General features: G+C 40.6%; 3 protein-coding genes and 1 pseudogene across 4 annotated transcripts; 2 read left to right on the top strand and 2 right to left on the bottom strand.

Annotated features, from left to right (window-relative positions):
- Positions 1-55,217: 55,217 nt before the first annotated feature.
- Positions 55,218-113,457, top strand: JAK2 (Janus kinase 2). Its single transcript, XM_080913572.1, has 25 exons — positions 55,218-55,522; positions 55,838-55,920; positions 65,904-66,154; positions 74,574-74,697; positions 78,004-78,121; positions 78,979-79,124; positions 85,384-85,705; positions 87,137-87,256; positions 88,212-88,369; positions 89,260-89,371; positions 90,750-90,936; positions 91,530-91,657; positions 93,952-94,086; positions 96,208-96,295; positions 97,004-97,131; positions 98,161-98,299; positions 99,647-99,798; positions 99,955-100,105; positions 101,023-101,159; positions 102,620-102,809; positions 103,270-103,394; positions 103,554-103,726; positions 110,036-110,153; positions 111,260-111,373; positions 112,130-113,457. Exons 3-25 carry the CDS (start codon positions 65,929-65,931, stop codon positions 112,235-112,237), a joined length of 3,399 nt encoding a protein of 1,132 aa, XP_080769698.1. The 5' UTR covers positions 55,218-55,522; positions 55,838-55,920; positions 65,904-65,928; the 3' UTR covers positions 112,238-113,457.
- A 5,228-nt stretch (positions 113,458-118,685) lies between these two features.
- Positions 118,686-122,420, bottom strand: INSL6 (insulin like 6; the record flags this gene model as incomplete). Its single annotated transcript, XM_080912903.1, has 2 exons — positions 118,686-118,990; positions 122,153-122,420. The coding sequence occupies 2 exons, from the start codon at positions 122,418-122,420 to the stop codon at positions 118,686-118,688; spliced, it is 573 nt and encodes a 190-aa protein (XP_080769029.1).
- A 1,121-nt stretch (positions 122,421-123,541) lies between these two features.
- Positions 123,542-127,608, top strand: LOC308417514 (histone-lysine N-methyltransferase SUV39H2-like; annotated as a pseudogene). Its single transcript has 2 exons — positions 123,542-123,550; positions 126,538-127,608. The product of its transcript is annotated as a histone-lysine N-methyltransferase SUV39H2-like (transcript).
- A 3,587-nt stretch (positions 127,609-131,195) lies between these two features.
- LOC308417831 (prorelaxin 1-like) lies at positions 131,196-133,657 on the bottom strand (the record flags this gene model as incomplete). Its single annotated transcript, XM_080913122.1, has 2 exons — positions 131,196-131,542; positions 133,447-133,657. The coding sequence occupies 2 exons, from the start codon at positions 133,655-133,657 to the stop codon at positions 131,196-131,198; spliced, it is 558 nt and encodes a 185-aa protein (XP_080769248.1).
- Between the last annotated feature and the right edge of the window lie 10,522 nt (positions 133,658-144,179).

The following is a 144,179-nucleotide window of genomic DNA, read 5'->3' as shown; positions in this document are numbered from 1 at the left end:
TCTCATTGTGATTTTAATAATTTGCAGTTCTCTAATGACTACCCTGTACTCACTGGGTGATTTTGTATCTTTTGGGGTGAGAGTGTAGATTCATCTGATGGAAAGGCTGCTCTCCCTGTAGAGGTGCTAGCCACAGCTTTGCCTTGACAATGCTTCATTCTTTGGTGATCTATCTTCAGAAAGTTTATCTCATATCTAACTTCGGATAAAAGCCACAATCGTTGGCAGATAAAATAATTTGATAGCTATTCTTGTACGTTAGGAGGTTTAGCTGCATATACCAGAACACCTAGGTTGGCAGTTGTACAGTGCTGTTTTATTTGTGAGCTTCTCAGCTTTCTGTTCATGTAATTGCCTTCACACAAAAATGGGGTGCCACATGTCTGCTTATTTTGATTTTTGAGGCATTGTAAAGTTTTTTGGGGAAAGTAATATGTGTATGTGTAAGGCTTAGTACATTACCATTATTTATCTTATGTCTTCCAATTGTCTCTTTTCACTCTGCCCTTTATAGAGATTCTTCTCTCACAGAGTAGATCCTGACCCTAGTTTCTCCTCCCTCTATTCTCAGTTCTGCTAGGTCTCAAACCTGGGACAAATGACAACTGAGGTACCTATTTAACATAGCAAAGCAGATCTGACCACCAGGTTCTCTTGGTGCCTCTTAATCTCTATCTGTGACAAGCTATGGCTGGCGTATGTCTCTTACTGTAATCTTCTCCAGCCCAGGGACTTTTACCCCTTTTCCCTTCTGGCTTTTTGGTTTCCTGGTCCTCACATGGCCTGGCTCAGGGTCATGCTCACTACGGACTCTGTACATCTCTATCTCTGTACATTTTCTCTCTCGTATCTACAATAAACCTCCTCCACCACACCTAGGATGAGACATTTCCTCTTCTTTCTTTTTTCACTGAAGTTCTTCCCCACCTCCCATTTTCTCAGGATCCATTTTCTTTTTGTCTCTCATCTATGAAAGAACAGGCTCCTAAGAGATAACAACCAAACTTGACGGAATAAAATATAAGATGAAGCAGAAACGATCACAGTGAAGTCGGACACCACGGGAGGAATAGAGTCCCAAGAGCAGGCACAGGAGTCAGAGACCCATTCATTCTCACAGTCAGGAGTCCCATAAAATACTGAGTTAATGCTATAATAGAGGCATAGAAGACCTGGTACAGACCTGTGCCAGCCTTGGGCTTGCTGCTTCAGTCTCCATGAGTACCTGTGTGCCTTGATTAGTTGATTCAGAGGGCTTGTTCTCCTGATGTCCTAACCTCCTCTGACTCTTACAATCTCCACGGGATTCCCTGAGCTCAGACTTCCAACAGCTTCTTACTCTTCAAGGTCTGTGGGAACATCCGCTTTTCCTTTTTGTTCGCTTTAGAGTTGTTTTTATATTTACATGAATGTTTCTTCTATTGGATCAAACAGAAACTGTCAGGCTTCCCAACAAGGGCCTTTAACCCCTGAACCATCTTGCTGGCCATTTGTTGTCATTTTTAAATCAAGTAGAAGACATTTTGTGGAGGAAGTATAAGCAGAAATAATTCAAGTAAATAAAATTTACATTTTGAAATATGTAAAGTTTCAAATCTTTGAAGAACGTGCCTGGTGGGGGAAAAAAAAGCCTGTGTTGCATGCTACACCTTTCTAACTTAAACAAATGTTTAGTTAGCCATAGTGTGTCAGAGCTCAGTATAACTCTAAATGTCATGATTTTCCTTTTTCCTCTGCCTGAAATACTTATTTGACTAAAAGCTCTTCGTAGATGTAGTTATTTGTAGTTTAGTTTACAGACAAGTATTGTTAATCTTAAAGAAGCCAGTAGAAAGACCAGTAGAAGGGTTTTCAAATGGAGGATTTAACAGGCCAATAGGCAGGGCTGTGGGAGCAGAGCAGAAGCTTAGCAAGGGGGTCATAACATCAGGTGGTGATAAAAACCCTTTGAAATTAAGGGAGAATGAAACAAAAGCACAGTTGCTGTTTCCTGGAACAGGCAATGCAGAACCACTAGTAATTAATGGTATGGGTGGGACATAACCCAGTCCTTGAGAAACAGATGTAATCATAAACAGGAATGAATCTAGTTTGTCTTCACTACACAATGCCTTTCAAGCCTTAGATGGAAACAAGCCAGTTCATCAGTGTTGACCTATGAACTCTTTATCACCTATCCACAAGATCAGCATGTTGCAGTAAATATAAAAAGAGGTTCCTTTTATCCCGCACTAGTGTTGGCACCCATAGGGTCACAAGGCACTGTAGGTATTTTTATCTTAGTGGCTCCACACTGCCACTCACAGTCCCTGGCTTCTTTTGACCTAGGTGCGGTCCACTCCGCCCACGATAGCTGCTTCTGCCCCGGGTGGTCTATGACCGCCCCAGTGTGTTGTTTTCACCTACTTTCCCTTGGTGTGTTGTTGCCAAGCCTTGCACACACACACACACACATCTCTGTGGTAAGCTTTGTGCATCCCACCACTACACCCTCTTTTGAACTCAATTAAGTCACCACATCAAAGAACACACCAAAATACTCTGATCTAATTGGTATGATATAATTTGCCCACCTAGATAAGTCAAATGATCCTGTACAATTACATCCATTATAAAATATTCATAACAACCTTATCCATATAGAGATGCGCCGGGAGAAACATCCACGTCTGCTTCCTTGTTGCCTCCTCTTGAATCTTCTGCTTCTCCTCCACTCCTCTTCTTCTGCCTTACTGAACCTTTGTCCCCACTCACTCCCTACTGTCCAATCATGTATTGCCTTGATCTCAATCCACATCAACATAGAAAATTAAAGAGAGCATTTAGAAACATTTAAAAAGAGATAGTCCTAGGGCATTAAGTACAAGAGGACTGTACTCTTTAGAACCGAGTAGAGACTTCAGGAGTTGTTGAGTTCAGACCTGTATGTGGCATGGGCTGTATACTGGCTACATTCAGCCGGTCTACAAAACACTGCATAACCAACTGGAAGAACAAAGCAACAAATTGTTAAACATAATCTGGCCATCCATGACAAGAAGTATAAGGAGTATCCTCTACACAATCCAAAGCCCCTCAAGTTTTGTAAGTAAAATCATTTACCTGTTCATATGGCACAGCCCGACCTTTCCTTATTGACTGGAGTTTGACATCTTCCTCTTTCTGCTGCTTTGCTGGGGTAATTAATAGTGAACAGAAATGTGTCGTTTGTGGTTCTGGAGGCTGGGCTGTCTATGATGGAGGGATACACCTCGTGAGGGCTTTCTGCTGTGTTGTAGGTGGGGGAGGTCATCATGGAGAGAGGAGAAGGGAAGAGGTGGGGGTGATACGGTGAGAAAGAAAATCCATGGGGGGAAGGGAGGGAATGAGAGGACAAACTTACTTTTGTGATAAGGATACTAATCCATTCAGAAAGGCAGAACCTCCTGGCTTTATCACCTCTTAAAAGTACCTCTTCCCTACACTGTAACCCCAGGGATTAACTTTATAACACATGACCTTTGGAGAGCAAGGTCAAAGCCATCAATACTGAGCTGTGTCACAGGTGAGTATACTCCTTCCTATTCCCTGAAGCCTGCTATTGGGTTTGGGGCTCCTAAACAACGATGTCTTGATCACCCTTCGCTTCTGCCTCAGCTTCCAATTCGTTGTTCATTTCACCCCGTTGTTGCATTACTGCTCCCCATTTTCCCTTCCAGAGTTACCCGAAACAGATGAATCCAGGCCTCACTGCCCTAACCTCTTTCTTTGGCATCTTTAGCTGATTTTTTTTTTCCATCTTAGGGCACATTTTTTTCTTGTGTTTATCCAAATAGCAAATGCAACTCTCCTAGCTAGTTCTTGGAGATGCTAAAGTACCTATTGCAAGCTTTCTACACAAAGGTCCATGTTAGCTGATTGGCCCTTGCTGAGAGGCGAGTATTTTTTGTTTTGTTTTGTTGTTGTTATTGTTTTGTTTTATATCTTCCCCAGGTGATAGAGCATAAGAGACAGATCCAAGATTTGAACCTAAGTACTTAGATACAAATCCAGAACCCCTTAGCGTCTAGCTGTCAAGGGATATCTGGTAAATTCGTCCTGTCTTTACTTGAAGGTCCTGACCTGCTTTCTATGGTACTTTAAATAATTCATGAAAGTATGTGATAATTGTCTTGAAAATTTTTTTTCTTTGGCCACCAAAAAGTAATATGGTTGCAAACTTTCTGATAAGTTTTAAGAACCAAAGGGACAGGTGTGTGTATGTGCATGTCTGTGTGTGTGGTTACATTATCATATTTTCACTTGGGGTCTATAAATAACTAGTGTATAAAATGTTAAACAATCCCTGGCCACCGAGTACTAAGTTTATCTTATAGTTCTTTCCCTTTCATGCCTCCTGTCAGTCAATGGACTAAGATGACTACGAGGTGGCTTGCTTAGGAATCCTAAGTGCTGGAATTTAAAAATAGCTTCTATATGGTACTCTGTGGTTTTTAAAAACATATTTATTTTCTTTGACTTATAGTTTCATGGCTATGGTGGCTTTTCTTATTTGCTTTAGGAAAAAATACATTATTTCTTATGTTGCTTGAAACTGTCAATCAGATTTCTGTATTTTTTAAACATTCATTCCTGTGAATGGCCTGAGGTGAAACTTTCCAATTTTTCATTCTTTTCCATAGGGGATATTGAATTTCAGATTCATCTTCACTAACTCAACACAGTACACAATCCCTCAAATCTCTGGTGGAAAGGGAGAAACTCAGGAGGAAAATATGAAGAAAGAAGTATACATATATTTTTGACTTATTATCTACTAAAAAAATAAAATTATATTCAGTTGTGTAAGCCTAGAAAAAGCCTACCTGTTTGTGATCTGTCTCTTAAGTCTGCCGTCTCAATGGGAAGTGGAAAAGAGAGGGATAGCTAACTGAGAGGAGAGGAGACGGGCACAGAATGTACTGGTCAAAGCTGTTGCTGGTCTGTGGGGTGATTTTTTTGCTGGACTGCCTTGTTCAGCCTTAGTAGAAGAAGATGTACCTAGCCCTGCAGAGACTTGATATACCAGGGTGGGGGGACACCCAGAGGGCCTCTACACTATCACAGGAGAAGGGGAGGGGAACGAGGGAAGGTTTGTGGGCAGGAGTAACAGGGAATGGGGGGAGGGGTCAGTGATCACAAAGTGAAATAAATATTAATTAATTAAAATATATGTGAGAGTATAAAAAGAGGAAAATGCCAACTCTAGGGTGTTGGAACCAACCAGTTGGGTTTTGTATGGGTGACAAATCCAGTTCAATCATAGTTAGCTTTCATAATGTGTGGCTGTTCCACAATGTCATTGTGGGCCCTGCATTAACAAATACATTGCCCCTAGAGAAGAATAAATTCTTATGAGTCTTTAGTCAAACTTTTGTTAGATGATTGTCTTAGGGTTTTACTGCTGTGAACAGACACCATCACCAAGGCAACTCTTATGAGGACAACATTTAGTTGAGGCTAGCTTTCAGGTTCAGAGGTTCAGTCTATTATCGTTAAAGTGGGAGTATGGCAACATCCAGGCAGGCATGGTGCAGGAGGAGCTCAGAGTTCTACATCTTGTTCCAAAGGCAAACAGAAGACTGTCTTCTAGGCAACTAAGAGGAGGGTATTAAAGCCTATACCCACAATGACACACTTTGTCCAACAAGGCCACACCTACTTCAACAAGGCCATACTTGCTAATAGTGCCACTCCCTGGGCCAAGCATATTCGAAACACCACAATGAGCAATAACATTATCTTGGTTTAAGTTTAAGGACATCTTACTTACTACATTCTGTTGATTCATGATCATTGACCCACCACCCAACAGCATTCATAATTCATAGCTCACCTCAACTCGCCTGTGAACATTATATGACTCTTCATTTCAACATAGAGGCTTTCTTTTTTTTAATAGGAGAAAGTAGAGACCATGACCATGGCAACTCTTATAAAGGAAAACATTGAATTGGGGCTGGCTTATAGTTCAGAGAGAGGTTTAATCCATTTTAAGCATGGCAGGAAGCATGGTAGCACACAGGCTGACATGGTGCTGGAAAAGTAGCTGAGAGCTCAACATCCAGATTGGCAGGCAACAGGAAGAGAGAGACACTGGTCCTGTCTTGAGCATCTGAAACCTCAAGGCCCACCCCACAGTGATGCACTTCCTTTAATAAGGCCTCACCCACTCCAACAAGACCACACCCACTCCAACAAGGCCACACCCACTCCAACAAGACCACACTCACTCCAACAAGGCCACACCCACTCCAACAAGGCCACACCCACTCCAACAAGGCCACACCCACTCCAACAAGACCACACTCACTCCAACAAGGCCACACCCACTCCAACAAGGCCACACCCACTCCAACAAGGCCACACCCACTCCAACAAGACCACACTCACTCCAACAAGGCCACACCCACTCCAACAAGGCCACACCTCCTAGTAGTGCTACTCCCTGTGAGCCCACCGAGGCTGTTTTCACTCAGACCAACATGGTAGAGAAATCAGACCGAAAAGAACATGTGTCTATAGTACAAAAACTAAAACAAAAGGGTGGAGTATTTATTGTGCCTCGGATGGTTTAAACTACTCATCACTCTGTGTCTTCAGTGACCCTAAAGTTCCATAAAGTAATGGTACAAAACTGTTTATCAACCAGACTGATGATAACATAACACTTTCGCTTTAAACATACTGTGACTCTTTGCTGCCTGGCCCATAGTAACACTGAAAAAGTGAGATCAGTTGGGATGTTAGGGACATAGCAGGGAGTGAAGACTGAGGAGGGAGAGCAAGGGAGGAATGGTCCTACCCTATGTGAGCAATCACCTTGGAGGTGTAAATCACTAGTTACAAAGCTCATCTGCTGTTACTGTTGCTGGATTCTGGTAGTGGCTTGAAGCATCCGGAACATTACATTGGCTTTCTGCTGTATGTACCTGAGCTCTGGGTTTGAAAAGTTTCTAAGAAATACAAATCTCAACAGCAAACCAGTTGAAGATCTTGAGAATGAATCTCAAGGAGATACTTGGCTCTGTTTCTGTGCTTCCAGAGTTAATTTCCCTAACTGCCTGTGAGTTTGTTTAGGCATGTTTGTGATCTTAGAGTTAGCCATTCTATTCATCTTGACCGGCTTCTTCTCAATTTATGAAATTTGGTAACTTCACTGGTTACGAAACACTTGGCCATCTTGACAAAAACTGCCCAGAGTTGTTCAGTTCCTTTTCTGAATGAATTCCAGTCTGGCTGTTATTTCATTCTCTCAGCTCACACAGTGGATCCGAGGAGTATTTCATAATCTCTTAATAGAGTATCATTCTGTGTTTCTCTCAATAAGTAAACATTCTCTCAATAAAAATATTCCATTTGCATCTTTGAGTCTGTCCGCAGGTCTTGGGTTATGATTCATTATATCTTCAATTTGTTTTTTGTTTTTGTCTTGTAGGCATAACTAATTTACTACCAAGCATGACTGCATTCTGTAACATACTTAACAAAAATAATAGTGGTTAAGGAAAACCTGATACTTTCCAATACATCAGTCTTACTCACGTCTGTGGAAGATGATGTGCTAGGTCAAAGGTCACCATCCCCTTCTTTACCTTCAGAGTTAGGTGGAGTCAACATTTAAACACAGGTCCACTTCAAAGGATCCAAGGTTCATACTTTACCAAATTCTGTCATCTGTGAAAGCAAGCAACATTAATAAATTAGCATAAAAGTATATGGAATTAAGATTGCCTTAAAAAGGGTCGGAGGATCAATCTGCCCGTATTTTCTCTAGAACCTTGGTTGAAACTCCATGGTTCCAGTCCAGAGTCTACTCTACTAGCTACTTAGGTCAGACTTTCACTGTCTCTGTGCCTTACTTTATATACCTGTAAAGTGTAAGTGCTGGCCTTGATGAGCTACTCTTAGATGATAGTGCCTTTTTAGGGATATCTATATATTTAAAACTAGCGCATGGACATACTTCAAAGACCATAATACTCGGTAGGTTCTTTAGACTTTTAAAAACTCACATTCAAAAGATGCCATTACCAAGTTGTAGATATAAAAAATGCTGAAGTATAATATGCTGTGGCAGTTATAATTTAAGATATGGTGACAGTGTTTTGGGAGGGGGCTCCTGCATAAGGTCAAGAACTGAAGAGAGAACTCTAAAGGCTTTTTCAGAGACGATTGTTTTGGGCAGTACCAGGAATGAATAGAGCCAAGAGTCTTATGCACTATAGTAAGCGCTTTACCTTTGAGTATCACCCCAACACCTTGTTTTTTGTTGTTGTTGGTGGTGTTGTTATTGTTGTTGCTGTTGGTTTTGTTGTTGTTGTTTTTGTTTTGTGTCTTTTTTTCCCTGAGCCACTGCCTCCCCATGTAGACCACAGTGGCCTTGAATTAGCAGTCATCCTGCCTCAGCCTCCTACAATTACCAGTATGAGTGGATAAATCTTGTTTAGGATGCTCCTGTAATGCCTACTTGGGTTAGTTCCATCCCATTAGAGGAAGAGGAACTTTAAATGTCACTGAGAGCTCCTGGTCAGCCTTTCCAGGAACATAGAAGTGGTCTAAGTTCTTCCAGTAGGTAGGATCCCTGTCAGTTTCTAGAACTAATTTCCATTTCAGTGGCCCGCATCTCTGGGCACTGAGCTTGCCAATTCCCCAGATCTCTTATCTTCTGACTCCTCCGAGCTTCCCTTAGGCCCAGTCTTGTCTTCTGGCCCGCACTCCCCTCCGCTAACTCTCAGGGCTTTGAGGTCAGGCAGCCAGACCTTGCTTTTATCTTATCACCCCTCCCCCAGGGGAGTCAGGAGAAAATAGAAATGACAGTTGGGCGTTAGAGGTGCCCTCTGCTGGCTGTTGAGGACTGAACCTTCACTTAATATACAATTAGGGTGTCAGTGAGAGGACACAGGAGGAAGCAGCAAGACCCACTGTGGTTGTGCAGAAGCTTTGACAGTCCTCTGAACTCTGTTTCTCTGTGGCTTGTGGGAAATAGGATTCTTAGTGAGCTTGGGGTGTCTACTACCAGAGGACATTTGGCAATGTCTGGAGATTCTTTGTCTGTCTGCTGGACCCTGATGATTTGAGATGTGTTTTAACAATCGTGCGAGGATCCCCATCCCGAAAAATGGACTCTGCAGCTGCAGGAGAGTGAATTCAGTTTCCGCCTAAGAAAATGGGAATTTTGAAGTCCTGGCCAGGCACTGTGGAGTGTGAGCCAGAAGTCCTGGCCATGGCAGGATACTCACTCGAGTCCAGGCATCTAAACCCTCCTGGGCAACAAGAAGACAGCATCTCATTAAGAAGTAATAAGGAAGCAGCATAAATGGAAACAGAAGTTGGGAATCGGATACGCTGAGACATCAATCCAGTGATGCTCTTCCTGGACTGGTTTTGTTGTAATTTCATCATCATATACCAGAATTCTACACTAATGCTTGGCTTCCCTAGACAGTCCAGTGGGCTTTTCTTTTAGGATATAAGCTTTCAGGAGTTTTAAATCTTCTAGGTGATTTTAAGTTTCAGCTGAATTTGAGAAAAGTTAAGCCCATTCAAACCTTCATGCTTTTGTTTGAGCAGCCAGGTTCTCTTGAAGAAAAGAAGGCACATGGGTCTTGGGTGACTATACAGTACACTTCAAAAGCAAAAACCATAAAAACAAAAACAAATAAAACTCTTCTAATGCCTTTTAATATTCAAAATTTTACGGTCTTCTTTTTGTTGTTATTGCACATAATTGAATCCAGGGCTAAATGCTGTCAGGCAAAGCACCCTGCTACTAAGCCCCACCACATGGCGGCTTGTTTTTGTTTTTAACATTTTTATTATTTACCATTTATGTATTATGTATGTATGTATGCATGCATTTGTATGTACATGTGTGCATGTGTATGTGCATTTGCATGTGCGTGTGCATGTGCATGTGTGTATGTAATGGTCAAAGGACAACTTGTGGAGAGTATGTCTCTGTTTCCTGTGGGATCCAGGGGCTGAGCTCAGATCATGAGAATTGATGATATGGGCCTTTACTCTTCGAGGCATTTTACTAGCTGGATGCTGTATCTTTTTAAAATATTTATTTATTTTATACGTGTTAGTACGCTGACACACTGTCTTCAGACACACAAGAAGAGGGCATTACAGATGGTTATGAGCCCCCATGTGGTTGCTGGGAATTGAACTCAGGACCCTTGGAAGAGCAGTTGGTGCTCTTAACCACTGAGCCATCTCTTCAGCCCTGGAAGTTGTATCTTTTAAATAATATTTTGAATATGTTCTCTAAAAAGCTCACCTTGATATTAGACAAGTGTGAATTAAAACCATGAATACCATTGTGTGGTGGCTATTTCTGGTTGTCATCTTGACTGTATTCGGAATGAACCACAGTCTAGAATTGGAAGGCTCACCTGTGATCCTGATCTTGAGGCATAGTGGCTATGAGTCTTAGGTCACTAAGGCAAGGAGATATCTGAGTTCAAGGTCTTCTGGGACAAAGCAAGTCCCAGATCCAGGTGTGGTGGTCCACACCTTCAATCTGGGTTACACCTTCTGTTGAAGACCTACATAAGGACATTGGAAGAAGGAAGGCTCTCTCTCTTCGCCTGCTTGCCTTGTGGGACTGAGCATCTGCTAGATCCTTGGACTTCCACTCACAGCAGCTGCTGACCATTGTTGGGGAGTTGGACAGCAGACTGTAAGTCAGCAACAAACACCTTACTATATAGAGACTACCATAAGTTCTGTGACTCTAGAGAACCCTGATACACATTGAGAAGTTATTATGATCATATAGAAACCAAAGATCCCTGATAATACTTGAAACAGGAGGGAGCAGAGCAGCTCAGAGTTTCTCAGACAGGAGCCATGTAAAAACACTTAGTTCATTCCAGAACTAAACATGCACTTACTGTGTGGACAACAACTCCATTCTTTGGTATATCTTCAAGGAAAACTTGATTTTCACATATGCATCATATACTAACATATATGGTGTTTGTGTCAGTCGGAGTGTTCTTGAGGTACAGAATTTATGGAATCCCTCTATATATTAAGGGAATTTAGAGTAATGGCTTACAATCTTCAGTCCAACTGACCCAACAATGGGCAGCTGTAAATGGGAGCTTCAGAAATCTAGTAGTTGCTCAGTTCCACGAGGCTAGTTGTTTCAGCTGCTATACAAGCTGGAATCCTGAAGAGGTAGGTCCTGACAGATGTGCTGACAGTGCAAGCAGGTAAAGAATGAGTCTCCAGCAGAAGGTGTGGTCCAGATTAAAGGTGAGTACCACCATGCCTGGATTTGGAACTTGGTTTGTTCCAGGCTGGCCTTGAACTCAGAGAGAGATCTGCTTGCCTCAGTCTTGTAGATTTATGTTAAGGCAACACATGATTAGACAGGGAGAGGAAGTGGGAAAAAGGAGAGGAAATGGAAGAGGAGGAGTCAGATGAGAAAGAGGAGAGGATTGAATGGGAATGGTAGGACGGTAAGTGAGGGATTTCTTAGGAGGGGAATAGAGAGCGTAGTGGTAAATCTGCACAAAATAGACCACAGCTTGCTTTCCTAATTACTGAGTTGTGTTTTCATTGAATGGGTTTATTTGGGTTGAAGAGGAAATTGCAATAAATTGTTGATTGGGTTGAAAAGGATATTGCAACACAGTCTCCTGAACTTTACAGCATATACTGCTTTGCCTGGGCCTAAGCTTTTCATGGTCACTATGTCTCAAGATCGCTATGTCAAGATCCAGGTCAGAAGACTGAGTCTTCCAGCCATAAGATCTGGATCACAGATGAGCCCTCCATTTCTGGATTGTACCTCACTCCAGATGTAGTCAAGTGGACAACGGGGAATAGCCATCCCAGGACCCTAATCCATACTCACAAAATGAGAACAATGTGAGGTGCCTTTGGCCTGACAATGGTCTAACTTTTAGATGTCTGTAGGATGCAGTACTACACTATCATTTGAATTAAAATCCCAAAGGCCAAATGTTCAGCCTTGGTCCCCCAGATGGAATAAACGGGAGGCAGCAGAAATTTGCAAGGTAGGTAATTGAAAGATCTGAGTCTTATTTATTATGTGTATGAATGTGAGTCGTGGTGTATGTAGGAGGAGGTAGACATGCCTATAAGTGTGTGCACAGAAGCCAGAGGAAGACATTGAATAGCCCACCCCATCACTGTTTACTTTATCCATTTGACATTTTGGCTGTGGGCTTAGTCCTTAACAACTGAGCCATCTCTCCATCCTATCTTATTCATTTGAAACAGGGTTTCCAACTGGAGCGAGGCTGGTAGCTAGCAATCACTAGTAATCCACCTGTCTCCATACACCCAGCTCCCAACTCTGGGGTTACAAGTAGGTGACCATACCTGGCCTTTTGCTTTATACATGGTCCTGGGATTTGAACACAGGCCTTCATATTTATACAGCAAATGTTCTTATCCACTGAGGCATTTCTCCAGACTGTTTTTAGTTTATAATTTTATTATTAAAAAAAGATTTAATTTCTGTCTCTCGCTCTGTCTCTCTCTGTCTCTCTCTGTCTCTCTCTCTGTCTCTGTCTCTCTCTCTCTCTCTCTCTCTCTCTCTCTCTCTCTCTCTCTCTCTCTCTGTGTGTGTGTGTGTGTGTGTGTGCATGTGAGTGCATGCCTGCCTGCCTGCCTGCCTGCTGAGGCCAGAAGAGGGCTTTGGATTCTTCAGGGTTGTAGTTACAGGCAGTTGTGAGCTTCCCTATGTAGGTGCTAGGAACTGAACTAGAGTCCTCTGGAGAAGCAGTATGCACCCTTAACCACAGAGACATCTCTCTAGCCCCTGTCTTATCTCATTTCTTTTTTAAAGACAGGGTCTCACTTAGTCAAGGTTGGCCTTGAACTTGCTATGTTGCTGAAGGGAACTTGAATCTCTGATCCTCACCGTCTCGATCTCCAAGGGTTTCAGATGTGCTACAGGGACAAGTTGTATGCAGATCTGGGCATGAAATCCAGGTCTTCATGCATCCTGGGCAGGATCTCTGCCAAGTTACACTGTTGAACTCATAAGACTGTTTTTAAAAGCATTTCTTGGTAAGATTTCAAAGGCCTCCTAGACTACAGTTTCTTAGAAACAACTCTTGACTTTTTCTTGAAGTGTTCAATGTGAACAACCTTCCAGAAATTTTCAGCTTGCCCATTGTCTTTAGTTTTCTTCCTTGGAGACTATCCCTATCTGTAAAAACTAAAGCTTGCTTATCTTTCAGCAAGAGACGTCATCAGGTCCAAATGTGTGACGGGGTGGGTGTGGGGCAATTATCTTTACGACTGATGTTTTCACAGTCCTCCCTATGCCTGTCCCTCTCAGAGGCCTTCTCAAGCTTAGATTGAAGATCGTTATCCTCTGGATTATCGCTTCTGTTTTCTGTCACACAGGCAGTCCGGCTTGGCTTTGCTTCCACCTTCCCCAGGAGTGGTTCATCTATTCTTATGTTTTTTCCCTCCACTGAGGGTACAAGGCTGCTTCCTGCTCACTTTTCTGCAAACCAACATGGCCTGAGGAGGAAGGGAGCTTGGTGACGCTGAGTGTGTACTCTCTGTAGTTGGGCTCTGCTGTGTTTGCTCAGATTTTTCTGGCACCTCAGAGGAAGGAGATTTGAGTTCATTCCCCTCAGGCAATCGGAGTACTTCACTTCTAACTTCTCTCACCTGGTTCTCCAACTCAGCAAGGACAAGGCCTTGAGCAGCAGGAGCCCTTCCGGTCTCTCTGTAGAGCTTCCGGGCTCTCTGTAGAACTTCCGGTCTCTGTAGCCTGTGTTGACCCCACAGCCCTGCTGATCCAGCTTGCTCTCATTTCAGTAACTAAGTCACTGCCGACTTAGCTTTCCTCAGCATTGCTGCTCCCAGGGCCACCCCAATCCCACTCCCCCAATTACTAGTAAATTCTTGAAGTTAGAGAAAAAGTAATCTCTGCCTGGTTCAATTATATGGTTTATTAATTTTACATTTTGTCTTGTTTTTGTTTATTTTCATAACATTGAGAGTAGAGAGGGATTCTAGGACTTTGTATCATCTTTCCCCAAAAGCCTCTTGTCATCTGCCAAGACAGGAGGAAAGGGCCAGTAAGGTGGCTCAGCAGGTAAAGGTGCTTGCCTTGAGGCCCAAATTTCATCCCCCACTCCTGTGTAAAGGTGAATGGAGAGAAGGGACCCTCCAAAGATGTCCTCTGACTGTCACAAGCATGGTAAGGCATGCTCATCTACCCTGCCCCTGACATGTATCTCTCTGTCACACACATATACACACACATCAGCAGCAGAAACAGCAGCAGCATGATCATCATCACCATCATCACCTTCATCATCACCCTCATCATCATCATCACTGTCATCATCAAATTTAAGAATAGGGGTAAAACGTCTAATCGACAGGAGCAATATTTCTTGAGACCTCCTAGCCTGAACCTAGACTTTCAAGCGTGGCTTCTGGGAGAGGACTCTGTTGTTCAGTTTCATGATCGCAAGGAAGTAATGGGTTTATTGCTAGTCAGCAGTATATTCTGCGTGTTGGCAAGCCTTTCTGCCATGGACCACTGAGTTTCTGCTGTTACTCTGTCACTCTGCCACTGTAGTATGAAAGTATTTATTGACAAGTAAATTAAGGGGTATAGCAGTGTGCCAATAAAACTTTATTTATAAGCATTGGCATTTCAGTCTCATGTAATTTTCACTTATCACAAATTGGGCCCCCACCACTCACCTCTACCATTACTGTGCTTAGGTTTGAACTTATGAACCCAGGTGCCTTGCACATGCTAGGCAAACCCTCCACCACTGGCAATGTATCCCTGGCCCTTGACTCCTTCAGCCATTTAAAACACATAGAAATGACATTGTGAGTAACATAGAAGCAGGAAGTGGGGTGCCATTTGCTGACTCCTGTCATAGTAAATCAGCAGCAAGAATAACCCAAGTCCTCAAGGATTCTTTGAAATCTTCTTTAAGTTTTGGTTTTACCTGTAGGTCAAGTCAAACTCCTGAGTGACTCCTAAAGAGATGCACTCAAGTCAGGGAAGTCCTGAGCACAGCCTCCTTCACCGAATCAATTTTTAAAATTATACTTTCTACTTTTATCGACGGACACTACATAGTTAAAGAATTTCATCTCGGTTTCGGCACATGGCAAACAGCTGTGGTAGAAAACATTTTCTAGGAGGTTCGATGACTCAGCACCTGCTGCTCTTATTGAGGATCCAAGTTCAATTCCCAGCACCCACAGACACCTCACAACCCTCCAACTCCAGTTCCACGCCCTCTTCTGGCTTCTGTAGGCACTGCATGTCCACAGTTCACTGCTATACATTAGGGGAAAAACATGAACTAAAAATTTAAAATATCTTTAGAGCAGAAAAACATTCTGAAGCAAACTTCTTTGTTCTTACATGAGATGACCTGCAGGGACTGCCCTTCAGAGCTCACTTCTGAGGAGAACCTCTTCCAGGCATCATCAAAGACCTTGCCAGTGACACCTAATTACCAAACTTCCCAGTTTACACTGGCTTCTGAAAATCTTAAATTTTATCTTCCTCTCTACCACATTGATGTTCACTCAGCATCAGAATATAGCATATCTTCAGGGGTTCCTGGGTAGCAGCTGAAGACATTTAGATGGAAAAAATCATCACTGTGAATATGAGAGCTTTTTTTAAAATCTGAATCCAGGTTTACTTTAAGATGCCCCAGACCCTGCGCCCTAACTAGTTTCTCAAGAAGCCAGGTTTTTTTATTTGTTTGTTTTGTTTTGTTTTAGAAAAGAGATTTCTTTTACATCTTGGAAATGGTGGTAGTATATTCTCCCAAGGGAAGATGGCAAAAAGTCATTTTCTCTGGCAAAGTGAATGTCTGAAGGGTCTTTCCATAAACAAACTTGGCATAAAAGACTTTCTGTGTTCAGTTAACTGAACATTAAGATTAAAACAAGCACACTCAGTAGATCATCACTAGGCTTCTTTACACCAAATCTAAATGACATTATGCCTGTGACTTGGCCTAAAGGCCAAGAGATTGTACACACATGTGTTCTCTCTCTCTCTCTCTCTCTCTCTCTCTCTCTCACACACACACACACACACACACACACACAAACACACCCGAGCGCCCTTACTAGCCCTAATACTAGTACAGATACATAACTGAGTCTGTGCCAGATCAGATCTACTCAGAGAGAGATGTTCTGTAAATTTTCTGGGAAGGATTACTCATTGACTTCAAAGACTTCAGTAATCTGAACCCACCAGTGAAGGGATCATCTGCAATGGTTCAGACACAGATCTCCAGTGGTTGTGTGTCTGCAGAACTAAAGAGGAGGCGGTCCTGTCTGTTCTCATGTACTTTGAGCTTACACTTGGTCCTGCGTCTAGCTAGCAGTCAATATCTTTGCTTTCCTTCTTCCCCTCAGAAACACCCTGTCCTCTCCCCTGAGTCCCTTTTCTGGGGGCCTCAAGTTGGTGGCCCTGAGTTAGAGCTTGGCTTCTGTGTGTCCTTCCAGCTACCAGAGTTTGCTGTTCAACAGGTCATAAGTGGAAACGTGAGTCTAACACCTTTAAGATGCTGAGTATCTCACTGATGCCTGCGTTAGTTGCAAGAATCAAATGTAGTGGGACAAACTTTGCTAAAAGGTTATGAAGGTTTTTCCCTCTGTCTGTGTCATGATCTGTGTCCCCTCTCTCAGTACAATCCCCCTCCCTGAAGCTGACAGTCTCCCAAAAGTTGTTGGCGTGGTTTGGTTTATTCTATTTACTCACTACTAATCTGCTTTGCTTCTCTCTTGGTCACCAGTGTCCTGCGCACTGTTCAGCTGAGAGCACCCTGAGCCTTCTGCTTGAGAAATGCTCCCTGCACCCACCCTTAAAAAGAGTAACTGCAACTAGAGGAAGGGAGGCCTTCGAGCTACAACTTTAAGGAATTGATTCCTTTTTGACCTTTGATTTTTTTTTTAATTTGTACTATTTTAATTATGTGGGGGTGGGGTGAGATGTGCTTGCGTATAAGTACAGGTGGCCTTAGAATCCAAGTTACGTGTGGGGGTCCCCTGGAGCAGTTAGGTAGTGATGAGTCACCTGGTGTGCTGCTGGGAACCACACACGGGGTCTCTGCAAACACAGTCCACATAACACGTGCACCATCGCTGCAGCACGTTGCCCTGTTTTGGTTTGTTTTATGTTTGAGACATTTTCCTTCATCCCGATGAGTTATAAACCCAGGTCAATTGGGACGAGAAGATAGCTTTGCTCTCAGTCCTCCAACTTGCTCCAAGCCTAAGCACGTGGAGGGCGTCTGTCTACGCCACGGTGGTCCTGTTCTCATTCAGTATAAGGGGCTAACACCAATCAATACTGAGCTAGTAAGAAATGGCAAATGTAAGTTTATCCATAAAAATTGTTCATTCCAGCACCTATAATCCATGGAGGTGTCAACAATCCGGAGACCACCACTCTTTGGTCCTTCTGCCTCTTTCCTCCTCTCCTCCCTCCTTCTCTCTTCATCTTTCTCCCCGTCCCTCTGAAGCCCACCTGCTGTGGTCTTTCTGTGCTGTCTGTCCTGGAGAATGGTACTGTGCGGCATGAGCCCAACAGCCATGTGCCTTCTATGTCTTCCCTCCCTTGCCTTTCTGCTTAGCTATTCATCAGTCTTTAACTCTGTCAGTCATCCACATGTCATCCCTTCTGCCCCCAATCTGGGGACCAACACTCCCCACCCTTACTTAATTCCACAATGGCTTCCAGTCCTGGTCCCCCACCACCACTTAGTTCATTCTTCAGGACCGAGTTCCGGAGGAACCCAGCTCATCCCTGTAGCTCATTAGGGACTTGCCTGTGCTTCCACAGCCTTCATTATCTACACAGAATGTTTGCTTCTGTCACTATAAACAGTGAACTCAATTTTTACCTTCGATCTTGTATCCTCACTGTAAACACAGGCCTAACACATGATCAATAAATGGTCTTTGAGACTGGGTATTCTGTGTAGCCCAGAATGGCCTCAGACTTGTAACCTTCCTTCCTCAGTCTCTCTACTCCCCACTGCTGGAATCAATAAGCATTCAAATAAATGAACTACTCTATGCTCTTTCTTTCCAAAAGAAAATTGGGCTTGTAAGTTGGTTGAGATAACAGGCTAAGAAATACTTTTTTTTTTCTATAGATTTTAAAGGCAGTATCAGCATTTTATGTGTCTTAATTATTTTCCCCTGTTTATAGCTCTGGCATATATAATTGATAATCTTTTATAACTGTGAAGTGATTTTTGGCTTCTCATTCTATAATCAGCATTGTTTTGAAAGGAAGCATGTGTTTTTGTTTGGGTTGGTTTTTCTAGACAGGGTTTCTCCATGTAACAGAGCCCTGGCTGTCCTGGACTCACTTTGTAGACCAGGCTGGCCTTGAACTCAGAGAGATCTGCCTGCCTCTACATCCTGAGTACTGGGACTAAAGGTGACTGCCTGCAAGTGAATTCCCATAGTGCTCCTGTGATTTTTACGGGGTCAGAATCAAAGCCGACTTTGTTGGGTCTGGAATATGTGAACAGACCCAGTCAGCTTGATGGATTCTGTAGGTGAGAACAGTTTCCCCCACCCCAGGAATTCCAGTAAAGGTTCCAGAAAGATTAGGGTAAGTGGAGGCAAGTGAGAAAAGAACCAGGCAGGAACGGCAGCTTCACACGCAAGGGTTGTCAGCGGCTGAGCTTCAAACAGGCCCCATGAGATGCTTCACCCGAGGAACTCACATCCGAAACCATCTAAGCTGGGCATTTTAATGCTGGCTTATGCAAGCGGTGGAGAAAATAAGGAAAATTATATGAGACAGGTTCACACTATGTGGCTCAAGCTAGCTTCAACCTAATCAATTCTCCTACCGCAGCCTCTGTATTGCTAAAGTTATAAATGGATGATCGATCTATGACAAAAAAGAGCCACCATCGTCTGTGGTAATCACATATGAAAGAAGAAAGAATAACTCGATGTCATCTATCCAAGAATGGGCCTGATTTACTCCAAAGGGTGCCAGTGTCTTCCCTCCAGTGGGAGGGATGTCAGATCTAAGTAGAAGTCAACTTGTCCCGAGCAAAGGCTGTCTTCTCCATATACTGAATGGCACAGTAAGTATGCTAACAAAAACGAACAAGGCACCTTCTCCTTAATCTGTTACAGGAGTCTCACCAGGGAGAAAATTGTTTTTCTGGTCCTGTTGATTCGGAAGAACATACAAAGATACCATCAAATATTAGTCAATACCTGTGGCTACTTCAAACCTATCCGGAGGGTGCTTTGTTTTCTATGCCTTTCTGCTTCCAGAGAATGGTCTCTGACCTGGTCACCACGCCTCATGCACACATAACATTGCTCTGAGTCAGGGCCCTGAAAGACTCGAGAGGTGAAACAGGGCCACCGTGCATGGAGGAGTCCAACGACTAGTAAGATTTATCACAATCCCTTTTTATAGGTCACTGAATCCTGAGAAAGGTAAATAAATATACAACATCTGAGATTTTGTAGTTCTAAATAATCTCCAGGCACATTAATCACTTGCTGTCAAGTTAAACAGCATTTCTCAGAAAAAAAAAAAAAATCCCACATATCTTAATTACAGTTATATGGCTGTTAAAAAAACAAACAAACAAAAAAAAAAAAAAAAACACCATGACAAAGGCAACTCCTATAAATAAAGCATTTAATTGTGGCCTTGCTTACAATTTCAGGGGGTTAGAGCATTGTCATCATGAGAGGATGCACGGCAGCAGGTAGGCCTAGGTCTGAGAGCTTACATATTGATCCACAGATAGACAGGCAGGCAGCCCTCCTTTCTTTTATCAAAAGAAGGAGTGCATTATTCAAGGTGGGGCATGTTGGTGGGCTGGTAATACTGGAGTAAGGAGATTCTAGTAGTTCTGTGCGAAAGGGAGCACAAGACTGTTGAGCTGAAGTTCAGGAGAGCAGCCCTCTTCTGTCAAGTTGCTGTGTGCTAGTGCCCATTTATGGATCTGTTTTATCAGTCCTATTGAGATGGGGAGGGGGCTAGAGAGATGGTTCAGTGGTTAGGAGCACTTCCAGAGATCCTGAGTTCAATTCCCAGCTACCACATGGTGGCTCACAACCATCTATAATGGGATCTGATGTCCTCTTCTGGTGTGTCTGAAGACAGCTACAGTGCACTTATATATAATAATAAAATCAATCTGAGAGAGAGGGAGAGAGAGAGAGAGAGAGAGAGAGAGAGAGAGAGAGAGAGAGAGAGAGAGAGAGAGAGAGAGAGAGAGAGATGGGGGGGTCTCTGAAGAAAACACAGAGGCCAAGCCTTGGTTTTGATTGGTGGGAGGAATACTATCCACCAATGTCTGGGCTTTTAGGAGATATCATATAAAACTGCTGGTTTTGGTAAAAGTTTATTTCTTGTAATGTTTTCCCACAGGCGTTATAGTGAGGGAAACTGAGAGGAATACTTTCGCAGGCTTAAAATATAAATTATTGTATCAGGTTGTTGCTGTGTAGTTAATCCCATGATTCTTAGGCGTCAGGACAAAGCAATTCAAAAGTACATTGACATTCTATGTCATGAGTTCAGAATGGCTGTTACCAAGAAACTCAAAACAACAAACGCTGGCAAGGATGGAGTGGGGGTCAGTGGAGGGAACAATTTATGTATTTGTGTTGCTGAGACTACCCATGTGTCTGGCATTGTGAAGATCGGAGGAGAAGCTCTTCCAAAATTTAAAACTAGAACTATGATATGATCCAACATGAGAATACAGTCCTGCAAAAGCCCAAACAAAGCCAGTGTACTGTAATGACACCTGCACACTCTTCTTATTAATGAAGTACACACAACATCGAAGAGATGCGGTCATCCTGGCTGCTGCTGAGGATGAGGGAAGAAAATGTAGCATATGTGCATCAAGGAGTTTTATTCAGCTATGAAGAAGGAAATCATTTGTAGGAAAAACAGATAAAATTGGAGTGGAGTGAAACAAGCCAGTACCAGAAAGACAAATATGACAGTGTTTCTCTCAAATGGAAAGGGGAAGGGGGAGATACGATAAGAAAGAATAATATCAGGGCTGCATGTTATCAAAGTACATTATATACACTTTGTGGTGATGTTATAACAAAGCCTCTTACTAAGCCTTTGGGGGAAAGACATAGAGGAATTTTTTTTTTTTTTTTTTAAGATGAAAAAATACACAAAAGAAAGAGGTAGCTGGAGCTAGACCTGGGTGTGGAGGGTTTACCTTTAATCCTAGTACTTGGGAAGTGAAGACAGGGGAATTGTGGTGGTGAATTCAGCCCCATCTTGGCAACCAGTGAGACTTTGTTTCGGAGCTCATTTTGGGTACAGTAAGAGCAAAGTGGTTGCTTTACAATCATGAAGGTCTGAGCTCCACCCCTCGGGATATTTTCAAAGCCAGTCATGGTAGTATGTGTTTATAGCTCCAGCCCCAGGGAGGTGGAGACTGGCGACTCCCTGGGGCTCACTGGCCAGCCAGCATAGACTGCATGGCCAGTCTCAGGCCAGTGAGAGAACCTGCGTCAGAAACAAGGTAAGGGACTTGTGGGTAACAAGGTAAGGACAAGTTGGTAAAGTGCTTGCCCTTGAGTGAAATCTCTCAGAACCCAGGTGTGGTGGCATGCGCTTGTAATCCCAGCACTGAGGAGGTGGAGACAGGTAGATCCCTGGGGCACTCGTGTGTGCGTGCATGCGTGTGTCAGACTTCCTGGAGAAATATGAGCAAGTGTCATCCCAAGAGGAAGCTGGATGTGCCAGTCTGCTGTTAGAGTCCTATAGGACTGCTGATCATCTCTTCAAGTTGAGACAAGAGAAACTTGCCAGTGAGGGCAAGCCAGCAGAAAGCAACACATCCTTCCTTCATGTCCCTTTCGATGTGTTGCCACCAGAAGGTATGACCCAGATCTGGGACAGTTCTTCTGACCTCACATCATCTAATAAAATTTCTCACAAGGGTGCCTAGCAGCTCAGGTTTTAGTTGATTCTAGATTTAGTCAAGTTGACAACCAAGATTAACCATAACAGCTGGCCCTGATCTTATGATTCTCCTGCTTCAGCCTCTGAATGCTGGGAATATGCTCCAACAACTGTCGTTTAAATCATGTATATGTATAAGTGTATGTGTATTTGTATGTATATGTAGTATATAATACATATGATGTATATGTGTACATGTGTGTGAATATATAGATGTATGTGATGTGTATGTGTATATGTATATATATGTATATGATATATATGTGTATGTGTGTGTGCATATGTAGATGTATGTGATGTGTGTGCATATGTAGATGTATGTGATGTGTATGTGTATATGAATATATATGTATATGATGTATATGTGTATGTATATGTATACACACACACACACAAAGTTACCATTTAGGCCATTCTCAATGTCATCACCACTGTTCATGTCTAAAACCTTTCCCAACATTGCTGTCTCAGTGTTCTATGGCTACAAGAGACACCATGATCACAGCAACTTTTATAAAGGAAAACATTCCGTTGGGACTGGCTTTACTTTCAGAAGTTTAGTCTATCACCTTCATGGCAGGAAGTGTGGCTGACATGGTGGTGCTGGAGAAGGAGCTGGGAGTTTAACATCTGAATCCACAGGAAGAATAAAAGAGAGAGTGAGCGAACTGGGCCTGGTTTGAGCTTCTGAAACCTCAAAGCCTACCCAATCAGTGACACGCTTCCTCCAAAAAGACCACACCCACTCCAACAAGGCCACACCTACTAATAATGCTACTATGTGTGAGCCTATTTTCATTCAAACCACTATAGTCTCTAATTCTCTCATTCCCGCCTAATGCTAGCCCATAGCAACCCAAATCTTCTGTCTCTCTATGTGTACCAATTGTGGGCATTTTCTGTACTTGGAATCATAACATATGTGACCTTTGTGATTGGTTTCTTTTACTTAGCATGATATTTCTAAGGTTAGTCTATGTGGTTGTGTATTTATCAGAATCCCACTTTTTTAATTACTACTGATCAAGGTTAAATTAATGATAGACTACAGTTGAGTTATTTTTATCTTTTGGCTATTGTGAATTATGTTGCTTATGACAACTGATTACAAGTATTTATTTGATGCCCCCATTTTTTTCAGCTCTTTAGGGGCTGTATACACAGGGGTAGAAATGCTGGCTTATATGGTAATTTTATGGTAACTCCTTCTACCTTGTGACCCTGCACATTGAACCCAGGGCCTTGTACTCATGCTAGGCAACTTCTCTATTACTAAACTAAATGCCCAACCCTATGTTGAGCCAAACTGTTTCCCATAGTGGCTCTACTATTTTGTGTTCAAAAACAATAAACAAATGAATACTCCAACTTTAGGACATCCCCAACACTTACTCCTCGTCTCACCCCCATTTTAAAGATGCATTCATTTTTACTTTACGTGTGTGACTGTTTGCCTACATGTATGTGTGTGCGTCACATACATGCCTGATGCCTGTAAAGGCCAGAAGATGGTATCAGATCCTTTGAAACTGGAGTGACAGACAATCATGAGCCACCAAGTGGCTGCTGGGAACCAAATCTCAGTCCTCTGCAGGAGCAGCAAGTACTTAGAACTGCTCAGTTGTCTCTCCAGCCCCTTCAGTTTTCTTTTTAAGCAGAAAGATGCTCCTCAGACAAGTTACGCAGGTCTAAGAAGCAAGGAATGGTTTCTACGCAGGGTATCGCCTATTTCTCTGCATCTCTAAGGTTACCTGATACTTAAGCACAAACTCAGCACATCAACTACTGCAGCTGCTGGGGCTTCACTATGCCATCTATCTGCTCTATCAAATGGGGCCCTGAAATTGAGAACTCGGAAGATTGTTACTCACAGAGACCAGTTACCATGGTCTGTGGGGTATATAAGAATCAAGTGATCACAGTGACTCAAGGCATGAGTCCCTTCATCTAGACTTGAAGGGGATTTGAAAGGGTAATAATTTACAGGCCTTATGGCTATCCGTCAAAGGACCATGACAGCTCCATGGCACCTTTCACTGGTGGGGAGATAGACAATGTAGAACTCACCGTCTGCCTCCATGCGGCTTCCAAAGCTCTCAGGTAATCAAACCAAAAACAGTTCGTTCAGACCATTAAACCGAAAAGCCATTGCATTAAACTAAAAAGCAAACAAACACAAACTCTGTCTATTCACCCCTCTCCCCACAACACTTCCTGCTGACATCCGTTGATTCTTATCCTTTGTGGCTTTTGTCAAACTTTCCCGGTAGCTTCATATTTCATTTTCCACACACCACACTGCCAACTACTGAAACCTCTCCCAGAGTCTAGCAGCTTGTACTTACTCACTCAGTGCTTCTGCTAATCTTCTGTCTAGGTGATGGGTTGGGTTCGCAGCAGCAGCCCGGGGTTAGGAAGCATAAGGCAGTGGAAGAGACATGACTCAAAACACCGAATTTCCTGGCAGAGGGACAGCCCTCAGCAAGAAATTGCCCCAAAGTAATTTTAATTAATAACTCATAGGATCTTAACTTGGAAGGAACTCCGTAAGTCACCTATCCACTCTACATGGTTGTCATTTCCTCTACCGTTGTTTGTGTAGAGCAGGACCACAACCCTAACCCTTGAGTGGCTCCTTTCATGGCCTAAGAATTTCATTTCTTCTCAATTTTGATAGTAGGTTTTCCCACTAGTATCAAAGTAATGCTGATGGAAGAGGTTTACACGGTCTTTATCCCCTTGGATTTTGGGGGCGCTTTCTGAAGAAAGGGGCTGGTGTTCTATTGAAATAATCCGGAGCCATAGAGGACAGGAGTGCCGAGTTAGCTTCTGATATGAAAATGTCTGACGAGAAACGTGAGCTGGAGCTTTCGTTGTGGGGCAAAGAATAAGGGATGATCCATTTTGTGTGTGATTTAATTTGCGAAGTGGAAATAATTGGACGGAAACAGCTTTAATTTCCGGGAAAATGAAACTGAAAGAGATAAAAGCTAAGTCACTACAACAATGGCGTCAGTAACAGCAGCCACAAGAAAGGCAAACCCACTGCCCGCAAAAGCCGAAGCCTTCTTTTAGTTGGATTTTGGAATCATTACTACCCCAGGAGGGGAAAAACATTTTAATTGAGTTTGTGGTTCCCTTAGAATTTCATAAGTCACACTATTAAGTTATCTTTAGCTTTTAGTTGTTTGAATGCTCCACGTTCGCTGACTACATGACATATTCAACATAATATCTAACCACTATATGCATCTAGTCTTTAAGTTTAGAGCTTTTTAATTTTTCAAAAAACATAAATTTGGGTTCAGAACAGAACTTTTGGGGGAGGTTGTGGCTAGTAAAGGGATATTTTGCTTTTTTGGACATGAGTTTCTCTCAGCCTGCTTAAAAAGCACAGGGATTAAGGGTATAGCTTTGTACTTGACTGAAGGTCCTGGGTTTCCCTCTGTTGCCACGAAATTTTGTTGAGAATAAACATAAACTTGATTTGTATGTCTACTGACGTAGTAACCCTATACATTTTAGGGGAGTTTAAAAATCTCATTCTCATGTTGGCCTATGTGTGGAGAATGGCTTGTTGTGGGATTGGGAGGAGAATGAAGGAACTTGTGGGCTGAAGCAGAGCTGGGGATGGTGGGTCAGGTATAGGTAAATGGTGGGAAGAAACTCCAGAGCTAGATTTTGTCAGATTTGAGCTTTGTAAGAAAGGCTTTCTGAAAAGGGTGCCAGACTTGTCAGGTTAAATCTGGTAATGGCAAATGACGGGCAGTGTTTGAGGCATAGTCTAGGTAAGAATGGACACAGGAGTAGCAGCAACTACCAGTTGGCAAAGGAAGCGCTATTAATGTCTGGGAGATGTGAATGACTGAGGTTTAAATTACCCAGCCAATGCCATCAGTTCGATCGATGACTTAGTAAATGAGCTCTGAATGATGTTGAACTTGCTGGGAATTTTGGAAAAATAGAGACCCGAGGAGCCAGACCTGGTGGTGTACACCTGTAATTGCAGCTGAAGCAGAACAGTTAGCAAAAAGTTCAAGGCTCTTGAGTTACACAGCGAGTTCAGGCTTGTTCATACAGGAACAAGCAAATGAAAACAAAAAATAAAGCCTCAATCAAACAGCATACCTTTATGAATATGACAAAAGCAGAAAAAAAAAAGAAGACACACAATTCAAATCACAATCTAAAAGATGATTAAAAACTATGTTGAACAACTGTGTGAAGACACATTTTCTAGTGCAGAAGAAATGAACAGATTCCTGGGCATGTACACTTACAAAGATTTGTGAAGAGGTAGAAAATCAGAACAAACCAGTGTCAAGTAATGGTAGCAAATCAATAATAAAAGTTTGTCCCAGATAGCTTTATTGCTGAAGTCTACCAAACATCTTAGAACAACTCAGTTCTTAAATAAACCAAAGAGGAAAGAATTCTTCCAAACTCGTTCTAAAAGGTGAATGCCATTTCAATACCCAAACCAAGCTTGGGCACAACAACAGCACCCACAATAACAACAACAACAACAGCAACAATAATAAGCTACAGTCTTATCGAGGACCAGCCTCACCTTGGAGAAGGATTCCGGAAGAAGAGGTATTTGGGAGCTGTGAAAGAATGACTCAGAGTCGATGGGTACAAGCTGACAGCTCTGTAGTCTGCTCTTGCTAGAAAAAAGTTCTAAACGCTCTCTGGATAGTTCTTTTCTGACTTTCCGACCAAAGTCAGAAAAGCTGCTAGAGAAATTCTTGGCTTTTCCAAGTAAAGTCAGAAAACCCACCAGACAAATTCCAAAAAGAAAACTGCAATAGCTCTTTGCTACCTAATCTCTTGCAGACCAAAAGCCCGTTTTTAAATTTACATATCAATTCAATCCTTTAACCAGATTCCCTCTTGATTATCCCACGAATCAGCATTTTATGACCTTAGCCTCCTGATTCTTAGAAGAAGATAGCAAGTACATTAAAAACAAAAACAAAAAACCACCGGAAATGAATTTAGAGATCTGCCTACATTTGTAAACACACACAATAAACTTAGGTGGGTGGTATTTTGACTTGTGATTACCACTCCCTAAATCTCCTTATTTCCCTTTCTTTATATCTTTCTGACAAGTTAGTTCATAGCGTTCCTTTAGGTCTGTGAAGCTTCTCGTATAATTCATATTGCATCTTTATATTTTGAATAGAGTGAAGTTATACATTCTTAAACTCATGTTTTCAGAGTTATTTCCCACAGCCTTAAGTGCTGTCCTGAAGGTCATAGCATTTCCCATCTTGCTGAGACACATCCTTAACTTATAAGACATTCCTTAAAGTCCTAGACTTGTGCTACTTCTAATTATCATGAAGTCATTAATCTTGACAGTGTGAGCATACCCAGAGAACTTTGGTGATGAGAACATTTCCCAAAGGAGGAACATATAATTAATTGGGTACAATATTATACAAACAATTCTTATACCTAGCAACTGTCAACGTCCTTATTGGCTCTGCTCCAGGGGTGGTGGGGCTGTTCTGGACACAGTTTAATGTCTGTGATGTAGGTAGATGCAAAAATCATTAATAAATAATGGTTTTGTGTTCCACATGGACACTGATGTCCACTCACAGTTGTATTGATGTGGAAGCTAAAGGATGGAAGGATGAGCAGATGCCACCTTTACCTTCCAGTGTTCTGTTTTACCCAGGACTGGGGTTTTTCAGAGGTATAGAACTTTGGCAGAAACAAGGTAACAATTCAGGACAAACACCACTTGTCCCTTGCATGTCTAATGGACACATCAAAAGCACACATACTTATTGAGTATTATTTCAATACCTGGATAAGCAGTGTAATGCTCAGATTAGGTAAGCAATTCTCTCTCCTTGCAATAGCTTGTATATGCTTGATCCAGGGAGTGGCACTATTAGAAGGTGTGGCCTTATTGTCATGGTAGGTGTGGACTTTAAGACCTTCATCCTAGCTGCCTGGAAGTCAGTATTCTGCTAGCAGCCTTCAGATAATAGACTGAATCTTTGAACATGTAAGCCAGCTCCAATTAAGGCTTGCCTTGGTCATTGTGTCTGTTCACGACAGTAAAACCCTCAGTTCTATCTCTGTAGAAGTAAATAAACATCTTATCATCATCTAACCTATGATCATTCTCCTCTGAAGCAGAGCACCACATCTCTAACCTGATTACAAATTAGTGCCTATTAACCAAATTGCCATCCTTCTCCCTACCATCTACTCTCTCAACCTCTGACAACCCTATTCTCATGTCAGCTCTTGTACATCTAACTTTTCAGATTGTACACGTGAATGGGGGCATCAGGTCTTTCACATAACAATGATCTCCAGTTCTGTGTAGTCACAAATAAAAGGATTTTTATCTAAATATTATTCTGTTGTCTATTCCTTATCTATTAATCAGGTTGGTAGGTACTTCTGTTTCTTGGCTTTGCCAATGGTTCTGCCGTAACACCAACGTGTGGCTATCTCTTTGATATACTGACTTCATTTTCTTTGGAAATATACCCTGTGGTAGAGTTATCAGGTCATATCTAACAGTTCTATTTTTGGTTTTATTTATGGGTTCTATGGTGTTTTTTTCACAATGGCTATATAACTTTTCATCCCCATCAACAGTGTAGAAGCATTACTTTTTCTTCACATCCTGCATAGCATTTACTGTCTTTTTCTTGTTGATAATCATCATTCTTATTAGAGTGAGGTGACATCTTTTGTGGTCTTAGCTTGCAATTTTCTGGGGCTAGAGATGTTTAATCTCCTCAACCCCATCTCATATACTTGCTGATCATTTCTGTGTGTTCTCTTGAAAAATTGTCTATTTCCCATTTTAAAAAATAAGATTGTGTGGGGGTTTTGCTATGGACTTGTGTGATTTCTTTATGTATTTTTGGATGCGAACCTTTAAAGATAAGTAAACATCTAGCCATGTTTGGGTGTCGTTCTATTATATCACCAAGATAAGAAAGTCCTGTTATTATCAGAGAACTTTTAAATGCAGTTAGCAAAATAAGTTACCTAACTAAACTTCTCTAGCTGAAACCATAAGATGTTGCCAAATTTTAACTTAATGTGTGATGATAAATATATTATGTCTGCAAATACCTTTCATTACACACTTTTTCCCCCTTTGTATTACTAGAGGCAGAGAGAGGCCAGAAATCACGGCTAGGTTTCTGCAGGAGGGTTGTAGAGGAGAGAGTCAAAACCCAACATTTACTAATACCCACCTGTCAAGTGTGTTAGATAGATTAGTTAAAATTTTTGTTTTATTATATGTCACCTCCTCAGTAACAGCTGAAGCAGAAGGTGGCTGCCTGAATTCTTACTGGAGCTGGGATTTGGACAACTCAAGATCCGTGAAATGGCTTTTAGTTTACCACATGCTTTTAAAAAGTGGTGTAGTTTCCAAGGAAGGCATCTGCCTGGGAAGCCGGTGGGGTTATCAGCCACACACATGTTAGAAAGAATGTTTCAAACAGATGGTCTTTCAGGCAGAAGTCTATTGGTTTTGAAGACTGGGAGTAAAGTGGCCTCTAAGCAGTGAGGGACCTGGCACTGGGATGGGGGAGGGGCATTGCATGGAGGTGGAGACCCCAACCAGAGTTCCAGGTCTCTGAGATCTGGGAGATGTAGTAGGCAACAGTATAGAAAGAGAAGTGGGAAGATCCCAACCATAAACTCTATTTCAAAATTCTGGGGGCGGTCAGCCCCACCTTCCAAAGGAGACAGTCTTCTTCCTCTTTCTCCTTCATAAGGTAGTCAGTTCCCTATTCTCAGAACCCAGAATCTCAGGTTGGAGGGCAGCTGCTCAAGGGAAACTGGGGATGGACTGATCTGTGGGGTACCCAACCCCCTCTGCCTGGCCAGACCCACCCTGTCTCCTCATATGCTGGTTCTCAGAAACTGCACCACAGGGCAGCCTGTATTCATGTGGGACTCTGTGCATTCAAAGTCCTTTTAAAAGCATGTCTCCCTTTCTGGTCCCCTCATAGGTCCTGCTTCTGTCCCTGTATTCAAACGGCATTTGATTTGCCACATACTATTCATTGGTTTCCTCTAATTTGCTAAGTTGATCAGCCCCTATACCTTCACTGCTTTTGGATCAAGCTGTGAATAAATGCAGATACAATGTTCTGAAGACTTTATTTTTTTAAATATAAGTTTGCCATCACTCTGTCTTTGTTTTTGTAAAAGAAAAATTTCAGAGTAACAGACTCACCTTGTAGGGATGAATATATGCATATACAAATCTATAGGCTAAGCCGCATAGACATCCACGTCAAACCATTCATTGACTATGTTTCTTAATTGATCAGCCTTTACTGGAAGGCTGTTTGATAACCTCGAGAGAATAATAAGCTGTTAGGTATTAAAAATGAGGGTCATCTACTTAGCCTGCACAGGCAAATGTTTCATCTCACCCTTAACCTTTAAAGAGTAAAAATTAAAGTGAGGTTTATTTTTTTTCTTCCATTCACTCACCCACAAAAGAAGCAGCAGTCGGGAGAACATTCAAATTTTGTTAGCACTCCCTACACATCAGCGGTGGAATCAAACACATCTCTCAGCACTGTCAGTTAGCAGGATGAACCAAGAGTTTTAAAAAGTGTTCATAACCTTTTGCCTGATAGAATCTTCTCAGAATTTATACTAAAGAGACAATCTAAAAATCTAAACACTATCTGACTAAAGGTTGTGTTTTAGTCAGGAAGGTTTTTTGTAATATTGAGAAATTAGTCATACCCTAAAATCCAGCAACAAGAAGTGTTAGTTAAATTATGGCTCGGCTGCTAAATGGGAGATTGCCTAGCCATATCAAATAATGACTGGGAGAAAGTACTACCTGGATAGCCCTAATGGTAACACTGTAGGCAAATCTGTGCTGCAAAGGCAAGCAAAAAAAAAAAAAAAAAAAGACAGAGATTCATAAGTTTGTAGCCACTACTGTGTAGAATGCCACAATGTATACAAAGACACATATAGAATGATTATTATGGTAGAGAATGGCAAGTTTTTGAAATTAAGACAGCAATCTGATGTTTCATTTTTAACTTAAACTTAAACATATAAGTATATTTAACTTAAATATATAAGTTAATTTCACTGTTACAGGACTATTGCCCAAACTTACCTTGAATAACAGAAATACAAAACTATTCCTGTAATATTGTTAGACAAGAGGTGGGGGGCTTCAACAATTTAAATAAAGGGGGCTAGAGAAATAACTAAGTCGCTAAAGATCTGCCTTCCAAGCACAAGGGCCTGAGTTCAATCACCAGAACCTAGGTTAGAAGAGGAGAAGGAGGAAGGGGGAAAAGGAGGAGGAGGAGGTGCTTTTGCTGCTGCTGCCTTTAATATATACTCTGGGTATGGTGGCTTGTGATTGCAATCCCAGTGCAGGAGGAGACCCCCTGGGACTCCCCAGGGGTCCCTCTTGTCAGTTTGTCTAGCCTTAAGTCTGCTTTCCAAAAATAATTATCTTTAAGTTAAAACCAAAATTGTACTTTCCCCCCTGTTCTACCCCTCTAAAAGCCAATAGAGAGAAACCATGGAGTAAATTTTTACCCAAACCAGAGTTTTGAAGATTTGCAATGTGCTAACAGGAAACATTTAGGTCTCTGGGATACTCTGCCTACTCAACAGACCTGAGAGGCGTGCGTGACAGGGCGGGCACGTGACTGTCAACAGTTCATATGAAATAAGAAACCCAGAGCTTTTGATTACAGAGGGAAATGCTGACAGCTGTTAGGGAATTCAGAGTGGGACCATCCAGCTAAATCTTCTGCTGAGGCAATTGCTCGATTTAATACAAGCCTTCTTCCTCGCTCCACCCATTCTTGTCCAGCTCTTACGGCTTTAGCATTTTTTTCCCTTGCGTGTTTGCACATGTGTGGGCATGTGTGGGCATTTTGGAGGCCAGAGGTCAATGTCAGGTGTCCTCCTTTGTGAGTCTTTGTCTTATTTTTCAGAGCTCACTGATTGGCTAGTCTGGCTGGCCCGTGAGCCTCAGGTTGTGCAGTCTCTTCCCAGCCCTGAGGTTACGGATACTTGCCCCTGGCTTTGTGTGTGTGTGTGTGTGTGTGTGTGTTAGGGATCCAGACTCAAGTCCCCATGCTTGTACAACAGGTTTTTCATTAACTGAGCCATCGCCTCAGTCCAGCATTAGAATTATATTATGTTTTGGTTGATGCCTTTATATTATTTTCTCTCCAGCTTCATTATGGAATATTTATCTAGTATTTTTGTCTGAAAGCACCGGCCATTTAGATGCACTTGAATATTTGAACCAGCAAAGGGCCTACATTGCACATTGTGAAAGTGGCAGTTGGGGCTGGAGAGATGGCTCAATGGTTAAGAGCACTGACTGCTCTTCCAAAGGTCCTGAGTTCATTTCTTAGCAACCACATGGTGATTCACAACCATCTGTAATAGGATCAGATGCCCTCTTCTGATGTGTCTGAAGACAACTACAGTGTACTAATATAAAATAAATAAAAATATTTTAAAAATAGAAAGTGGCAGTTAATATAAGAATTCTATTAGAACTACCAATCAATTTTCATAGTTATGTACATCAATTAAAATATAGAAAACATATGCAATATTAGGCAGCTATTGTTACTACTAATTCCAAGTCAACAGCCAACAACTCTGAAATTCAGTAGCTCAAGAAATACGCATTTATTTTCCGAGGTTGTGGCTTTGTGGGTAAGTTAGAACTTCTCTGTTTGTGTTGCAAGACAGCTTGGCTTGTACCCGGGGTTTCTGGTTGCCACTGGACTTGCTTCAGACAGTCTAGTTCGGAATCCTGCTTCCTCTCAGAGCCGCATTCTCTTCTCAGTTGAACACCAAATTCAAGAGTCCAAGTTGCATTACCCATTTACGACCTGGACCCATGACTGCTGTCATCCATTGGCCAAACAATGCCAAGCAAGCAATCACATCCAGCATAGAGAAGCAACTCTGATGGGAAGTTCACATAAAGGCAGCATGTGATGGAATAATCCTGTGATCCCATGCTTGGGAGGCTGAGGGAAGAAGGTCATGAGTCCCAGGGTAGCCTGGATGTATAGTGAGACTATAAATCAACAACAACAACAAAACCCATAAAGAAAAATAGAAAAAGACGTTCACATGACATAAGGGAAACTCACTGAGAACAGTAATCTGCTCTACCAGACAGTAAGCAAACAACTCAGCTCTGGTCATTCAAAAGAAAAACTGATTGCCTTTCATATCAGACCACACTTATTATTTATACATGTAAATACTGTCTTATGTTTGCATTTAGACCAGTTAAAAGTTAATAGAATCGTCCATCAAGTGTACGTTTATTTTAAAGAGCATCCATATCATTGATACCCTGTTGACATTCACTGGCTTGGCTAGGCCAGATATCTAGTCACGGAGTTTAATTGCGGGTGAAATTTGTTTTGTGGTTCTGTACACCTACTTACCCTTCTTTCTCCATGTTGTTTTCAGGGGCTTCAATGGGGAATAATATTAGGTTAGGAAAAGAAATCAGCCAGTAGGAGCCAATCTTTGGTAAGAAATGGTGACTCAAGAGAAGAAGTTCCTGCGTTTTCAAACCTTGCTTATGTTATGGGTCTCCTAAGAAGAAAGAGGGGTGAGGGGTGCTAAAAGTTTAAATTAAAGGTTCTCTTTAAAAAATTTCAACGTGAATACACTTCTCTGAAAAATGTTAAGAACAAGGAAATTTTCACACCCAACCAATCTTGATGGACGAATGAAGTAAGCACAGGGTTTTAGTGCTCTTATTACTTGGCAGATTAAATCAAACAAGGGAAAGTCGTCAAGACTCAGAACAGACAACAGTAGAGTCATTAAGCAAGTGGTAGCAATCATCTTATAATTAAGGAGACTACAGAAGAGTTAATTAATTCTTTTTGATTTTTCAGAATGCATCTGTGTCCAGTTGTTCAGCCACATGCCACATTGTGATTGGACATGAGCCAAGGAAACCCGCCCTGGCCACTGGTGTGTGAGCACCATCCTACATGCTTACACAGACTAAGACAGCTGGCTCTCCGGGCAACATATCTTACCAAATCGCAGTCATGCCTCTGGTTGACAGAACATCACAGTGGGTGCATGGCTGTGTTACATTGTAAAGCATGTTGGGCCTTTTAATGGAAAGCTAGAGCTCTCCCTAACGGAAGAGAGGGTACACTCTGAATAAAGTCATGTAACTAGTTGGTATCTAGGATATAACTGGACTGTGCCCGTTCTGAAGGCGCGCACCCTTACCCTGTGAACCCCTCTGAATACTCCAAAGCAGCCATGCTTCAAATCATTTGTCTGTGTTCCAAGGAGTCGGCCACAGGGAGTGCTCATTTTATTGTTATGGCCTAACATAGTTTACATTTATAATGGATCCGTTGCTTAGTTAGAAAATTACACTCCAGTGACAAGTAAAAATTGAGGGATCTCTGTTTCTTCCTCATGGCAGAAAAATTTAAAAATATAAAGTATATTTTCAAACATTTTGTCTGTCTTGTCTGTCTGTCTCTCTAGAAATGTGTACTACTGGGAGTCTCATTTGTCTCTATAAAGGTAATATGTACCAATATAAATAACTTGAAAAGCCTTCCAAATGTCAATATCTAAAGATGATTTTGTTTTCTTTTATTTTTTTTAATTCACAGACTTTTTAAAAACTTTATTATGAGAAGTTTCACGTGTATTGAAATATGGACATATCTGCACAATGAATTTGTATGTGTACCACCTAGACTCTAGAGTTGGTCATTCATCTGCTTTATTACCTATCTATGTATCTATCGCTCCCTCTATTCATCTATCATCTCTCTTTTTAAGGTGGTTCAAGGTGAGTTCTAGATATCCGTATACTTTATGTAGAATTTCAGCACGCATATTACTAATTAGAATGCAGTGTTTAATATGAGGTTTTTGGTGAATGGACAATCCGAAGGAGATCATTCATTGAATTTCTCCTGTACATATGTATTAAGTAATCGAGTCTCCTGTCAAGATAAAACTATGCTCCCATTTTCTAGAAAGTTCACAAACCCTCCTCTTCACACACCCATTCCTTAAAAGCTAACCACCAGAAAGATGTGACCGGGATGGAGACAGGGTACCCGGCTACATCCTCTGTCTGCAGGTGGAAGAGGCCCGCAGAGCTGCTGGAAGCCCAGAGCTTGATGAATCCCAGGCCCAGGGACTTTATATTCCTCATTTCTCCTTCTACACCATTGCGGCAAGATATGGTAATGGTTTGTGGCTGCTACAAAGGTCCATTTTTTATTACTACACCAAACGTATCTGAGGGACCTTCTTGTATCCAGAAGAGATCATGGACCAGTGATTATCCTCTTACCGCAGGTCCAGACTCTGGCTTTAAGAAATGCTACTGAGACAAAGCAGCCCTCACAAGTAAGACAGTCTGTGGAGAGGTCCCGGATCTACAGGTTGAGAACTGCTGGGTTAGGCAGTGGCGCCTGGTGGCAGACCTGTTATTTTATACCAAGGTCCCACTTCCAGTCCGTTTTCTCCTCTTTGGTGCTGACTTGATGTGACCCAATCCCTTAAGATCCTGCTACCGTGCCTTCACTGCCACACAGACTATCTCTTCTTTGTTTAATATTAAACCAGATGTTTATTTAAACAAATGCTTGACTTGAAGGGGAAACTATCTGATCCACGGTTTCCCCCCTGGCTCCCAGGGCTTTACCCCTACTTAAAGACAGATTGCCTTGTGCGTACTGAGGGTCCCCGAAAGGCGGTCCTACATACAAGCTATGTATAAAATGTTATCAAAATCGGCTGTCTTTGGTTTTACAATGATAAATAAAAACATTACAATTCTCCGATTGAACAACAGCAATGAGGACAATAGTTAACCACTGTTCTGTCTTTGAACACAGCTTAGTTCAGAGCAGTATATGTAAACCAAGTACTTTAATGTCCATGCTTACAGACCTTTGGTAGAACCAGCGTCTTTAATCTGGACGTCTTGATGTCTTTATAGCAATATCTTTGGGTTAATAATTTTGGCCATTTATTTTTGTGCTTATGGCCTTCATATAGCTTTATGAAAATCTTAGCTTCAATTTATTTACTAATTTACTGGAGATGGGGATCTCACCGTATCACCCAAACTGACCTCTAGTTCCCAGGCTCAAACAGTCCTGTTTCAGTTTCACAGCTGATGCTGACAAGCATGTACCACTTGTCAACTGACCTCAGGTCCCTTCTGAACATGTGTCTGGGTGTGTCCCAGCTCTTCAAATTCCCTGTATTCATAGGAGCTTTTCCCCAGTCTTCCTGTTTCTCCTCTTTCTTTCCCCGGGCTTCTCTGTCCTTGGGCAGTCTTGAGGGATTGAAACCAGGGCCCCAACACACTGGAAAAATGCTCTATTAACTAAGCTACACCCTCAGCTCTTCATTTCTCGTCCTCAGGGTTGTTCTTTGCCCTGTGGTCAATATGTATACCTTTAACTCCTTTCAGCTAAAGCTCCTGGGCAGCAGCCCAGCCCCAAGGCAAGGAAACAAAAGGACTTGTTTGTGTAGGTCTCCGTGGGAGCTGCCAGGGACTTAGAGAGCATAACCACAGTGTTTAGATATACGATTTGTAATGGTGCCTCTGGCAATGACAACCTATACCAGGACTGCCCACTGCTTTTCTCTGGGGACGGGGGAAGTGGGCCGTCAAACTCAGAATCTCAGCACAGAGGCGGAGCTCTCCTTTGACCATTGCCTCCTGGCTGTCACTGAGTGTCCAGTTAATTCTCAAACTTCTGCAAGAGGTGGTTTTCAGCATTTATGCTATCTTATTGTTTTCCCAGAGGGCGGGGTCTTGGAGTTCTTGCCTTTGCCACTTAGCGAAAATAATTGTGGTTGTTGAGCAGCATTCAATCCATAAAGATCCTAATTCATTCATTATTTCCCCAACTTGGGACACCTACTTTGTTTAAAAGGTTTTTGGTATTTTAGGTAAGACAACAATGAACATCAACACATGTAAAGACTTTTTACGGATTGTCAGCACTTAGGACCTCCCTTGCAAAAGTTTCTTTCTTCCAAATGTACTTAATCACTATCTACTATATCATATATATATATATATATATATATATATATATATATATATATATATATATATATATGTTATTCACTACCATATATGTATGCATATATGTATGTATGTATGTGTGTATGTGTGTGTGTCTATATATATATATATATATATATATATATATTCCAGTATCTTGTCAAGTTCAGGCACTTATTACATCTAAGATACCTCCAGAGAAGCAACCTACAGATGCTTCAGCCTTCTCTCGCAGACAAAGACACTTCTGTTGGACCTGTTCCTTCTTACCTATCCTCAGATGGTTCCACAGACCCTGGACAACAAGGAAACAGTCAACTCTAAGACTGGACAAACATCCCCATTCCCACTTTTCTAGGTTTACTGAAGGAATGTCGCCCCAAAGCAAGTGTGAAGTAGTCAGAGATTACAATGACCCTATTCCTGTTCCACCTTCGCCTCTAATATTTCTTTTAAATTAAACCAAAATGGGGGAATGTTAGGATTCTTCCAAACTCCATCCCACAGTTACCTGGCAACAGCCAAGTATGCTCCACCCCACAGTTACCTGGCACTATAAAAGGGCTGCTTGCCCCCCCTCACCCTTTGTTCTTCTCTCTTGTTCTCTTGCTCTTTGTCCCTCTTCTTCCATTCCCCCCCCCCATGTGCTCATGGCCAGCCTCTCCTCCTCCTCCTCCTCCTCCTTCTCTCTCTCTCTCTCTCTCTCTCTCTCTCTCTCTCTCTCTCTCTCTCTCTCTCTCTCTCTCTCTCTTCCCCCTCATCCTACCTTCTTAACTCCCCTCCCCATGCCCTGAATAAACTCTATTTTATACTATACTATACTGTCATGTGGCTGGTCCTTCAGAGAGAAAGACGTCCAACATGGTCCTGCCAAAGGCACCCCCTTGCCCCCACACCTCACCACACCTCCATAGAACATAGCCTTGCTCTCTGCTCTTTTTATCTTTTTTCTAACACTGGTGCCAAAAACCAGGACATATCTTTTCTTTATCTTTTTATTATTTTGGTTCTTTCTTTAGGATACATTTTTAGAAATATAGTCACTAGGTCTGAGGTACCTAACGCTACTACTAAGTTGTTAAGCGATTATATCTATTTATACTTCAATTTTAAAACTATTCTCTAAATGCTGATATTTTTTTTCTGAAGAAGTTCTGTCACTGGCAAACACCTTATGAAAAGTAACTTCTTAATTTTTAAAGGATCACTTTGCAAACTGCAATGTGTATTAAAATTTCCCAAGAATTTTTGGAAATACAGGACCTGCTCATTTCATCCCCACCCCTTCTCCCCAAAGGAAGTAAAACTAGAAATATGGCCAGAGGTTTTGGGGTCAGGGAAGAAAACAGAAAACAGACAAACAAACAAAAACCCCAAACCCAAAACTTTGAAACCTTCCATCACCACTACCACCAAAATAACCAGCTTGGGCTGGAGAGATGGTTCAGTGGTTAAGAGCACTGACTGAGTTCAAATCCCAGGAACCACATGGTGGCTCACAACCATCTGTAATGAGATCTGATGCCCTCTTCTGGTGTGTCTGAAGACAGCTATGGTGTACTTATATATAATAAGTAAATCTTTAAAAAAAAAAAAAAAGAAGAAAACAGCTGTCAGAGCCCATCTTTCTAAGGGATGTGCCAAAGCTTAAATTCCAATAATAAATTAGTGTTAAAGATCATCTTTCATCTAGAAAAAGACAGCATCTTCAAATTTGTCATGCAAATGTGTAGGAGGTCTCTGTTACAAATGTGTAGCTATCTCTGCAGGAATACTATGTGGTGTATGAGTGTGTCTAAGAATGTTTTTTCTACATTAAATGTTTGTCAATACTTTCCTTTTTTCACTAGGCCAATTTAAAGATCATTGTTATTCTGAAACAGTAGAGTGTCTTGGCAGATATTTGGATTGTATTTGATTAAAGCGCTGGCTACTTCATAATGTGGTTATTATCTTCAAAATAAAGAATGAAATACTGTGTGTTGGCATTTGGTCTAGGTTCCATCCCACAGTTACCTGGCAACAGCCAGGTGTTGTGTATATAAAAAAGAAAAGAGATGTCCTGGGGTTCAGAACCAATGTTAGGAAAAGTATGAAGGGGGGGGGGGCGCAGATATGCTCCATGCAGGTGAGGCGAGGCAAGGGGGGTAAGGGGGATACCTCTGAGGGAACCCATGTTGGCCCTTCCCCTTGAGGGACCAGCCACATGATAGTACAGTACAGAATAGAGTTTATTCAGGGCATGGGGAGGGGAGTTAAGAGGGTAGTAGAGGCAGAGAGAGAGAGAGAGAGAGAGAGAGAGAGAGAGAGAGAGAGAGAGAGAGAGAGGGAAGGAGGGAGGAAGAGAAGAGAAGTAGATGAGTAAAGACCTGCCAGGAGCACATGGCGGGGGGGGGGGGGGAAGGGAAGGGGGAGAGGAGGGGTGGGGAGAGGAGAGCAAGAGAGAAAGAGAAAAAGAGAGAGAGGAGGGGGCAAGCAGCCCCTTTTATAGTGTCAGGTAACTGGGGAAGCGCATACTTGGCTGTTGTCAGGTAACTGTTGGGTGAGGTTAACAGAATCCGAACACCAGGTATGCCTGACTCAGTAGAAAAGGGGCTGCTTGCCCCCTCCTCCCTACTCCCCCTCTCTCTTCCCCCTCTCTTCCCATTCTCCTCCCCCTTCTCTCCAAATGTTCATGTTCGTGGCCTGCCTCTCCTCCTCCTTCTCTCCCCTGCCCTCCTTTCTCTCAATTCACCTCCCTGTGCCCTGAATAAACTCTATTCTATACTGTACAGCCGTATGGCTGGTCCCTCAGAGGGAATGGGTGCCCCAGCATGGGCCCGCAGAGGCACCCCCTTCGTCCCACACCGTACCACACTTCCACCAAACATATCCCTGCTTTCTCTTTTTATAAAACACAACACTGTGAAAATGTGTTTTACATTTCCACGATTCAGTGTCATAATTCTGTGCACATTAGTGTCCTTGATGTAGTGGAGGACTCCCCTTTTTGTCCTTCCCTGACCAGAAGCATGAGATGGAAGAACCTTCTTTGTCAAGAGCTCAGACTGCCATTGCTTGCTGTATCTCAAGTCAACTCAGTAATCACTTACCGAGGGAATATTCATTGATCTACCCATTGTGAGAACTAACACAAACAAATTATCTGACCTATGGTATAATTTTGCTTAGAAATGTAGACTGCAGAAAGCATCTGGCTGAGACATATAATGCATTAAGGAGCAGCAGAAGAACACAGACTGTCATTGCTATTTTCTAGATTTTTAAAAACTGATTTCACAGCCAAAAAGTAGAAGAAACTATTTACTTACTCATCCAAGAAGTAGTTGTCTTCAGTTCTCCACAGTTTAAGTAGAATTACCAGGATTTTGATGAGAATATGGTGCTTTGCTACAATTTCTCAGCCTGTAATTTGTGTCGCTTTTTAAATAAACATTAGACATGCGATTTTAAAATGATGTCCTAGTTTTGTACTTAGTCTTAGACATTGTCTCCAAGAAATGTCAGATGTACGGGCAAACATTCCCAAATCCGCTACATTTCCAATCCCCAAAGATTTTGGACGTCGTTGTTTTTAACCTGTAGTGGTCACTCGCGTGCGATCTCAACTTTTGCCCTTGGTTTCACTTCCTCTTTCACACCTGGGGAAGTTCCAAACCCTGACGGAGTTGAACTTTTTATTCTGAGCGTAGGGGTGTGGAGCTTGCGAGGGTGGGTGGAAGGGAAACCCACAACGCTGTTGTTGAGCCTCGTGCCAAATTTTTGCTTTCTGATGAGTTTTTAATTCTGTCTAGTAATCAACTGAGGTCCTTGGTCCCTTTACCCTCCCCCTCTTCTTCATGCCTCTACTTTTATCTTTAAAGCCAACATTTGTACACACCGGCCACCCCCATCCTGTGAGTTGATGATCTTCTCTAAGAATGGGGGCGGGGATTGGCCGGCAAATGAGAAGAATCAGCAGTCGGTTTTATCCCCTTACAACGTCTTCTCTTACTGTCCACTGTGCAGTTTTTCTGCTTGTAGTGAGTTTGCAGGGTCAGGTGCCGGCCTGCAGTTACTCTTGCTTGGTCTGCCGCAGGGTCTTGGCTGAGAGTCTTTTCTCCCTCACCCCACCTCCCCTCGATGGGCTCTTCACAGCCAATGACTGAGCATGATGAGGACATTAGAGATGTTTTTGTTTTATAAATAGATATAAATCCGTTGATCAGCGCTCAGCGTACTGTATGCCCTTAGCTATTACGTATTATTTTTAATCAGGATTCTTTTCGGAGTGTTTTCCACCCACATAATAGATGCTTAATAAATACCTGTTGTGCTGCCAGAAATGAATGTGGTTTAAGATTAAAATTATCTAAAACTAAAAATTCACCCAGAGTTCTATGACTATAGATGAATGGACATCAATATACCATGACAAAATTTTTAAATGTTACTCTGCCTGTAATAGGCAAATTTTAAATGCATATTTCCTTTAGTCCAGAGAGTCTAAGTATATATTTTGGGCAACATTTTTGTGCTTTAAAATGTATGTGCAATACCAACCAACTCTATTTCTGTGGTCACAAAACATTAGAAAGCTGAATATCCACCAGTAGAATTTTCAGTGAATTATGAGTCACCTGTTTCCTGGAGACTTCGTAAGAGTTTAAACAAATGAGGAGAGACATAAAGATTAAAATGAGAGTGTGGGGTGGAAAGCTGGTGACAGAAAGTACAATGTAGGATTAGCACTTTGGCTTACAGAACTCAGCTGTTGGAAATGTGTATGAAAATGCACCCGGCATTTATATGTGGGGTTAGTGGTCAATTCTGGAAAATGAAGAGGGTTAGGAAAGGCCAAGAGAGGCTTACATTGTTTCCCAAACTGTTTAAAAATTTCCACAAGTGGCATGTACTATCACTTACTTAAAAAAATTTAAAACAGAGGAGGGTCGTTTTCTCGGTGAATATATATTAAAATTCTTTTTTATATTGACACTAAGATGTGAAGTCATACAACCTAAATTTCCACGAGGCTTAAGACAAGCTTGTTTCAGTAATTAATAGTTGTCTCACACGGTTTTCCAGTCATCATTCTTACTAAAGCTGATCTGGCTGTAACACTGCTGGTTCCCGGCATGCTTCCTGTATATCCGGAAAGAGCTGATGTGACTTCTGGGAGGCACACATGTGACACCAACATTCTTGTAGCCCTGAAGTACTTAGTCAAAACCTGCCTTAGGACTGCTACATCCTTTATAACTGTCCTGTAACAAGTGCAGGTGATAGGGAATAAGTAAACAGACGCACATAGGAAAACAAAGAAACAAGAAATAGCAGTAAAGAAACGGATTTCCCTCCCTCCAACAAATCACTCTGACAGTTCTCAGACAGGGGAGTAAAAAAGTCCAAGACATGTCTGGACTTCAGTTTGGGAAGCACTGCATAGAATATCAGTTTACTAGACTGCCTTGGAGTGCACCACACATTGGATGGCTTAGATCAGTAGAAGTACGTTCTTTCATAGATTTGAAGACTGGACTTTCCGAGGGGTTGCAAGGGTCAAGCTTCCTGAGAAGCCGGGGTGAGGGGTTTTCTTGGCTGCTTCTTCCAGCCTCTGATGGCTCCCGGGGTACTCTTTAACCTGTTCCTCTTTAGGTAGATATGGCATGCTGACCTCTGCCTCTAGTTCACACAGCCTGTGTTCCTGTGCATTCCACTGAACCCCTGTCATCCCAGGTCAGGGTCCGCCTTAGTGCTTTTGTTTGCCGCTTGATTACTTACTTCTTCGGAGACAGTATTCTCAAATAAGCGTTTCCACATCCATAGGAAGCAGCGGTTAGAACTTGAACGTATTTTCTTGGGAGACCCAATTCAATTTGTACCAAACTGGCTGAGGTTTGATCTGTTGTGAATGACAGCGATTGAGGTGTAAGACGTAGAGTCAAAGGTTTTTAAAGCGCTCCACAAAAGTTCATTATAACAATTTCAATTAAAACCCAGAGCAATGAGGTTTGTTTTTTTTTTTTTTTTTCTTTAAAGAAAACAAAAGGAATTGAGGTATGTGTGATTGCAGCAGACCTCAGAAGATCCAGCAAGGAAAGAATCAATATAAAGTAAATACCCCAGCAAGTGCTTCCTCCACACCAGTTGCCTCCTAAGAGGAACACACCTGCCTTTTCATTCATCGGCTCCCAGGCTGGGTAGATAAAGAGGCACCGTTTCAAGACTTGTGAAAGAGGAGGCACCAAAGGGAAAGACTGAGGAACAGAGAGGTCCAAAGGCAAACGGGCATCTGCTTTAATGCTGGAGACTCGGTTAAAGGCTCTGTGACATGACCGTGAAAGGGAAAGAGTCATGGAGCAACTGCATGTCCCAACAGTAAGTGTTTCACAGGGATTATAGGGAGGAGGAGCTAAATGGAGAATAGAGACTGGGCCAGCATTCTCTTATGGCTGCCTCCCCTGCTCGCCTCCCTCCTGGTCCTCTCCTCTGCTACCCAGGCATGAGAACCAAGGCATCATTCTCACAGTGTTCGCCTCAACCCCGGAGTATGGGTGACCTCACTTCCAGCGAACAGAAAGGGGTGTCTGGTCTATGACTCTCATTTCCAAGTTCTCTGGAAGGGAAGGTCTGGTTCTGCTCCAGCCAGGTATTCATTATGCTCCAATCAAGGGAGGCAGAGAGGCTCACAAACTAACTAGGTAGCAGAGGCTGGCTAGTTCAGCTAAGGAGGCCGGGTTTTGGAGAAAGAGTGTACACTTAAGCCTCAGAAATCAATACTTCCTAAAATATCACTTAACATGGAAAATTTCTATTTTTACGTTGTCACCTTTATTTTTATATATGTGTTTACTTATCTGTGTGTGCATACACCACAGAAATGTGAGTTGCACCATAAGAGATATGTGGGGGTCAGAGAGCAACTTTCAGGGTTCCCTTCTCTCCTTCTACGATCAAGTTTCTCAGGATTGACCTCAGTGGTCACGCTTGGTGACAAACACCTTGACATGTTGAACTATCTGCCTGGATTTCTGCTTTGAACAGGACATCTTGAAACGAATTGATTTTAAAAGTACAATTTGTGAGCAGGCAACTCTCAACACCTTAAGTCAAATCTTGTGTTGTTGGCACTGGCGCCTGTGATTCCAAATACTCAGGGGCACATGAGTTCAAGCCCAGCTTGATGCACATAGTAAAGCTACATTTCAAAACAAACAAACAAACAAAACAAAAAAACCCAACTTTTTTTCTTTGTTCAAAGTAGAGCAAAGTTGTGCTTGACCTTCTGTGTATCTTGACAAATAATTATCCTTATCTGAAAGGGTTTGCAGAGCAGAAAATTATTTGGTTTTCATGCACTATGTGTTCATGTCAAGGGAAAGAAAGTTTTACTCAGCAGGACATAAAGACACCTGTTTATAATCTTAGACTAAAAATAAATTAGCCTCTTTCCATAGCTACTGTTTCCTTTTTTTTTCCTTCAGAAAATCATATTTTCTCTATTTCGGAATGAAGCAAAATACTTTTTGGACCCATCCTCAGATGTTTGTATGAGTCTGCCAGCCAGAGACTTCCTCAAATCTTTCTTTGCCTTGAAATGTAGTCAGCCCTTAAGGATGATGTGGGGGTCCTCTCCCAGTGGTGCCCCCCACTCACCACCATGAGACTCAGGAGACAGCAAGTTCCAGCCCAGCTACATAGTAAAATCCTGCCTCATCCCATGACAAACAACACAACTAAAATGAATAAAATACAGCAGAGTACAGAGCAAACAAAGGAGAAACAAAGAGGTTGTCATTATCCTGTTAAATAAGTTTTTTTTTTTTTTAAAGCATTTCTCTCTTTTCGTTTTCTCTTCAAGATAGGTCCTTACTACGTACTTGAGACTTGCCTTGAATTCCTATGAAATCCAGGCTATCCTCAAACCCAGGGTCATTCTGCCTCAGTCTCCCATATGCTGGGGTTACAGACTTGTAATATTGTGACCAGCTGTGATACAGTTGGTTTCTTACATTTGAAAAATCGCAGTGTGGGGTGTTTTGGTAGGCTTCTGAGATAGAAATATCTCCATGAGATCTATTGAAGGAGCAAAAGGATATATTGAATTAGCTTAAGAGGGAAAAACATAGAGGACCCTCCAGAGTAGAAGAGACCTGGGAAAATCCACAGAGATAGGATAGCTTACTGAAAAGCAGCATCAGCAGAGCCCCAGCCAGGTGGTCATTCCTGGTGGGGGAAGGGAAACAAAAGCCTAGTCCCAAAGGTCAATCAGGTCACTCTGCTGAGGAGGCACTAAAGCCCCAACCCCCTCGAGATAAGCCCATAGGCCCTGAAAGCCTCAAATCCAGTTGCTGGCTTTGGTAAAACTGATCCTCTGGTGGGCGGGCCAGCAGTAGAGACACTGTCATTCTCTATGACTCAGAGGACAGGGACTGGGTTCTTCCCAGAGAAGGAAACTATTGCTTAACACTGAGCTTCCCCCAACAAAGAACTGTATCTCTTAAACTTCAGGAACAGGGAAGACTTTTTGAGGAAGGACTGGAGAACGAAAGCAGGAAACTACAAGAGATAGAGAAAACCAAGAACAAGAGGCTACCTTTACCGAGCACCATACTCTGAAATCCGAACAGACTACAGCTCGGAAGCCCTGCTTCCTCTTACCAAGGGATAGGCTTCTGGTTCCGAACCAAAGTTAACAAAGTGAAGTGTATATGTAAAACGCATGCTTGGCTTATGAAGTGATTCAGTTCATGTTTATGTTAGAAGCAAAGATTCGTATGATCTTTGATTGGGTCTTCTGTTTGAAATTGTGAACATGGACTCTGTACACGTGCTTAAATTGTACCGCTGGGATTTGTTTTAACAACACGGTGTCAAACAAACAAACAAAAGCCAAACAAACCCCACTGAGCTTCCCTAGGGTCCCCAGTACAGAGTCAGCCTCAAGAGAGACTGAATCTGACCAGTCACAGCTCCAGGGAGGCAGCGAGCCTCTGGAGGCACCTTTGGAACATGGGGGGACCCAATGCTGATAAGCCAAGAGTGAAGGTAACAGGAGGTTTGGCTCCGGGAATGAAGGTCTTGAGGAAAGGTAGCCTTGTCCTCAGAGACAAAGAGATTTCCCTCGATGACACTGAGAATGATTCTGGAGTTTGGCAGTCCTGAGAGTGAAGGTCGGTGTGTGGACCAGCGTTTGCTGTCACCTCTCTGTCTTACAGGGGTAGCGGATGACAGCTTCAGCTGGCTTCTTGATTCTCAAGCAGCTCCCCTTGAGCAGATCGACACTGAGAGTACAAAGACTGCACAGATTTCAGAGATTTTCTTTTCTTCTCCCATCTGGGAGAGACCTTATGCTACAACACTAACCGCCCGAAGGAATTCCATCTGGGGAGTCTCAAGAGGGTGAGAGACTTCCAGACCCCATACTGTAAAGGCAAATATGGCCAGGGGAGGCCTTGGATAGGCAAGGAAGGGAAGGAACCGTAGTGGTCACAACCCTGGCAATATGGACACTTGCTCAATACCCGTGCAACAACAGCATAAACTATAGGAGCAGGGCCCACAGACTCACCTGGCCCCTCCTATGCATTTTACTGCGCCTCCAGCGTCCGTCCGAGGACCGAGAGAGAGGCGGAATCATCCATATCTTGTCGTTCCCCGCCCCCTTTCTCTACACTTCCTGCAGTATTTTACACTTATTTTACTAAAAATGTTTGGGTTTGTTTTTTAATTGTCTCTGTGCATTCATTTGATGGTGCTTACAGATTTTTTCCCCATTACTGGGAAATATTCTTTCTTTTTCTTACTTTTTACGAAGTTCTTCTTTCCTCTTCCTCTTCCTCCTCCTCCTCCACTTCTTCCTCCCCTCACCCCCGCTTTCTGTTCTTGTTTTCTTTTCCTTTCTATTATACATTTAGTGGTATTTTGTCTTTCTCATATTATTTTTAAAATCCACACTTAATTTTTCGTCACTTTCTTACGTTCACCACGTTTTGGTGTTAAGTTTTTTTCATTCTGGGTTTACTACGGAGCTTTCTGGGTTTTAATCTTATTTTTCTTTTTTTCTGACACCTGGCTGTATTCTCTTGCCCTCTTTAACACTCTTCTCTCTTCCTCCTTTCTCTTTTAATTATTTAATATTGTGTCAATTTTCCGTGGCTCTTTGCCTGCCTTTCCCTTAGCATTTCTGTTCACACATTGGCCCTAAATAATTTTTAGGTTCATAATACACTATGTTGGTATTGCCACTTCCCTTCCATTTTGTGGACATTGGTGATATATCACTGAGTTTTGTTTTAAAGCATGTGTCTTATTTCTATGGTTTGATGTTCCTTGTAGTAGTTTGTTTTATATTCTGGAAATGGTATTAAGGGACTGAGGCTTCGAAGACAGGCTTTTCAACAAGAAGAACCCTAAATAAAACCAGAAGAACCATTCACACCCACAGAAACGCACATCACAACGAAATACAAGACTTCAAAAGTGATGGATGACCTTGAAGATGGCACAGACAAGTGAAGGAATTCAGACAGGGCCTGAAGTGGGAAACCCCACAGAATGGGGGAAGTGATCTGCAAAATGGGTGAGAAAAAAAACAGTATTGATAGAAAGCTGAAGAATTAGCCAGGCGATGGAGAGATTTGGGTAAAAGCCAAACAGAAGCAATAGAAAGCATAATCAATGGACGTAGGTGAGCAGAAGAGAGAGCGTCAGGGATTCCTGAAGGCCAAGGTCACAGAAAGACGGCATCCAAATACCAGTAAGAAAATGTGAGCATAGCAGTGTCCAAGAACTCTGGGATATTATCTGTGGTCTAAACCCATGAATTTGTGGAAGGAATAAAGGAAATGAGATTTTAAATTAAAGACATAAAGAATCTATCCAATTAAATTATAACACAACTTTCCCTCCCTCTTAAAATCTAGAGCAACAGGTGGGCATCCAAAGAAATGCCATTTGTCATCTATTAGGGTCAAGATTTTGGGGATTCAAAGGAAAGAAATAACATGAAAGGTTTCAGGGAAAATGCCAAGTTGTCCACACAGACAATGTTTTCATAACATGAGATACCATAGCAACAATCCTAAAATATGGCGTACTGTATGTCACGTTCTGAGAGCACAAAACCTTTCAACCAAGATTGCTCTCTCCACTGAAGCTCTCTCTTAGCTCTGACGGAGATATAGACATGCAAGACAAGCCCAAGGCAAGTTTATGACTAGCAAGTAAACAAACAAACAAAAAAACCAAAGCAAAACAGAACAAAGCGAGCTGGAGAGATGGCTCAGCAGCTAAGAGCACTGACTGCTCTTCCAGAGGTCCTGAGTTCAATTCCCAGCAACCACATGGTGGCTCACAACCATCTCTAATGGGGATCTGATGCCCTCTTCTGGTGTGTCTGAAAACAGCTACAGTGTACTAAGATACATAAAATAAATAATATTTAAAAAAAAAAAAAAAAACAGAGCAAAGCTAAAATATACTCCGAAGGGATATTACACACAGAAAGGTGGAAAGGTGTCAATCATGAGAGTACAGAAAGGAGTACGTGAGAGCAGCAGAACCAGAAGATCTGGACAGAGAGATGCAAATGGACTGGCTGAGCTAAGAACCTACATCCAAGTGTCTGATGTCCCCAAGACACAAAACAAGCAAAACACACCCACAGGTTCAGAATCAGAGGCTCAGAGTCAGTCAAGGGGACAGAAGTGGAAAACAAGCTGGCGTGGCTTTTCTGCTGTCTGACGAAGTAGGGTTCAAACCAAACTCACCCAGAAGAGAGAAAGAAGGCCCCACTACACATTAATAAGTTCTTTCATCAAGAACATATAGCAAATATAAATACATACACACTAAGTGTAGGTACTCTCAATTCTACAAAACAAACACTAATGACATAAAAGTTTAGATAAATCCTAACACAATAAAATGGATGATTTCAGTGACCCAGTGACATGTTCACAGAGGTCATCGGAAAGCAAAATAAGTAAAGGAATCTCATAGTTAAACTGCACTGTGGGCTGGGCATGGCAGCAGCCTCATCTATAAAGGTAGTTTCAGGACAGCAGGACTAGACAGAGAAACCTGTCTTGAAAAACAAAAACCAAACCAAAGCAAACAAACCAAAACTTAATCTCAAACCCAAAACAAAACGAACAAAGCCCCACAAAACTCATTATAGATTAAATGACTTCTATATATATATATATATATACACACACACACACACAATCCAACAGATATGCAATATACATCAGCAGCCCTTGGAACTTCCTCTAAAAACAGACCTCATTCTAAAGCAATTTATTTTTGTTTTAGTCTTATTGGTGTTTTACCCCCATGTCTGTGTGTGTGAGGGTGTCAGGGGTGTCCTAGAACTGGAATTACATACATGAGTGAGCTGCCATGTGTGTTGAACACTGAACCAGGTTCTGTGGAAGAGCAGCTAGTGCTCTTAACCACTGAGCTGTCTCTCCAGCCCCAAGAGAACAGGCCTTAACAAAGAAAAGAAAATCAAACTAATTTCTTGTATCTTATTGGATCATACTGCAGTGAAACTAGAAATTAATACTAGAAGAAACCACAAAACTACAGAAATACCTGAAGCTGACTACTATATTCATGAAGGACCAGTGGGCCATTCAAGAAATCAGGAAGAAAGTTTAAATTAAGCAAAAATGAAAGCACAACTGTGGGATACAGCTAAGGCAGCCCTAAAAGAAAAGTTTGTGCTTCTGAGTCTTACATTGAAAACATTGGTGTGGTGGCAGGTATATAACCAAGTGGGATATATCAAAGGCTCAAAAACAGAAAAGAGAAGCCAAACTCCAAAGCAGTAGACAGCAAGAAATACTAAAGATCTGAGCAGATATTAATGAAATGGGGACTAGAAGAACAGTACATAAAATCAACCCAAGAGTTGCTTCTCCGGAAAAGTAGACAAGGTTGTCAAATCCATAGCCAAACTGACCAAAAGAATGAGAGAGAATGATCAAATTAATGGCATTAGAGATGAAAAATTGGATGTTACAACGGATTCCAGTAAAATCCAGAGGATCATTAAGAAAAAGTTTGAACATTTAAATCCTAAAAACTTTAAAATCTATCTACATAAAAAGATAAATTCCTAGGCATGTATGACCTACTGAAATTAAATCAGGAACGTACAACCAACTTCTAAAGATCTATTATAAGCAACGGATTGATGCAGAAATTTAGTCTCCAACAAAGAAAAACTCAAGACTGGAAGGCTTCACTGCTGAATTCTTTCAAGAAAAGCCAAATTTAAATATCCTTAAACCGTTCCATAATTAGAAAGATAAACAACACTTCCAAATTTGCTATATGAAATAAGCATTACTTGTATATCTAAAACAGATGAGGGCACAAGAACAAAAAAGAAAACTATAATTTCTGTGATGTACACATACATATAAAAATTTTCAATAACTCCTTTAAAGTTTAGAGCTAGAGAAATAGCTCAGGCAGTTCTGACTTTAATCCTATTTCTGGGGATATAATGCTCTCATCTTGCCTCAGGCATTGGCACACAAGTGACATGTACACATGGGTAAAAATAATAAAAACATCATTACACTCTTGAGAAAACTAATTTTAAAATGCACATGATGATCATACATTATGGTCAAGTTTGTCTCATTCCAGGAAGGCAAGGTTGTTTCAATTTACACAGATCAGTAAATTATCATTTTATTAGATGTAGAAAAGTATTTTAACAAAGTTTAACATCCCTTTATGATGAGTAGCTCCAGAGAAACTAGTAATAGGACGGACATATGGCAACATATTAAGGGCTGTGGACAGTAATCTTTTCCTCTAAAATCAGGAAGAAGACAAAGGTGCTACCCTCATGAGTCGTACTCAATACAGTGTTCAAAGTCTTAACTAAGCAATAAGACAAGATACAGAAGTAAAGCAGACATGAATAGGAAAGGAAGAAGGCACACTGCCTTTTTGCAGAAACAGGAGCCTATACCTAAAAGACCCAAAATCTCCACCAGAAAACACTTAGACCTGATAAATACTTTCATCATCGAAGCAAGATACAAACTAAACTTACATGAATGAGTGGCTTTTCAAGGGTATAAAATACTGAATTTGCCAAGGGTATTAAATCAAGGGGGGGAAAAAACCTAACCACAGTAGCTTAAAAAAAAAAAAAAAACTAAATAGATTTAGAAATAAACCTAACCACCCAACTAAAGAGATTAAAGATTGAAGACTATAATACTTTAGTCTCTGAAGAAAGACACTGAAGACTACACCAGAAGATGAAAAGACCTCTTACATGCTCATGGATTGGCAGAAATCAGTTGTAGAGAATGGTTTTATTACTTCAAGCTATATACAAATGCATTGTGATTCCCAGTAAAGTTCTTATTAACATTCTTTACAGAACTAGAGAAAAACAACTCCAGAATTCCTACAAGAGGAGCACAAAGTCCTGCAATAATCAAAGCAATACTAAGCAAGGACAATGCTGGTACTGTCATAATGCCTGATTTCATGCTGTACTACAGAGCCATAGTAACAAAACGGTATAGCACCAGCACAAAACCAGACAAGTAGGCCAGGGGGATAGAAGACCCAGTAAAATCCACAGAGCTACAAAGAAGTAAAATGCACACATAAGAGAAAGGGTAGCCTTTCCAATAAATGTTACTGGGAAACTGGATATTGATCGTAGAGGAAGGAAACTAGATATATATTTTTCCCTTGGCATATGCGCGTGCACACACACAATTACACACAGATGCAAATCGATTACACCTGCATCACAATTGTAGTGTCAGACCTGAAACTTTAAAACTGCTTAGGAGAATATGGTAATATATTTCAAAATACAGACACGGGCAAGGACTTCCCAAAAAGGTTTCCAAAAATTCAGGAAACAATTCCAAGAACTGACAAATGAGGTTACAGAAAATTAAAGTGTAAAGTCTTCCCAATAAAAGAAACATTTGCCAAAGTGAGGAGGTAGCGTATAGAATGGGGGGGGGGGGGAAATCTTAGCTAAATGTATACCAGATAAGGAGCTTACATTTAGAATATATGAAGGACTGAAGAAATTAATATCAAAAGAAATCGTTCAAGCTGGGCCAGGGTGGTCCACTCTTTTAATCTCAGTAGGCAGGAGGCAGAAGTATGCAGATCTCTGAGTCCGAGGCCAGTCTGGCTTAGAGAGTGAGTTCCAGGACAGCCAGAGCTACACAGAAAAATTCTGTTTCAAAAAAAAAAAACCAAACCAAACCAACAAACCAATCAACCAACCAACCAACCAACCAAACCTCCAAAACAATAAAACCAGCAACAACAAAAATCATTCACTCAAACAATTAGTTAATGACCTGAGGAGACAACTTTCAAAAGTATAATTGCCTAATTAATATTTGAAAAACAATGTTAGACATTCTTAACCTTGAGGGAAATATAGATTAAAACTGCATTTGGATCCATCCCACCCCAGTCAGAATGACTGTCATCAGGAAAACAAACAGGGACAAATGCCATCAGGGGGGTGGGGTATAACACACTCCTACACACTGCTAAGTGGGATTTCGAAGTCGATGAATCACTTTAGAAATAAGTGTGAAGGCCAGTAAGCCAGCTGTGCCACTCCTGCACATGTACAACAGAAATTCTTACACATGTATGCTTACTGCTGCATTGGCATTCATAATGGCGAGGAAGTAGAAGCAGCTTGGGTGTCCAACAGGGAAGTGGGTAAAGGAAGAGTGGTGTGTGCACAAAAATGAAACTGACGTTTGCAGGAAAATGGGTGGAACTAAAAGTCATTCTGTTACACGAAGTAGGCTAGGCTATGGAAGACAAATGCCCTTGAGTCCTTTTATCTGAGGAGCCTCTGTGTGTGTGTATGTGTGTGTGTGTGTGTGTGTGTGTGTGTGTGTGTGTGTGTGTGGTGTGTGCTGGGAACCTTGACCACAAATTTTCCAATCCAGGCTTGCTTTGTTTATTTGGAACAAATATGTCTTGCTATGTAGCTCAAGCTGGCCTTGAACTCAGAACTGTCTTGCCCCAGGCTCCTGAGTGTGGTACCACTTATGGGTTTATAACACAACTGCCTAAGAACTATACAAAGATATAGAACACAAGGGCTGATTTCATGCACTGATTTAGTCTTGTTACTGTTTGGGTGTGGAATTCCGCTGCTACCACACAGTGAAAGGACAGACTCCCCCCCCCCCCCCCCATTCTGGTTCTCTACATCCAGTGCCACAGCAGACAACTAGCTATTAACTTTTATTTTTTAAATCTGGCCATGCTAAACGTTCTAAACCTAAATGTCTTATCCTCCACCTCTTATTTTTTGTGCACAGTTTTTGAAAGTCATACAAGATTTTGTCCGATTCCTTGGAACTCTCCCTTATCATTATCAGAGAATGCAGGAACTTTGTGAAAAGATTAACGGGTGCAGCAAATCTCCAGCTTAGGCCTCTGCTAGGACTCACAGGGAGAGCTAGCTGGAAAGCATTCCAGTACAAAGTAAAAAGAGCTCAACATTCAAGACTAGCACCGGCCACGCTTACTTCACTGAAAAAGGTTTTCACTGTAAATGATGAAAAAGTTCCTCAATTTTTCTGTGTGGGTTGATAAAGGACAGAATCCTACAAGCCTGTTGTTAATCACCTATTTTCCTTGCCCACATTATCTTTTGCTTTGATGACATTTACTTAAAGAAACCATGCATTGTGTGGTCGAACACACCTTTGATCTCAGCAATCTCCAGGCAGAGGTAGGAGGATTTATTTCTGTGAGTTTCAGGCAAGTAAGTGCTACATTGTGAGTCCTTGACTCAAAAACAAAGGAAACGAAATAAACCATTAGATGTAAGATCTGAATAACAGAATCATGTATGCAAGGAGGTGTGGGTGTTATGAAGGCTTCATTTCGGTTGACAAACCCCGGGGCAAAGCCCAAAAAGAATGGCCCCAGTTATTTCTTTGAACTCTTAAATTTTAGTCCCTTTTCATTTACTGTCTTATGGGAAGGGTTCTTTCTTGGTCCTTAAAAGTGCTAAACCCATTCCCTTTTCAGAAATCCTTCTCGTTGCTAGCTCCTTTCTTGAAACCAGGTAGTTCCAGGGGTGGATCATTCTTATCCTTCAAATGTCACTACTCTAGGAGGTCTTTTCTGGTCATCCCAAAATAACATCTTCACTCAGATTCGTGTGTGTGTGTGTGTGTGTGTGTGTGTGTGTGTGTGTGTGTGTGTGTTACTGGCGATCACACACAGCGCAATGCAGATCTAAAGCATATTTTGTGTCTTCTATGAGAATAGATTATACAGAATGGAGGTTGCCTTGTCTCCACGGGAGCCTTTGCCTATCAGGGAGCAAATTCCTGAATGAATGAACGTGGCTCTTTGGGACCCTGCGTGTCGTTTCTTCTTCGCAGACGTGGTGGCTAACGCTAACAGAAGTCAAGCACTTGGGTCCCAGTGCTCGGTCCACGGTGCCACGTCCCCGGGGCAGAGCGCTAAGGGCAGGGAGCCGCGTGTGGAAGCGAAAGCAGGAAGGGGAAAGTCTCCGCGGAGGCAGCGGCCGCCAATCCTATCAGCTCGGACGCACGGGGGCCTTCCCGGCCCGGCTGACTCATTCCCAGCCGTCTCCTGGGCGAGCGGAGGCCGCAAGCACGCCCAGAGACTGCGCCAACCCGCACCCGCCCCGCTCCTCCTCCTCGCGCGCTCTCGCCCGGGGGCTGCCCCGGGAATCTCCACGCGCGCCTCCGCTTCCCTGGAGCCCGCGACCGCCTCCTCAGTCCGGGCCCAGCCCGGACGAGCGGCCCCGCGGGCGGCGCAGGCGCAGTGGGGTGTGCCGGCCTCCGCCGCCCTCCGCCGCCCTCCGCCCCCGCCGGCTTGCCCACGCCCGGCTCCGCCGCTCCGGGCCTGAGGCTGCACCGCGACGGAGCCCGCCGCGCAGGGGCGACTGAGCCGGCGTCGCGGGCCGAGCCCAGGCGGCGTGCGGCCCCTGGAGGGCGGGGACGGGCTCGGCGCGCGGTGGGCGTGGCGTGGGCTGCAGGAAGCTGAAGGAGAGCAGAAAGGGGGCAGCAGCGGCCACCGCCGGCCTCCCGCCGCGCTGACAGGCTGGGCGGGCCCCGGCTCTGGGCGAGCTCGCGCGGCGTCGGCGCCTCGGCCGCGGCCCCGGGTCCGGAGGCGCCCGTCCGGGCGAGGACTGCAGGCGGCTGCCGGGTTCGCCGCTGCGGGATGTGAGTGCGGGCCAAGCCCGCGCGGGAGGGCCCCCTAGGGCCCAGCCTGGCGGCCGCTCGACCCTACGCCCGGCCCGGGGGCTCCCTAGACCTCGGCCCGCCCGACACGTCGCGGAGGAGCGGATCGTGCGCGCCTCGGGGCGCTCCTGTGTGGCCCGACCCGTGTCGCCGGTGGGTGGGTGCAGTCCCTGGCTGCTGGATGGGGGTGGAGGGCAGCGGTTCTCCCTGCGATCCCACCTCCTGCTCTCCACTTAGCCCCTTGCTGCTGCCAGGGAACTTCAAAGCTAGAAAACCTGCGGGTTTCGGACTGCCTAGGAAGGAGTGGCTGGCTGTTGATAAATGCATGCATCCCGGTGTGCCTTTGAACCAGACCCACCCTCTTATTCTTCTGTAAATGTTTCTAGACATCTAAACAGCGCAGGGGGGAAAAGGGAGCATCTATTTGCCCCGGGTTTCTGAGGTAGTGACCGCTGCTTCTGTTTTTAGGTTCCTGAAGCAGGCGAAGGGAACAAGATGTGAACTGTTTTTCCTCCCCAGAAGAAGAGGCCCTTCTTTCCCCTCCCGCGAAGGTGGGTGTTAGATCTCGGGGCTGCCTGGGTGCTGCAGTTAAAGACAAGGTTGTCTGAGATCTGCGAGTCAGTGCCTGCTAGGGAGGCTGGATGCTAGTGTAGAAAGGCAGGACTAATTGTTGCTTACTGCGAAAATGGCAGTGTTGCATTTTTCCTGTTGCTGTGGCAGAGTAATTGGGTGGTATTTATTGTGTCTCTTGGATCCTTTACGAAGCGGTCTTTGTTGGTTTTACAGTGTGGTGTTGCAGAGAAAAAGAAAAGAAGTCGTCCCTTTCTCCCCTTTCTCTTTAGGTAGCCCGACTCTTAATTTTCAAGTAGTTAGAAATACGGGTTGAGGGAACACATTAGTTGTTTTTGCTGGGTTTCTGCTGCCACATTGAATGCTTCCTGTATTTACCTGCTTGCTTTGTCGGCTGAATGTACGTAGTTTGCTTTCCGGTGGTTACTAGTCTATCAGGGGAAACTCCTTTTCCCTGAATGAAAGGACAGGAGCCGCTGAGTGTTGTCATAGAGAGGAGGAGAAACGCGAAGGGAAACAGAAGTGGGAATAAGGGAGTTGGAGGTTACTTTTGGTTTCATAATAGGTTTGTATGAGTGAGTTTGTTGGCTTACTGCAAATATTCTGATACAGTTCCCAGTGGATTTGAAAATGAATCATCAATTTTTGGTCCTCTTTCTCTATGCCCTTTACCTGTTTGCTATTCTAAGTATTAAGATCATTTGGTAGTATGTGAGTTCGCTTGGATATGGTACATCTCCAGACTGGCTGTGTCCAGGAGTTATCCTGATAGTACTCAGTAGTGCTTCGGGCACTAGCGTCTACCTGAACAGGAACGCTGCAGTATGTGTAGGTTAGATAAGCAGTTAGGTTTATATTTGCTTTATGGAGTATCGTGGAACTTGCTCTGTAGACCAGGCTAGCCTCTGCCTTCCAAATACTGGGATTAAAAACCTCTGCCATCGCCCACCCAGCTTCGTTTGTTTCTTTTGGTGTCTTTTCCTTTGTAATTTAAAGGTGTCTTGAATGTGAAAAGCAAACATATTTTTCTCTGCTTTACACGGATAGGTTATTCTTGAAAGATGGGATCCTTTTCTGGCAAGACTGTTGGCTTTGGGGTTAGAGCTCAGTGTGTGTGGACTTAGGACAATGGTGTTCTTTCCATTTAACAGCTGTATCACTTACAATTTATTTCCTTAGAACATCGTGTGAGCGTTGATTGTATGCATGCAGAGTAGTAAATGGTTTGGCCGCTTTTGAAAGTCTTAGCTTCTCATAGCTGGGCAGGCAAAGGAGGTTTCTAGCTGGGCGGGGCATAGGTGGTCAGTCCCTGGCGCTTCTTCCGTAGAGCATGGAGGAACTGCATGCTAGTGTAGTTACAGCCTTTGTATGGAAAGGGTCTAACTCTTGAGCCCCGCGGTGCTGCCCCCTTGTGGTTAACTGTGCTAAGACTCGTCCTTTCTTTGCTCCATCACACTGTTTTTCCTTTTTAGGTGCCCACTCTTAGCTCTCCGTTTCCCACGTGGTATCAGGTGCTAGAGCACCAGTGAACTCGGGCTTTCACCACTTACTTGAGGTAGTTTCAGAGGTGGACAGTTCCACCCATTCTTACAGTGGCGTGTCTTTTTAAAGCTGTATTGTCAGAGTTTGCTATGTGAAAAGCAGCTGTTTAGTGTATGACAATTAGTGTGGAACAAGAAATGACAACGTGGCAATGCTTCGGATCATTCCAAAGGCTCAGGGATTGCCGATACCCAGGCAACACTAGACCCTAAGAGTATTAATGCTAAGGAGTTTGACCCTACTTGAGTATTTCCTTGGCTTAAAACATAATAAAGAAATTGCTTTCAGGATTCCTCAAATTAAGATAGTTTGGGAACATCTTCATTTGGTTGTAGTTGGCTTTTCTAATAAAAATTTTCAATTCAAATTAAAAAACAGAATCAGTTCATAATGGCTTAATGTAGTGCTTCTAATAATGTCTGCATGCTGTGTGCTGGGTTCTTCTAATAATGTCTGCATGCTGTGTGCTGGGTTCTCATAATGTCTGTATGGTGTCTGCTGGGTTCTTCTCATAATGCCTGCTTGCTGTCTGCTAGATCCGTTCACACTGTAATTACTCATCCTGTGTACCTGCCATGCTACTCATTTCATAGTTTTATTTTATTCTGCACAGGTCTCATACCACTATGTTTTTAATAATCTTTTTTTTGTCCCAAATAAAAACTGTTATTTTATACTTCTGCTGTAATTTGGATCTTGAACGTCCCTGAACGGCTTTTGTGTCAAAAGCTATTGTTACCAGGCTTCAGATTGCAGGAGGCATGCTCTCAGTAGAAGGCAGGAGATACTGAGATGCCAACTTCTCTCCTGCTTCCATGCTGCCATGGTAACCGGGCCTTCCTTATTTTGATAATACTCTGCTGGCTAGAAAGACAGTTTTGAGCCCTCTACATTTCCTCACGGTTTCATAGGGCAGGAGTAGTTTATCTCGGTTGTAAAGCCGACACACTGCTTCAGTGCCTGTGCTGAATCGCCGTTTGTACTTCCTGTGTGGCTGTGGTGGAGACTTGTCAGTATTACTTAAGAGCCTTCTTTCCTAGTGTTCAGTAGCATTTTTCCTCACTTCAGGTTAAGTCCTTTCTGACAGCTACCCCAAGGCTTTATTGGGCCTTTATTTGATTTCCCCAAGGAAGACTTTGGGTGGGTTCGTACGTCTCTTTCCATCGACTGTAGAACTGTCCTGTAATCCAGTAGTTCTTAGAACTACATACAGTCTTTACTGAAATATGTATTGTTGGATTCTGCCTCCAGAGTTTGTGTTTCAGTAGGTCTGAAGTGGAACCTGTGTGTTTGCATTTCTTACATGTTTTCCAAGGACCAGCATGCTGTGAAAATCGCCGACTTAAACTGGTTGGCAAAGGTTTTTTTCCTGTTAAAGAGCATAGTTTTTAAACTGTGTTGGCAAGATTGTGTCTTTTGCTAGTGTACAGTGGAGCCTTTGTAGTGCAGAAATAGTCAGGCAGTACATAAATAAATGGCATGCTGTGTTTCAATGAAGGTTTATTTACAAAAGCAGCCAACTGGCTGAATTTGGCACATAAACTAAAATACGAAAATTCCCAATGTACATTATTACATAATACCATTCCCAGTGAGTTACTGGTGTACTTTTCATTTATTCAGAGCAAAACTCATTCAAAGAGCTCTGTTTGTCTTTTTAAAAATTCTTTCTTAAAATTTACTTTCTTGAGCAAGCCACACATTTAATGCTTTATAATTCAAAGTGTTTTTGTGTATGTGTTACTTTGTTTGTGAAACAGAAGAGGGCTTGTCGGATTAGAAGCGGCATGCGTTTCTGATTGCAACACACACACATTGCCAAGCTAGTGTAGAAACACCGAGTGCTTTTTATATCTCTACTACAGTGTTTTCGGGTGGCCTGACTCTAGCTGACTGGAGACACGGGAATCATAGGCTAACCATTCACAAGCTTTTAATTTTCCATTTGGGAACCTGTATGTTCCAGGACACACACTCTCTCTGTTTTTCATACCCTGTCCCTGAAGAAATAATGCTGTGGTTTTTGTTGTCTAAATTCTCATTACCCCATTCTGAGAGAGAGGGAGATAGAGGGAGAGGGAGGGAGAGGGAGGGAAAGACAGGGAGAGACAGACAGAATGTGTGTGTGTGTGTGTGTGTGTGTGTGTATGTGTGTGTGTGTGTTAAAAAATATAGGTGCCTGGAAGGCCACAAGAGGGCGTCAGATCCCTTGATGCTGACAAGGCAGGTGAAATCCGGAAGAGTAGGATGCTCTTGAACTCCCGAACCATGTCTCCTCAAATTCTTTTTCTTGTCTAGTCTATGCTTTAATTGTGCATGAGATGTCTAAAAGCTTTCTCTGTCTTAATAATCGTGGTCATTCTTCCCTGGTGCTATTTCAGCCCTAAGTGAGGTATTGGTATTTGGCTATACCAACTGAGGGATAGGTGTAGGCTTTAGAAATCAAGAGGCACATTTAATATTTACTAGTACAGACTCGAAGGTAGTAAAACTCCCTTATCAGACACAATTAGTTTGTAGTGAGGATGGATTGGAGGTGATCTTTAGGTTTCTTGACGTTCCCAGTTTAGTAGTTTTATCTATTATGTTACTCTCTCATGGTCATTTGTTTGAAAAGTCAACTGTTTCAGAATTCTAAAGTGTAGGAATAAATTTAGATAATATTAGATTCTCAAATGAAATGATTGTATTTGAGGTTTTTCCATGCATGTGTGTGTGAGTAAATATATAATTAAAAATTATTATAGTAACTTTTTAATCTTCACTTAATTGATATCATTTCGGTGTCAGGGACTGTGGCTGAAATAATTAATGAGGCATCATTCTCACCTGCAGGAAACTAAGTCTAGTGATGAGAGAAACAGGAAGCAAATGTGTGACCTAACCTAACCTTTGAGAGGTCGGATCTGGTGGCTGGGGGGGGGGGGCAGGGACAGGTGGAGAGAGCAAGCCTGAGAACCTTGTGGAGATGGTGTTTTCTTCAGGGCCTGGGTGACATGGAAGAGCATGGGCCAGACGGTGATCACATTGTACATTTCATTTCACATGGGGGAATCCTACAAATACAGAACAAAATGACTTACAGGCAAGTTCAGAGTTAAGCACTTGAAACTATCTCCATTTCAGGAACTAGAGATTTCTCAATATCTTACAGATACTTTCTCCCATTAATGTATTTTGACTTTAGCTTTGCTTTTAATGTTCTTTTTTGGCTAATATGTATCTGCTGTAATGGACTAATCAGTTTTGTTCAACCTATTTAAAATGGTTACCTTAAAGCTTACAGTTTTCTACAACTTGCTGTTCTATTTTTAATATTTATCTATGTTAAATTAGAGCTACAGGTAAACAGCCAAGGAACTTACTTCTCGTAGTGTGAACATACCAAAGTATTCACTCATTTTCTTCATAATTTGGATGTTTGGAGTTTGTTTGCTGAGCTATGGCTTTGGAAAGTGGAGGTGCAGTGTGTTACTGTTTGTGTTAGTGTGAGTGTGTAACTAGGAAAAGAACCCTTTTCACAGTTGTAGTCTCAGCTTGTGTCTGGAATCTTCAAAACCCTTCAAGAAGGGCTAACAGAATAGTACTGAGATGTCTTTACATGGCACTGACACGTGTGTAGATGCTATAAAGGCACTAGCAGATAAAACTAACACAGCATAAATCAATGCAGTGACACCACCTGCCGTGTAATTAATCATCATAGTGCGAGCGTGTGTGTGTGTGTGTGTGTGTGTGTGTGTGTGTTTGTGTGTTTGTGTTTTGGGTGTGTTAAGGATTAAGGTGAAGTAGAGGGTCACCTAAGACCATCGGGAAGCACAGATGTTTATATTATAATTTATAAGTAATTTTGAAGTAGCAACAAAAATAATTTTATGGTTGGGGTTCCCCACAACATGAAGAACTGTATTAAAGGGTCCTAGCATTAGGAAGCTTGAAAACCACTGGTCTAAATGAATATCTTGCCAAATGCTACCTGATGCTATAGAAGACATGATAAAGGTTTTCAAATACTAAGATGAAGCTAAAAATCTATTTTGTTCTGACGGGGTCTGCATCTATCTCTTTATGCAGAAATTTTAACTTGGTATTGTCAGAATTAGTTCTGTATATAGATAGCCAGGTAGCTATGTTGACAGTCAACATTATCTTATTGTTACAATTACTTACTGTTGTGGAAAAATGAAGATAAGGTGTGTGTTTGTGTGTGTGTGCGTGTATCTTGGGGCTTTTGGGTGGGTTAAGGATTAAGGTAAAGTAGAGAATTACGAAATGTGCTTACAAACCACATTGCAAAAAAGATATCCACCTTAAAATGTAAAACAGTTCATTTTATTTCAGGTAAAAAACCTTTTAAAAAGATGACACCTGCCTCTGTAGTCCCAGTTGACCTGGATTGAACAGGTTGCCTAAGCTGACCTCAGAATCCTGATGGTCTTCCTGCCTCGGCCTTTTAAGGGCTAGGGTCACAAGCACGAGACACTGCACCTGGCTTTACAAGGTTTGGAAATGAACGCTTAGTTGAAGTGTATCAGAACCCTGAGTGTGAGCTTCACGGGTGCTCAGAAACAAACACTTGTGTTAGTACCCCTGTCAGCCTGAGCAGAGTATTGCTAACATCCCTGTGGCCTTCCGTGCCTCCTGCTCATTTTCTGTTCCCTCACTGTCACGGTCCTGCTGTGCTAACCACCATCCTAATGTCCCTGTAAGCAATCAGCGGAGAGGCCTGGATGTAAGCGTGAGAGGCCCTGTAGTTACAGAGCTTTCTGTTAGTAGAACATGGAGGGAATGACAAAATTATCTTTCGAATGCCTGGTTGTTTAGATTTGCCTGGAAAAGAAAGTAGACACATGAAGCATTCGATTAGAAGCATACTGGAAATTTTCTTCATGATAAACAATAAGCTAACTCATTGCTAAGAAATGGTTAAACTTTGCTGCATTATACAAACCACAAAAGGAGCTGGAGAGATGGCTCAGCAGTTAAGAGCACTGACTGTTCTTCCAGAGGTCCTGAGTTCAATTCCCAGCAACCACATGGTGGCTCACAACCATCTGTAATGGAATCTGATGCCCTCTTCTGGTGTGTCTGAAGATAGCAACGGTGTACTCATGTACATGAAATAAATAAATACATCTAAAAATAAAGAAAGACCACAAAAGTCTTACATTGCTAGCTGGAAAACACAAGACACCGTGGAGGACAGCAGACTCCAATTGCATCGATACATGCCAGAAAAGCAGTGCAGTAATGTCTTTAATGTGTTGGAGAAAAAGACCTGTAGATAGACTTTTGAGAGTCAGGGAAGGTTTTTTCAAAAAGCCCTTGGAAAAGAACTCCTGAAGACTGCTGAAAGATGTGTTTTAGCAAGAAGAAATGGATCATTGGATCTCAATATCAGTACAAACATACATTTATCAAAACTACTCTGTAAGACTAACAGTATACTTTAATTGACCTGTTTTAAAACAAACTCAGCTTTGTTATATTTTCCATTGTTTTTAAATTTTGTTTCATTGACCTTTGTCTATTTTTAATTATTTCCATCCTTCTGACTGAGCTTAAATTGTTCTCTTTTTTTCTTATCCTGAGGTGCAGTGTTGGAGATTTCCTTATCTTTATGTAAGCACTTACTGTTATAAACCTCCCTTGCTTTTGCTGTGTTAGATTGGCTTGTATAACTAACAAAGACTATATAACAAATTACAAAAGTATTTTTAAGTCATAAATTTGGACAAGTTAAAATTCCTTGAAATTTTACAAGTCTTTAGAAAACTTGTAACTTTGTATCTGTTCCAACAATTGTCAATGGGGAATTTTTGGTTTTTTTTTTTGTATTATTTATTTTATACACCAATATTTTCATGAGGTATATATTTTTTATAACTAAAGACTAGTTCTAATATTTTCTTTAGATATAGAAATATGTTTCAAGTTGTAATTATGTCTCTTTTTTTGAGACAAGGACTCACTGTATAATCCTGGCTGTATTGGAACTTGCTATGTAAAGCAGGCTGGCCTTGAATTTGTAGAGATTTGCTTGCCTCTGCCTCCCAAATGCTGCTCTAAGTACTACACTCCCCCCCACCCCAGCTTGCCTTCTATCCTTTTGTCTCTGTGTCTGCCTCTCTAGTGTCTTTCTCTATTTCTGGAATTCTTTTTGTAGACTGGGCTTGTAATTCCCTTAGTAGGGTGGATGGATGTGTGTGTGTGTGTGTGTGTGTGTGTGTGTGTGTGTGTGTGTGTGTGTGTGTGTGTAGTTCTTAGTACTCTGTCAGTAGCAAATGCTTTAAGGTTTTGTGTGATGTTATTTTTACTTACTTAGCTAATTTTCTTTTTGTAATGGACTCTCACTGTGTGGCCTTCCCCTGCCTCTGTCTGTACACCACCACTGCTGAATTATCCGTTGTTGTTATTACCAGTATTTTTCTCATGTCCATGATACATATATTTGAAGGGCTGTCAAGTTTTTAACCCCAGCAGTGAAATATTCCAAATAGACAATCTGATATTTTAGCTGCCAGCTAGATTCTAGTAGAACTGTCTAAGTATGATGTAAGTGAAAGTGTGTAAAACAGTTCTTAATCTTTTCATCTTCCAGTATCAAAGGGTGGCGTCCTTATTTATGTTGATGGCTTTACTTGAACTCTGTACATTTGTCTTTAAGTTCCTTGCTTCCTCCACAGTCAGTCACTGTCACCGGCTAGCATCAAGTCTGTGTTTCTGTTCCCTCTCATTATCTACCTTGCTCTTGGACTTCATGATCTCCATTGCCTAGACCACAACAGCAGCTTTCTAGCTTCCTTACTTTTCCATCCTATATCTGTGATATGAAGTTTAAATTCCTCAGTCATTTACGTCTTTCTTTAACACTACTGTGTCCGCCAAGATTGTATTCATCATAAGTAACTAGATCCGCAGTTCCTGTCTCAGCCTCTAAAACGGTCAGGAGCACCCTAGCTAATCATAGCCAAGAACGTTATCTTTAAGCCTCTCTTTCATGTTTGCCTCCTGGTTTTGAGGTGAGTACTCTGCACTGAATTCTTGTGCAAATTCAGAGAGAGAAGGTAAGAAGAAAAACCATAAAGATCATGCTGACAGGTCAGCTCCTTTTAAGGATGGGCCTCAAAAATCTCCCCAGTAACCTTGTGAATCTCAGTTTCTGAAACTGGTTCACATAGCTATCCATCAGTAGGGAAGGTGTGTTTTGTTGGGCACTTAGTGATACTCAGCACAACTAAGCTTCTCTCTTAAAGAAGGGGAAATGCTTGCAATCTTGTCACAAATATCCATGGTTTTACTCCTCCCACAGGGTGTAAAATTCTTGCTGTTTTAATTCAGCATGATGAACCGTTGAGCTCAGTGTGCTGGGTACTTTTCAGTGCAGTGCCCTCCCCAGAGTACATCTAAGTGCAATGCATTTTTCAAAATCAGTCTTAAATCTGTCTTTAAAAATAAAGCTCTTTAGATTATTCCAGTTTTAAGTTAGCACTCCTTCTTTCACTAAAGCAATTGCCAGGGTGGTAAGTAATGTTCCAATGTGTAAATTCATTTGTGGTGTTGTTTTGGTTTGTTTAGCTTCCTATTTATAATGGGATTTACTATGGACACCGGACTTTTTAATATTTTAAAGCTTAGACTTTTTAGCTAAGGCAGCCTCCCAGTCAGCTCTCTAGCTTAGCCTGACCAATCCTGGTACATCCTGCTACATGGGTAGCTTCACTTCTCTGCTCTGGTCCATCCTTTATTCACCTCTGTCTGCTGGTGAGGCTTCTCCCAGCATCCAGGGAAGTCCTGCCTCCACTCTGCCCAGCTACTGACTGTTAGCTCTTTTTTACAGCCATTCAGATACAATTCTAGATTGCCTCTAGGCTAGTGAGGAAGGGTGGATATTTATAAGACATGAGGCCAGAGATTGGCCATAGAAGTAACAAAACCAAGATCCAGCCAGCACTTAGCTCTCTGTGGGTACAGAGTTAACAACTGAATATACAAAGACACAACTTCACACAGTGTATTTCAACTATTTATTTTACACGTGCGTGCGTGTGTGTGTGTGTGTGTGTGTGTGTGTGTTCTGCAGATGGTGCCCATGGAACTGGAGTCTCAGAGGATTGTGAGCCTGTGATGTGGGTGCTGGGATTGAACAGGCTTCTCAGGAAGAACACTGAACTCCTTATGGTTGAACCACCTCTAGCTCATATTTGTTTAGTTACTGCTACATATTTATATTCCCCTGTTCGGTTTATAGCTGGAGTTTTATGATTGTCCACTTGAAGTTCATAGTCTGGTATCTTGTGCTGTACTTTCTGTGTGGTGGTGAACATATTTAGTCACTTGGACACAGTCATGGCTGTCACTAAGAGTTCTTTGTATCTGAGGGATAGTTTTCCTAATGTCACTTTATTGTTTTCTCTAATAGGCCAATACTCTGAAAAAGCCTCCACATGGGAATGGCTTGCCTTACAGTGACAGAAATGGAGGCAACCTCCACATCTCCTGTACATCAGAATGGTGATATTCCTGGAAATGCTAATTCTGTGAAGCAGATAGAGCCAGTCCTTCAAGTGTATCTGTACCATTCTCTTGGGCAAGCTGAAGGAGACTATCTGAAGTTTCCAAATGGAGAATATGTTGCAGAAGAAATTTGTGTGGCTGCTTCTAAAGCTTGTGGTATGTATTAAAGATCACCACTTCTTATTTATAGGTTATTATTATACTTGTTTATAGGTTACTCTGTTACTCTAATACAGTATACACATATAATTTATTATGGCTACTAGCTATGTTTTTACATGCACTACAAAAACAACATTAAAGTGATTGACATCGAGCAGATGTCAAAACAAACTGAAGCCTGTAAATGTTTGCTGAGACCATAGTAGGTGGCGAAAGACTCTTGTCATGGGATAGCTCATGAGTCAGCGTTCTTTCAGGTGATACAGGATTTACTATGTAGCCAAAGCCAGATTGGCTTGAGAGTGCTGTTACCCTGTTGTCTCAGGCTCTGCCATTCTGAGATTACAGACAGGAAGTATCATTTCTAGCGTCATAAGTACATCTTGGAACTATATCCTTAGCACAGTGTGGAAGGAATGTGTATTTGGGTAAAATTCTTACTTACTTACCTTTAGTTTGTGTGTATGTGCATTTTGCCTGCATGTATTTGTGTGTACCACTTGTGTGCCTGTGTCTGTGAAGGCCAGAAGAGGGTGTAAGTTACAGATGGTTGTCAGCTGCCACCACTGTCTTTATCAAGAGCATTCAGTACTATTAATTGCTGAGCTATCTCTCCAGCTCCTGGGTAAAATTCCTGATTAAATAGTTTACAGCTACAGGCAGCAGATAGTTGCTTTCTACTCCTAAAGTTCTGTATAAACTCAGTATACACATTCCTCTCACTTTCTTTCTTTCTTGACACAAAGTTAGAGATAAGTTCATAGACTGTTTGGTACTTTCCACATGGCTTGTTGTAGGGGAAATATGTTGATTCCCTTATTCATGTTTACTCATCCATTCACCAAAAGCTACTAATATGGCTGATATTTAAAGATAAGCATGTAGAGCAGGAGAGGTAGGTGGCTCAGAGGTTAGAGAGCCTGTGGCTCCTGTGAAGCCTCTCAGTTCCCAGCATTGATAACAGTCCCTGACTCCAGTTCCAGGGATCCAGTGCCCTGTGCTGACTTCCCAGAGCACCAGCACATTTGGTAGTGCATAAACAGATACGAGGGCAAAACACTCATATACACACACAACACTTTCATCTAAAAAAAAAGAGTTATTTATAAAAGACTGTGTAATAAAATAATTAAAATGTTTACTTTTTAGTTTAAATTTATAAGTATCCTATGAAAATATATTTTAGCTGGGTGTGATGATACACACCTTTAGTCCTACCTAGTACCTGGGAAGTAGAAGCAGGTGATCTGTGAGTTTGAGGCCAGTCTGGTCTATGTAGCGAGTGTGTCTTGAAAACATAATATATGCGATTTTGTTTATATAAAGTACTTATACATATATTTTATTTATATAAAGCATATAAACATTTTTATTTAATATATATGTATATATGTTTTAAATTCAAGGAGATCTTGTTTTACTTTGTTGAATGCAGTGTAATTAAATGTTCATTGTCCTCATGCCATTGCCATATTGCTTGGATCACTGGCTTGCTGGTAAGTTACTTCTTACTACCTGCAGTGTGCCAAGGCTGAACTGCCTCTCTAGCCCTGTGGCAAGCTTTGTAAACAGGAAGTAGAAGATGTTAAACTTTATTGTTCTTTTATAAGATTATTTGATAATTTTAGTGCCTTTGATTTTTTTTTCCATGAATTTTGTGGTTAATTTGTCACTTCTAAATAAAGGAGAGCTGAGATTTCAGTAGAGATTGCATCACGTTGCTATTTTTTTTAATGTTACAATTTTATTTTACAAAATCAAATGATCTAATTATCTAATTTAATTTTTTAATTGTACAATATATTTTAATTACTATTTTCCCTCCCACACCTATCTCCAGATCTTCATATTTTTCTCTCTGTGCTGGGGTTTTGTCTAGTTTGAGCCTCTGTGGGTCTTGTGTTTGTGGTCATAATCTCTGAGAGTTTCTATGTGCTTCAGCCCTGTTGTGTCTGTAAAACACTATTATCCTTGGAAATATCTACCACATTTGGCTCATAAAGTATTTCTACCTCTTCTTTCTCAAGGATACCTAAGCTCGGGAAGAGGGACATGAGAGTCATCCCATTTAGGGTGTGTGCGCGAAAGTGTCTCAGGTGTTACTCATCATTCATTTTGTATTCTTTGGCATTTAACAGAAGCCAGCGGGGGTGCCAGGCAGTTGGGAGCAGTCCAGGCTATGCCCTGCATGGTGTTACGGCTCTGTGTGGGACTCGGCTGTGCGTGTGCCCTTGTGTTCTCATAGGAGGTTCGTATTTCTTAGCCCTTAGCAGCAACCAGAGTTGTGTTCCCAGGCAGACCTAGGTATTGGGATTCCTTAGTCCTTAACAGCAGCCATTGTTACACCTTTGAGGCTTGGAGTATCTGAGACCCTTTCCTAAAGGTCTGACAGGTGTCTACAAGGCTCCCACGGGCCTGACGTTTCACTTTTCTGGCTCTTTACAGAACTTGTATGTACTTGAACCTCATGCTCTCTGTTCTCTCTGTACCATGGTCTCCTTTACCATGTTTGTGCTCGTGAGTGGCTCTGTCCTTTTCAGCTGTCAAGCATTTGGTTCCTTCCCGAGTTGATGTTTACATCTGAACCCATCAACTGCTAAGCTGTTGCCACTGCTGCTGTTCTCTTACCTGTTGCTTTTTCCTGTTACCAGCTTAATCACAGTATTCAATAAAGTAGGCAATAAAGGGCCATTGAAGAGGAATATTTCACTCGGGCCTAATGTTGAAACAGAACAGGACGATGTCTCTTAGCTGGCTGGGTAAGAAGCACACCTCACATGTGATGGAAGGTTTGTCCTGTGAGTACCAGTCACAGTAGTCCTTTGTTGGGCCGCCAAGAAAAGTGTTTTGCTCTGGCCTGAGATCTCTCCAGTCTGCCGAGCCTCATGATAGTAACAGTCGAGTGCAGCCTTGGAAACAGTGCTGGCTGAGGCTGCTTCCAGAGCTGGACCACGCAGCTGTGTGTTTCTCCTCAGCAGTCCATAGAGTGCGCAGAGTGGCCAGTGTGGCGTGAGGGTAGTCCAGCTGGCCGTGTGTCTCCCTCTCTCTCTCTGTCTTGGTTAAAGGCAGCCAGGGCAGGAAGAGAAAGACTGAACGGCTGCCAGTGAGGGAGTTCAATTGACCTATTCTCCAGTATCTGCTTATTTACGGGAAAATGAGTGTGAGAAGGAGGGCTTATAGTAAGTACTCACACAGCTGGTAAGTTTAAGATTGCTTACCATGGCCTTAGTATCTCTGAGGTGGGTGGGCCTTTTGTCTCTCTTGATGTGTTTAATTCTAACGTATTTGTGAAATTATAAACTTTTCTTTTAATGTTCTGCTTATTATATTGTAGCTAGAGAAGACAACTTTGAATGGTTTTAACCTTAAAATTTTGTTGACATTGGTTTTTAGATGTATGAACCTGGAACATACTTTATATTCACTTAAAGATATGTGTGCTGCCCTGTGGGGGCAAAGTTTTTTATATGTTAGTTATATCTAGTTGGTTTGTAGTTTCAATAAAGTTTTTGTCTTTATTGAAAATAGTGTATTGAATTCTCTAACTACTAATGTTGAGTTGTCCATTTTCCTCTTTTAAGTTTTCTTCTTCTTCTTCTTCTTCTTCTTCTTCTTCTTCTTCTTCTTCTTCTTCTTCTTCTTCTTCTTCTTCTTCTTCTTCTTCTTCTTCTTCTTCTTCTTCTTCTTCTTCTTCTTCTTTCTCTTCCTCTTCCTCCTCCTCCTCTTCTTTTTTGGATATTTTCTTTACTTATATTTGTTATCCCCTTTCCCAGTTTCCCCTCTGGTATCCCCTATCCCACCCCCCTTCCTCTATGAGGGTGTTCCCCCATCCACCCACCTCCCAGCCCTGGCATTCCCCTACACTGGGGCATTGAGCCTTCACAGGACCAAGGGCCTCTTCTCTAGTTGATGCCCGATAAGGCCAACCTCTGCTACACATGTGGCTAGAACCATGGGTCTCTCCATGTGTGCTCATTGGTTGGTGGTTTAGTCTCTGGGAGCTCTGGGGGTTCTGGTTGGCTGATATGGCTGTTCTTCCTATGGGGGTGAAAACTCCTTCAGCTCCTTTCTATTATGAAAGGTATGAATTGAACATGTGTGTTGTGATGCTGTCAGCCTGACGCATTAAAGCGGTGGTTCTTAACTGTAGGCCACGACCCCGTTGGGAACTACATATCAAATATTTATATTATGATTCATAACAGTAGCAAAGTTACAGTTATGAAGTTATATACAGTTATGAACAAAATAACTCTGGGGAAAGGGGTTATTATAACATGAGGAACTGTTAAGGGTTCTAGCATTAGGAAGGCGGAGAGAACCACTGCTTTAGAGGATGATACTTGAATTTTCAACTTTAAAACATTTTCTCAATCTAAATTTAACAGTCAAAATAGTATGACTTTATTTTGTGAGTGGCTTTCTTCCCTGTGCCCTGATGCATTTGTGGTTGTTTTAGTTTCTATAGTACATTATTTACTGTAGCTTGAAGTTTCATTTACACAGTGAACCCTTCCCCTCATCTTGAGTGAGTGTGTTCTAATCCTCCCCCTGCCCCCAGCTCTTTTTCCATAGGACATTCTATTGTTTTTGTTTTAGTGACAGGGTCTTGACATGTAGCCCTGGGTGGCCTGGAACTTGGTATGTAGAGCAAGCTGACCTGCTCACAGAGATCTCCCTGCTTCTAGTGTTGGGATTTAGAGCTATGCGCCGCTGTCCAGGCCTCATGAATCCTTTGTAACGGTGCTTTCTCCTACTTATCTTTTCTCTTATTCCCATCCTGGTAAGTAGGGCAGTGGTCTCTCGGAATTTCCACTTTTGTCTGTGGTTATACTCATATGCCCTGCTCACCTCTCCCTCCAAGTTTAGGATTTTGAGGTAATTTTATGAAATTGATATTCTAATGTGTGTCTTGCATTTCTTATAAAGTAGTGACAAAAATCTCCTTGAGCCAGTGACTTTTATGCCTGGCTCACTGTCAGAGGTGTTCCTCCTGAAATGTATGTGCTGGTTTATTACTGTGTTACAGCTCCACAGGAACATAGGAGGAAATGCTAGGTTGAAGTGTTCAAACATTTTATAGGCATGGGTCCTCAAATTAGATACTGCTTTCTCAAAAGCTACCCCATTTGTACTTGTAACAAAATCCTAACAACTGTAGTTCACAGGACAAGGCACGAGTAGGAATCTTATTTTTGCTGGAAGGAATGGTGTGAAGTGCTGTCATGTATGTCATGTATGTCATATATGTCATGTATGTCATGTGTGCCTCATGCATTCCCTCCAGCACCCAGTATCGCATGCCTGTGGTATGGGTTTGCTTTACTAGGGACAATGTTTTCATTCTGTACCATTATTAATTTTTAATCTTGATATTTTAACTATACAATACTTCAGCTAATATGTAAGTATAAAGTACAAACCAGTGTACTTAAGATTTAGCTTTTACCATTTTGCCATTTTGATTTCTATAGTGTTATTTTGATATATTACATAAATAGAATTTTCTAGTTTAGCTGTCTCTACAGTCCTATGATAAATGTACAATAAATTTCAATGTGCTTTTTTTTTTTTAAGATACACTTATGGGTTAGGGTTGTTAATGCTTAAAGATTCTTATATTTGCTTTGATAAATATAACTTTATGTTAAAATATTTGTGTTAAACAAAATGTTTTTTGCGCTTTGGTTATGCTTTTGTGTAACTTTTGAACCTAGTTGTTTTTGTTCTTTCTGGATTTTCCTTTTATTCTCTTTTACCTTTATTTCCATTTTAAAAATGTAGGTAGATTCTATATCTTTAATACAGTTTTATTTAGTTTTTTTTTTAATCTCTAAATATTTTAAAAGATTTTTTTCCTGAAGATTGTCCATCTTTTCAAATATATTGGTGTAATGTTCTAGCACTTTGTCTTTTAATTAAACATTTAATAAATTGTCTGTGCCTATTTTTATTCCTTGTCAGATATGACAATGGCTATTAATTTTGTTAATTATTAAAGAAAACCAACATCATTGATTTTTTTTTGTTTGTTTAATCTACACTATTAACTTTCACTTATAAAAAACTCTTTGTATGGGTTGGAGAGATGGCTCAGTGTTTAAGAGCACTGACTGCTCTTCCAGAGGTCCTGAGTTCAATTCCCAGCAACAACATAGTGACTCACTACCATCTGTAAAGGGATCTGATGCCCTCTTCTGGTGTGTCTGAAGACAGCTTCAGTGTACTCATATACATACAATAATTTTAAAAAAAATCTTACTGTGTGTGTATGTATGTATGATCAAGCACACATAGGCACATGAATATGCACATGTATGCAGATGCCTGCAAAAGCCAAAAGAGGGCATCAGAGTCTCTTAGAGCTAGAGCTACGTGCTGGTGTGGACAACCTGACATGGGTGCTAAGAACTGCACTCTGAAAGAGCGACAAGTGCTCTTAACTCTTAACAAGCTGTCTCTCCAGACTCTAACTTTACCATTTTCCTGTTTGGGCTTTCTGCATTGTTCTTTTGTTTTGTGATGTACTGATACCCATCTATAATACCTAGATGATTCCGTTATTGTCTAATGTAAAATGGTTGCTACATATAATTTTCCCCTGCAAGTCTTATCAGCTATATTTTTAGCATAAGGAATAATATTTGATAATTATCTTTATAAGTACATTTACATTTCATTAATAATGAGATATTTATAAATATTTCCAGTTTAATTTGTTGTAGATTTTTCTTTGACCTCTCAGGTATATTAAGGTATTTGTAAATAAAGGAATGAATAAAGGGTATCATTAAAAAGGTGCTACTAAATAATGTATTTATAACTTGTGGAAATTATTTCACCCCTACAGATAGTTAAATTGAGTTTCAAATTATAATTTAAATACTATCAGTTTATACCATTTATGTATAAAGTGGAAAGAAATGAAACCATTGCTATAATAAAAATACTCTTGTGAAACATAGACTTCCATATAGGATTTATTTTTATGTACTCAATTCTGATTTAATTGAAATGCTAGAAAAGATGGTGTGTGTGTGTTTACTTTTTCACATTTGTGAAGACTTATTTTGAGTTCCAGGTGATTATTTGGTGCATTTATGTACATATATGCATGTGTGTAGATGGTTTAATATATGCTTGAAAATAGTATTAGATCCCTGGGGACTGGAGCTGCTGTGCAGGTGCTGGAAACTGAACCCAGGTCCTCAACAATAGCAACAAGCTCTCTTAAATGCTGAGCCATCTCTAGCACTCTTTAAACCTTTGCATACATACATTTCTGTTTTTTTTTCTTGTTTTCAATTGTGTGTGTGTGTGTGTGTGTGTTTGTATCTACACATATGCCTGAGGAAGCCAGAAGCATCAGTTAGTTCCTGCTGCAACTAGAGTTACAGGGGGTTGTGAGCTGCGCTGTGTGGATGCTGGCAGCTGTCATGGGTCCTTTGCAAGCACAGTATGTACTCTTAGCCGATGAGCTCGCTCTGTAGCCCTCCTTTAACATTTTATGTGCCTCTTAACATATCTGCCCCCTCTTTTCTTTTCCTGGTACTTGAAATTCAACATAACTCCTCACGTATCCTAGACATGCTCTCCACCACTGAGCTCTAGCCTTACTTTTGTGAAGTGTCTGGAAAAGATGCATTTGTGGCGCTACACTCTTGTAATCCCAGCAGTTGGGACGTGGAGGCTGTCCTGTCACAGCTTTGGTCAGCTTCATCTGCATAAGGAGTTTGAGGTCAGCGTGGACTACACAATTATTGCAGAAAGGGAAAAGGACAGAAAAAGTATTTGGGACCAGAGAGATGGCTCAGTTGTCATTTAACCTGTAAGGGGACAGTGAGATGGCTCAGTTTGGTTTACATTATTTTAAACTGTGCATCAGATATAATTATTAGCATTGTATATAAAACTTCTCATTTTAATATGAAAATGTTTTATTCTTTTAAAAATATCCAGTGGTTTGTTATTATCTCGGTGATTTGATAATTAGTATCAATTAAAATATACACACGAATACTTGTGCATACACATACAATGAACTTTTTTCTAGGGGTTAAGAGTTCCTTGGAACCTTTCTTTGGAAGACAGTTAAAAGCTGGATAAATCGTATTTTTATCTTCATGTAAGAATACCAGCAGTCTTATTTTTAAAATGCAGAGGGGGGTATTTGATTAAAACTTAGTTTTAAGGAGTGTTTTCCCACAGTATTTCAGCTGCACCTGGAGTTTCTGCTGACAGACTGTCACCGGCTCCGGCTGACCGGGTTATGTAAATGTTCTGCCATTTGCATCTGCAGTCAGTCCCTTATGACTCACCTCTAGGTACCACGGCACGTCATGGCAGATTGTGCATGTTAGGTAAATGCTCTGCTAGCTATCTATAATCAGTCCCTTTTGTGCTTCATTTCTAGGTATTACGCCTGTGTATCATAATATGTTTGCTTTAATGAGTGAATCAGAAAGGATCTGGTATCCACCCAATCATGTCTTCCACATAGATGAGTCAACCAGGCATAATATACTCTACAGAATAAGGTACTTTCTGACTTTAAGTGGTTTGCGTATTAGTAAAAGACAAAATGAGAGTGTTGGCTCTATAAGGTGATAGTTATGATGCTCTGTTGGGACTCAGCTCTATGACTTTTGATAATTAAGAATTTAAAAAAAAGAACAGATGAAAATAACCTGTGTGAAATCAGTCCTTAGTGTCTGGAATATTGCCATTTCCCCAGGAAATATGATGTGTGTACAGGAAGAAGCAATCAGCATTCTTTTCTTTTTTTTACAAATAAGTTGGTTTTTTCTGTTTTGTTTTGTTTATTTATTTTATATAAGTACATTCAGACACACCAGAAGAGAGTAATAGATGGTTGTAAGCCACCGTGTGGTTGCTGGGATTTGAACTCAGGACCTCTGGAAGAGCAGTCAGTGCTCTTGACCACTGAGCCATCTCTCAAACCCTACAAATAAGTTTTTAAAGTTGAAAGTTTTTGTTTGTAAGTTAATTCATCTAGCAGTATATGCAAATGTGAAAAAATATTAATTTACAGAAAAATTAAAATCTAGATTTTTTTTTTCTGTGTAAGAGAATAGCAAAGAACTAATTTTGGTCTTACAAACAGCAGTAATTCTTCAAGCACTTACATGTGATTTAAGTTTCCTATGACTTGATGAAACATTAAGAATTCCCTGTAACATATAAAGAATCTGATGCTGTGACATATTGTTTACTCATAGCTATTCATGCTCTTACAGCTTGGAAAAAGCATCAGAGTTCAAATCAGACCTAGTTTTCTTCACAAGCTGCCTTCTAACCAGCTTGTACTTACCTCATTAAAAAGATAATTTGTGTAGTATTTACTGTTCATTATTTGATAGTCTTATTTATTTATTTTTATTTATTGAGACAGGAACTCGTGTATCCCAGACTTTCTCTGACCTCACTGACTAACCAGGACTGACCTTGAACTTCTGATCCTCCTGCCTCTAACTCCCAGTGGTTCTGAGATCACACCCAGTTTGTTTTGCTGGAAATCAAACCCAGGGTGTCACACGTGCTAGGCAGTGTGGTGACATTGATGAGTTCTTAATAAATTTTCATATTTCATTATTTTTCTTCTCCTTAGTCTGTATAAGATATGTAGATGCATGTGCTGAGTTTTCTGCTTTTAAAGTAAAACAATGTTAATAAAAGAGTTCAGGGTCTAAATAGTGAGCGTATGAAAAGCAGTGGAATGGGTGGAGGAATGGCTTGATGGTTTAAAAGCCCTGGCTGCTCTCTCTAGAGGACCCAGGTACCATTCCTAGTACCTACATGGCAGCTTACGAATATCTGTAGCTCAAGTTCAGGGGCATCTGATGCCCTCTTCTGGCCTGTACACAAAATAAGTACTCATATTTATTTTAGAAGAAAAACAAAAGTTATGGCCTTTTTACATATAAGTGGCCAGTTGTAACAAAATAATAAAGTTTTCATAAAATAATTTTATAGCTTTAACTACTTGGGAATAATCTAAATAAGAAAAATAAGAAACAATATGGGTGTCAGAGTTTGCTTTTTAGCATTATAAACATCATGGCCAAAAGCAAACTGAGGTAGGAAAGGGTTTAGTTCATCCTACAGTTTATAATCTATTCTGTAGGGAAGATGGGGAAGAAACTCAAAGGAGGAACTCCTAGAGTCAGGAATGGATGTTGAGACCATGGAGAAACTGGCTTACTCCCTCAAGCTTGCTCAGATACCTTTGTAATACAACCTTGATTCACCTACCCAAAGGTGGTACCATCCACAGTGGGCTATGCCCTTCCATATTGATCATTAATCAGAAATTATTTGAGTGCAGACCAGTCTTATGGAGGGAACTTTTAATTGACCTTCCCTTTCCCCTATTACTGTAGTTTGTGTCAGTTGACAAAAATCCGAACCAGCACAATGAGTAAATTAGAAGCATAGTTAAAAAATGAGAATATAACTATCCCAAGTATTCATGGTGCACTGAGCTTCTTTGTATATGAGATTCCATGTATGTTCAAGGCAAAGGACTTGAGTAAATATTTCTCCAGAGAAGTGTTTGGCATGCAAATAGCTAATAGGCATTTGAAAAGAAATCGAACATCATCAATCATGTGAGAAATGTAAATCAAATGTGCTATAGGTTAACAACCAATCCACAAACATGGCAAAAGTAGATAGACAAACAATAACAAATGTTGAAAATTATTTGTACTAATTAGAATGCTCATATACTGTCAGAGAGAATAGAAAATGGTACCGTCACTTTGGGAAAAGATTGGCCATTTCTCCCAAAGATAAATATAGTGTTGCTAATATGAATCCACAGAACACTCTTCTCAGAGTGTTATTCATGTTAGCATAGTAACAGAAACAACTCAAATGCTTCACAGTGCTGAGTGGATGAATAGGATGTGGCACATCATGCAGTCTAGTGTTCACTAGGAGAGAGGCATAAAGTATATGCCACAGTGTTGGTAAAACCAACAGACATGCTAAGTAAATGAAATCACATAAAAAGACAGCATACCAAAGCATTGTTTTATATAAAGTGAGTGGAATAGAGTTTTATAAAGGTGGTAGCTTGGTTAACAGGCTAACTTTCTTGGATTTGATTGCTAACAGCCATGGAGAAAGAATGAAAATGCAAAATTAAATTGTAGTGATATTGGTGCCTCACTGAGTACTACAGGTCACTCAGCACTTTAACGTGCAAGCTCTGTGTAGATGAGTTCCATCTCATCACAGTTAGTTTCAAAGATGAATGAACTTCACCTTTCTCTGGAAGATCCATTTTAATGTCCCTTTTCCTAAAAGAAGGAGAAACCGTGTGCAGTGTAAACTACATTTTTAGATGCAATTTAGTGTTACTGGACTTGAGTTTTTGCTGACTTTTATATCTACATCCCCCAGTTTCCTTTGACTGCTTCTCCTTCTTCATCCTGATAGATACTGCACCAAGGTGGGCTCTGTGCTTTGACTTTACAGTTACTTCCATTCCATTTGCTGCTGATCTTGTTTGATGCTATGCTGTTTGTTTATGAAGATAAAGTTTTGTTCTAGGTAGCCTAGGATAGTCTCAAACTCATGCTTCTCCTGCCTCAGCTTCCTGGGTGTTCCAGGGATGCTTTATCCTCTTGTATTTTCTGCTGACATTGTTATTATGTTATTAGACAGAAATCATTTTTTCCTCACAACCTGTATTCAACTCTGCTATTTGAGTTTTATAGCACGACATTAATAGGTTGTAGAGTGTTGATGGTGGCTGAGCTTCCTGTGGTTTGTGCTTGAACTCTGGAGGCTCATAGGATGTTCCACTTGTCTTCCAGGTTTTACTTTCCTCAGTGGTACTGCAGTGGCAGCAACAGAGCCTATAGATATGGAGTATCTCGTGGGGCTGAAGCTCCTCTTCTTGACGACTTTGTCATGTCTTACCTTTTTGCTCAGGTATAATTATATTATACTGTAATTGTATTCATCTTTTGCATGTATATTAAACCAGAAATTTCTTCCTATAGAGTATACACCTGAAGCAGGGTAAGTGAGCTTCATGTGGGAAGATTGCAATTCTAACTTAGGAACCTGGGATAAAGGGACAAAGAGATAGTCTTTTTGATAATTTTTACAGTGCCTTTATCATTTAAAAAAAATCACTTCAGGTCTTTAATTCTCTATGAAACCTTTTAATTTTGCTAGTTGTAAACAAGTTTAACGGTCTGTAGGTTCCTAAACTATCTGCTGACATTGTAATGGTCTGCTTTTGTGTTTAGCTTCCAAGGGGAAAAAAAAAACGCTAGTCTTTTTAATGGATTAAGACCACCTTCTATGTTCCTTTTTATTCCACACAAAGTCAATTACAGTGCCTTTAACATGAATGAAAATCAGCGTACATTTGATTAATTAATATTTATTTTAGTTTAGGCATTTTTTAATGTGTTTAAGATAAAGCTTTATGGCTGGGCAGTGGTGGTGCACACCTTTAAGTTTGAGGCCAATCTGGTCTACAGAAAAAGTTCTAGGACAGTCAGGGCTACACAGAGAAACCCTGTCTCAAAAAATAAACAAAACAAAACAAAAAAAAAAACAAAAAGAGAAAGTAAGATAGGCTGTGAACCCAATTTAGATCAGTTCTTGTTTGTACAGGAACCTTGGTTCATACTTTGTGGCAATATGATTTAAAAATAAAAGCAGATGTTGACTTACTACTTTTAAATGCATTGTTTTAGAAGTTAATCTATAGCATATAACATAATTAAATGAGACAATAAAACCTCACCCATCTCCTTATCATTTGTGTTTTTCAGTGGCGGCATGATTTTGTTCATGGGTGGATAAAAGTACCTGTAACTCACGAAACTCAGGAAGAATGTCTTGGGATGGCAGTGTTAGATATGATGAGAATAGCTAAGGAGAAGGACCAGACTCCGCTGGCCGTCTATAACTCTATCAGGTAATTTCCTCTTGTAAGGCGTTGGATAATTTATATAATTTACTTGTATTTCCTGTTTTTGCTCACATGCTTTGATTTTATAATAAAAATGGAGGGGTTGTGGAGATAACCCAGTGGGTGAAGTGCTTACTGCACAAATACAAAGACCTGAGTTCATCATACTCCTAGAACCCACATAAAAGCTGGGATGGCAGAGGACATCTGCAACTGTAGTTGGGTAGTTAAAGGCAGACAGATCTCAGTGTGTTGCTGACCACCATTCCAGTCAACACAGTGAGACAGAGGCACAGTAAAAGACTGTCTCATAAGATAAGGTAGAGGGGGCTAGAGAGATGGCTTCTTAGAGATGCTTGCTACACCAGCCTGCTCACCTAAGTTTGATCCCTAGAGCCCACATAAAAGTGGAAGGAGAAAACTGACCTAACAGAATTATCTCTGACCTCCAGGCAATGCTATGGCACTGGGCCCCCAAATATATCATGGACATACCCACGATAATATTAAATAAAACTTTGAAATAAGGTCTGGAGAGATGGCTCAGCTGTTGTGAGCACCGGCAGCTTTCCAAAAGCACCCACATAGTAGCTCACAGGCAACTGTAACCCCAGCCCAAGGGTATCTGATTCCCTATCCTGGTTTTTGCTGGCATATGCGTGCATTTGATGCACAGACATACATGCAAGCAAAACACTAGAGGACATAGACTAATAAAATATTTTTAAAATAAATTAGGTGGGAAGTGATAAAGACACCCATCTTGATTTCTGACCTCCTTGAGGTTGCATAGCAAGTACACCAGCACATACATGTGTACTACCCTGCAAATACCGCACACACTCAGAAATTAAATTAAAAATTATGAGGGCTAACTTTTTCTTAAGAAGAAATTGAGTTTGGGGGATATATAATATCACAGGTGTTCATTATTTGGTTTACTTGTTCTGAAAAGACTAGGTAAGTTCATGGAAGAAATGCTGGAAGGCATATTTCATGCCTAGTTCTTATATTGTGCACATGATCTAAAGTAATATTTTTCAAATCATGGTTCATAATTTACATGAATTAGATTTCTGTTGGCATATAACCCGGAAGATTTGAATTCCGAGTGTGAGGGACATACACAACAATAATGTATATACAAGTGATCTGGGCTGACCTGTATATTGAATTTTGAGAATCATAATGAACTCTTACAGACTAACTCCAAGGGCTGTAAACTGTCTACCCATATATATATATGTGTGTGTGTATATATATATATATATATATGGTGTATGTGTGTGTGTGTGTGTGTGTGTGTGTGTGTGTGTGTGTATGGGGGGAGCAGTTTCATACCACCCCCCCCCCAGTGAGTGGCTCAGTTGCTCCTTGCTGAGTGACCTCAGAGTATTTCCATATCTAGTTTGTAGGAGATAAACGTCTTTGTCTTCTTTCTTGCTCCATATTCTTGCTTTGTTTTGAGATGTCTTATTAGACATTGACACAGAAAGTAGGCTATAAAGTCTGATTTTAGGAACTCACTTAGAAATCTAAATGATGAAATCTAAAGGGAAACAACGAAATTCTGTTTCCACTCAGGACTTGGTTGCTATTAAAATGCAGACGGACAGGAAGGGGTGTGCCCAGGATACTTCAGTTACTGTGTAGACACAGAAGGCCTTACACTTGTGGTTCTTAAGGCATGTGTCACTATGACTACTTATATAAATGTTTTCTTGATTCTTTCATGGAATGAGGCTAAAAACCTGTCTACAAGCTTTTTTTAAAAATTACTTTTCTGTTTTTTATTTATGTTTATTAACTATACAAAGTAATGATTTCCTTTTATTTTTATACACGAATGTCCACCACACCACCACCTCACCATTTTATATAGTGGGAATTTTGCTTTCTTTAAAAAAAAAAAACAGAAATATAAGAATATGTTTTTGTTTTATCCTGGGTGAAGGATATGGGGTTGCTATAGATTGTCCACAGCAGCAGACTATGATTTGTCTCGTGCTCTGGCAGGGGTGTGGTTTTTGCCAGCTGCAGATAGTTTCTGCAACTGTGTGATGATTGGAATTCTGGGGACTTTTTAGGGGTGCATTAGAAGCAGTGTATTAGAGGCCCTACGAAGCGGGGTGAGTTGTTTATTGTGTATGGTTTATTAAATAGTCACATGCAAAGAAGAAAAAGGAATTAGATGTTCTGATGGTGAAGATCAAGCTTGTGCCAAGGAATTTGCCCCCAATCAGCAGGACATAGTGTAATGATAACATCGGCACCTTTCCAACCCTGACTGTCCCTGACAGGGGTCTCTTTCCTCTCTCCCCTCTAACTTTCCTTTATCTCTTCTCTGGCATTAGTTAGGGCACTGAAAGGTTGGAAGGGAGGGAGGGTATGGAGAGGGTGGAAAAAGAAGAATGTACAAAGGAGCACAGCACAGGAACAATTCTACTTGGTGGGTTTTCAGACTCTGGACTCCACATATGACACATGTGAGAGGATGGACTCCACATATGATACATGTGAGAGGATGGACTCCACATATGACACATGTGAGAGGAAACATTCTACTTATTTTTTGGTTTTTTTTTACTTTAAAAATTGATAATTATTAAACAGTAATAAGGTTTTTTTTGGATACTTTGAAATAGCTTATTTAAATGCAACCAACATATCACAATTTAAAACTATTTAAACTTTTAAAGTACATTCACAGAGTTTTATAAAGATGGTCACATAATCTTTAAGATATTTCATTCTCACTAACAGAAACCCCATGTGGATTTGAGTTTCTGCCTTGGTCTTCCTTTCCCCAGACTCTGGAAACCGTTAATCTATCTCTGTCTTTCTGGATTTGTTTATTTTGGTCTTTTTTATAAATGGATCCACATGGAACAGCATTTTCCTGAGTCTGACTTCTGTTTTCTCTAAGTTTTTAACTTTATTAATTGTTAATGTATGTGTATGAAAGTGTGGGTTTGTGCTTGTCCCGGTGCCTTGTGGAGGTCAGAGGACAACTTTCAGGAATCATTTCTCTTCCTCCATTGTGAGAGCTGGTGATGTAACTCAGGTGTGGGGCTTACAAGGCAAGTGCTTTAACCTACTGAGACCCCTTGCCAACCCTAGCATAGTTCTCAAGGTTCAAAAATATGAGAACCTATACCGGCCGTTCCATTCCTTTTTATTGACAACCGAATTTCATTTTATGGATATGCTACGCTTTGCTCATTGCTCATCATTTGATGGAAAGTTTGATTGTTCCCACTTTTTGACTCCTGCAGTTAATGCTTCTGTGATGCTTTGGGGATAGGAATTTTATTTAAATACTTATAGGTAGAATTTCTATTCATATAATTCAAGTTTCCCTTCTTGAGAAAACGTTCCAAAGCAGCTATATCATGTTATATTCCCATGAGCTATACAAGAAACTCCCAGCTTTTCTAACATTTGTTAGTGTTGGCCTTTTTGTTGGTTATGTTTTTGAGACACGGTTTTCTGCATAGCTGTGACGAACATGACTCAGTGTGTAAAGCAGGGTGGTCTAGAGTAAACAGAGTGACCCGGCCTTTGCCGCACCTGCGGTGGGATTAAAGCTGTGCATGTGTACTATGCCCTGCACATTAATTTTCTTTTCCCATCCTGGGAGCGGTAGTGGTGTCTGATTGTGGTTTTGGTTTCATTTCCCCAGACACTACTGGTGATCAGTATTCTTTGAAAAGCTCATTGACCAAATGCATATCTTCTTTGAAGAATGTTCATTTAATTCTTGGTCATTTTTAAAGTGAGTCATTTATATTCACCTTAAATTTATTTAAATAAATAAATGCATTTATATTTTATTTTTGTGTTTCAAAATTATTTTTATGTTCTAGATGCAAGATAAGTCTCCAGATAAAAGTTATTATATTAAAAAACCTTACATAAATGCTTTTTTTATAATTTGTGAATTATTATCTTTTGAATTATTTGTAGAACTAAGGTGACTAGATGTAAAATTAGAGATAAAATGAACAGAATGTGAGCTGGTGAGAAACTAGGTCGTTGTAGTGCTTACTGCAGAACATGTGACAGGTTGGGTTCCTATGAGAAGAATGAATGAGAGGAACTTCTGAGGCATATGAATTACGCGGGTAAACTGGCTCGCCTGTAAGAGTGTGGGTTTAGAGCATAGTGATGGGGCTAGAGAAAAGCAAGGGATTGGAGAGACCGTCTAGAGGAAAAGACAGTAGATACGAAGGGTCCACATGGGGTCTTGACACTTACATAGTATTTACTCACAAAGCATAACTACCCTTAATCCAAAGCAGAGATTGAAAAGGAATGGACAAGGAGCTCTAATAAAATCAAGGAAGTGAAGGGAAGAGACTTGCAAGGAGAGAAAGACAGTGGTTTGAATGCAGCTTACACAGGCAGGTAAGAAGAATGAAAGGTGTGTTTTAGTAATGAGGGAGGCTTTCCTGACTGTAGCAAGAGCCCTTCCCTTGGGTGATGATGCACCGGAGCCATGATGTGAGCTTAGAAATACAGGCAGGAGCATGGAAATAAACTCACCAAAGACAGGGTGCTCTGTAGCTGCCAGGGAATATGAATCAAGGCAAACTGAAGTTTAATGTGGGAAGGACATTAGTATTCAAACGTGGGAAGAAGAGAAATAATACAGAGTAAGGTTGAGTGTGTGTGTGTGTGTGTGTGTGTGTGTGTTATTGAAGGGAGAGGTGTAAATGGATGATACATGTTAAAGAAATAGCTTTTATCTGGTGGGTTTATACCTAATTCATTGCATTGGTGAGAAGGAAAAGAAAAGGAGTGTGAATGTGTATAGATTTGTTAGCAGAAATCTTAAAAGAATTCCCAGTTAGAGGACCTCTCACCCCAGCAGGCACACACAGTCTGCAGGAAGAGATAAAAGCATCTGTTGAGAAAGAATGTGAGGAAGAATATTGCTGAGGTTTGAAACAGAAAACAGTTTGGCTTAAAATAGCTGTGGAGCTTGGGTAAATTAATAGAACAGAGAAGTGCTGTAAAAGTGTGCTTGACAGAGCTGCTGGAAACTGGTAATTATCAACCTAGAACATAACCCAGTTATCAGCTTAGAACATTACCCAGTTGCTCTGTAAAATAGCTTTCTCTGGCAGTTGTGGCTACTTGACATCACAGCTCTGAGAGCTCCACAAGGGGCCTTGTGCAAAGTGAAAAAAGGTATAAGTTATCATACTCAGGTAATACTAGTCAGTTCAAAAACAATTCTAATTTTAAAAATCTTTGCTTATAGTTATGGTATATTAATAATATTATTTCAGCCAATTTCAGTACAGCATCCTGATGTCACAGAATGTAGATTGAGGATTCTGGCCATACTCACATTTGAAGCATGGAAGTTTCAAAATAATTAACTTTTGACTTTTAACTGTTTATTGCCTACATGTTTAATGGCATTTAATTATAAAATTGCATGACTGGAATTTTAATGACTTTTAGCAGTCAGCTAAGAATCCTTTAAATTAATGAGTACTAAAGGCTAAGACATGTCTAGAATTTCATTGGTGGAAAACAAATAGGTCCAGGATGGTGTAGGTGATATTATGAAGTGGCACCTACAATATTCTGAGAACAAAGGGTATAAACCCCTACCTCACCCCTAGAAATACCAGACAGCTGTCCTCAAGTGAGAATGAGCCAGTTAAGAGATGCATACTCAGAGTAAAGATTAGTGTGGAAATTCAGTGTAGATGTACTTTGGAAACAGTTGTCTTCTCGAGGCTATTGTATGTAGAAATGAAAATACAGAAGAATTGCAACATTCCCAAAGGGAATTGTTTTGATTAGAATGAAATTATTAGGACTTACTGAAGCTAAGCTCACACAACATTACAAACAATGAAGTGTGTTTATGTAGCAAACAACAGTGTCCATCATGGCTGTTTCCAGAATTCAGACAAAATTTGGAATATAGCATTATAGAAAATATTTGTACCACAGAGAAACAAATGCCTAAACTTAAAAATCATCTCAGGCATATAAGATAATTAGAGAAAACAGACTTTTAGAAACTTTATTATTATCTAGACTGAGATTTTTAGACACTCATTTTATGTCAGGAAGAAAATTAATGTCAAAGTGTGCTGTCACTCAGAGAATGCATATCAAATGAAAATTTAAGGCTTCCTGCATATATACCAGATGGTAGTTATGTTGAACATGCTTATTGTGGGAAAAGGCGGGAACTAATCTCCCAAATTTGTTTTGTTTTGTGTGCACTTGTTATTTCTAGCTACAAGACATTCTTACCAAAGTGCATTCGGGCAAAGATCCAAGACTATCACATTTTAACACGGAAGCGAATAAGGTATAGATTTCGCAGATTCATTCAGCAATTCAGTCAGTGTAAAGCCACTGCCAGAAACTTAAAACTTAAGTATCTTATAAACCTGGAAACCCTGCAGTCTGCCTTCTACACAGAACAATTTGAAGTAAAAGAATCTGCAAGAGGTTCTTCAGGTGAGGAGCTTTTTGCAACCATTATAATAACTGGAAACGGTGGAATTCAGTGGTCACCAGGGAAACATAAGGACAGTGAGACACTGACAGAACAGGTAATCCTAATGATACGTTCTTGCTCTTCTCCTTTACGTACAATACCTTTAAAGCAAAGTAAATGTGGCTGTTTGAGTAAATCCTTGCTTTCTCTGCTGATAGAAACTTAATTTGTGTAAAAAAGTTATAACTATAGTTTGTATCATAATGTTCTTAAATGTTTTGTTAATTTTTGAGACAAAATAATTAATTAGTAATGACTGTTTTACAGTTTCAGAGAAAGATTGAACTCTCTAAGTGATTTAAAGTTAACATTGTTTCTTTTATTCTTTAGGTTATTGAAATTAAAGTATAATCATAAGGCTAATTAAATAAAAACCTTTAACTGACTTTGATAATATAATTAGTTTTATTATATTTGCATTGTAACACTTAAACTTGTTCACATGTATCATTCATATGACTTAAGTGATTTAGTATTATTATGTTATTTTTACAATAGTTGATAATTCTTCACTTTTCTGAGATTGTTCTTTTTAATATTAATTGGGTTAATTAATTAATTAATTAATATTGGTTAATATTAATTTAATATTAATTGGGTTAAGTGCATTGTCATATTTTAATGCTCTCATTTTTTTAAAGATAGATTTATGTATGTATGTATGTATGTATGTGAGTACATTGTCACTGTCTTCAGACACACCAGAAGAGGGCATCAGATCTCATTACAGATGGTTGTGAGTCACCATGTTGTTGCTGGGAATTGAACTCAGGACCTCTGGAAGAGCAGTCAGTACTCTTAACCACTGACTGAGCCATCTCTCCAGCCCACTTTCATTTTTTTAGTTTTTATTTTTTCTTTTTTTAAAGACTTATTTATTTATTTTATGTATGTAAGTTCACTGTTACTCTCTTCAGACACACCAGAAGAGGACATCTGACCCCAATACAGATGGTTGTGAGTCATCATGTGGTTTCTGGGATTTGAACTCAGGACCTCTCTGGAGGAGCAGTCAGTGCTCTTTATGGGTTGTTTTTTTTTTTTTTTTTTTTTTGTTTTTTGTTTTTTTTTTAACAGTTTAATGTATTTTAATAGCAAACTTACAGACAGCACAGAAGACAGACAACATTAAAAACATGTACTTGCATGTAGGACAACTCAGAAAAGTATAGTGAATGGATGGTAAAAACACTACAAACACCATTTAGTTGCTGTCAATAAGAAATTTACTTATTTTAAAAAATATCCAAATGCAGCCAGTGCTCTTAACCCCTGAGCTATCTCTCTGGCCCCTAATGCTCTCATTTTTAAGTCAATACAAGATACATAAACTTAGTCTTCAGACTTAATATTTAGGAGAAGTAATCTCATTTAATGCCTATACATTACTATGAATGTCCCTTTAAAGAATTCTAAGTGACTGTCATCACCCTCTCAAGCTTTGTTTGAAATGTCACCGTAACTTCCTAAATGTTCTTGATTACAGGATTTACAGTTATATTGTGATTTTCCTGATATTATTGATGTCAGTATTAAGCAAGCAAACCAGGAATGCTCAAATGAAAGTAGAATTGTAACTGTCCATAAGCAAGATGGTAAAATTTTGGTAAGTTTGCATCATATATTAGTAGTGTTTATATTTTAGAATTTTTCAGAAGTGTAATAGAGATTTATTACCAAAGTTACTTAGGTATTTTATTGTAAGTATGCTCTGAAAAGTGCCGGCCCAGCAAACCTTTTATTGTATGCAGATTTGGGACCAGATGAGAGGCAGGCAGGTAGGAGGAAGAGTCCTCTGTTCTGCTCGAACAGTCCTTTCTCTTATCTTGAATCCACTGTGTTCAGAATCCCAATTGGTCTAGTTTTTCTGTGTGTATGAACTAGAGCATCTGTTGGCATCCTCCTGGAGAGTCACCAATTTAGAAACTAATTTGGAATTTTTGTTCTTGTTTTTGTTTTTTATGAGACAGGGTCTCACAGTGTGGCTTTGGTTGTTTTGGACCACATTATAAGAACCAGGCAGGTCTTGAACTCACAGAGATCTGCCTCCCAAGTGCTGGGATTAAAGGCATGTGTCATTGTGCCCAGTTTAGGAGATGTTTTTATATTTTTATAATTTGAATTTCCTTACCCAAGAACATACTTAATTTCCTGTGTATGTAGATAATATGCTGCATTGAACAATTAAAAAGACGACAGCATACTTTCATATTCTAACGCTTTAGTTTCTAGTACATGTATTTTAGCCTGAGCAATATATAAAAATAAGTGTTCATATTTATAATTAATCTCAACCTTTATGTAGATTAGATTGCTAGTTGAGTCTAGCAGGGTCATTGAAGTGTATGAATGTTTTGTGGCTAACTGGGAAGGTGTTTGGGAGGGTCTTACATATCAGATAGAAGGATCTGTTAGATGATGCTGGGTAATTGGAGATTATAAAAAATATTTGAACAGTTTACAGGAAATTAATCAGAATAGAGTATAGAGAATTCTCAGCATTAGAACTTAATTGATTTTTTTTTCTTAATTCCATGGTTTTCCTTTTCTTTTCTGATTAGGAAATAGAACTTAGCTCATTAAAAGAAGCCTTGTCATTTGTGTCATTAATTGACGGGTATTACAGACTAACTGCGGATGCGCATCATTACCTCTGTAAAGAGGTGGCTCCTCCAGCTGTGCTTGAAAACATACACAGCAGCTGCCATGGCCCAATTTCGTGAGTAATGCCGAATTTCAAAGTGCAGTTCTAGGGAGCTAGCCAATAGGTTACAATAAGGCCCGAGTTTGAATTCCAGGTCACAATCCCTCATGGAGGTTAGTCAGAGCAGGAGCTCAAACAAGAGCTGAAGCAGAAACCATAAAAAACCTGCTTCCTTTCTCAGTCTCCTGTTTGTGGGCAGCTCTCCAGGACTACATGCCTAAGGAAAGCGCCACACAGTCCGGCTGCACCCTCCCACTCCCACAGTCAAGAGAATTCCCCAGAAAAAACCACAGGCCATCCACTCTGAGCAGTCTTTCAGTTGAGACTCCCTGTCTCCAGGTGACTCTAGGTTCTTTCAGCTAGATAAAAAAATCTCCCCAGGACAGAGACCTCATGAGCAGCACCTCTGCAGGCACTCCTATTGTTATGTAAATTACATCTTCTCCCTTTCTTGTGCTGCATCTTTGAATCTTATGCACATACTAATTCATTTTGCACATAGCAAATTTTAGGACTAATATATTTTCCAGTCACTGCTGGTCTTCTGTTAGATTTGGTACTGTTGTAAATATAGAAAGATAAGTTTGTATTAGTACTCCTGTGATAGAAGAGACATGAGAAATTTTATGGGAGTATAACTTTAAAATTATTCAATTCGTAAAAAGAAAGCAGAACATTAAAATGAATGAGTTTTCCTTGTGGTTTTATTGTTTTATAGTGTCTTAATTTGAATTGGTTTGAACTCAGTACAAAATAACTTGATACACTTATTTCTCTTGAAAACAGACTTTATAAACATACGTAGTAAGAAGTGTTCTGAGAGCTGGTTTTTATTTGTCGTTGTGGCCTTTGGTCGTGGTTCTGTGTTCCTGCTCTCATTCATGCTCTTTCTCCTTAACTTGTAGAATGGATTTTGCCATTAGCAAACTAAAGAAGGCAGGTAACCAGACTGGACTGTATGTACTTCGATGTAGCCCTAAGGACTTTAACAAATACTTTCTGACCTTTGCTGTTGAGGTTAGTGTGTCACATTTATTAATAGCAACATGTTGTGTAATCTGTATTTCTACATCAAGAAGTATTTCATTTTTAATATTCAGAATTATAGTTCTTGAAACGATAATTGGCATGATAATACTTGGCATATCTTAATATATTATGAAATAAATGATCCATAAAGTTAATATAATATATAAATAACTCTAATGTTTTTGTTTTAATATTTATTTTATTTCTGATGTTTGAGTATTAGCCATGTGTTAAGTGGTATTTCATTAAGTATACTTGAGTCTGCTCACAAAACCCCAAAATGCTTACTAAATCATGTAGAGGAAAATAAGTGAAAAGAACACTTCCTGGTTTCTAGAGTAGTTTGCTAACTGGATATTTAGAGCACCAGGAATATGATGAATGTAAGAGTGCGCTGGACCCTCCCTGTTAAATGCATGTGAATTTGGATCTCAGCTAAGACTGTTTTTATCCATAGTTATCTTTAAAATATATGTAAGGCAACTACATGCTCTAGATCTTGAGAGGATTTGTAGCAACATCTAGATTCATTTTACAAAAATATAGAGAGTAAAGCTGTTACTCATCCATTTTCATAACAGCACCCATCTTATGCTCAGCGTAGAGAGAGGAGTTGTCTATAAATGCAGAAGGTGTATCTGTCTCATCACTTCCCAGGACAGAAACCGTTCAGTTATTTACCCAACGTGCTCAACATTTTATGTCCGTCGTTGTGCCTAATGTGTGTGATGAGAAATTAGAGACCATGGGCGGGATTGCTCGGGATTAGCAGTTACTTCATACAGGACTTACGGCGGCACAAATACAGTAACAAAGCAGGTCAAACTTAAGACGAGTGAAGTAGTTCATTGTTTATTACAGAAATGCTCTGAAGAAATTACAAATTCTCTGAAGACAACTAAAGTGTCTACTAGAGATAATTATGAAAGTAGGCGATTGTACAATGAAATGCATATTCCTTGCTTGTAGAGAGGAGTTAGTCCTGTTAAGGAGGGCCTCACCAATAAAGGATTTTAAACTTCAGTGAGTTAAGGGATGGATACAATCACATCGGGGCGTGCTGATTTGCAGAATGGAGGTGGGGGAGACAGTGAGCGTATCAAGGGCCATCAAGGTCCGTGAGCTGCCCCAGTGTTATCCAAGGGACGCTGTTACAGATGGTGGTGGTGTTGGGTATTATTTCTTCCACTGAAGTCAGTTACTGAGCTCCTCTAGAGAATGTGGCACTTGGAGTAAATATCTTCCTGAGGCACTGCTTTAGGATTTAGAGCTTAAATGTCTAAATATTCTGTTGGTTGTTATTGGCTGGATAATCTGCATAATCACCATTGTGATTTTTCTCCTTTTTATAACTAAACTCACATAGCGAGAAAATGTCATTGAATATAAACACTGTTTGATCACGAAGAATGAGAATGGAGAATACAACCTCAGTGGGACTAAGAGGAACTTCAGTAATCTTAAAGACCTGTTGAATTGCTACCAGATGGAAACTGTGCGCTCAGACAGTATCATCTTCCAGTTTACCAAATGCTGTCCCCCAAAGCCAAAAGGTACTGTAACTCCCCAGTTACTCTGCATGTGGTCATGGTCTGCATGTGGTGGGTGGTGATTTGAAAAGACTAGGCAAAGGCAGTACTGTATGAAAGCAAGTTAGCAAGTTGATGTTTCTAGTGTGCTTTGGTACCTGTAGCCTGAGAGCGACTGGAAGTTCCATTCTAAGGTGTTCTAAAGATAATTGCTTTCGACTTGTCACTCCACTTGGTAGTGAAATTTGTATGGAACTTCCAAATTTCCAAACTCCACTACCAAATTCTGTGTGTTAATTCTTTCATACGTTTTTAGGGTTTTCGTTTCTTATTTTTAAAGTGAAATAGCGCGATTGTAAATTCCTTAAAACAATTTATTTAAAATTCCTAGAAAGTAAATTAAGAAGTGACTGTAAGTTTGTATGTGTTTGTTAGCTAGTAAGAATACTTCAATCAGAGTTGGATAAGAAAATTCCTGAAATAACTAAGCAGCTACTGGGAGTTTTAGACACAGAGCACACTCGTGTCACCTGTCTGGCGGGTCATGTTTTTGCTGTGCTTCAGTTGTCCACAGACCTATCCACATATGAAACAGATGCATTGTGTTTATTTTTCAGATAAATCAAACCTTCTCGTCTTTAGAACAAATGGTATTTCCGATGTTCAGATCTCACCAACATTACAGAGGCATAATAATGTGAATCAAATGGTGTTTCACAAAATCAGAAATGAAGATTTGATATTTGTAAGTCGTTCTTGATAATTGGGTGGCTTTTTTGTCCCTTTAAAGAAATGTCTTTTTAAATTTCTTAGCTGATAATTACACTCATGTTATATTTGACATATTTTATTATAACTTATACATTTTACTTAAATTTCAAGTTACATCATTTATAAAATTTGTAAATCTTAGAAAATATTACAGCATAAATTTGCAGAATTAGTTAATAATGGAGTTATATTCTCATTTTAGAAGTTTAAAAATATTCCTTTGGAAAATTTAAAAGTTAAAGACAACTGCCTTAGTTACCATGTACTAAGCAAGTAAGGGGAACTCAGTAGATTATCTTCAAGGAACTGAAAACAAGATGGAGCTAGGAGGTGAGGCCTGACTGTTGTGTGGCGAGAGGGCAAGGAGAGTCTGTCATAGAGGCTAGAATGAGAAGCATCACAGAGAAAGGACTAGGGTCGTCAAGTCTGAGTTAAAGTGAGCCTTATCTCGAAATAGAGCTGGAACCTGCAATAGAATGCATCCAGTGTACAGAGTGTAAAATGTTTGTTTTCTAGCAAGAGGAGAAAAAAATGAGTACTGTCTGTTTTAATTGATTTAGTGAGGAGAAAGAGGAGTTCATAAGCTTTTGAGTTTAGATTTAGTCATAATCTTACCCAATCTGAGAAACATTAAGCCAGTAAGTTAAAGACAGTACCACAGATGCTTGGGAGAAACACATGATGTTTCTGAAAAACACTGGGACCCAGGAGTGTAGTTCTAGCACTTGGGGGGAGAAGCAGACATAGGAAGACCTTTAGAACATCCTTAGCTACATATGGAGTTGAGGACGATTCTGGGCTGTATGAGACCCTGCCTTAAAAGCAAAACAAACAACAACCAAAAAGGAAAGAGATGTTCTCTTAGCTCAGGCTGTCTAGGATTCCTATAGATAAACCACTCTAAGAATTAGCTTCTAATAATAAAAAATAAAACATACAGGGAAACTACCCAAGATTAAGTAGAGGTCATCAAACCAAATAAACATTAAACTTAAACTTCTAACAGTTTTATATAGTTTCCAAGTATAGACCATAAAATGTAGGTATCTTTAAAGAGGACTTGATGTATTACTTAAGGACAATTCCAGGAAAGAAGGAGCAGTTGTGTAGAATCTACTGTTGTATTTGCCACCCAATTAACAGTCTAGACAGCAGGCTCCTCTCCCACCACTGACAGGAGAGGAGGGAACTGGAATGACAGAGCTCAGCAATAGGGTGTTTGTCTAGTGTGTACAAAGTCCTGACATCACAGCACCTCAAATTAACAACACACACCAGGATTTTGAATGGAAGTATGTTGGCTTATGCTTCTCATTCGTGTAGTCAGGAGACTGAGATGGGAAGGTAGTAAGCTTGAGGCCAGCTTGGGATGTAACAGTGAATTCCCCAGCCTCAGCCCGAGAAACAGTGAGACCCCACAAGGGAGATGGAGAAGGGCAGAGGGGGAGGGACAGAGAGAGTGGGTGGAAGTAGACAGGGAAGGAACTACAGAATGGGAAGGCATTATTCTTCAGGTATGACAGAAGCAGAGAGCCGCAGGGGAGCGTGACAGTTGGAAGTGCCCTGTGGTGGAGCTTGCATCTGAACATGGCAGCGCTGCTTCAGAACGCAGGTTTTCCGCAAATATTCTGGGCAGATACACGATAAACGTCAGTACTCACAGTGGTGCTAGATGTTCATCTAGTTTGTGTCAGGCTCTGGTACTTTTGTGTATTTATTCCCTCATTAACTAAAGCAGTTCTACAGGAAAACGTATTATTGTTCATTACATGAAAAGTCTAAGGCCAGCTTAGGCCACAAAGGGAAAAGAAAAAGAGAACTGGGAGAGGAAGGGACAGGGTGAGAACACCCAGGTAACAGAAACACAGAGGGATTCTTAGCCTCCAGGGGGCAGCTCCTGAGTGATGAGAGACAGTCAGGCTTCCCGCCTGCACACAGCACACTGCTTTCCTTTGCACTGCACTCAGAGGGAAGCCTAAGAAGAGGAGCACTTGTAAATACATTCAGGCAAACGCTGACTCTTTAAGGAGCAATAAGTGTAGTCATTGCAGGAGACAGGGAAGTCTGATAGTAAAATATTCTTTATTAATCCTTGTTGCTTGTTTTTAATTATTTAAGAAAGAAGAATAGAGAATTTCAAACCTCAAGTTTAGATTCAGTTTATAACAGAAATGTTTGCCATTTTGTCATTAAGTGTACTTTCTATTTTCTAATTCCTTTACTTCATCTGTCTTTATCTACTTCCCACTTACCCTTTTTTCTTTAAAGAATGAAAGCCTTGGCCAAGGTACTTTTACAAAAATTTTTAAAGGTATAAGAAGAGAAGTTGGAGATTATGGTCAGCTGCACGAAACAGAAGTTCTTTTGAAAGTCCTAGATAAAGCACATAGGAACTATTCAGAGGTGAGTGAGTATGTTTGTTGGCTCCTTCACATATCTTTTTATACTATGTAAGTGTGGGTATTCATAAGTACATTAAATGTGTGTGACTTCAAAATTATAAAATCGTATGTCCTTACATATATTAATTATGCATGAAATAGGTTTCATTATGAAATATTTATACACACAGAATATAGTTCAAGCATTTAGTCTATTACCTGCTCATATCTACATTACAATGATCCTCTTTCTACTAACCTCTGGCCTACTGTTTGGTCTTTGAGTGACTTAATGAACTTTATTAAGGTTGCTTACATGAGTGTGGGTGAAGGTTTATTTATAAGAATATACTTACCTTACCATTAGAGAAATATGTTTCCACCCCCTATCAACCAGTAAAAGCCTTGGGCAGTAATAGGTCCCATGAGCTCCTCCTCCCTCAAAAGAGTATTGAGAGGCCTCATCTTGTGTATAATTGGCCAGGTAAACACAACTGCTTAGGGGTCAGGAGTGAGACATCCACGTAAACCCAGGAGTGAGTGTTCCAAGCCACCCCTCTTCCTGCTGGCACACAACTTCTCCTACAGTGTCCTTATAGGGCATATTATTTACTTTCTCATTGCTGTGAAAAACACTACAACCAAAAGCAAATTATAAAGGAGTTTATTTTCACCTGCAATTCCAAAAAGATAAGAGTCCATCATAGCAGAACAGGTATTACCTGGTGACAGGAGGAGGAACAGTGAGAACTGGAAGTGTGAAGCAATGGTAGCCTTCAAAGACGATCCTCAATGAACTTCTTCCTCTAGCAAGGCTCTACCTCCTAAAACTCCCATAATCCCCTAGCACACCAACTAGATACTATGTGTTTACATATATAACCATATAGGGGACATTTCTTAGTCAGTGTTAGTTCTTAGTGCTGTTCAGGGCACCTGACTCTAGTCTTTAAAAGATCGATAAAATAGAAGATCACCCTCAGAAGCCGTCACCGTCCAGAAATAGACTCACAATGAGTAAGCACAGAGCAGTAATGAGACTAGAGCATTGTCTACCACTAGCACTGACAAAGGAACACTGACAGTTCTCTGTGTGGGGAACATTAGTTATTATGGATACAAGTGTAAAGAACTAGAAAAGAAAGAAAGAAAAACACCCTATAAAAAGTGGGTGGTGCTGAGAGAGGAGGGGTTTGGGAGTGGGAATGGAAATAGAAAGGGAGGGGAGAGTATGTTTGGGGAAGGGCAGACGGCAATGAGGGTGCCAAAATGATTAAAAAAAAATAAGGTCTGTGTCCAAAGAGGCCGAGGGACACATGTGCAAAGCAAAGGAGACTGGGTTCTTTGAGAGAAAAAGGTAAAAGAAAGGAGTGAGGAAGAGTATTGGGTGCAGAACAGGGACAAGCTGGCCTGCTGATGATGACTTTGTGTATTAAACAAAGAGGGTCAGCTGGAAGAGCTGGATGGAAATGCACAGTGTGAAAACCGACTGGCCGGTATTGCTTCCTTTTGGATGCTAGAGCTCCTTCATCAGCTCCCAGAGTTCTATCAAAATCGCCTTTCTTAAGGAAGCATCTGTGACTTCATGATGAGGAGGCTACAGAATATTTGAGATTTTTTCCTGTAAATTTTATTGTCAGAGTTTATTTAGTTATTTCTTTTTAATTACTTTATTTTCACTTAATATGTATGGTTGTTTTTGCATGTATGCATGTCTGTGCACCATATATGTACCTGTGGAAGTCAGAAGAGGGTATAGGTTCCTTTGGAGCTAGAGTTACAAGCAGTGGTTAATGGCCATGTTCTTAACCACTGAGCCACCATCCCAGCCTAAAACTAATAGGATTTTAAAATAATATTAATACAGTAATTGCTTTCAGTATGGTCTTATAGGTATATTAAATCTTTACATATACAGAGGCCACTCCCTTCCTTCAAATGTAGCTACTTGGAGCTTTGCAGTTCCATGACGACTCCTCCACAGTTTCATCTGTGTAAGAATAAGCTTGAAAGGCACCATACTAAAACTATCCTTGTCCAACTGAGAGTAGGACAAACGCTATTTCTCTCAAGTCAGAGGGTATCTTACAGACATCATTGATAGAAATTCCTTCACATTTCTTGTTTCCCTTCCTCCCTTTAGTCTTTCTTTGAAGCAGCAAGCATGATGAGTCAGCTTTCTCACAAGCATTTGATTTTGAATTATGGAGTATGTGTCTGTGGAGAGGAGAGTAAGTAAAGCCACCTGCTTTTCTTTGTTAGCATCATACCTGTCTCAGAATCCTTACTATTTAGGACTACAATAGGTATCAGTAAAACCACGGAATTACAGGTGTTGTTGGATTTGAAAATGTTGTGGGACTGTTCAGTTATATCTTGTAAAATAGCAAACTGGTATTAAAGGCTAAAATGTGGACTAGAATTAATATGTCTTATTATAACGCCCACGTGATGGGTGGAGGATTCAAGTAAACAAATACAAGCTTTTGTGTGCACGTAACAATACAGATTATGGGTGACTCGTGTGACACTGGAGCAACTGGTCCTTTTAGTACAAGTGTATTTACAGTTATGAAAACAAGTCCTATAAATGATAGACTGCATTACTAATGAAACTGATTGAAGGGACTGAATATTGGCACTAGGTAGGCCCCCCAGTTACTCTGCATATATATGTTTACATTGTAAAATAAATACGATGTTATATAAAAGTATATGTTAGGTATACATTGTTTAGCATCCTACCTCTTACTGTTGTGAATAAGCTAAAAACCAAAGTACAATGATGTATATTTATTAAGTTTCATTTAAATTAGTTTAATTTGTTTAATTTATTTATCTATTATATCCACAAATAACCTAAGTACTTTGAAATTTTGAATTACACTTTTTTAATTGGATGTATACTTGAACTTTATCTTACCTATATTTTAATGCAGACATTTTGGTTCAAGAGTTTGTAAAATTTGGATCACTGGATACGTACCTGAAAAAAAACAAAAATTCCATAAATATATTATGGAAACTTGGAGTGGCTAAACAGTTGGCATGGGCCATGCATTTTCTAGTAAGTGATTCCTGTGTTCTTTTTAACAGACTAAAACTCCCCATTTTATTTTGTGAAAGTACTATAATTATTTTAACTGGGCAACCAGAAAAAAGTCTTGGAATGAGTGCTGAGTCTTTCAATGTGTTAGGCATAGAAAGGGGTTGTCATGCACATGGAGGAGTGCACCAGCTGTGAAAGGGGTTTTCAGGCACATGGAGTAGTGCGCCAGATGTGGAGGAGTGCACCAGCTGTGAAAGGGGTTGTCATGCACATGGAGTAGTGCACCAGCTGTGAAAGGGGTTGTTATGTACATGGAGTAGTGCACCAGCTGTGAAAGGGGTTGTCATGCACATGGAGTAGTGCACCAGCTGTGAAAGGGGTTGTTATGCACATGGAGGAGTGCATCAGATGTGGAGGAGTGCACCAGCTGTGAAAGGGGTTATTATGCACATGGAAGGAGTATACCAGCTGTGAAAGGGGTTGAGCTGTGAAAGGGGTTGTTATGCACATGGAAGGAGTACACCAGCTGTGAAAGGGGTTGTTATGCACATGGAAGGAGCATACCAGCTGTAAAAGGGGTTGCAGCTGCCAACTATACTTAGACAACTATAGTTTATATCAGTTGAGTTTAGAAAACTTAACCAAAACTTTATAGACATGTATTGTGCTGCTGTAATAGCAGGAAGTAGGCTGTGGTGTTTGTAGGCACTGGACTGCACGCAGTGAGAGAACAGTATTGATGGGCAGAAAGCCAGGGTGCCTGCCACTTATCAGTGTACATTTATTGATCTAGAAATTGTCTTTCCTAATGTTAGCTACTACATTGAAGTCCCCTTTGAAAAGTAGTGCCCATTTCATTGTGGGTATAGATTATTGCATCAGTTAAAGAAACTGAAGACTTCCTTTTATTGTCTAAAGTATGCTATACATTAATACTAACTATGCTGTGTTTCATCCTCTTTAAATCTGCATTGTAGCTTTGGGTATATTATATGCACACATATTTGTATATTGATATTTGAATGCATGTGCATTTGACTTTAATAGGAAGAAAAGTCCCTTATTCATGGGAATGTGTGTGCCAAAAATATCCTGCTTATCAGAGAAGAAGACAGGAAAACAGGGAATCCACCTTTCATCAAACTTAGTGATCCTGGGATTAGCATCACAGTTTTACCAAAGGACAGTAAGTTCTGGATCAGTTGTGTTCAGCATTCTTAAATGTTGTTTGAGTGGTACCATGAAAATCATGTTAATTTTTCTTTAATTCTATTTTATTACTGTTCTTGCATACTAATGACATTTAGCTACTACATTTAATAATTTAAACTGTTATGGTTAAATCGTGACTGTTCATTTCTCCTTTTGTAAAAGCATGCTACCATGCACTGAAGTTATTCCTTTGTGGATATATATGTATGGGAGGAGGCATACATGAGGCACAGCTCAGGTATGAAGTTAGATTAGTGGGAGTTGGTCCTCTCCTTCCACCGTGAGGCCTCAGAGTTGAACTTGGCTGCAAGCACCTTTATCCACTTAAGCCATATTGCTGTCTGTATTTTAAGTAATTTTCTACCTGAGTCTTTTAAAATAAGAATCTATATTAATCAGATTTTGTGTGTTGATGTTCAATATTCTGGTTTAGTCAATGCTAACTTAACTTTGATAGCTGACTCCAAAGTAAGGACACTGATAATAGGATGTAATGGAGAAAGGAAAACCTTACAGGGATTTTAGATCTGCATCTGAGGAAATTTACCTTTTGGAATGAGAAGTTAAATAGAAAAGAATATATAGGGTAAAGGGGAGAGGAACTAATAAACTTTTTAACCTCTGTATGTAGGAAAATATCCATATTGCTTTATCGAAAGGTAGAATATTATCCTCGCTTTCTTATCCTTTTCTCTTTATCAGAATCCCCGCAGGGAGATTTATATGCTTCTTCCTTAGATACTTTCTTTGTAGTGGCATTAAGGACTAATAGACTTTATTTAGGAAATTCCATGATTTGAACATCACTCTGTTTGAACATTACTTCTGCTGCTAAGTTGTTAAAACACCCATCAGCGATGTAATATTATATGTTAGAAAGTTGTGTGTGTTTGTGTGTGTGTGTGTGTGTGTGTGTGTGTGTGTGTGTGTGTGTGTGTGTGTATAAAATATCACGAGTAAAGCTTAAGACAGATTTTGTCTATTTCTCTCTGGTAGAGATAGGACTAATGGGGAGGTGCCCAGGGAGACTCTTTGGTTTAATGGAAAGTTTAGTTGATCTGAAACCATTACACAGAATACTAATTCTAACAACACTGTACATTTCTGTGGGAATTTCCTTAGTCTTTGTGGATCTGAATTGTTAAAGTTGAGTTACTGAGGTAGGATTTCAAGGTTAGCCTGCTCTTAAACTTGATAATGGTGAGCAAGTCCTATACAACCACAAAAGACTTGATTATTCAAACAAGTTTGAAACTCTTCATGTGTAAATTAATGGTGTGTGGAGCATGTCTAACGATAGTTTGTTCCTGTTGTTTAAAAGTTCTTCAGGAGAGAATACCATGGGTACCACCTGAATGCATTGAAAATCCTAAAAATTTAAATTTGGCAACAGACAAGTGGAGTTTCGGAACCACTCTGTGGGAGATTTGCAGTGGGGGAGATAAACCTCTGAGTGCTCTGGATTCTCAAAGAGTAAGTTCACACAGGCTGAGGGAGAGGTACTCTTATTCTTCAGGCTTCTTCATGGGATGTGACATTTCCTAGCCCTTCTAGTTGTGAAAAGAAACTGAGGGAAGGGCGCTGTTGCCCTTTAGTCTTATATCTTATCCTTTGGCCCTTTAATTGTAGAAGCTGCAGTTTTATGAGGATAAGCACCAGCTTCCTGCACCCAAGTGGACAGAATTGGCAAACCTCATAAACAGCTGCATGGATTATGAGCCTGATGTCAGACCTGCTTTCAGAGCTGTCATCCGAGACCTTAACAGCCTGTTCACCCCAGGTGAGTTGTGGTGGGTATCGCTGATTACTGGTTCCTGTCTCTGCTGCATTAATTGGATAGTTTCAAATTTGTAGGTCCATCTGAGACAGTCTCCGATGTCTTGGTGTATATATGTCCTAATTGACTGGGTAATCTTTATTTTTTAAAAAAGATCTTTTCTTCATTTATAACCGAATTTTATTAACTTGTTTATTTTACAAACAAGAAAACTTAACTACAAAATTTATTATCTGTATCTAAAACAAGAGTTTTAGAATCCATTGCATGTTTAATTAATGAGAAGCATGTTTATCTGATCACGTTTATTATTTGGCTACATGGAGTTTTTATTATGTATACAATGTTCTTCCTGCATGTATGCCTGTATACCAGAAGGGGGCACCAGATCTCTTTGTAGATGGTTGTGAGCCACCATGTAGTTGCTGGGAATTGAACTCAGGACCTCTGGGAGAGCAGTCAGTGTTCTTAACCACTGAGCCATCTCTCCAGCCCTTCATGGAGTTTTTAGCAAGGCCCCTTTTGGTTTTTCTAGTTCCCATCTATTTTGTAATTGACTTGTTTGTATCAACAGGAGATAGGTTTACTTTTGCCTGTCCCTACCTCTGGAGAGCTGAGGTAAATGCATGCCTGCCCCATAGCAGGACTTACCTCTCTCACTACATGAGCTGAACAGAATGTTACTTTGTAACTACTGAAACCTCCTGTTATGGAAAATAGTATTTTACCTTTTGGAAAAAAAATCTATCTTGAAAATCTGCGTAATAATTAAAGGCCCTTATGAGTTATAATCTAAATAATTTTGAGTTTCCCTATATTATTTAGTATTCTAAACCCATTCTGCTTCTTAGCTAGAATATCAGTTTTACCCAGAGAATGTATTTGCCAATTTAATATACTGCCATTCATTATTTCTGCAGATTATGAACTACTAACAGAAAACGACATGCTACCAAACATGAGAATAGGTGCCCTAGGATTTTCTGGTGCTTTTGAAGACAGGGATCCTACACAGTTTGAAGAGAGACATTTGAAATTTCTACAGCAACTTGGCAAGGTAGACTGTCATAAGTTTTCAAATAGAATATAATCAAACATTATTTTGGGGGGGGGACAAGAAGGCTTTGAGCTAGAGTTACTAAATATACTTTTCACAAAAAAAAAATTAAGGGATATTTGTGGAGGATAAAGCTTAATTGTTAAATATTAGAGAAATTGTCTGATAAATAACACTTTACTAAAGAATACCTCAGGGTTTTAACATGCAATGTACACTCAATTCAATATCTTTTAAGAGGATGGATATTAAAAACTAAGGAGTACTTGCCAAGCTAAGGTATCATTGTCTCTGGCTTAGATAAAAGGGAAAGTTTGTAGTTCAGAGTAAGTCAGAGTAAGAGAGAAGGGAACACATTGTGTTCTGTTTGCTTTCCAACTTCATCTTGGGAGAAATAATCTGACTGCTTAGAACATAGGACCTTGAATTAGCATGTTCATTAGCAGAGGTTCCATGGAAAGGCTGCATACTCATACATAGCCTGTATTATACAGTCCATGCTATATAACAAGAGGAAGAAAGCCACAGTGATTAGCAGGCCCTATTGTAGTCACAAGCTCTCTTCCTTGTTTGTTTACAGGGTTTCCTCCATAGCACATCTCAGTATGAATTGGTTTTTGGCATAGGTACAACAAGAATGCCTCACCAAGACCTGTACCTAAGCTAGAAGCTTCAGTTGAGCTTTCCTAAAACTAAACATTGAGGGTTATATTAAGTCAGCCTGTGTTAGTCCTGGACTGTTGTTCCTTTTTCTGTAAAATGTTCTTGGGAATATGAAAATAGAGCCATTTAGAGAGGAAAAGTTCTGGAGTTATTCTTTTAAAGATTTATTTATTATATATAAGTACACGCCAGAAGAGGGCATCAGATCCCATTACAGCTGGTTGTGAGCCATGTGGTTGCTGGGATTTGAACTCAGGACCTCTGGAAGAGCAGTCAGTGCTCTTAACCACTGAGCCATCTCTCCAGCCCTCTGGAGTTATTCTTGTTATAATGTGGCGCCATCCTTGTGACTGTTTGTTCTTTATCACTCTGTACAAGAAGACATTAGGGGTTGGGCCTCTGCTGTGTACATCTGTGGGCCGCATACACTCAGTCCATGACAGTCCTCACGGACAGCAATGGTGCACTGCAGTGAGATAGAAGAAAGGCTGCCGGAAGTCGGTTATAGAGACGTAGCACAGCTCTAGTCAGCCTTGATTTGTCCTTAATAACTAGTGCTCACCACACGTTTAACCATCTTTTCAAAGTATAATACTTCATCTCGAGGAAGTTGTTTATAGGCATACTACCCAGTTTTTAAAAAGAAGACTTCCATTTCTTGCTCCAAAAGCTGTCTAACAAGAGCTGAGAATTCTTTCCACTAATTCTAGCTGACAGAATTTTCTGCATATTTAGAAATTAATATTAAGTTGTCTTGAAAATGTTTGGCTTCCATCCCAATGTCCCCTGTTATGTAGGGTAATTTTGGGAGTGTGGAGATGTGCCGCTATGACCCGCTGCAGGACAACACTGGAGAGGTGGTAGCTGTTAAGAAGCTCCAACACAGCACCGAAGAGCACCTCAGAGACTTTGAAAGGGAGATTGAAATCCTGAAATCGCTGCAGCATGACAACATCGTGAAGTACAAGGGAGTGTGCTACAGTGCTGGTGTGTGTCTGAACCTCACAGCGTGTCTTTGTCATCCAAGTGGTAGTTTGTCAGTGCCCAGAGAGAGGTGCTTAGAGATAGTGCAGGGAGATCTGGGTTCATCATCCTTCTCACCACTTCCTTAGGTTCAATGTGTTAATGTTTTTTAAACAAGATTAATATCTTTATATAATCTATCAAGATATTTTGTATTAGTTGAAAATTTTTATTAGCAAATTATTTTGATTTGCACAAATAATTAAAAAAGGTTTAAGAATATTTATAAAGCTTCTTTAAAATTTTTGGATTGAAAACCTATATTCTTAACTATTACATCACCTTTAATTTGTGATTAACTTTTATCATCATGAACCCAGATTTTGTATATACTTAAATTATTTACATGTAGTTTCTTCCCTAGTATTTAATCAATAAAATATACAGCACAGTAAAACATTGTGTTCCTTTTGTATATTAAAAGGTCGGCGCAACCTAAGATTAATTATGGAATATTTGCCATATGGAAGTTTACGAGACTATCTCCAAAAACATAAAGAACGGATAGATCACAAAAAACTTCTGCAGTACACATCTCAGATATGCAAGGTACCCAGCATTCTAGATGCCTCTTGTAGATGAAATAAACATGGTGGACTAACTCAGGTCGTACAGACTTGTTCTTAACTAATAAAGAGAACGTGTAGGAAAATAGCCATAAAGAAAAATCTGGTTTTTTTTTTTGTTTGTTTGTTTTTTTGTCCATAGGGCATGGAATATCTTGGTACAAAAAGGTATATCCACAGGGATCTGGCAACAAGGAATATATTGGTGGAAAATGAGAACAGAGTTAAAATAGGAGATTTTGGATTAACCAAAGTCTTGCCACAGGACAAAGAATACTACAAAGTAAAGGAACCAGGTGAAAGTCCCATATTCTGGTGAGTATGGCTTTTTTTTTTTTTTTTTTTTTTTTTGGTATAATGAAGTGAAATTTTAGAGAACTTGCTTCAGATTTTATTTTTACTGTGATATATATATATATATATATATATATATATATATATATATATATATATATATATATAATATTTAATAATGTTTGGTTTAGCACTTTTCCAAGTAATAGCAATATTTATCATATGCTTTGTATTGAGCTGATTTGTATTGAGCTGAAAGAGTGCATCTCGTGTGTTATGTCACATAGTCCTTTTTTAGAAAACAACAGGAGGTTGTAAGCCCCCTGGCATAGGTGTTAGGGATTGAACTGGGTCCTCTGGAAGATCAGTGTGCGTTCTCAGCTACTGAGCCATCTCTCCAGCCTCTCATGAATCCTTATTACAACCCGTGGAGAATATATATTCCTACGATTGTTAGAGATACAACAGACCTAACCTGAAAACCCAGAATCAAAAGGCACTGAAGTACGAGGCATTTCAGGCACTGACGAGATTTTCAGAGCCTTGGATTTGCAGTAAGGAAGTTCACTGACAGACGTTTACGTAAGAAAATGTTCCAGGCCCTGAAAAGCTCTGAAACTAGAAGGACTTCTGATCTACAGCGTTTCTGTCAAGGCCTGTAGCTCCATTTAAGCAGAAGGGAACTTATTGTAAATATAAGCTAAATCACTTGCCCAAGGTGTATGAGTAATAAATTGGAGTACTGGGATTCAACCTCAGCTGGTTGGTTCGTTGGATGTTTGGTTGGTTGGCTTGTTGATTTGGTTTGGTTTGGAGTTTTTTATTGTTTTATTTTTGTTATTTGGTTGATCGTTTTTTGAGACAGAGTCTCATTGGGTATCCCTGGCTAGCTTAGAACTTGATGTGTAGATCACACTGGTCTCAAACTCATACACATCCACCTGTCTGCCTCTGGAATGCTGGTCTGTGTGGGGGTCCCTGATATCCTCTTTTGAAAGCAAAGTATTTCATAGAGATACTGTGATTATTTGCCTGTTAGCTTTCATTTTTATAAGAATCTAACAAAATTTCCCAAGGCTACAAAGCATTTTTTTTTTTTATCTAACCAGTCATTAAAGAAACTTGCAAATGTTTAAAGATACTTTACTCACAAAATTATGTCATCACATAATTTTTTAAAGAAATAAAATAATTTTATATTTTAATATTAAGATCTAAAATAGCACATATCATTAGATACAACCCATTGAAACAAAAGTTTTAGGGGTGCTGTGATAATTTTTTATTTTTGCACATTTTGCAGTCCTTAGACTGCACATTTACAGGAGTCTACATCACAGTTTTTAAAATTTGTATGTATATGGACCCACTATAAAATATAAATTATGATATTCTGTTTTAAAGAAATTTTATATTATTTCTTTACTTCTTATACTTTTATTTGCACTTCCTTTCTCATCCAATTTGGGCCTTAAAAATTACATTTGGTACTTGGAAAAATTCTGATCATCTAGGCCTTTTGGAATCAGAATATTTGAACTAGGTTCCCTGTGACCACATTTTTCTTCCTACTGGATTATTAAAATACAAATGCTTTAGATTTAAGTTATTCAAACACAACAGTCCAAAGTCATGTAAATAAGTCACAGGTTTGGGTAATTGTTTAAAATGTTTATTGTAGACATTTCAGTCAGTGCTTTAGGTCAGCAGTTCTCAACCTGTAAGTAGTGACTTCTTTGGGGGCAGTCAAACGACCCTGTCACAGGGATCATCTAAGACCATTAGAAAACACAGATATCATATTACTGTTCCTAACAGTAGCACAACTCCAGTTAGGAAGTGGCAGTAAAAATAGTTTATGGTGGGGTCACCATGACGTGAGGAGCTGCATTTAAGGGTTACAGCACTGGGAGGTGACCTGCTGGCTTAGATAAGCACGTCAGTAGTCAGATGTCAGCACAAACTTTGTTCATCTTAGATTTTTATAAATGTAAACACAGAGTGAACTGTATTTCAGTGGACAGAAAACTGGCTACATCATAATTCACTTTTGTAATTCCCAGATTAAGTAGCTAAAAAGTATACCATGACCCAGTAGTACTAAAATTACCTAAATTAAAAAAAGAAAGAAAATTTATTCTTTCTCATTAGCATTGAAAACAAAGAATAAGACCAACTTAACTTTCAGAAATGGATTTAGTAGCTAACCAGTAGTTATTCTTTTCATTTCTGGGAAGAAAAACCAAAACAGTTTTGTGTTAATTAAAATGTTTCTATTGAATTATTGTAGTGATATTTTATTTGAATTGATCTATTGAATTGAGCTGAAAAAAACAGATTGTCATTCATTTCAAATAAAGTACAATACAATGTTTTATAATACCTTTTATTATATATAATTTAAACAGATCCAGTTTAAAAGATTAGAGGGTTTTTTTTTGCTTTGTTTTTTTATTTGTTGTTATTGAGAATAGCCACTGTATAACCCATTTGGCAACACCATATCTTATTTACCCCACCTGACCCCCCCCACCCAAAAGACTTAATTTCTTACAGAAAAGTCTTGATTTATTTTTCTTCCTGGCCAAGAACTATCATTTGTTCAAGTGTGCAAGTGTGTGTGTGTGTGTGTGTGTGTTATGTGCAGACTCAAAGTAAGCATCAGGTTGTATTGTTCATTCATTTTTCCACTTTAGTTTTTGAGATGAGACTGAACGTAGAACTTGCCATTTTGGCCAGCAAGCCCCCAGACCTGCTCATCTCTGTCCCTCAGTGCTTGGGTTATAGATTGCTCTCCCTGGCTTTTTACGTGACCTGGGGATCTGAACTCCGTAATCACCTTACCCACAGAGTCATACCTGCAGGTGAAATATTATTTTTAAACACTAGCAGTAGTAGGCCAGTGAAGTGGCTCACCTGTAAAAGTGCTTGCTCTGCTTATTGGAGTTAATCCCCAAATCCATGTAGAAAGTGGAAGGAGAAAACCAAATCTTCAGGCTTGTCTTCTGACCTCCATAGGCACATATGGTGTGTCCCCATCATGTGCACGCACACAACAATAAAGTCAGAAACACTGGTTGTAGTTTATGTAAGGTCCTGTGCTGGATTCGTAGCATCGGTGATCCAGACTAGAGCAGCGAGCACGTGCTCCTGTGGTCATTATGAAGCCAGTGAAACATGCTGCAAAGCCCTTCCTTGTGTGATGCTCTTTCCTGATACCTACATACTCGCTTTCATGCCTTATTTTTCTTTTGGTCATAGTAAAAGTCATCAAAAAAAAAAAAAAAAAAAAAAAAAAGCTTTGGCACCTGGTCTCCTGAGCATGTGGCTCGATAAGTCACAAGGGCGGTGGAGATGGACCTGAGTCGTTGCATAGTTGTGAAAGAAGGTGGAAGGGCAGGAGTCAGGCAGCCTGTTCTGGAGCCCTGCTCCCATTGTCCAGCAAGGATCCCCATGGCCTCATTCCCTGAAGAGCCCCTTCTTACTTACACTACATGACCCATTAAGTTTTAACACCTGAAGTTTGGAGAGAACACAGTCAGATCCTAGCAAACAAAATCTAGATATGAAAGGAATCATATGCAGTTTTTATCCATAGAAGTTAGTCGTAGCTTTTTGTAAAAAAAAGCTTGATTTTATTTAAAAATAATCTTTGTCCTCCTTAATAATTTAATTATTTAAGATGCTGTTCTGCTTTAATCTCTTGGCATGTTTCAACATGTTTTAGGGGTTTGTACTAAGAGCTCAAGGAAAATACTTCTACTTTAATATTTGAAAAACTTGTCGAAGTAGATATTTGAACCTACAGGGAAAGCTTGTGATGTTCTTACTACAGATGTCATTTGGGCAGTCTCTGTGCATCTTGGGTTACTCTGCAGTACTCATATGCTCAGGCCTAGCACTGTCATGAATCTAGGAGACCATTCTGAAAAGACATGGTGGCTCATTACACACAGCAGTAGGAGAGTTAAAAATAATTCCTGGGCCAACCAGAGGCTCAGCAGCAGACCTGAGTTAGGTTCCCCACGATCTGCATGGTAGAAGGAGAAAACATAAACCCATGGGTTGTCTCTTGCCACCACACATTCACAAATAAACACATGTATGCATACATACCTGAAGTGTAAACTGTTTTAAGAATTCCTAAGAATCCTTTCTTGGGTAGGTAGGTTGTGAGTCCAGTTATTGTATAATTGTAAGAACAACAATCAGCAGGATTTGGGAAGATGGAGTTCTGTTTGCCTGTAGGTGTTTCGTGTGGAAATGGCAGCTACATTAGAGCCATGAGACTGAACTGTGTTTAGGACACTTCAGTAGAAAGGTGGGTAATACCATCTACAGGAAGCACTGTAGCAGGAGGGAAGGGTTATAATAAAACTAAAAAACTCTACATTTAGAAGAGAGAAAAGAAATGTTGGCAGAAATATAATTAAGGCCAACCCCTTTTCTCAGCTCAAAACCTCTCTATGAAAGCAGGAGACAGAAAGGTCCTGTTGTTGAATAAGGACTAAGCATGTTGTTGTGTGTTGTTGCCATAAACACTCTCTGTGTCATAAGAGGTCTTCAAGATGGACAGAATCTCTCACTTCTCTGTACTCAGGCAGAAGCAGCATTGTTTGTCACAGTTCCTCCTAGATTCCCTTGTGATGGTGTCACTACCTGTGTTGGGTGCTGGTCTCACTGAACTGCAACACAGACTAGCACTTGGGAAAGAGGCTCTGGCCAACTTAGGTTCCTCCCATCCCCAAGAAACTGGAAGAAAGGGGCATTTCTTTCATTGATGATTATTTCCAAAAGACAGTTCCTAGGTAATTGCCAAATATACTTCTGAATCATAAAACCGACAATGGCCTTTAAGCAAGAGCATTTCAGAGACATAACAATATATATGTTCCCTAAATGTTCCACAAAATGGGAAATAACCTTTCTCTTAAGACCCACAGAGAGTAGTAAGTTTTTCCTGACTTGATTTACCTTTGTATAGGTAAAGGGACATTATATAATAAATGTATCTGAGTGTTGGCAATATGTAATTAAGAAAGTAATTACAAAGAATGCTTTGTTAAAACAAAACAAACAAACAACAGCAACAATAAACCTAAAACTAAAATCCCAAACTGTAAGACCAGCATGGTGGGATGCTAGTACTCGAAAACCTGTCAGTTTTTTTAAAAGGAGGGAAAATGAACTTTAGGATATAGGAGAATAGCATTATCTTAAGGAGATTACATGTTGCTGATAGAATAAAAAACTAAGTACACAGATTACATACCTGTTGCATGTTTGTACAGTACGAACTGTAAGTCTAGATGTGCATTAAGCAGGCAGTTACTGAGATTGACTACTTATGGCAGGACTTGTGCAAGTAAAACTTGAATTGGATTTTGAAGGAAAGGTTAAAGATTAAATACATTTGTTCATATATATATATATATATATATATATATATATATATATATATATATATATATATGTATATATATATATATATATATATGTATATATATATATATATGGTTTTTTGAAGACAGGGTTTCTCTGTGTAGTTGTGGCTGTCCTAGAACTTGCTCTGTAGACCAGGATGGTCTTGAACTCAGAGAGTGACCTGTTTCTAAGGTTTGTTCATGTTTTCAGTCTAGCCAATCACATAGGTCTCTGTAGTATCTCTATAGTAAAGGCATGGAATGATAATACTCATGGCCCACCGTCACCACCCAGGGATACCATTTTCCTGTGACTTTGCATTTTCTGTGTTCTCTTGCATAATCATCCCCTCTCTGATTTGTTTTTAGATTTATGTATTTATGAACTGTAAGTGTACATTTACACACCAGAAGAGGTGTCAGGATTTGAACTCAGGACCTCTGGAAGCGCAACCAGTGCTCTTAAGCCCTTTCCCTTCTGATTTTTAAGGCTCGAAGTTACATTTCTGGCTAAAAGCTACATTTCTCCCCCTATTTTTTAACCTGGATTGATTTAAAAGAACAACTTAAGAAAGAACATCTGACATTTTAGTTCTTAGAAAAGCTTGTCATTTAAACACCCGGTGCTGCCAACAAAACGTAAATGTGCTTAGGTTTTTATGTGTCAGATGGTCTCAGGACCAGGTTTTCTGATTTGTTAGGAGTCCCCACTACTCAACATGTGTCAGATTCATAGCTGTCTCTCATCACTGGACAGAACAGCATAGCAAAAGGCGAGCGGGAAAGGTCGGTGGAGCAGATCACACACCTGTTTCCCTTGTTCCCCTAGATGCTTTGTCATTTGTTTTTTTCTTCAATGTAACTCATTACCTTAAGTAACTTGTCTAAATGATTTCCAATATTGCAGGTATGCTCCTGAATCCCTCACAGAGAGCAAGTTCTCTGTGGCCTCTGATGTGTGGAGCTTTGGTGTGGTTCTATATGAACTTTTCACATATATTGAGAAGAGTAAAAGTCCACCTGTGGTAAGTGTGCTTTTTAATTACTTAGCTCCACAAGCCCTCTCCTATGGTTTAATTTCCGTTTAAGCAAAAGAAGCATTATCCAAAGATGAATAACATGTCTAGGACCTTTTTTTTTTTTTAGAACCCCTTCTTATTTATTTGGGGGACAGTATTCAACAGTACCCAACAAAATAAGTGTAAACTTACTAAATTCATTGTATTCTCTTGCCCATTGTCTCTGAGACTAACAGAGTACATGGTGCTGAGTAATTCATAGAGAAAAGCTCACAGTTGTGGAGATTGAAGCTCTAGCACCAAGCCAAGGGTTCATTACAACGTGGCAGAGAAGCAGAAAGGGAACTAACTACAAAAACAGATCACAAGGCAAGGGTTCAGCTGAGAGCCGGGGGCCAGCGTTCCTCCCCCAGGCCTCCAGTACATCTTAGGCATTGAAATTACACTGAGTACGTATTTACTCTAGGAAGCATTAAGCAACCTAAAATGAACTTTTGGAAATAACTTCATAGTTTTCTTTCATATATGGATATATGAAAAAATAAAGTATTTTAATGAAATTACTCATAGATAGCCATTTTAATATTGTAACATTTTCTTTCAGACTTATTTTATGTATAAAAGTGAAACTTTACAAAGAAATACCTATTGTTTTTATACAGTTGAGCTTTATAAGCCTCTGTGAAGTCTGATATCCTGTTAGTGATTGCATTGTTTAATATATTTCACTTTATCTGTGTTTACTGCAAGTATGATTTTTAACTGTCCAGTAGCACTCTGATATAAAGTTGCATATTTCTGGATAATTGTTTACCATTTTTATACATAAATATGTACTTTTGTTTCTGGCTATCATGTTAGAAGGAAAGTTTACTTGTCATCGAGAGGTTCTGAGTTAGTAAATCGCTATTGATTGTTTCGAAAGAAAAGCTGTATCAGGTTATGTATCCACAGCAGGGAGAGGGCTGAATAATTCTCCATGTTCACATTATATGTCTAATGAATTTTTACCAACCTAATATAAAAATTGTTATATCTATTCTTAATTTGCATTTGTTTTGTTAGTGTAATATGTTTATTTAGCAAGTCATTTAAATGGGTTTGTATTTCAGGAATTTATGCGAATGATCGGCAATGATAAACAAGGACAAATGATTGTGTTCCATTTGATAGAGCTGCTGAAGAATAATGGAAGGTTACCGAGACCAGAAGGGTGCCCAGATGAGGTAACATGACTTAAATTCATTCATTCATTCTTTTGTGTGAATGCATGATATGTGTGTGAGCGTGTGTGATGTGAATGTGTGTCTGTCTCTATGCATGTGTAAGAAAAAGATGTGTATGTTTGTGTGTGCATGTATGGTGTGTATGAGAGTGTGTATGTGTGTGTGTGTGTGTGTCTGTATATATGTGTGGGTATGTGTGTGTCATGGGGTGGGTGTGTCTGTGATTGTGTGTCACTTGGTGTTATGTGTCGTGTGGGTGGGTTTCTTGGTATGTGTGGGGTGCTGGAGATTTGGGGGGGTTGAATACAGGCCATACATACCACAGTGCACATTGGGATCAGAGAAAAACCTACCTTGCTGAGGCAGTCTCTCTACTGTTTCTGCTGCTGCATGGAGCCCTCCATGCTGGTTGGTCCCATGATTTCCTAGGTGATTTTCTTGTCTTAGGAGTGCTTGAATTAGAGATGAGGGCGGATGCACCTGGCTCCTTACATGGTCCCAGGGATGGACTCTCATTACCAGGCTAGTCCTGTTTATCTACTGAGCCATCTCCCTGATCCAAATGTTTTTTAATCCACAGTAATTATCTATTTTCTTTTTCTGTTTTATTGAAAACAAATAGAGATGGATATTTCAATCATAACCATAGAATTATTATTGGCCTAGGCAAATTAACTGAGATTTCCAAATTCATACCATCCTCTAACATGATACTTTGGTTCATTCTAACTTTGGTTTAACTTTTTCACTTTACAGATTTACGTGATCATGACAGAGTGTTGGAACAACAATGTGAATCACCGTCCGTCTTTCAGGGACCTTTCCCTTCGGGTGGATCAAATCAGGGACAGTATGGCGGCATGAAAGAGGTGACCTTTCCTCAGAGGCCAAGCAGACTTCCAGAACCAGAACAAAGCTCGCAGCCTCATGGCTGCGGACTCGTATCCACACGCCCTTAGCATGATGCTAGCCAGAAGAAAATGTGATGCTGTCTGCTCAAAACTTTGGAAACTTCATGATTTTTTTTTTATGTACCATCTGTAAAAACCACTGCTCAAGTCTGTCAGGATGCTTGTGAACGGATGCATGGAGCTTACCACACAGTCACTGCATCTCCTGGCAAAAGAAGAAAATGAACAGTTTTCAACTCAGCTTTTTGAGAAATGAAAAAAATGTAATGTAAATTTTGCAGTGTAAGAGACACACAGAACATACATGTACAGTTTTTACCACATGGAGTGTATAATACTTTGGCATCTTGTGTGATTTACATGAGGGCTGATGTTTATTAATATTTTCTAATTTTTCCATAGTTGATCTATAATAACTTCATGATGCAAATTAAAATGCTCAGAAAATTAAATACCTTTTCTTTCTTGCTCATCTATGTTGCTCTGTCAGGGCCTGTAGTTCCATATCACTGTAAATATTTTTCAAAGCAAAAGGAACAAAAGTCTACTTTTATTTGTATAGGAAATCTTCCTGACCCTAAAGAATTTTGAAATGGGGCAATCTTACAAAGTCACAGCACAATCTATTTTCTTATTTGTTTTCCTTGTGTTTATGGTAAATATGTTTTTAAATAGAACTGTCTCCAACTTTTTCTATGACTATAATGAATATTATTCTTTTATATTTTTAAGATTAAGAATGCCAGAAATACTTCCCTCCCCTTGAACTGTTAACTGCCAGTAAGACGTTTCAGTCCCTGAGATTTGTCATTATACATTCGATTGAAGCAGAAGCCATAAATAATTTGTAAAATGTACACGCTCTGTAAGATGCTTAATGGGTTGGAACGAGGTCTAAGACTGAGGGGTTTCCAGGCTTGCGTTCCATCTGTAAGAGAAATGTCCCAGGCAGATGGGAAGTGACGGGGTGTGGAGCACACACGGTTCGTTCCAGTCACGAATACCAGAAGATGTGATGAACATCTCTAGAAGAGAGAGCGTCATATTTTCAAAGTATAAGTTATCATCATCCTTCGTATGCTGCTCCATCTTAGACGATGTCATGTCAAGAATAAAACGGGATTTTTGTGTGTTATTTATACAAATTTGGTAATTTGTTTAAAAAAAACTCTGTACTCAGTGGTGTGTTCTGTTTTTTAACTTAGACTTAAAAGTTTTGGCTGTGCTGAAGTATGGGCAAGCCTCTCACATTCTTTGAGAATTTCAGCAGATAACATATATAGAAACTATCTACAGTGGTGACACTAATGGATTTTGTTTTAAAAAATCTAATATATATTTTAATGGGAGTTAGATATATTTGTATGTAATTTCTCAGGTCTTCTCAAAGATGTGTGTGTGTCTGTGTGTGTGTGTGTGTATGTGTGTATGTGAGCGAGAGAGAGAGAGAGAGAGAGAGATAGTTGATTTCAGTGCTATAGCATCTCAGTTGTGAGGGTTACCAAGAGTTGTCTATAGCCTGTGATGCTGGGCAGTGGGTAGAGATAAATGGGATCCCATCTGCCAATAACTTACACAAATAGCAATGGACTCCTGATACTGGGTTTTTTATTTGCTGGAATGTGGTGTCTAGTTTGGGGTACTGTCTTTGTAGGGTTGGAGACATGGCTCAGCGGTTAAGAGCACTAACTGCCTTTCCAGAGGTCCTGAGTTCAATTCCCACAAACCACATGGTGGTTCACAACCAGCTGTAATGGGATCACATGCCCTCTTCTGGTGTGTCTGAAGACAAGGACAGTATACCCATATACATGAAATAAATCTTTTAAAAAGACCTTTATCTATATATTCAAGAAGCTTCTACAGTATGTTTTCATAAGGTTTTTTCAAAGGGCTTTTAGTGTTAGTTTTCTTTCTGTTTGCTTTCTGCACACTCCTTCATCCAGCTTTCTCTTTAAGAGTGTGTGTGTGTGTGTGTGTGTGTGTGTGTGTGTGTTTCCCTGCTTGTCTTGTAGTCTGCCTGTCTATATTTTATCTGGTTTTGGTGTTAGAGTAATAGTGGATTCTTAGAATGATTTGGAAGGATCTCCTCTCTTTCTGGTTTGTAAGAATCTTATTGTGTAGTCCTGTCTGACCTAGAACTCTCTGTTTAGATCAAGCTGGCCTTAAACTCACAGAGATCTGCCTGCCTTTGCCTACCAAGCACTGGGATTAAAGGTGTGTGCTGCCACACCTGGCCCCTACAAGCCATAGTTCAGGGAACAATTTGTAGGAATCCGTTCTCTCATTCCACCACACGGCTTGCAGGGATCAAACTCAGGTATTCAGGCTTTTAAACAAGTACCCTTAACCATGGAGCCAACTCACCAACCTTCCAATCCTCCCCTTTCTATTTGTGATACAGTTCAGAAGGCATTGGTATTAGTTTAGGTGAGTCTAACAGTTCCCAGTGGAGTGGGCACAGTTTCCTCTTTAATGAAACCCACATTTCCTACCTTTAGTTCTATATCCCCAGGAAATACCAAGTAAAAAGTAACAGCCAGCTTCCTGGGCTTTGAAACAGAGAAGGGAATCCTTTGTGGGTTTGATACATAAAATGCAGAGTCTGCCTTTGCATCTTAAGGTGAGGACTGGTATGTGAGAACCTTAAGCAATACCACTCACAAAGGCAGATCTACAGACCTACAGAAGGATCTGGGCTACGGTGGGCACCCAGACGTATCTTACTGACCAGCATCAGGTATAGCCATTGACAGGGTGTTCACACATGCCAAAAGAGCTAGAATGAAGGCCTGTGCCAGAGAAAAGCAGAGACTGGTCTCCAGCAAGAAGGGTATTTAAGTGGATTGATGGCGGCTTTGAGATCCTGAAACTTGGAGTGAGAAAATCTGCCCTCTCCACTTGTATCCATTATAATAATTATTGTTTTATTAGCTGGAGTAATAAAACAAGAGAAGAAAATAAAGGGCACAGATAGGTAAGGTAGAAATTGAATTGTCTCTATTTGCTTATGGCATTATACTATACTTATAAGAACTTGTATAGAAAAAGTCTAGAATCTGATAAATGCTTTCAGGCATAATTGCATTATTCAATACCATGATATGCAGATCAGTAGCTTTTCTATATACCAACAGTAAGCTGGCTGAGAAAGAAATAAAAAAAATCTATTCATAATAGCTTCACAAAAATAATACCCATGAATAAATTCAATGAAAGGAATTAAAGATCTTCTGCAATAAAACATTTAAGACACAAAAATGGGAATTGAAGAAGACACTAGATGATGAAAATATCTTCTCTGCTGCTGTCTTGACATAATCAATATTGTGAAGGTGGGTACATTAACAAAAGTAATCATGGATTCAATGCAATTACCATCAAACTCTCAAAAACATTGCTCACAGAGCTTGGAAGAAAACTCCTGACATTCATATGGAAACACAGAGCTAAAAGAACACTATTAGATAGCATGGTGCCTAATCTCAAATTACACTACAGAGCAATAGTGACAAAGGTACAGGGCCCTGGCACAGAACCAGATATGTATACCAAGGGACAGAGAAAAGAACCCAGAAATAAACCCACACAGCTATAAGCACTGTTTGTAACAAAGGAGGGAAAAACAGACTCAGAGGTGGGAGAACCACACCTCTTTCAACAAACGGTGCTAGAGAAACTGACGTGTGCGCGCAGAAGAATGAGCCTAGATCCGTATCTCTCACTCTGCACAAATACCAAGTCAAAATGCAACAAGGACCTAACTGAGAAACCTCAGTCACCGCAACTGCTGGAGAAAACACATCATGATGCGGGCGTGGGCAAGCGAGTTGTGGTAGCACAATGACCCCCCGAAGACCCAGCCCCAACTCTTCTTCAACATATACTCATTCTATTGCTTCTCTTCCTCTACAGAATCGTGGCCTTATACTCTGAATGTTAATTTTAAAAGTGAAAATTACCTTTTTGATTACTGCAGGGACTTCTGCTTCTTCCGGCTAAAGGCATTACTAAAAGATCTCTTTAAAAATGCATCCTGAGTGTGATAACACAGGACCACACGTGGTATGTACGTGGATATTAGGCAAAAAGCTCAGAATACCTACGATTCAGCTGACAGACCATATGAAGCTCAAGAAGAAGGAAGAACAAAGTGTGGAGGCTTCAGTCCTACTTAGAAGGGGGAACAAAATAACCACCAAAGGAAGTAGAGGGTGAGAGGGACTAGGGAGGAAGAAAGGAAGGAGAGGGGAAAACAGGGGCAGGATCAGGTACGGGGAGGGGGGACTGAGAAATACAGAGGGTCAGGAATTTGAACAGAGGTGTGTAGCAATGGGGGATGGGGAACTGGGGGTAGCCACCAGAAGGTTCCAGAAGCCAGGAAAATAAGATTCTCTCAGGATCCAAAGGAGATGACATTAACTGAAGTACCCAACAAAGGGGAGGGAGAACCTGTAGAGACCATATCCAGACGTTAGGCAGAGCACCCGATTGAGGGATGGGGCCACCCACTCTTAACAATTTAACCCAGAATTTCTCCTGTCTAAAGGAAACACAGGGACACAAAGTGGAGTAGAGGCTGAAGAAAAGGCCATCCAGAGACTGCCTGGGGATCCATCCCATATACAGACACCAAACCCAGACACTGTTGTGGATGCCAAGAAATTCTTGCTGACAGGAACCTGATATAGCTGTCTCCTGAGAGGCTCAGAGTCTGACAAATACAGAGGCAGATGCTCACAGCCAATCGTTGGACTGAGCATGGGGTTCCCAGTGGAGGAGTGAGAGAAAGGACTGAAGGAGCTGAAGGGGTTTGCAACTCCATAGGAAGAACAACAATATCAACCAACCAGACCCCCCAGAGCTCCTAGAGAGTAAACCACAAACCAGAGTACTCATGGGGTGGGGATGGGGTGGGGGGGTGGGGTGGGAAATCCATGGCTCCAGCTACATATGTAGCAGAGGATGGCCTTGTCGGACATCAGTGAGAGAAGAGGCCCTTGGTCCTGGGAAGGCTTGATGACCCAGTATAGGGAATGCCAGGTTCAAGAGGCAGGAGTGGGTGGGTGGGTGAGGGAGCACCTTTAGAGAAGCAGGGGGCAGAGGATGGAATATGGGGTTTCCTTAGGGGGGACTGAGAAAGGGGATATTTGAAATGTAAGTAAAGAAAATATCCAATAAAATACATAAAAATTTTAAAAATTAAAAAAAATTAAAAATAAAATAAAATATATAAAATGATTCTTCACCCAGTACCACTCAATAGGCTAGGAAGAACAGGGGCCCTTCTCCAGTATCTGCTTGCTATGTGGACCAAAGACCTTCCTTCTCTAACTTTTAGCTAGTGCCAAATTGTGTCCTTCTGCAATTTGGTGAGCCTTTCTTTACGCTTTGCTTAGAGCTTTGCTGCGGTTGGGGACTGTTCTTTGTCCCTCCTTACTGAAACACCTAGATCTGATGTTAGAATTGCATTTCTTTAACAGATATAATGTCCATATTAAAGGTACATTTTCATCTAAAGCCTTGTGGACCTATTCAACCACGACATAACATAAATTTGTTTCAAAAATGGTTCTTTTCTCTATTTACAAAGGTAAATGTGCCGGGTATATATTAAAAGCAGTATAAAAACGAAACGTTTTACAGATGCAGCAGACATGTAGATTTGTGTGGACGTTTTGTCCTGAGGCATCATGCAGCTGAAGAGGAACAGAAGTTTGTCACACTGGGCAGGGTGTTATAGGGCAGACCTGGGAAGAACCAGAGAGAGCTTTTGAATGATGCCTACCCATAATTCAGTGGGTGAGAATTCTACTTTGGAACCTTCAAGTTTTGCTCAACTTTACAGCATTACAAAAATTCCATACAGGGCTGGTGAGATGGCTCTGCAGGGAAATGGTACACGAAGAAAACTCAAGGTCCTAAGAAAATGTGTCTACTATTACAGTACAATAGCCTGTTCGAGGGGCACAGTTGGTTACTTTAAGTTGCTGAGACAAGTCAGTTGGATGACTAAGAAGAGTCCAGTAGTTATAGACATGAGTCTTTTTTTTTTAATCATCTAGACAGAATGTACAACATTCCACATTCCATTTAAACCCACCGTAAGAGTTTTCAACCATGACAAAACCTGAGCAGGTAATTTTCAAATACCTACATGGATTATGGCACTTTTACATCTTCTTTAAAAATATACAACAAAATAGGAGTCGCTAAATACTAGGACTCTCATTGCTACCAGAAAACACTGCAGACTACTTGCGAGTATTCTCTAGGGCAGTTCAGTCCTGCGTCTGAGAGCAAATGAGTAGTAAATTCGATTTAGTAAGCTTTATTAAGTGAGCATCGTTTCTATGACAGGTTGTACAGTTCACCAGTGATGTCTTTTTAATCGTTAATGTTTAAAGATTAGGGTACGGGAGACACGCAACAGCCAGTTCTTCTTTGGTGCATCCTTTAACACAGCATTTATCTGTGAAACCTCTGCGTTTCCTTTGGGGATGATTCCCCCAAAATAAACTGCTGAAGGTATTCATTTTGTTTGTGCTTTTCTTCTGAAGTTTTAAACGCTTAACATAGGGCTTGCCACTGTGGTATGGAAACACGCTTGTTCTAGGAAGCAACTCCGCCTTTTCAAAATGATAGTCGGGCAGTGACTGAGGGTCCCAAGACTGTGTTGCTTTCTCCTGGGAGACACCTGCAGGGACTGTCGAGAGATAATGGGGGGAAAAGTCCTATTTATCCAGATCGTCTATTAGATATGAATTTAGTATTACAATACTAAAATCAGATAACTATTTAAAACCATTTTAAATAAAAGGTGAAAAGTACAGCTATTCAGAGATAGTGTGCTTTTTAAGTAAAATAGTTGCAGGGCTTTTCCCTGAGAAAGCTTAGACGCTTTTGAGTATTCTGTAATAACATTTTTATGGTAATACTGCGCATGTGCGGTCGTATTCAGCATTTTTCAACACACTGAAACCAGTGGCTCCAACTGCATCTTGAAGGCTGTGCCACCAGTACCACTTTCTGATTCCAGAACCTTTCTCTCACCTCTCAGAAACAACAAACAGAACAAGCAGACACCCAAAACGCCAACAGCCACTGCTAACGAGCTCTCCCACCATCTCTCCCGCCACCTATGCTTCCACACGGATTTGTTTAGTCTGTACACCTCACACACATGCTAGCTTTTGGTGTGTGGTCATTTTCTGCCTGCCTTTCGATTAGCATAGTATTCTCCATGGTTAACCAGGAGAATTTCATACTTGTCCCTCCTTTATTCCTTTCGTGGCTAAATAACTTCCCAGGCTGTGGCCTTCCCACAATGCATTTCACTCTTCACCTTTTAGATATTATGAATGGCATTCGCCCTGGCTGTTCACACCCATATTTTATGTGATGGTGTTTTCGGTCTTTTGGGTATAGGCCTAGGAGTGAAATTGCTGGATCCTGTAGTGATTCTGAACATCCTCGCATGGGCTTCATATGGCACCTTTGTAGAAATACCTATTAAACCCCATGTTCATTTGTTTGCAGTGTTTGCCTTTGATTGTTTCCCATCAGTCTGTCTTTTTATGTGTATGTTATGACTAAGTGGTGAATAGAAGCACTCTGTTCTTTAAGGAAATATAGAGAAACATGCAATGGAGATGTGCTCCAAGTACAGATTTGTTATATCCTTCTTAACTCAATCAACAAACATTATTGGATGATAGAAGCTAAAATAACTCCTGGAAGTAATTCTTCAGAGACATTGTGAATGTCTGCTGTGGCCATGTTTAGTACTGCCTAGGAGGAGAATGTTTTCCAAGGCCTTAACCACAGATTCAGCTCTGTGAGCCGCACTCTGCATCCTGTAACCCCACTGAAGCTCAAAGAAAGAAATCTACTATGGGGATGATGAGCCATGGCGTGTGGGGAAGCTGATCGGCTCAATCATATTTCTGCAGTTTGAAATTAGAAGAGAAGGAGGAGGAGGAGGATGGGGAAGTGGAGGAGGGGAAGGCAGAGGAGGAAGAAGAGGAGGAGGAGGAAGAAGAGGAGGAGTTAGTGAGTTTCAAGACTAAAAAGATTCCATGAGGCTTGTCATAGAATAAAGAAACACAGATACAGATGGGCAAAAAGAGAAAGAGAGGATGAGGAAGAAAGGGGAGAGAGAGGGGAGAGAGGGGGGAGAGAGGGGGAAGAGAGGAGGAAGAAAGGGGAGAGAGAGGGGAGAGAGGGGGGAGGAGAGGGGAGAGAGAGGGGGGAGAGAGGAGGAAGAAAGGGGAGAGAGAGGGGAGAGACGGGGGAGAGAGGGGCTTAGAGTCTGCGTGGATTCTTGGCCATTCTGAATCCACTACTGGACCTCTCTCCCCATTTCCTCTTTCACTGTGAGGTTTTGCTAGGAACCCTCTGTTCCCTGAAGCCAGAGGATGCAGTTTACTGCCCTTGTCTGCCACTACAATTAATAAGACAGAATTATGCTTAAGCAAGGAGACAAAGATTAAAGGGAACAAGATACAGTGAGAAAAGAGGAAATAGTATAGACAACAGTCGTTTCTAAATATGTGATCATTAATTCTTTAACATTTGAAGTCAAATCTAAATGAATTCTCACGAAAACCTTAACAGACGCAGACATACAAAACTTAAGCACACCGATGACAAAGAAATCAAAAGCAAAACTAGTCACACATAGACGGTTTCACAGGTGAATTCCACCTACTTTTAAAGGAAAGTTGTTTACAAGCAGTTCCATTTCATTTCATAATTCTCATTAGTTCCCTATTTCCGAATCAAGTAAGAACACTGGATTTTTTTTTAAGTTCTTATAAGTCATTTCACTTACAAACACTGGTTTGAAAAAAACACTATGGAATTAGTTAGGTGAATCTGTAAACGTTTTACAACACAGGAGAAGGGCTTCTATCAGAAAGGTGAGAGTAGGTCAGGATCACGTCTGTCTACACAGTTCAGCGTGCTTATTCACCTTCTGTACGGCTGCCATCGACAGAGAATTGCCACCTGTCCCCACACAGTCTCCCTTTCTACCTATTTGCATAGATGAACTATCCATCAGCTCATTGGCCCTTGTCCTTCCTTGTGACCTTTACTAAGTTTTTGCTTCACATGAATTGTTCGGTTGGTTTTGCTTTCTTACCTCTATCAGCCCTTCTGGACCAACCTTACTGTCCCAGGCTGCTGCTTCTTTCCCTTCCTGATCCAGCCATCCTGACCTTCTTGCTCTTTCTCGCTCTTCCCTGCTCCTCCCCGTATAATTCAGATAGCAGTGCCTTTCCCCCTGCCCTATTCTCCAAATAAACTCCCCCACCCCAGCCACCTATCTATGTACTGTCCCTCACCACCTGTATCTGTTTTCTGACAATGCCTGACAGTGGTTAATTTCAAAGGAACAAGAATTTATTTGATTCATGATTTGGAGATGCCACAGGGTCCAAGGACTCTTTCTGTAGCGTCATCCCATAGCAGAGGTGCAGGAAAGGGAGGGTGAAGTTGATTTCCCATCAGATTCACTCAGGACAATCCACTTCTGTGATAATGGCCTGAATCCTTTTCAAGGGTGTTAAATTCCCTCACTTTACCCCCTAACGCTGCCCCGGAAATTAAGCTTGTAACACATGGAATTTAGGGGATAAATGAATGAAAAGGTCATCTTTTCAATAAGCCCCACTCTGACCAAACTATTTCTTCTAAGTCTAAAGTAGACTTTATTTTAGTTTGTATGGTTTTTAAAATTGAATCTACATGTACACTAGGCACAAATTCTATTTCCTACAAAACTCACTGGCAGAGCAAAGTGGAGGATAAGAGAAGTGGAGTTTGCGCACTGATAAGCTAAGAAGCCTTCCCTTCAGAGTTTTACCTGGGTTTGTGACTCTTCCCCAGGAGGAGGAAGAATGGTGAGGGTTGAAGGTTTTGACCTTCCGTGAGTACTGGGGAGTGGACTGTGTCCTAGGAGTTTGCTCATCCATTCCGAACCGACTCCAGTCACTTTGGCCACAGAGTTTTATAAGTTCTACCAGCAGTTGCCTGCCGCACATCTTCCTGGACCTGCTGACCTCTTGTTCCCTGGAGAAAGGAGCCAGTAGGAGTCCAAGCCACAACAGACAAGAACAGCACAGTTGCTTCATCCCTGGGCTCCACCACAGGGCCAGGCGCACAGCAACGGCCGTCGCCCCGCCCCCGCCCGCCCGCCCCGCCCAGCCTTCTCCACACGCCACGCCCCAGCCACGCCCCTCTCCGCACTACCCTCGGGCTGCTCTCCCGCCCAGGTAACCTTCCAGAACACTTAGGTGTGGGGTATTCCAGGCTTACTTGTACTTCCGGTTTGCAGAAACTTGAAATTAACAGGCTCTTTTCTGCTCAGAAATGGAAGTTTTAAAATGTCTTCTTTCCCTGACTTTTATTTCATTTTTCCTTGTCGTCCTCTCCAAGAAACCGCCTCATGAAAGACGCGAACTCAGGACTCAGATGCAGCACCCTCTACCTGGAATGTGATCTTTTTGCCGAGCGTTTTCACGAGCCATCTCTTCCCTTCGGAGAAACTTTCCATCTCCTTCCTGGCTTATATTTCTTTAACTTTAAAAAATTGATATTGGAGCCAGAGAGATGGCTTGGCCTTGCAGAGGATCTGGGGTCGTTTTCCCGCAAAGCAGCTCATACACACAACAGTCTGTAACTGCAGTTCGGCACCAGGCATGCTCGCGGTGCAAGCAAACCCTCATACACATCAAATAAAATACTGAAACCTTTTAAAAAAAGTATTCATTTTCAAGTTAGCATGCAAAGTGATGGGCTTCGTAGCGGCATCTTCTCACACGCATTAAACTTCAGTCTCTTACTCGCCCACCTTGCCTGCCCTCTCCCACCGTTTCTGCCCTCAGTAATTTCCCTTTCTGCTTTTTTATTACACGTGCTCCATTACTTGATTTCCTCCTACCTTCATTTCTCTCGGGATCTCTTTTGTAGTTAGTTTCATGACCCACAAACGCACACCTTTAAGTGAACACATATATAAACACACAAATACATACTTTGAAGTCTAGGTTCTACGTATAAGTAAAAACATCATTTACTATCCTGTTCCCGGTCAAGTTTGCCTTAGTTTTTATTTGTAAGAACAGGTTTTTGTTTGTTTGTTTGTTTGTTTGTTTTCACAATAAATCTTCTTAAAATTTATTTTATTACATTTATTTACTGGTGGTGGTGGTGGTGGTGTGTGTATGTGTGTAAGTTGGAACCAGTTCTCTCCATGCACCAGGTGGGTCCCAGGGATCAATATCACATTGTCAGGCTTGGCAGCAAGTACTTTAACCATCTAGAGCATCTCACTGCCCAGGAACACATTCTTCACTGCTATGCATTATTATCAGCAGTATAATGACTGGATGGATTTATTTAACTGAAATTTATTATTTAAATGACTAATTTTAGGTGAGTAAGTTCTAATATTATAAAAATAATTTCAGATGTATTTACTAGTATCCCATATCATTAACTTTACTCCAGAACATTGCCATAAAATATCTGTCTTTCTGAATCAAATGTACTTTATTTAGCATAATTTTCGCTTGTATCCATATTCCTACAAAGATCATTTCTTTTTTTTCTTTATGAATGTATTTAAATTTTATTGTGCATATGTACAATTTTTTAAATTTTGTTTTTATATTTAAATATACATTTGAGTATGTGCACTCAAGTGTACTGAGGTCATAAGAGGTCAGATCACCTGGAGCTAGAGGTTCCAAGTGGTTACAAGTCACCTGCCCTGGGTGCTGGGAACCGAACTCGGGTTCTCTGAAGGAGCAGTGAGTGCTCTTAACCACGGAGCCCGGCGGGCAGGCCTGTTATCACGACTTATCATCAGTTGAAGGACAGTTCGCTAGCTCCCCTTCCTAACTACTACAGTACTGCAGCAACAGCAGTGTGTGTGAGTGTCTCTGTGCGGGTTGACTCCGAGCCCGTGTGACAGATTCCCAAGCACCGCAGAGCTGTGGTCTTTCTCTTTAGTTTCTTCAGGAACTGCCGTAGAGGCTGCAGGCATTTGTGTTCTCACCAGCAGTGAATAAATGTTCCCATTTTCCACACCTGCCAGCATTCCACACTGCAGGCATGTGCTTTATTTATTGATAATAGTTATTCTGAACAGAGTGGTTGGATGGACTCTCAAATCATTTATAAACTGTATTTCTCTGGTGGGTAAGAATGTTCAAGTGTTTTTTTTTTTTTTTTTTTTTTAACCATCTGCATTTCTGCTTTTGGGAGTTCAGTTCATTAGCCCATTTATTGATCTAATGATCAGCTTTCCTGGTCTTTTAATTTTATAGTTCTTCATATAGGGTGGGTATTGTTCCCCTGTCTAATGTGTGTTGTAGTAAATATTAAAAAATAAAAAATTGTTTATTGTCGCTACTGTCTCCGACCAGCAGAAAAGGGGTGACAACACAGCATTCTTCTCAAAGTGGTTTATTCAGGAACCTTACAGCATGCCAGTGAAAATATTTCTGTCCCCTTCCTGTCTCTCTTTCTGTTTCTCTTTCTTTTTTTTTCTTTCCCCCAAGCACAGTCCCTTTTATCCTCTCTCAACTCCACCTCCTCAGTCCATGTTCCCTGGCTACAGTTCATAGGTCCTCGTCATCTGGCCTGATCTTGTGTCATGGGTGCGCCTGCGCAGCTCGCACGGTGGGAGTGGCTAATCTCGGGGGTGGGGGGCAGGAGGAAGTCAGGTGCTAGTCAGAAGACTAGGCCGGAGTCCCAAGCGCCATCTTTGGACTGCCGCCTCACCCGCTCTCCCCAGTTTATTTCTCTACCGGCCCTGAGGTCTCACTCCTCAGTCCCGGTTTTAGTTCGGAGCCGCGCACCTCTGGCACCCGGTCTGAGCCCCCATGGCCCAACTTGTCTGCGCAACACCCTTCCATGGTGGTTCTCCTCTGACTGTCCTCTGTCTCTGTCCCGGGGTGTTTCTCTACCCCCAAATCACACATAAATACAACTATACAGCCCAATAGTTTTTAATACAGGTTTATATATCCAACTCTCAATCCACAAACTCTCTACACAACAAGATTGCACCAAATAGCAAAGGATAAAAACCGCCCTTCTATATGAGATACTAGACCTATAAAATCCTTAATGTTCATAGCTTTTTAATGCCAATCAATATCACCTGGGTCTAGCTGGTCCTTGGGAAACTCCGAGTTGCCACAACATTGCCTCCACCCTCAGTCCTCTGGCCTCCTCAGACCTCTCAGCCCTCTCCACCTCCCTTGCCCCGCCTAGTCACTGGCTTTCCTTTATTTTACTAATTAAAATGGGAAGGTTCAGTTGGAGTCATGTGACTAGGCAGCCCTTCTTGGGGAAGTGGAATTAACATTAAAATACAAACAGCTTCAGGACAATCTACAAATGTGTAATTAGTAAATCATTTTCCTCTTCTGTAGGCTATCTCTTTATAGTGAACACTGGGTTTTTTTGGGTTTTTTTGTTTGTTTTACTATACAGAGCCTTTTTAATATCATATGATCTTTTTAATTACTGGGATCATTTTGTGTGCTATTGGAGTTCTTTTCAGAAAGCCTCTGCCTATGCCGCATCTTGAAGTGTTTGCCCTATATTGTCCTCTTGAAGTTTGACTGTTTCAAGTTTTAAAGTCTTTGAGTAATTTTGAATTAAAAAAAAATACAACATGGAAAATAAGAATCTAACTTCACTCTCTATGTGAAAATCCAGTTTTTTCCAGCACTTGTTAAAGAGGCGATCTTTTCCCCGACCTTTGTTAAAAACCAGCCGGCTGTAAATGTGCAGCTTTATTTGGGGTCTGCTATGCTATTCTGCCATGCTATTGCACGTATTTTTCTTTACGACAGTACCCTCGGCTCTTGCTTCTAGGACTCTGATGTGCGTTGCTCTCGGGCACCGCAGTGCTTCCAGCCTTGCTCTTTCGGATGAGCATTTCTTTAGCTGTTCAGGGTCTTTTGTACTTCCAAGTGAAGTTTAGGGTCATCTTTTCTAGTGCTGTCAAGAATGGCACTGGGGTTTTGATGAGTATTGTACCGGATCTTCAGACATCTTTTGGTGATAGCAACTTTCCATGCTGTCTGTCATGAGCATAGAAAGCCATTCTATTTTCTATTATCTTCCCAACGTATTCAGTATCTTAAAGTTTTCGCTGTAGAAGTTTTTCACCTCTAGTTTGGGGAATAGGAATGGTGGTTTTACGTTCTGCTCCACTACTGATGCCGTAAGATCGCGGCGGCCAGGGTCAAGGCACGGAGCAGTGAGGCTGGAGCGCAGTGCCACGGGACTCCAGGTCCGCCCCAGAGACCCAAGCCCAGGTGACATGCGCTGAGGACCCTGTGACAGAGCGATGCTCAGGGCCATCTGCCCGCTCCAACCCAGAGAGCGAGGTCCAGAGCTCTGCGGGCCGCGGTCTTTGGTGATGAGTGCACTAGGTGACTTATTCAAGGCCTGCCTGGTGCGTGTCTTGCCTAGTTTCACTTGATACTCTCCAGGAATTATGTAGAAAAGACAAGCTCACATGTAAATCGATTGGAATCACCAAAAGGAACCTAAACAATTATGAAGTGTGACTATAAGGTAGCAAAGGGTGTGGAATATTATCTTGGAAAATGGAAAGGATGGCCAGAGTCTACAAATGCATCATGGAAGGCCCTGAGAAACCTCAGGTGTCCACAACTCCTGCAGCTCTATGATGACAAGAGTTCTTACTTATCTCGGGAAAGGAAACCCAACGCAATCCCTTCAAAAAAACAAGAACAGATCCTTGGGACGTGCAGTTGCTGAGTGTATTGTACAGAAGGCAAAGAATAGCTCAGCAGAGATGTCAAGATTACCTCAACAGAAGAAAGAACCACAAAAGGATGATATTTGTCGAGAATACTGTGGACTTGGAGGGCCCACCTTCAGACTTCTACTACATTAATGAATGCTGCTCCCGTGATCGGCTTCAACAGTGAGGCTACCTTCGGATGCTCGGATGCTCGTGTACAGACTGCTTCTTTGAAAGTGTCCTGCTGAGGTTGAAGCTGTTTTTTGGTTTATAGTAAGAACCGACAGATTAAAATCCAGCCGGGCACTCCCATCTACAAAAGCAACTCAAGGTGCCGATGTGGACCTGATTGCCCCAATGGGGCTGTACAAAAAGGCACACAATATTCACTGTGCATCTTTAGAACTAGCAATGGCTGTGGCTGGGGTGTAAAAACTCTTGTGAAGATGAGAAGAATGAGTTTTGTCATGGAATATGTTGGAGAGGTGATCACGAGTGAAGAGGCTGAGAGCTGGGGACAGCTCTAAGATCACAGCCCTGCCAAAGGGGGGGAGGGGCATCAGAACCCAATGTAAATGTGGAGCTGAGACTTACAGAAGTTACCTCTGCTGAAATTCCAGGAAATGGAGCTCATGATACTTGCTTTTTATTTTTGTTTTTCTTCGAAGAACTGAAAAAGTACTTGGGACTGCTTTCTGTTACTTATGTATTGTATCATATGATGTTAATGTACAATTCATGGCTCAAGATACTTACCAAGTATATCACTATTGATTCTGAAAGGACTGAAGGGCCACATAAACGGTAGATATTGGTGGCTACATGGAAAGTGAATGATGTATGAACCACTTGCTTACTCAAGAAGTCAGAACAGACAATTGTCCCTTTAGAGTTTGAAAAGTGAGTGGACAACAGTTATGAAGCCTTTCACCTTGACTCAGGTAATTCAATTTAGCAAATGTATAGATTTTTTTTTACTATATTGTTTCTGTTTAATACTCACTGATCTTGTATCTGAGACAAAGGCGTGACACTGAATTTTTTTACTATATTTTCTACTTTTACGTTAAGACATTGGCATCTTAATTATACATTTCCGGTATAAAAAATGTGAAAGATTTACTTTTAGCTTGATCTTATTTTGAAGCAGTAGATGCCATTATAAAGGTGTATGTCTGAACCTGAAATTCTTAAAAGAATTTTTAGTCGTATAGAAGAAAAGTCTCTAACCACGTTCTCTAGAATTATAGTGGCTGGCCATTTCTTTAACAGAGAGAACAGTGACTGAGAGGACCCTTTGCAGTGCCAGGCAAAATAAAGGGGTGCAAAATGAGCCGCTCAGAGCATGTGAGCGAGGGCCACACTGAGTGTCTGAAGAGGAGCCTGAGATTCCCGAGGGGGACATCCTGATGGCAGTGTGATTCACACCACATACTGTCACTTCAAGGTGATTTTAATTACTATCCACTAAATTTAAATACTTTTGTATTTTGTGCATGCCCTTGAAAAGAAGGCTAAATTTAACAGATACTTGTTTTATACAAGATTTTTTTTTTTTTAGATAGGATAAAAAATTTAGCTTGGCCAAAGTTATGACTGATTGGACTTTTATTAACCTCTGGTGATTAAATGAGATTTCCCTCTGTGTAGTAAAACCCATTAAAGAAAAAACTTACTTTCATCTTTCTGGGTTTGGGAGGTCTAACCACGGTGTCCAGTGGGAAGACAAAAATAGAATGCTGCAAATAAAGCAAGCTTTTGATATCCTAAGAGTTTCCTGTCCTCACTGCTCCAGGCCTTAACAGACCATAATAAGCTTAAGGAAAGTGACTTGAATTCAAGACCTCAGCACTTCCTTTATCTTCCTAACTCTTAACCTGTTTTGAGAAAAGCTACAGTGTTACTCAGAATATTGCCTTCATGGAGCTATTTGTCCACAATACATAGTATACAGTGTTTGCATGTTTGGAGCCTCATAGTATGTCTGCTACCCAAAAATTTCAGAATGTGTCAAGAAAAAAAATATAATTTTAAATGACAAAAAAAAAAAAAAAACAAAACAAAAAAAGACTAATGGTTTAAAAGAGGCTGTGAACAACTAGATGACTTCAAATAAGATTCTCGAATGAGCATCAGTAGGTTACTTAACTGTAGCATGGGCAACTTGCCATCACAGAAAAAACCGGCACCTCTCAGGGAGGGTAAGACCTAATAACCAACGCACCCCCATCCTCTGGTCCATGATGGAATGCTGAAGGGTCCAAGTGCAGGTTTGTTTCCAGAAGACAACACTTCAGAGCACTTTTACATTCGCTAGCTTTCTAGTTCCCTACTCCATCTTCCACGACAAACACTCCGTGGGCCTTGATGGGGGTATATCCGTGTCCTCTTTAGGGCTAAGCATTGTTCTCTGTACTTTGACCCATTATGAGTCTCTTTGCATTAATAACTGCCTTCTTTATAATTTCCAATGGCATTTTATTATCAGGAAGTAATTTCATCAACCTCAGAATGCCAGCCAGAGGAAAGCATGAATTTAATCAATATTCTCAGTACTTCCTCTTAGAATTTATGCCTCTGTTTCTTTTCTGTCTCCCGACTCTATTTTTTGTTCCCTTAGCTCTGTCCTGAGTTCTAGTGGCATCCATGGGTGTTGTTAAATCAGCTATCAGTTGTTCTAAAAGCTCATGGAATATAAAGAACAATCTCATCACTTCCTTCACAGAAATCTAAATGCTCCAGCTTTGTGTGCCAAACAATGTGACTTACAGGCTACTCTGTGCTTTCTCCATCTGTGCTGGCTGGTTCTATGTCAACATGACACAAGCTAGAGCCACTGGAGGGGAAGGAGCCTCAGCTGAGAAAAGCTTCCAAAAGTCGGGGGGGGGGCAAACCTGTTGGGCATTGTCTTAATTGTTGATGAGGGAAGGCCCAGCCCACCATGAGAGGTGCCAACCATGAGTTGGTGCTCATGGGTTCTACCAAAGCAAGCTGAGCAAGCCATGAGAAGGATGTCAGTAAGCAGCACCCTCCATGGCCTCTGCATCAGCTCCTGCCTCCAGGTTCCTGCCCTGACTTCCTTTGATGAGTGGTATGGAAGCGTAAGCCGAATCTCATGGTGCTTCATCATAACGATAGTAACCTTAATAAAGACTCCGCCATTGTCCTGCCTGTGTCTTCCCGAGCCACCCATCACAAACTGACACGGCACAGGCTACACTGCTTTGTCGGTGTTCTCTCTTCCTACAGTGTGTTTGCCACGGAGGTAAGAATCGTCATTTGATTGATTTACTGTTTTCTTCCTTACTGTAAACAGAGTCAGGAATACAGTAGGTTCTTAATAACTCAGACTAATAGATACAATTAATAATGCTAGCAACAAGTAATACATTAAGTGATGGTAAGTATATAATATTCCGTAAATTACTGAGTACGTGAATAAATGAGAATTTATGAGTTCTCTGTACTGTTTCCCTGCCTCTGTCCTCATTCTAGTTCATTGTTGCACTGTTTAATGTTTAAAATCCTTTTTAAAAATCTTGTTAGGGATTTTTAATTTTTGTGATCATATTTATAACCTAGCTTCTCCTAAATTGAGTCTCAGTGAGTATCTCTTATATGAAGAAAAACATTTAAGTAGTATTTATTATTAGCACAGTTTAATTGATTCATTAAATTGCTTTTTAAATATATTTTATTTAATTATTATTTTGTAATTTTATGTGTATGGCTGTTCTGTCTGCATGTATGTAGTGTACCACTGGCATGTGGTACCTGCAGAGGCCAGAAAAGCTCATAGGACTTTTTACGAGGGCATTGTATTAGGGTGAGCTATTGTGTATGATGAAGTGGTAAGAATTTATAATCGTTTTAAATTAATATTATTCAGAAGCAATAAGACCATTAAAAAGGCAAAATGAGTTTTGCATAAAAATATTATTAACAGAACTACAATAATTCGAAGAACATTTCTTTCATATCCAAGGACAAATCCAAATGTAAACTTTGGTTTCCTCAGATCCTAATAAATAAGAAAAGGGAACAGAAATAGGCGTCAACCAGGTAGCAAGAATGCGCGTGAACACTGCGCAGGTTTTACACACTTAGCTCCCTATCAGCAGAGCTTAGCAATAGCTCTTCTGGTGCAGCCGATGTGACAACACTGCTCGCTCAGCAATCTCGCAGACTGCCTCTTTCTCCGCGAACGGGTACCTGAGCGAAAGTATTTAAGTTCTGCTGAAGGGCTGTCCTCTTCTGCTTCACCCAGTCTGTCACGGAACGTTGTCTTAAGGCCTTCCAAGCCAACAACAGAATCGCTCAGCGCAGGAGTGTGCTGGAGCTCTGGGAACGACGCAGGCGCATTAGACAGGGCTGCCGTCCGCTCCTCTGACAAGTTCGGAAGGCATTTCAACGTCACGTCGAAAGGCTCTGCATCTTTGTCGATGAAGGATGGCACAACTTCTGTTAAGTTAAAAAAGGAAAAGTGAGTGGGGGGGGGGTAGCAGGATTTATATCAAGGAGCATTCGGGAGACTACAGGCATCTGTATAGGAAAAGGCATTTTTGCCTAGATGTAATTAAACGTGGAAACAGGGCCGGCGAGCATCGGAGAGCTCACTGGTTTTGCCGGCTCAGCCGTTCAGAGTGCTGTGATCTTACCAAGGTTTGCTTTACTCCATACGGCGTCTTTGTTCACCTTTCTCTTCTTGCTTTGATCACAGTCATTTCACTCTTTGACACTGGTTGAAAACACGATTTTTCATGTTTTCTAGCCTGGTGTGGTGCCACACACCTTGATTCCTAGCATTTGGGGAGAGGAGGCAAGTGGACCTCCATGAGTTCAAAGCCAGCAGCAGGTTTACAGAGTGAATTCCAGATTAGCCAACACTATGTTAGAAAGACCCAGTGTCAAAACAACAAAAGAAAACAAAAAACAAAAAACAAAAAACAAAAAAACACTCCTTTATGTGTCTTCTAACTTGAGTAATTTTCTTCGTTGCCTTTGAGCCATGAAAAAATAATCCTTGAAAAATATTTTCGTAATTTTAGGAGTCCTAGAGTGGCAAGTTACTGCTTTAGGATAAAGTTTAAAAGATGGAATTTCCAGCAGTTCAGCTCTGACTAGAGGAGGATGGATGTCTCTGAAGCATTCCTCTCCGGAGTGTTTGCTCCACTTTAGCAGTACTGAATACTCAAGACAGGAGCAGCCTAAACCATGTGCTTCCCCACGGCACCCAGACCAATGTGCCTAGTGTGGTGTTTGCTCCTGTGTTGTGGGGAAGCCCCTAGAACCACCCGCCCCCTTCCTTCTTTGTACGCATCTCAGTTCAGCATCTACAGTTCAGCATTCATTTCCACCAGCGATGTCAGTTAGGAGATTAAGAGGAAAACATTTTTTTTTCCTGCCTACAAACTCCTTTATAGTAGCTCAAACCCTCCCCAAACGCACAAATTGAGAGTGTTAGCAGACAAAGAAACTGGCCACACTGATTACATTTAAATTCTAATGCAGTGGCTCCGTCCTTGCGGCACGTGCTGCGGAATAGTCATTCCTCTAGAAACAACAAAGCCAAGGAATCCAAAAGGCACAGCGTGGAAGGGAGATGCCTGGTTAGCCCTGGAGGCTTATTCCCTAGAGAAAGCCCAACCCTTCCCCCACCCAGGGTGTCCTTTCCTCATTCCAAGTCTAAACCAGCAATGGCAGGTGGCATTCTGTACCATTTTGTGTGTATCAGTTTTGCCCTTTTTCTTCAGTAGAACATTCTAACTTTAACTCCTCTTAGTATTCCTCCTTGATCTAAAATTTTGTCCCATTAGAGTTTTATCAGCTGTCAAGCAAAGCTGATGATCTCCTTCTATGTATTTGAAACCAGTAAGCAAAGGCCAGCCGGAGTTTGGGTTAGAGTTAACTTAAAAGCTTTTGTGCTTTGAAGTTCTTTATTTAAAGCTATTTTTAACTTATTTTGAAACACGTATTTTTGGTTTGTAGGTAATAGACGCAAATATTACATCTTAATCTAACCGAACTCATACAGGCATACACTTTTAATTTTTAAGGTCATGTGCCTTAAAAAACGGGGAGCAATAATTCACTCAGGCATGCTCCACAGCCCAGAGTTTGGCTCCTGGGAGGACCTAGCGCTTCCCTTGGTGTGAATGAAGTCCGTGGCTGCAGCATACTTACCTCCTTCTGATGGCTTCTCTCTGAAACTCAGACTCTAACCCAAGCACATTTTACTAAGGTCAAACCTGAGGCTGGGGATCGCAACCCCCCTCCCAAGGTGGGAGGGGGGCTTTCCGATGGTCAGCCAATGGGAAGCATGGGTGACCAATGGGAAGGCGGGGGTGAGATCAGAGGGCGCTCACCAGGGGCTTGCCTGTCTAGCGGAGCTGGCTCCTCTTGGCTCAAAGCCAATCTTCCCATGGTGGCCCCGCAGATTTCGATCCACGCACGGGCGTATCCACGGCCGCACACCTGAATGACTTGGCCCATCCACTCCTCCGAGACTCGCGTCCTGCAGGGCTGGCTCAGCAATAGCCAGAACCCCAGGAGCTGGAGCAGGAATCTGCTGGACATTCCGGTCTGGGATGCTTCTGGGCGGCTCAACCTTGGCGGGACTGGGCTCCGGCTGCTTTCCTATTGCTCAATCCGGCTTTTTAAATCCCTTGGGGAGCTCTCAGCACCGGTGTTGACAGTTCCAGCTCCACCTACTTCCCACCCACGCGTGCATGGTATTGTCTTGTTCCCCTTACCCACTTTTCGTTCATCACGACACCCTTCCGTCCTCTATTCTTGCCCTCAAACCGCCTTGAATGCCAAAATTACTCTGGATTTGAAGCTTTTTCTTAATTTCAGAATAAGGCATGGCCACTGTAAGTCCTGTCAGCAGTAAAGTTGAGCCCACCTACCTTCTTACAAGCAAAGGCAGCGTGAACAAGTGTCATGCTGCCTTCTAACCCCAGTAAGGTTATAGCTGCAGTTGCTGGGAGGTCAGTCCATAGAAGATGTTCCTGGAGTGAGGGCAAACTGTTGGGAGGGAAACTGACTTTTCCCCTGGAATGTAGTTGTTTGTATTTTTTGTTTTTGTTTTTTTTGCTGGTTGAACCTGGTTGCTTTTGTGATTCAATATTGTAAATTCAATACCGCTGTTTTAAAATGCTGTTGAGTTTTGTATGTTGGTTTTAGGTCCTATAGCGGGTGTTCTGTTGGTCATAATGGACTGTGGGGTTTCCCTATAGATAGAAACTAGTATTTGCATCATTTGACAACCTTTCCAAGCTGCTTGTTTTCTGTGAACTTCGTTGCCTCATTGTTCATCCTAAAGTCTTTAGGACTATACTGAACGAGAGCAGTAAGAGCCAGTGCCTTTGCCTTGTTCTAAGTATCAGAGGGAATGCTTTTACATTCTCCGAATCCAACACTGTGTAGGCTGTGGCTTGTCGTATACATTGGACGATGTTGGGTAGCAACTTTCTGCAAGCTGTTTGAAATTATGATGCAATGTTGAATTTTGTCTAATGCTTTTTCTCCTTATATGGAGATAATGTTTATGACTTTTGCAATTCATTCTGCTGATATCTTACATTTACTGATTTGCATCTGGTAAACTATCCTTGCATCTCTTGAATGAATCCACCTTGATCACCATGAATGATCTTTTCGATGGTTTGGTATTTTGTTGCCTGTTTTTGTGTCGGTGTTTATTGATGACGTTGGTCCATAGTTTTGTCTGTTGTGTCTTTGTCTCCTTCTGGTATTGGGTGATGCTGAACTGAGAGAAGCACTGTTGGTTCTTTAGAAGACTGAGAATCTGGTAAGATTCAGACACAGGCCACCTGGGGCTGAACTTTGTTGTTGTTGTTGGGAGACTCCTTGTTTACAGTTTCATTATTGGAGTTAGTCTCTTCTGGTTTTCTGTCCTCATGATTCAGTCTTGATAAGTTATCTATATCCATACATTTATCCATTTTTCTTTTCAATTTTTTAAAAAATGAAATTGATTTATTAGATTGTACATAACATATACCACTTTTTTTAACCTCTGTATTCAATGAAGCAACTATAGTATTTTGTAGCAAACATGATTTAAAAGCCAGAGACAAACAAAGTCTCCTCAGCCTTGAGTGCTAACCAGACTAAATACCCCAAATCTTACAACACAATTTTTTAACAAACAAGCCTGGAAATTAAGCAAGCATTCTTGACTCTAACTGGAGAATGTCTTAGTTAAGATCCCTAAAATACAAAAAAAAAATAACTGTCTTGTATTATTTTGCCTCGTCTTTGCAATTTTAGTCAGTTGCGTCTTCTCCTTTGTCTCAGTTTCTCTAACTAAAAGGACATCCAGAACCAGCTCCACACTTCACCCATCTTTTCAATTATAATTTAGTCTCTATTTAGTTTTTGATATTTGTTATTTTGGAATTGATCTTTCTTTGCTTTTTGATCTTTGAAATACACAATTTGGCTGTTATTTGAAATCTCATCATTTTTTATTGCTGTAAATTTCCCTTTGCTATTGGCTTTTTAAAAACACCTTAACCTTTGTTATGATGTTCCATCTGCATAGCTTTTAAGAATTTTCTTCTCTTGGGCTCAATGTTATTCTTTTTACATTATGTTGTTTAAAGAGATACAAGAAAAGAGAGATACATTATGGTTTTTTGACCAATCATCAGACCAGTATAATATAATATAATTTTTCAAAGCTATTTATTGCAGTAGGAATCTATAGACATGATTGGAAACAATTTTAATTTTCTTTGTTATTTTTTCAATTGCTTAGTATTTACTCTTTATCAGTTGTTCAGTCTCTACAGGTTAATATAATTTCTGAAGTTTTTTTTTTTTAATTCTCAATTTCGAGTTTTATTCCACATGACCAGAAAATATACATGATAAATTTTGATCTTTTACAATTGGCTATTTTGCTTTGCTATGGTTTATTTCAGAAAGCGTGGGGTGTTGCTGATGAAAGGAGTGTGGATTTGGCAGGTGTTGGGTTGAAAGGTTCCACTAGTATCGTCTGTGTGGGTTAGTTCTGGTGTGTCTTTATATCTACGTCTGTCCAGACTTGAAAGGATGCTGAAGTCCCCCACTTTTACTGTACTGGAGATTATCCCCCCACTTTGTAACTATCGTTTTATAGTGTTTTATAAATTGCATGCTATATCATGGGTCAATGTACATCTGTAATTGTTATGTCTTCTTGCTGAATTGGTCTCTTTCTTTGTCTCCATTTACAGTTTATCTCAAAGTAAATCTTATCCTGTGTAAGTAGAGGTGGGTGCACCTGTTTGCCACTGGTTTCCATTAGTGCAGAATGCTTTTTCTCAACTCAGTGTGTACATGGTGAAGGGAATTTCCTGTGGGCAGCATACTGAGTCATTTATTTCTAAGATCATTGGACTTCCATATTTCTTAGTCTATTTAGCCTGTATCATATTAGTTTGGGGAATTTCTTTTTTTTTTTTTTTTTTTTTTTTTTTTAGTTTTTTACAATCTTACATGTTACTTGGTGAGATATAGTATAAAAGTAACCAAAACAGCTAAAAATATGATGGTATATAAAGTTATTTTTAATTTCTAAGTTTTATTACATTGAGATTTGGGGAGGAAAGATGAAGCTAATTTGATTCTGGATGTGTATCCAGAGGCAATAGAATTACCACACCAAAGAGATGCCTGTGCACCCAATGTGCACAATTCACAATAGTTGAGATACAGAATCAAGAAATTCTATGTAGATACTCAGTGGAATATTATACAGCCACCAAGAAAATAAAATACTATCATTTAATAACACTGTGGGTAGAACTGTAAGGGATTATGTTAAATGAAATGGGTACAGAAAAATAACAGCCATCTTTCCATTTTCTTATACAGAAGTCAATATTTTCTACCTGGGGGATCTAATTTGTTTACATTTAAAGTTATGTCATTAGTCATTAAAGACTTACTCCTGTTATTTTGCTTCATTTTTTTGTTTGTGTCTTCTATTTTATTCTGTTGCCTTGGTTTAATGTGTTGCTAACATGGACTTCACCCCACTGTTGTGTTTCAACTGGGTTTTGCTCTTTCAGTATGCTCGTGGTGGTAGCTTGCTTTCTTTTGTTTCAGGTTTAGGACTAAGCATCTAGTGAAAGCTGCTGTAGTGAGGAATTCCTGACTTTGCTCCTCTGGGGTCTTCATTTCTTTTCTTCTGCATTTCTGAATGGCAGCTTTGACGTGAACAGCTTTCCTGGTTGTCAAGTGTTTTCTTTCAGAACATAGAATCAACCACTCCCTTCCCTCCTGGTCTGAAGACTTATTGTGAAGTTAGACTTACAGAGTCTTCTTACTCTGTAATGTGCCCTCTTACTTTCCTCTCACAGACTTTAAAGTTCTTTCTTTTTAAAAGATTTTAAAGTTTTTTCTAATTACATGAACGTGAGGTGGATGGGCATGTGTGTATGAATAGAGATGCCTGTGGAGGCCACAGTGTGTCAGGTCTCCCGGAGCTGGGCTTATCTTGTATTTTTCACAGTGGGTCTAGGTATGCCACAGGAGGGTCAATTCCAAAAGTTACAGTTGGGGTTCTATGTGCCTTTGATATCTACATGTCTATTGTTGAGACTGTGGGGTTTTTCCAACTGTTAGTTGGAAAAAGAGATTTTTGTTTGTTTTTAATACTTTTCTCTATTTCCTTGGCTTCTGGTGCCCAAAATGTGAGTCCTTATTCCTGAATCGTGCCTCAGTAGTCTCAGGGGCCCTATTTTCTCTCTGTCTCTTTTTATTCTCTGTCTGAGATGTTTTGGGCACTCATCCTTCTGAAGGATGTAGCTAGTAGTCTGTATTTTAAATGTCCAGTCTCATTTTCTTTCAGGTCAGCTCATCATGTCTATGATTTCTGTTTGGTTCTTTTCAAATGTCTCCAGAGTACACTTAACCGGCTTTCTAACTTTGGTCTCCTGTCTCCCCGAGTTGTTGCTGATGCTGTTTAGTTTCCCTGTGCTCTTCCTTTGGAGTTAGACCCTTGTCATGTGCGTTGTAGCATCTGTGCATTGAACTCTGTTGCTTGTGTGTTCCTTTAGAGGCACCATGTTTTTCATATTTCTTGTGACCCTGAACTGATATTTACACACTGGCGATGCCCACTGTGGCTTTTGTAGCACCTTTTGAGCGGTTGTCAGTTTGCTAAGTCATGCTGCCTTTTGTTCCAGTTGGGCCCTGCACTACATAGGCTCTATTGGCAGCTTTGGCTGTGATGAGTGTAGTTAGAAGGGCTGGGGAGCCTGTCTGTCTCTAGCATCACGATGAGCTAAGAGATACTCCAATGGCCCAGTGGATGTAGTATTTGTGTGTGGCTATTCTGACGGTGGGAACAATGGCACTGAAAATGTGGGGCATGGCTGTCCCGGCTCCCCAGAAAGAGCTTGGCTATGCATGGCAGCAGGTTTTGGGGTGTGAAGCATAGAATTTGTGTCTGGGCTTGGCGGTAACTCAAGCTAACTGTGTAGCATGAGCCAATTGTGGTGCTAACATCAGCAACTATATGCTGTCAGACCCAGCACCAGTGCAGGGACTATCAGAAATCCCCATTTGCTGGACTCCCCCACTCACCTGTTCTCCCATAGTGTGGTACTCCCCACCCCACCAGGGAAACTGAGATCACGCTTTCTCACACTCTATTCTAGTCTCTAACCCTTGTGTCTTCCAGAGTTCCTGTTTTTCCTTTCCTATGTCCAGCACCACCCACTTCGAAACACAGCCACGTATTTCTCTTTCTGGTTCTTCCTATTGGAGCAGGAGCCAAATGCCATCTTGCTTCTGCTCCAAATACATTTTTAAAAGTAAGTAAAGGCGTTAAGTTGAGCACACCATTTCTCACAAACATTGCAGGCACACTTGAACAGGGCTTTATTAGCTATGACAATACTCTGAAGATTAGAGCAAGCAAGTGGCATCTGGGTGCTGGGAATGGAACGTGAGCCCTCTGAAAGAACAAGTATTCTCAACTGCTGAGCCATGTCTAGCTCATTCTTAAAAAAAATAAATTAATTAAAAAAAAAAAAAAAGTTGGCCACTGAAGTGTGCCTTTATTGTGGTCTGTGGCTTTCATGTGACACCAGCTGTGTCACAGTTTGATTTCTGGCTCCATAACTCAGCCATTACCACAAACATTCTTGGAACATCACAACCACAACCCACCTCCTGCCCTGTCACAGAACCTGGAACAAATACTTAATCTTGAGAAGTTCTATTGCTAGTAACTCAATGGGCCTATTGAAGGATGGCAAGTGCCTATAATTAGAACCCCAGACAAGAAGCCATACTTCTGATGGCATAATTCTCACACACCTTTCTCAGATCTCACAAATAAAACTCTCAGGGCCTGTATATTGAGAACCACTGATGTAGTATCAAGCACTGATGATTGATAGCCAGCCATTACACATAAACCCTGCCAGCCAAAACCCTCATGAGTATTAGCCCCAGTGCTCTAAGGTGGCTGATGAGGGACAAGCCACTCAGTCTTTGGCTGCATTGATTAGCCACTGAAGTGGGGTGTTTTACTGCCAAAGAACTACTTACTTATTGTGCTTTGGCCAAGAGTCTTTGGGCAAGGACAACAGCATTTCAGTTAAATAAAAACATATTTTCATACTAAGAATCCAGAAAACCACAGATGTTTTCTTTCTCTTGGCTGTGCTAGAGCAAAGGAGCCAACAGTTCTCCACAGGTTTGTAAACCCCAGAAAGTCATCAGAACAATGTGGTCCTGTCCTTCCCTATATCAAACACCTATCTCCCTTCTTGTGAAGCAATGGGGTCAACTTGTGCCTGAGGCCTTGTGCGAATGGTCAGGAATCTCACGTGCCGCCATGATGCCAGCTAAGGCTGGAGGGGCCTCTGATGGCCCTGTCCACAACCTGTTCTTCCTCTCTATCTACTACTACAGATGACATCTCTCAAAGAAACACCCTTCCTTGTGAAGAGAGCGCAGCACTACTCTTGATTGTCCCTTGTCTTGAACTGTGGCCCTCTGCAAGACATTTATTATGACAAACTTCTCTCTTATAAATACTTTTGCAACCATCTATAAGTTTTGGAACATTGTATTTCTATTTAAATCTTTAAGATTTAAAAAAAAAATTTCTTTCCAGATATAATCGTCAGTCAGGAACATATTGTTTAATCTCTACAAGTTTGTTAATTTTCCATGACTTATCTTATTATGTTCTTGTTTCAAACTATGGTGGTCAAGAAGGATATTTGATATGACTTTAATCTCCTGAGATTTTTAAGCTGTGCCCTGAGACTTACCACATGCTCCCTCGTGCAGAACATCCCTTGAACAGTTGTTAGAAATGTACATGTGGCAGCTGACAGAGGAAGGAATGTTGGGTCCATGTGCTCTAAAATGTAATTCAACCTCGTTGTTTCTTATTTATGTTTAGTGTCATCTGACAGGTGAAGAGTTCAGTGCCGGGCGCCTTGCAGAGATGCTCAGCATCCTAGGCTGAGAATGTTCACAGTCATGGTAGGGGTTGTTGGCGTCTTCGTTAGCTATGCCCCTAACATCCTCCCAGTTGATTTACTGAGGAAGTCATGTCTGAAATCATCCCTCTCGGTAGTGTCTGGCTTGCAAAGCATTTGCTAGTGATGGTGGCATATGGACCGGACAGTCCATAGAGCTTAGTCCTCAAAACCTCATAGTTGACTGCTGCTCTGGAACTGGGTCAGTGATGGCACTGGTCCCCAGCAAACTTCTGACATCAGTCTGGTGTATGATATAGGTACAGGTGAGCCAAGGAGTCAGGAGGAAAAACCTAGGTGGACACCAAGTTAGAGTCTCCAGGGTCAGTGTAGAAATGTTGTTGCCAAGAGCACGGGCATGTCAGGAAGAACACCAGGGGTCCAAGTACAAGTTAGCAACGAACGAGTCTGGTGTCTGAGGCAATACAAAGAGCATAGACCTAGAATGTGGGCGTTTCTGGAGCAGTGGGCGGGGTCAGGGCATGAAAGGCTGGGTGACGTGGGGAACATACAGCCAGGTCTCTCTCTATGGTTTCCAGGAAGGAAAGGCTGTTGAGGACTGTGGGGCAAAAGATATGGCATCCTTTGAGGCTCAAGCTTCTTGGGAACACAGTGATTCTGTGTTGCTATATGGCGGATACTACAGAACTGGAGCCTTTCCTCTTTGTTACTGTATCCAGGCATCTCAGACAAGCATCAGCTGGTTTATCGACACAGATGCCCCATTTTACTCTGCTCCACTGTATTGCAGAATCTTAATGGGCCTTCTCAAGGATGTTCTGTTTTATACATAACTCGGTTTTTGCTTTGTTTGTTTGCTTGTTTCTGTGGGAGGATGAAGGTTTCTACCTCCTACTCCATCATCTTGGTAATGTCACCTCCTTGACCCGGATGGTGTTTCAGGAACCTTTTTACCATGTTGAATGAATACCTGTGAATATTATGTTTTTATCACTCAACGTTATACTTTTGTCATTTATGTTTTCTAATGCATGTAGTTTCAAAAGTCTAAAAAAAAAATCAAATTTGCTGAACAGACAGATTTAGGAAATACCTTAGAATTTAAAGATTATTTACTATGAAAATATGTGTCATATGAAATATTTGTTTCACATAAAGGACACCCACTTGCTGGTTTTCATGACTGTCGTTCTACCATTCTCATGTCACCTGTATCTACAAGTGTCTCTTTCTGCACACAGGCATACACACCACACACACCACACACACACACACACACACACACACTACACACACACACACCACACACACTACACACACATCACACATATACCAAACATACATACTGCACACACCACACACACATCACATACACATACCACACTGCATACATACCACACACATACCACACATACACACCACACACACACACACACACACACACCACATATACCACACATACATACTACACACCCCACACATACACTTACATATACACACCACATACATACCACATATACACCACGCACATACACACATACCACACACACACACACACACCACAGTCTCAGTCATCCAGTTATGACAATGAAAATTATGATGGTAGTTATTATAATTTTAGACAATATATGCTGAAAAGCACAGATATTAAGCATGCAATTTTGACAGATGAGGACAGCGGTGTATGCCTTATTTTTGTTATGACACAGACAGTTCTATTTCTCCTCACAATCCTTTCTAATCAATGCTCAGGTTTCCAGGAAAATGCTGTTACGGTGAACTGAAGTTAGTTGCCAAAGATTTCATAAGGTATCACAATGCATGAGCTTTTTTAATTTAAAGAAGACTTAGCCAGAATGGGTCTCTCATTAAAAATAATAACAAAAAAATGACACAGAAGAATGGAAGTTATGGAGTGAACAGTAATTGAAGCAATTCCATTAATGGGTACCAAATGTGCTCAGGGGGAGCTAGTCTAACTGAAGTTATCCCTGCCTTATGCTTCTAAACAGAAAAGGAGTGAATGTGGAGACAGCGCTGAGTCAGCAGCTAAGATGTTTAATTACAATAGCAGAATCCAGCAGAAACTTTATAACAGAAAAACTTGGACGTTCTTCTTTGACCTTAGACTAGTGGTTCCCAACCCATGGGTCGCGACCCCTTGGGGGGGGGGGTCAATAGGGGTTGCATATCAGATATCCTGCATATCAAATATTTACCTTATGATTCACAAGAGTAGAAAGTTGCAGTTATGAAATAGCAACAAAATAATTTTATGGTTGGGGGGGTCACCATGACACGAGAAACCATATTAAAGGGTTGCAGCATTAGGAAGGTTGAGAACCCCTGATTTATATAATATCTCATACTGAAGGAAGGAATAAAAACATTCAGATTTTCATTAGTACAGACAGTCCTGCTATTCGGGTGGAGTTTATGCTTAGAACAACAACGTCACAGCCGTGAAAATACACGTGTGTTTGCATCAGGAGAAATCACATTCCTTATTAGCTATATAAAAAGAAACTGGCTCGTGAGAGGATCCCACTGTGGCCACTGGCGGTCATGCATGGCCTGTCTATTAGTGAGTCCTGCCCTCACAAAGACTGCTCTGCCTCAGCCCCCTTCTTGACTTTTAGACCTTTCAGATTGTCCCTGTACACCCCTTTTGTGGGCCTCGTGTTCTGCCTGTACATAACCCAGGAACTGCTCTGGTCTTCCTAAGTCATGAGACTGACCAGAGTAGGTATTTAAAAGATTAGTGGAGATACTGAAAGTGGCAGAAACTGCATCCTGCACTTGTGTAGCATGCACTGTGTCTTCCTGAAGTCTGCGGGTACCCACAAGGCTGAAGCCAAGGGAACATTTCCAATCCTTTTGCAGAATAGACGCACCTCCAAGGGCAGGAAACACCACAATGTTTGAGAAACAGGCTGTACTTAATGGTTTCTCAGCAAGGGCCTATTCCTTTCTCAGAATGGCAGAGCAGGCAAAACAAAACAAAAAACAAAACAAACCATGTTCTGATGAGCGTCTCTAGAACGTCCATTCACATTTGGACATTCATATGTTGGAATTGTTAAAATCTATATAAGATGTCAATTAGATGTCTTACATTTGAATCATACCAGTTGCAGATGTTTTGAAGTTTGACATCTGTGAATGTATACACATTTTATATACTATATACAATATCATATGAAGTCTGTCTCTGTCTCCTTTTTCTCCCCTTTCCTCCCTCTTCTCTCTCTCTCCTCTCTCTCTCTCTCTCTCTCTCTCTCTCTCTCTCTCTCTCTCTCTCTCTCTCTGTGTGTGTGTGTGTGTGTGTATCTTTCCAGTGCTAGAAATTGAACCTTGGGCTTCATACAGGCTAGCCAAGCACTCTACCAACAAACTACATGCCCAGCCCAATTTTGACAATCTGAGTCTGTCTGTTGTCTATTCTCTTTTAACCCATGTCCTTTTGGGTTTTGGGGGGTGTTGTTTGTTTGTTTGTTTTTGAGAGAGAGTCTTAAATAGTCCAGGCTGGTCTTGAACTCACTATATAGCCAAAGGTAATGGGCTAACCTATGCACTTTTGATCCATTTCCATACACTTTATGTGGCCCTAAGACGTGGCA

The sequence above is a fragment of the Micromys minutus genome (genome assembly GCF_963924665.1).
Source record: "Micromys minutus genome assembly, chromosome: 2".
Taxonomy (NCBI): Eukaryota; Metazoa; Chordata; class Mammalia; order Rodentia; family Muridae; genus Micromys; species Micromys minutus.
The sequence above is the reverse complement of the archived record's forward strand: the minus strand, read 5'-3'. Positions and strand labels throughout refer to the sequence as shown.

Excerpts from the sequence above, each read along its gene's own strand:
- JAK2 (XM_080913572.1), top strand. The coding sequence starts at position 65,929 with ATGGGAATGGCTTGCCTTACAGTGACAGAAATGGAGGCAACCTCCACA. Across the intron at positions 78,122-78,978 it reads TGTCTTACCTTTTTGCTCAG|TGGCGGCATGATTTTGTTCA; the intron begins GTATAATTATAT and ends TGTGTTTTTCAG. Across the intron at positions 101,160-102,619 it reads TTCTACAGCAACTTGGCAAG|GGTAATTTTGGGAGTGTGGA; the intron begins GTAGACTGTCAT and ends CCTGTTATGTAG.